General features: G+C 38.6%; 2 protein-coding genes across 2 annotated transcripts; both read right to left on the minus strand.

Moving 5' to 3' along the window:
* Positions 1 to 57398: 57398 nt before the first annotated feature.
* LOC121328183 (lipase member H-like) lies at positions 57399 to 87274 on the minus strand. The gene is made up of 11 exons (XM_041272744.1): positions 87148 to 87274; positions 77302 to 77373; positions 72539 to 72909; positions 71697 to 71805; positions 71150 to 71251; positions 68845 to 68934; positions 67894 to 68061; positions 66254 to 66343; positions 66002 to 66110; positions 63477 to 63650; positions 57399 to 57647 (listed from the first exon to the last, which is right to left on the minus strand). The coding sequence occupies exons 1-11, from the start codon at positions 87164 to 87166 to the stop codon at positions 57560 to 57562; spliced, it is 1392 nt and encodes a 463-aa protein (XP_041128678.1). The 5' UTR covers positions 87167 to 87274; the 3' UTR covers positions 57399 to 57559.
* A 2543-nt stretch (positions 87275 to 89817) lies between these two features.
* Positions 89818 to 98389, minus strand: LOC121327684 (stomatin-like). Its single transcript, XM_041271828.1, has 7 exons — positions 98220 to 98389; positions 95944 to 96047; positions 94238 to 94310; positions 93782 to 93864; positions 92099 to 92302; positions 91774 to 91908; positions 89818 to 90629 (listed from the first exon to the last, which is right to left on the minus strand). Exons 1-7 carry the CDS (start codon positions 98305 to 98307, stop codon positions 90438 to 90440), a joined length of 879 nt encoding a protein of 292 aa, XP_041127762.1. The 5' UTR covers positions 98308 to 98389; the 3' UTR covers positions 89818 to 90437.
* Between the last annotated feature and the right edge of the window lie 19607 nt (positions 98390 to 117996).

A 117996-nucleotide genomic window follows, 5' to 3' on the forward strand; every position in this document is an offset into this window, starting at 1 on the left:
TGCTGTCTTTCCCGGCCTGAACTGGCATTAGCACAAACACCTTCAAATATTATTAATATAAATTGCACCTGCACAGTGTTTTGTATCCTGCTTCCTGCCTCAAATGCAGGTCAGTTCTTTTTTTTTTCATTGGAATTTGGATTTTTTTTTTTTTACCCTCGATTTTCTCCCAATTTGGAATACCCAATTATTCAACCCGGCACACCGCTGCAACCCCTGCACTAACTCGGGAAAAATGAAGACAAGAAGACAAGCAACTCTTACTGACATATTACACTCTACATCTAACTCATGAAGCGGAATACTGAATAGTTATCAAGCTATCTGCATTACAGGCACTCCTAAAATCATATTGCACATCCTTAGGTTCATCTACTTGTAAAGATGTTTTTTCTAATCAGCAGCTCAAAGTGACCAAGAAACTGCAACCACTAAGTATCCTGTTTTTGTGCTTCCAATAAATGCAGACATTCTCATTGTGTTTCTGGGCAACATGAATGACAATACCCCAGATGGGAGATTAACTGTAAACTCTGCTTAACTATACATTGCAGATACTTTGGTGGCTGAGGGACAAGAGCTTGGATCCCTTTAATCCATTCCACTGATAGGATAAATAGAGATCTGCACAGCACATGGAATAGCTCAGCAATATAGGCCTATTTATCATAACAGATACCCTCAACCTCTATCTGAGGAGTTGTAATTTAATCTATTTTATGCTGACATAGGATTGCTATGGAAACTTTTTTTTTTGTGGTGTTGGTGTGTATTCAGCTTTCCTTTTTGCAATCCACCATGAAAGCTTTATTTTTATGATTTTTTTTTTTAAACTGTTGGCAGACCAAAATCATCTTGCATGAAAGCGGCTTTGTAGTAAAATTCCACAGTAATCATAACCTGCATATGTGAGTATTTAATTAAACATCTGATATGTTGATATAATTTACCACCATGCCTTATAAGAAAACAAAATGCAATTATTAATGCAATTTATTTGAAAATAATATACCTATTTTATTGATTGTTTACAAGATCAAATATTGTGGTACAAAAATGCAGAACTAACTTGAATCATTATAATGTTCATACCATAAGTTATGTCACTGATACTGTTGTATAATGCTGATAGGGTTATTCTACTTCATTAGCTGCTGTTGGTTCCCTTTCAATTCGAATATGACCACCAACAACACTTTTGGGATATTGCCTGCCTTTGGTAGGAATTTCTGAGCATTTTATATCAAAGCTGCCGATAGGACCATCTGCAGAGTGACGTTCCTGGTCCCACCACCCGAGGGATCAAATAGTCACTGTGCAGAATGCTCATCCTCTTTTTGCCTCTCACCAACAGTAAGGAACTAACCTCATATTGTGTCGATCTTTCAAAGAGCTCTCACTGAGTATCTGTAATTCCCCTGCGATTCATTCGCTGGAGGTTGGCTTGCCACTTCCCTAGAATCAGCTGCTCCACGTTACTGAGCTGCTGCTTCTAAAATTTCTGCATTCTGTTTCGTTTGCATCGCAGACCGCCTATTAACTCTACTGTTGTATTTCATCTGCTAAATTCAGCTTACAGAGAAGGTATCTCAGGACTCGGCTGCTGTGTCCCCACTGTAGAGTGAGTCCGCTGACCACTTACTTGTCCACCACTTTGCCCGGTGTGGCCAGGCTGAGCCCCTGAGTCCCCCCTCTTCCAGCTGTCACAGAGCTCACTCATGCCCTGCACTCAGCCGCAGAGGCCAAGCCAGCGCTCTCCATCTCCAGAGCAACCTGGAAGGCGAGTTAAGCGCTCAATCCAGACGAGGAACATTATGGACCTAAAGGCCCAGAAAGCCCTAATGGCCAGGCAACAGGCCCCTAACCCTGCTCTGGCCAGGGAACCTGAGGTGGTGCCCTCACTATACACAGCCCCTCCTCTCCCTATGGAGACACAGGATGAGATGGAACTGGTGCTGGTGATAGCTGAGGAGGACGAGGACGCTATTTCCTTGTTGCCAAAATGGTATGGTGACTACCTTTCAAAAAGGGGCACAAAGTGCCAACTGCCCGCATATCCTTTACCAGATTCTACCGCGTTAATGTGCATTCATTGGGCACAAGGGACCTTGAGGTGGCAAGCTCCCACCACTGACCTTATTGGCTATGTGTGGTTGATACAGCCCTCATTAGCTGTCCACTCACACGTCTTGCGACGGCTTTGGTATACTTTCTCAAAAGTATCGTTGGTAGTTGTCTTTGAATTGAAAGGGAACAAGATCACTTCGGTCGTTATGCAGCCTCGAGGAAAAAAGAGGATGAGCATTCTGCAGAGTGACTATTTGATCCCTCAGGAGGCGGGACCAGGAACGTCACTCCGCAGATGGGCCTATGGGCAGCCTTGATATAAAATGCTCGGAAATTCCTACCAAAGGCAGGCAATATCCCAAAAATATCATTGGTGGTCATCTTCTCTTTCAGGCAACCAGGGTTATATGCGTAACCTAACATTTTGTTGAATAAATGTACAAGAAAATCTATATTATTTGAGAACATCTTTACAATAAATTTTTAATGCTCTTAGACATCCATGGAAACATGGACAAATCTCATCTCATGTTAATGGATTATTCTCCAATGCAAATGAAAACCTTCACCTGTCTCCATGCCCTTAAGATGTGTGAAATCCATATGCTACGTATCATTTTTAAGCTGCAGGCTAAAATATATGCATGTAATTAATGCATGAGTGTAAGTTATTTTACGATGATAGTTGCAATGAACTTAATAAATTAACAGATTTTCAAAGATTAGGGTTGAGTAAAATTTATAGAATTCAATATTCCGTTTTTATTTGATGTTTGGTGTTAATAACCATCGTTCTTCATGGCTCTGCATTTCTTTCTGTGTTACCCATTTAGATCCATCATGTACATAGCTACTGTATATGAATCCTAAAGATAAAGTCATCCCACTATGGATGTCCCCCCAGCCCCCCACCCCCCCCCCCCCCCCCAAAAAAAAAAAAATTGGGGGACCCTGCCCACCTCCAAGCACCACAAACCAACAGGATGCTGTGTACTGTGTGTACTTTATATCTTTTTATATGTACATTCTTTTCAGTAATCTTTATTTAAAAAGATACAGAGCAGAACTTTTTGGGTTCATCAACAAAGGCAAACAAATTCCTGAGAGAGATATCCTATTTCCAGTAGCACAAGTTCTATAGTTTCCCTCTAGGGTTTGTATGTACTAGTATACAGTCCTGCATAACAAAAGCTGTTTTATCCATTAGTATTCTCAAAACAAAACCATGAAGCTGTAGCCTCTGGCACAGCAGGAACCTTGAAATAATCTGTGTTTATCCTGCTGTTGCAGTGCTACAGTGAGTGCTCAGATGTGTTCATGTTGAGCACCATAATTATTAATGTTTTGCACCTGAAGTAAGGGATTGTGGCAGTGTGCCCCGCCCCTGTGCATATTTTTGTGTTATATGTTGTATGTATTGTGTTAATGTTGGTGTATTGTAGCTGGTACACAGGATATAATGTGGGTCATGAACACAAGTGATTTAAAATGTATATTTGTATTTAGGCACGAGGATTGCACAGCACTTCAAGTGCAGGTAAAATGTAATAATATGTGAGCACGGGAAATTGCACTAGATTAATTCACGTGCAGTTGTACCGAGACTACAATTGAATGACTGATTCACAATCGAGTCTCGGTACAGCTACATAAAAGTAGCATGTTTTCACTCACTTGGGCCTTGCGTGTTCGGTGAGTGGAGAACGGGTGAGAGTTAAATCTATAATATTTACAATTGCTACCAGTGCTGGAGGGCCAGCACTCTACTTGTGTGTTTAGTGTTCGTCCACTGTCTTGTTTAGTGTTGTCAGTTTTGTTTACCTTTTTATTTTAGCTGCAAGTGCAGTGTCCTGTTTTGGTGTGCTGTTCGTTTGTTTCAATCTTATATTTTGTATATTAAATGCTGAGCGCAACCAAGCGCTCAGCTTCTCCAAACTTCATGTCTCTGTTCTGTGTTGATCCCTGTTTTTGGTCTGACGTCACCCACTACAGCCATCTTTGTGACAGGAACATACGTGTCTTTATATAAGGAACCTATGCTCAAAAGTAGGGCCCCAAGCCCCAACCATCACTAAGTTTCCTATAGTAATATAATATAGCTAATATTCCCTCATTTGACCACAAATCAACAAATCATAATATAGGTTTTCATTTCAACAAAGCATAACAGAGGATATCTCGCTATAAATTAACTGCTCATACCTGACTGAAAGCCATGGAAAGACAACACCTTAGAAAGTTTCCTGTCTTCTCTAATGATCACTTGCTATTTGGAAAGGTAAACCATTTCTTATTACATTAATATTACTGATATCCCAGGTTTGCAGGGGGGGGCACATGCTATTATCAGACAATACTAATAACTTACTAAACAAAGGAACATTGAATCCACATTCAAGGTGGATGCTGGGTACAAACCGGCAACCCTGCACACCGCGAGTGAGCCTTTAATGCAAACGAGCTAGGCTATCACTGCCTGTTACAGTTGCAAACCAAAAGAAGCACGGTTTGAAAGCAGACATGAAAACAACAAAACAACTAACTGACAAAGTACAAACAGAGCTAAATTAAGAACTACATTTGGCTGTAGCTTAAACTGATTAGATTTTGATCTTGTAAAATGGAGGAATCCAGATCTTTCTTTGATTGTGCTGCTTCTGGGTCAATTAAAGAACAATTCAATTATTATCTTTTTACTTTGTCATCCATCAGGCTTCCTTTCACTTCAATGTGACCTTGGGGCACACCGCTTTATAAAAGCCCATTAACCCTGTTATAAACCATGTATTAGGATATAACCAAACAAAATAAATCACTTGTAAAACCACACACATTCCAGGACTTGTGTTTCCTGGTGGATACCACCAACAGTGGAAAATATACTGTGTTTTATGAAAAAATAAGGTTTTATTTATTCCAAGTTCAAATTATTCATAATTATTAACTTGGGAACTATATTTATTGCCCTTCTTTCCTTGAGCTGGTGGAGTTTTTTTTTTTTTTTCTCTTAGGCTGTCAGCTGGTGCTTAATTCCCCTGATTCTCTATAAATCCTGCCCAATCTGTTAATTGCAGAGGAAGAAGTGCCAACCTTGTAGAGCAATGTGGGGAAAAGAAGTGGCACTATCTCAGTGCATGAAGTGGAAGAAATGCAATCTGCTGACTGTACCAGTAAAGGCTAAAATGGCATAGCCCATGTTTTTTTTTTGTTTGTTTGTTTTGTTTTTTTAATTAATTGCTGCTTAGTGGTAAAGTTGAGGCAAGGGAAGCTTTACTTGTTTTAACTTGTTTTTAACTGCTTTTTACAGGCAATTTCGAGTATGCTTATCAGCCCACCCCTACCTTAAATACTAATGTAAGAAATATACCTGAAATTAGGCAGGGAGCTATGACAAGAATGTAGGTTTTTACAAAATCATATCCACAAGTAAATATGTTATAATAATAGTTTTTAGAGATAATTTTACAACTATTAACAACAATTACAGAAGTCAGGATTTCTTCTTATGGAATAGAATAAGTAAAAAAAACAGGATGGTAATGGATAAGCCATTAGGCAGTCTAGCCATTACATTAATAAAAATCGGAGCACATTTTTTCATGACTGTTATTTTTCTCAAATCCACTTGAGGCCTTTTTTGCACTTATCATCACAAGCATCAATTTGAATGTCTGACATGCTAAAACTGTTTAAATTCCCTCGATCAGACATAAAGGGTAGATTGCAACATTCCACTTAAACCAGTTTAATTGAGATTTAAGCCTGAAAACAAGTCTTAAAAAAGGCCAGTCTACGAACTCAAATACAACGCCCAATTTAGACCACAAGGTGTCAAACTTCTTTTTTCCGTCTAGTACAGACTATAGCAGTAGGTTTAATTCGGGTTTTCTACCTTTGAAGGGACAGTATTTCCATTTAGAAATATACTCACCAATTATATAAATAGAATAGAACATCAGATAAGATGTTCATAAAACATATTCATTTGCCATTTTTATTTTATATACAAAATATAGGTTAAAAAAATTGTTGATATAAATTATTATTGTTTAATTGGTTTTACAAACGATAGGTACAGCAGCTCATGCTGTGCCTTAATTATTTAATTTTAGATTTTTATATTGTGGGGAATATTAGATTTTTGTGAAAGGGGTTATACGGTGCTACCCTGTTATAACACGGTTGTCGTTATTTGTGTTTCTCCTTATAACGAATATTGGCATTTATGTTTCCGATTTACAATGGCCAAATTAATATTGTAGCGGACCGTGGAAAATGAATCAAGGAGACACACAATTTGCAAGTACTCGAATCCATGGTTTATTGGGACGATTATTCCTGGACCCTGTCAGCCTGGACCATACCAAAAACAACAAACAGGTTTGCTTGTTTTTGCTTTTAGAAAAAAAAAAATGCAGTGCAAGCATGGGACCTTTATAAGTACTATATATCCCAGTTTCAACTTAAATGGGTTTAAATACGGTAATGTAAAACAACAATAAAACCTAAAGTTTGTGAGTCAGATTGCATTATGGGGAAAACTGAGCCACAACGTTATTATATGGTATAATGCTAACCACAAACATTTAAAAGATTGGGTGGTACATAAATTTGTATACAGTTGAATTATATATTGTAACATTTGTTTTTACTGGAACATGTATCAATTGTTTATGTATATATAATATATTTTAATTAATTAAATACTACGAATAAAATAGTTAAAATGTTTAAAACTTATTAAATAACCAATTTTTTTTAACAGGATTTAATCATGGATCCAATATATTGTTATATTTCCAACCCAATCTATAGGGTGCACATTGTTACACTGTCACGGATACTGAGAAGACACTATAGAAATACCAGGAACCCTTTCAAAACATACACGACAGCGTATTCCAAATTAGGTACCCTTTTGTCAAAAGTTAGCACTCCACAAGGAACTTTTTTTGTTCTGTGCTGTAGTTCCCCCACTCATTTTCAAGACATTGCTGCTAAACTGTTTAAAAATGTACAATAGAGTTATGCACATGCTGTATCTCATTTTATTTTAGGTTTCATGTAGGCATATTCAATAGTACAAGATACAACGTAATTACTGTGTAGATGAATTTCCAAGCAAAGATTAATTTGTCATTAGTTTTTAATATAGGTGGTTTTTAATGGGTCTAAAATAAACCACTAAATGGGTCTTGTTAAACCAATTGGTTAAATTGTTTGGTGATTTGAAACAGAGTTTAATTTAGACCTATTTAATGGTTTAACTGGAGTTAAACCAGACCCGAATTTAGTATCAAGATTATGGTCTAAGTATGTGATACATTGCAATCCACCTATGATGTTCTAGGTTCCACTGTTATTATACTGATGTATTTGTATGTGCTATGCTGCTTTTTAATTTTAAAAGCAATTAATATAACCCCCTGTTCTTGATATATTTTTAAACTTAATGTATTCATAAAAATGCACATCAACAATGATTTTATATAGTAATAATTTATTTCTATTTAAATGCAAGGGGAATGAATTGCAAGTGTAATTAGTCAAAAACTAACATTGAAAGTAGACTAAAGCTAACAATAAGAAAAGATTCAAGTGTGGTACAGACAGTATGGTAACATCAAAGGGCTCCATTTCTACAAGGAACAGCTTTTACTATTGTTTTGAACTGTTTCTTGTTAGTTCTATAATGTTTTTTGGTTGTTTGTTTTTTTCATTTAGAAATGTAAACTTTGCCCTCACATTGAAACAGCCCATAGAGTTGTAATTTATTTGAACATTTCACATGAAACTGAGCCTTATCAGTCATTATTATAGGATTCTACCAGGCAATGACAAAACTGTTTAAACATGACCTTGTGGTCCCTTCTTCATCTCTTGTCCTATAATTATTCTACTTCCCTGCTGCTGTCTTAATTGTATGAGCTTCCCGGACTGATTGAATGTTGTCTCCTCTCCAAGACTCCTCTGCAACCCATATGGAAGATTGATGTTGTTGTTTTCAGAATGGCTCTACTACCTATTTGAATTTTTCTAGAGCAATATGAGGAGTTATATATTTCTTCATATACTGTAGTTGACGCTATGTTTTATTTAAATCTGCCAGTCATAATGTGGAAAAGCTAGTAGATAATAGTACTTCACACCTTTTCTACCTGGAGTATTCTGTGGAGTCTGCATGTTTCACCAGGTGTTCTTACGGCTTTGTCAGTCAAACACACCTGATATTAAGAGTGAGACGATGGTCTTGCACTTTAACATACACAAACATGGATGACAGTTTTTCTACAATCTTTTCACATATACTATACAAGCCAATTATTGAAATGGTGAAAAATGATACACTGTACTTGTAATTGTAGCTGAGATTGTATTAAGCCTTTTATAGCCTCTCACCCCACTGGCAATAATGTTATGGCTGTTTTACGACTGTCTCTTAAAAGTGCTTTATGAAACAATTTTTTCAGACTGTAGGGTTAAAAAAAAATGTATTTTCTACCCTTATAAGTTTTGTTTTTTTCAACAATAAAACGTTTTTGTTGTAAATTATGTTACTTCTGGTGTAAACCAAAAAGCATTTTGGATCAGTTAACACACATTACTGTTTTAATTTCTGATGCTTTCTTTTGTAATCCTCTTATGGTCATGCCATTTTTTTCTTATGTCAAGTGTCTGTCACTTACAATATCCCAGTGAATTTATTTTGTTAGTTATTTCTTTTGTTAATATTTTTTGCCCCTGAAAAGTGTTAAATAACATTTGTTCATTAACTTGACTAACAGGTCAATTTCATCTTTGTGGAAATTTGTTTTCCTTTTCTTTTTGGCCGATGACAGAGTTGCATCAAGGTCGGAGTCTGCAGAAACCACAGCTCCATCTTATTATATTTGCCTACTACTTCTTTCTGTTCACTATACCATTCATTTATCTTTATCGGAAGGAAGTTCTAAATCTTTCAGCATTGCGAAATTCTGATCACACCTGTATATGAGCAGTAATTTATGCTGTTTGTAAACTTGAGGTGATATTACGGTAGTTGTTCACGAAAAAGTGCTGTTTAGTACATTGCACGCAAATATTCTAGGAAGGACAGAGGCTATGAATCTGCAGTATTTACGAACATGCAAGTAATATTAGTACATAGAGCCCTCTATCTGCAAGATACTATGCTTATTCACCTGTGCACTGAGAGAACCCATAACATATTGAAATGGAATAGGCAGTATGAAGCAAAACCAGAGAAGGAGCCAAAAAGCTCCTGAAGGAATTAGTATTGATTGGCTTGCTTTGTACAATGCAAATGTTACATTAGCTGCGAGATGAAGGAGATAGAAGCATGCTCCATAAAAATGCAGCATCAATACATTTGAAGTGAAATACTTGTTAATGTTATTTATCGACCTTCCTACTGCATTTTACAAGGCATTTAACAAAAAAAAAAAACATTTTTTAAAAATTAAACACAAATGTTGGAATTTGAACTTTAGACTTTTGTTGTCCACTCAGATACTTTATTTTTAGAGTGCTGTTATGTATTAAATGCCCAGAAAGTGGTGGTGGTGTATATCTGTAATTTCATTGTATCAGTTGGTTTGGAGGTTATACACCTGGGGGATCTCTGTGAAACCATACATAATTCTGAAGAGCAGGGCTTTGTGTTCAAGTACAAATGATATAGTACCAACACTTCCACATGCATAACCTTGAATTTATTCATGTTCAGAGTTTCCAATTATGTTGGCATTTAGTTCTGTACTGTTTGTGGCAGAAGAAATAGGCCATTCTAAAATGTAACTATGGTATACTATATGACGACTACCATATCCTTATATATATATATATATATATATATATATATATATATATATATATATATATATATATATATATATATATATATGTATGTATGTATGTATGTATGTATGTATGACATACATACATATATATTATATATATATATATATATATATTATGTATTAATACAAACTTTTACACATGTAATGGTTTATTGTAAATTATGTTTAGTCTTGTGTGGTCTGTAGTATTCTGATGTACACAATTAGATTATAGACTACCAAAATGTTATCTTACTTAAGCTAGATTGGCACAAATCGGGGTCTGTGAAATATATGAATACATTTGTGTGCAAGCTATGAGATTTTCACAAAACACATCTAGATATTTCAGTTAATCGAATTTCTTTTTGAATGATTATACTATTCCACTGAATAACCTGGCTTATCTGTTAAGAAGCCAGAGAGAAAAGCCATGGTCCCCAACAACAGACTCAATTTCTAGTGCAGTTTGTTATATATTATATTTCCTTTATCTTCTTCAGTTTCAGGTAGTCCCATTGTGTTTCTATGCATCACAGCCCACTCATGTTTTTGTTATTTGGGGGCTCAGGCAGCTAACAAAGTTTATAGGACACAGACTCTGAGGGCACTGTAGCTTAATGACAATGGTGTCAATGTACAGCCTGCATGATCAGGATTTCTGTGTCTCATAGTTTCTAACAAGCAAGAACAAACGTCCTAAATTATGCCTTGTCCGTCTAATAAACCCTTTCTGTCTTTACATTCTCTCTGTTGTGTTGTTAAAGTGATGCAATAAGCACCAGCATGATTGGCTGTAGGTGGATACATTTGATGGATTCCTCCTAACCTATGGACCTATAATTTTCTTTTCCTCACTAATTTCAAAATGTCAATACATAGTAAAGGTTCACATTGACCCTCAGATCTGTTGAGTCACATACAGCTGGGCTGTTTCTGATATTTTAGTTTAGGAAAGAGGGCAAGCTTGTACTCAGCTTCCTATCAAACATATTTCTAATATTTGTTATTATGTATTGTGTTCGAGAGATGAGTTCAACACTGCCTGGAAAGTTAAATATGAGAGTTGCAGAATGGTAGTTCTGAATAAAATATTTGTCCTTAAATCATATTTCATTGAGCAAGTTGTGCCTTTTGGTTGACAGTTTATTAAGCAGAATGTGTACATAGTTCCTTAGACTGAAAGTCCTCACTGTGTTTTTATATAATTGACACCTTGTTTTCAGTTTCAATTTGCTGCATCCTTCTACAAGTACAATTCCAAACATGCTGTGCAATACAAGCTATACTATGCAGGCCAGCTGATACTAGGACATTCTGGGTAGTTGTAACACATTGATATGTGGGACCACTACAGTATACAGTATGTTATGATTCTATAACATGGCTTGAGCAGGGCTTGAATTTGCTTTTGATATCCTCTCGTTAGTAAAAGGTAGCCCAGAGCATGCCTTCTGACAATGTTCAATTCTCTAAAGACTAAACAGGCCATTATTGATGTGGACACTGGCTTACAAGAGCAAGCCCAACAGCTACATTTTAAAGGATGTTGCTATGACACTGATTACTGCTGTGTAACTATTATTTGAGGTATGAGATTTAAAATTGTATGATGAAGTAAAACGGTTATGATTGAGCTTTTAAAGTTGTGCTTGAGTCTGAATATATATTTTGTGAGTATTGAACTAATTGAGCTGTTATGCATGATAAATACTAATTCACAATGATTATTACAACCTGTGAGATACTGTGAGTTCCATAATTGCTGATAGGTTGTTACCCTGTCTATGTAAAAAAAGATCAGATCTAGAGGTAGTACCATTATCCTAAGGTCCCTAATCTCTGGTAAAGGACCATGAATGTTATTGTTTAAACTAGGTTTAATATCTGTTCCAAATCAATCCACCAGAAAATACATAAATACAGTATTAATGTATGTATTTGACCTTTTTTATGTTTTATGAAAGAAAATCACTGTTCTTGTACCCACCCTCTGAATGTTTTCTGTCAATGTAGACTAAGTCTGCTTCCTCACTGTCTTATACGTTCAGTTGATCTAGTTAAATTTAGTATAGCAACACAGTAACCACAACAGGGATAGCAACTAGTCTATAGTTTGAAGGACAAGTTGTAGAAATCAAACAAGTGGATGCACACTGATTTATTTCAAGCAATAATATCAAAATAGACAGGCACGATTCTCTCTTCTCCAACAAAGCCATGAGTAGACTTTGAATAAACTTTATGAACACACTGAGAACAAGTTACTGAACAAACTGCATTAACACATATAGGCTACTAAATATGGCTGGGGGGTATTCACATCGTACAGATAGAAGGTGTCATAAGCAAAAAACACTATCATATAATAATAGACGTATCCCCTCAACTCAACACTGCACGACCAGCATGACAGTAAACACAGACACAACGAAGCTTTCTTATCTTTGTATACCAGTAAGTTAGTGACGAGCACAGCGTGTGGTTTTCACTAACTCCACTGTGCAGAATTAATGAATTTATTTTCTATGGATAAATATAGGGACTTTCTTCCTATGCATCGGGATGCAGGAAATGGGGACTGTTCTGACCATATAGGGACTGTTGGCATGTATGTCACAGTATACAATATCTGGTAGTATGACAAAAAATCTTTATAAAAAAAAACAAAAGCACAGTAAACAGTAAAACATTTCAAATAATATTTTTAAAATTATACCTCAATCCGAAAATTACAGGTGATGCTAAACTTTTGGCTATAGCTGTACACTTGTATTCTGAAACACTAGAGCATGAATGTCTAGGAGGCTCAAGCACCCACATCTTTTATGTCAAAAACGCTACTTTTTTGTTTGCTAAGCCAACTTGACCCCAGGAAACAATGAGGAAAGGAAAAAAAAAGATTTACTTGAAAGGAGCAGAAAGTAGTGTGGTATCTTAAAAGGTTACACTGAAAAGAGCAAATGCCGATGCATGTTCTTATCTGTCTCGTAACATAATGAACAAGACAGATAAGCAGTTGCAAAATGATTTTGGTATCTTCAAAATGATTTTGGTATCTTTGGTACTTCATTCTTCAGCTAAAGCAACAGAAATAGTATTTGAAGTGATATTTTTCATATGTTAATAACATTAAACAGGTTTTAAGCTATCTCCTTTTATTCAGTCATGCAGGTAACATATTCTATGAAAAAGTTGAAAGTTTTAATTGACTGCCAACATTTTTTTTTCCAACAATGTAGCAACAGATTCTATGAATATGATTAACATTGTCTTTACTTTTTTTGAGAACTACATGTCCTTCTGAATGCATAACTAGGATGTATTTTTGTATTCCTTGTAAATGATTGTGTTAATATACAGTACAAGGTTATTCTGTGGAATGTTTCCCATTTTTTAAATTTCTTTTAGTATGTATTTATTCATTGCAGCACGTATTTTGCTATCTGCTACTTTGTTTGGGGCCCAACTTGCTATTTACAGCATCCAGACAGGCTTTGCCACATTTCAGTGTGTCCTTTGTTTGTTATATTTGGGATCGTTTGGGATTCCACATGGCAATAATTCGGAAAATATTTGTCTTTCAATGTATAAATATTTTTGTATAACAATAACAGTTCTAGAAATACACAACTGAGTCATAAAAAGAAATAAGGAACAAAACACTGTATAGTAAATTGACAATCACAAAAACTGACCGATTTATAGTTTCATTATATTAAAAATGTTACACGTTGGCCAACAACAATTAATAATTTAGTAGCCCACAGCAATGTTAAGACTGGAGCTGTTTGAGAAAAGAAAACAAGGAGGAGAAAGGTTCCTTGGGATAGGCCTCGCATCATCAGATTACACCTGCTGTAAAGTAATCTATTCTGAGACTAGTAAGCACGGCCAGCAACACACACTGCACCACTGGCGCCAGTCTCTGTGGACTCTGTGCACTCTAGTCATTGCAGACAGATCATCTGTTTTTTGCCTGGGCTTTAATTAACCACAAACAGAAGCAGTTGCATTAAACACTGGTGAATTAACCCCTATTTGCCTCCGTGGAGAAGTGTGTGGCTGGAGAGGTCCCTAGATAATGGAATCCAGTCAAAGTTCAAGCTGCAATATGTTTATAGCAAGGAATACTTCTGGATAGGGTTACTCTGGCAATGATGCTGTTTCAGAGGGTGGTGTTTGTATTGCAGCCAATTTCTGTAGCAGTGCCAAATGATCACAGAATTTGCAGAAAAAAAAATGGAAAAATGGAAAATACAGATATGTTTTTTTAGACAGCAAGCTAAACAAATAAGCATTTGCTTTTGCGATATTGTTAGTTTGTAGGTAATGGTCTTAGTAATACTGTAGAAAGAGGAAATAATTACTGTCCTTTTTATGAAAAAGTATGTGCAATAACAAAAAAATTAAGAAAAAATATTAATTAGCAATAAAGATACATTACCTAATAATGTTAGTTTTGAATAAAAACCTGCAGCTACTGTGTCTGGTCATCAGCCACAGACTGTAGACTCCCCTGGGAAGAGTCATGCATTTCACTTCAGTTGTCCTAAAACATTTGATAGAGAATAAATTCTGTGTACCATAGCGTATAATACAGTATAGCCATGTTTAAATCAATATCTGACATCTTCAAAAGGTCACACAAATATATAAGGAAATTTGGTTCATGGAACATCATACATTATAAGACTATAAAAACCTTTATATTACATGTTTTTATTTCCTCATTCTGTACAATTTACGATCCTTGTTAAAGGCAAACTTCAGAATCCTTTTTCTTACAGATTGTATAGCCTTATCTTTTCTGTATATGTTCAAGCCTTCATAGTGATGTACCTTGCCTTTTTAGTCTAATTTCTTAAAGAAAGAGGAAAAAGTGAGACCTATGCTGTTGCTAATGCCAGATTGGAAGTCTGCTGTTGTTCTGAATCAAAGTGTGGAACCTTTTTAACTACACTTAAATACCTAAACAACCATGGAAAATACACTTTTTTTTTCAAGATCCATATGCAGAATTGAAGTTCATGTGAAAGCATGTATTGAATTGATTGTCCATGAACATTGACAGTAACTGTGACAGTCCTTTTGCTTATGTTTACCATGTCTCTTAGGACATACAAGTGTCATCTCAGGATCTTTTTGGGTAGACAGAGCAACAGAGAATTGAAAGACATCGTAAACTCCAAGATTGAGCCCTAAAATCCACAACACGCATCATATATTTAAAACAAAAAAAATTAAGCTGTAAAACAGTGATCCTACATGACTGTGAATTTGCAGCTGGAGACAGCAGTTAAAAAATATATGATATATGCTGTTAATATTCAGGATGTCTAATTTATAACATGCTATTTTATAATCATGTCAGAATATGGGTGGCTATGTTCTATAACTGGAGGATATCTATTAGCCTAGAGAAAAGTACTCATTAATAAATAATTCACATTTGAATGCAAATAAAAACAAAGGAATAAACCACACAAACATATATATGAATCCAAAAATCTTTCCTTCAACATTATTCATTAATATACAACAGCTTAGTTTTTTAATGTGACTCTGCAAATATGCTCTGGTACATCTTGCAATGTGTATGCTTTACATTGGGAAGATACACTACAGTGACTTTAATAGCACCCTCTGCTGTTTTTAATGAAGAGCATCTGATTCAAAGCTGGTCAGATTTTAATTAGAATTACTTCATGCTAATATTGGACTCAGCTTTCACCAAGATAAAATGAGATAATAGTGGCGGGGACCAAGCAAGACGTAGCTTCACTGCAACATCTGCACACATGGAAGTAAGATATGAGCCTCCAGTGCTTTTCCTCTGCCAGGTAATGTGGCTTCGTTATTGGTCCAGTGTTGCAGGCTGAAGTGTAATGCTGGGTCCAGGGATCAGCCAATTTGTGGCCTCCCTGGCTTATCAACACACACAATGGTGGTGATGCTGGCTCGAGGGATCAACCAAAGTGCAGCCTCCCTAGGGCCTCAGCATGAGAACCATCTGGAATAGGCTGGGTGTGGCATTTCAAATCGTCAGATGGGCAGCTTCTGTCTTCGGTGTTCGTCGATTCACCCACTACACCCCAGGAAGGCTAGAATATCATGCTTGCATTGTAAGATTAATGGTTTCACAAGTACTTAATCATCACAAATTACATAGCCAAAGGATAACATCTATCAAAGCTATAAGAGCTTCTGTGTTTTAGTAAGTGAGGCAATGCAAAAGCTCTGCATGTGTAAATAATCTATTGTGTATATGTACAGTTTAAAAAAAATATTGAATGTAGGTGTATAATAGATATGGTGGGTTGTAAATAAAGTTGAAAAGTTTTGAATTTAAGTTTGGCAGGGATGGGGTTAAATCTAAATCTGCCAAATCAATGTGCGGAATGTGGCTGGGGCTTAATTGACTAATTGATGATTGTAAAAGGGTGAGCAGCCCTGTACATTTAGTTGTTTATTTTTAGATTATTTTTCTCCCCCTCTGCCCCTGTGTTATTTTGTATTTGTTAGTTTTATGATTTATTTATTGTATTTATGTATTTTGTTTTGTTATTGTTTTAAAAATGTATTTATTGTAAATGACAGCGGGCCGTATGTTTTGTTTTTGCAGCGTGGATGGGAAGCCCATCCACGTTAATAATTAAACCTTGGGCAGAAGGGGGCCATCTCCCAAATTAAGTGATTAATTTGTTGCTAATCGGGAGATGGTCACCTGCATAAATACCTGCAGCTCTCTGCACTCCGGGTGGGTGTACGGAGGAGAGCGAGAGAGGGGTGAGAGGAGATATTTAAAAACTATACAGGAACAGTGAAAGCGATTTGCCTAACATGACCTGGAGTTAATTATTTTGTGTTTGTGACTATTTTTGTTAAACATTTTTATCTGGGCTCTGTGAGCAGTGTCTTTTTGTTTTGTTTAAATATTTTATTCTTGTTCTTTAATAAACGCTGTGTCTTTTTCAATGGAAGTCACCTGCCCTGAGTGTGCTTCCTCATTCTGGCCTGATGTCACCGCTCGGCCATTTCCTGCCAGAATGATCAATTAAGCCCAGCCACATGATATAAAAAAATGAGCTGGAAGCCAGTTCTTTTGTTCTAGTTCCAGCAAGTGTGCAGCATCACTACTGTGTGGAGAGCCAGTGTGAGTGAATTGTGTAGGGATTAATTTAGGGGATTTTGATCCCACAACAGTTTATTTCACTGTGTCACGGAGTAGGTTCCAGAGCGGGACTTCCCTTTTAGTGGGAGCAGCGCTAAGCCAGTGTTTGGCAAACTTTTGTTTTTAGCTGTTTTCTCAATGTTTTGTTTTGTGGGTTTTTTTTGTTGTTGTTATTATTTTGATTACACTCTGCCTGTATATGTCCTCCTGCTGTAGGGCTATCATTGCTGGTGCCCTAGTGGTAGCAACCCGTCACTGCAACTTTGTTTATTTGAAATAAAACCTGGATGCCTGAGCGGCAGTTAACTGCATCCCTCTGTCTCTCTCTCTCTTCCTTCAGCAGACACCCACAACAAAGTAGCAGGTACTAAGACCCTCTGTTACAGTAAGACATGATTGTTTTTTTGCCCTCATGTTTATTATGCACCAAACTTAAAATGTAAAGAAATGTGCACCAAGAAGACATAAAATGGAGATCTTCTAAGAAAACATACAAATTGAATAGAATGTAATGACTTCAGGAGGTTCCCAAGCTGATCAATGACCAAGATACACATGCAAATAGTACACAGGAGGCATTGATAGTAAGTAGTGAGGGTTGTTCATTAACACAGACTTACTTAAAAAGGGCATATTGCCCCTTCAATGCACTTTCTCTGTCTGGATTTTTTTTACTATTGACAAATTTATGCTATCATAAAATATATGTTTTAGTCAATATAAACAAACTCTCTCTAGAGACAACTTGTTTTTTCCCCTTTGGGGAGTAAGTACTTGTTTTAATATCGTTTCCAACAGATAATTCACAAGTGTATCTCATACAATCAATGAGATACAATTATGATGGATACCTAAACTAAAGTGTTACCAAAACACGTATTGCCGTTGTCTACATCTCACTCTGTGACTCATGTTAATAGTTCTAGAATTGTTTATCTTGTTATCTTTTTTGACAGCAATTTAACCTGTGACCCTTTGGATGTTGCTCTGTTTTTCCATGAACTCCTTAAGATTTGTTCCATTCAAATACAGCCTTTTCACAAGGACATACAGTACAAGACCTCTTGATGAATGGTGTCTCTCAATAAGTGGTCAACTTAAGAATTGCTCTGTGTATATAAAACACGCTTTCACATCCTCATCCATCCTCAAACCAACAAAATGATCCAGATGGATATCACTTGATGCAAGGTCTGGGTTGTAAAGTGAGTGTGTGGGGATACATTTTTTAATAGTAGTGCAAACTTTGAAGTATATTGATGGTGAAATTTTCTAAAGTATAGATGTTTTTCATTCTGTTCCCATTGCAGTGCAATGGGTTGTAGTTTATGTTCCAGAAAATAACTCAAATTATAATTTCAGTACAGATTGCATTACTGATAGCAGACTGGAAATTGATAACATTTTGAGCAAATTCATATTCAGTTGGGACAATGTTGCATTAAATAACCACCTTTATTATAATACAAATCTTACAGATTTCCAAAAACACTGAAGCAAAACAATGGTTGAAAAAAATAAGTAGAGTAAAAATAGTTGGAGCACAGCCTCATCCTTCGGAGCATCCTGGTGCCACCTGCTAAAAAACAAACAATAAAATAATAAATCGATGAGACGTGTTCATCCCAGTGAACAAAAATGATTAGGCAGAGGAGCATCGTATACCCCCCCGAGAAGGCTGGGAGTGAGCCGGTGCTGGCTGGGGAGGAGGTTGGTAATTCAAAAGCAGGCAGGACTGAGTTTGTGAAGTAGGATTATATACCTTAGAAGCTGATGGTAACTTGCCAGTAATTGGCTTGTAGATTGAACAATGAAATATATTAGGCACTTGTATTATTGATACTGTAGATTCCCCGCCTGAAAACCTTGCAAGCTTTATATTTATGATACTGTTGCAGAATCTAGTAAAGGTGAACCCCAGACAGTTTGAGCTGAATTTACTACACCAAGTCTGACACCCACACAGACTTAACACTTGCCATAGTCAAAAAACAAACTAGACTGAAAAAAATGAACAGCTACAGTACAAGAATAGAAAAAAAAAAAACAATGTTATCAACTCCACAACTGACACACACGCACTCGGCTTACTGTTCCACCTCTAAACTTTATTGAAGCACATCACATGTGAGCAAAGGAATTTGTGCATTTTCTGTATTTTAAAATCCTAGAGCTAAGTTAGAGCACTGAGATGCATAATCTAATTTTCAAGTGGATAACAATACAATACCCTGTGAAATACAGGGGTTGTCAGAGTGGGGGTCAGACATGGTACTGCAATATGTCAGTATGTCTATTCCTGTATTTCTTGTGTATACTGTTCAATCTAATAGTAAGCTGTATTTCAATATTATAGACGGCTTTTGCATTGCCGGTTACTACCAGACCCAAGTCACTTCAAAGGAACTTTGAAAGCATGTACCCTACATAAAAACTGAATGTAATATTAGAGAAATGTAATATATAAACTACACACCCGTGGCATGCTGGTTTATACATTCGGAAGTAAATTGCTCAAGGATATGTATATACAGTATGAATATATGTGTGAACAAAGAGGCAGATGCCATCTGGAAACACATCTATGCAGTACTGCATTCAGTCAACAAAATAACTGTCCCCTTACAATGCGCAGCCACTGGTTTAGCATTTCCCTGGGTTTTAATTGTAAAGCATTTTAATGTTGTGTAAGAGAGGAATCAAATGTATAGAATCCTATCACAAGAAAGGGATACAACTGCCACCTGGAGCTTTGCTTTAAAATGTGATTAAGGCATATTTCAAATGATACAAGCCATGCAATCACTCTGATGAAACCTACTTCATATAAAGATAAAAGGAGACTTTGAGGGGAAAGTTAATTGCAGACAGTATAAACCCCACAGTCTCCAGCAAGCATAATTGCTTTTTTTTCTCTATTCCAATTCTTCTAGGACATTTCCATACCATATCCAGCACACTTAAGAGCATATTTTACTCTGGCATGTGCCATACCCCAAGCTCATTAATCAGATTCGGTATATGAGCACTGAATGTTAAAATCTCCAGTCTTTCCTTGCTAAATAACAAAAGGACACATTAACTTTGGAGCTTTTCAATAGCATTCATTTCCCAAAATAAACTTGGCGCTGTAGAAAAGGTAACTTTACAGCCATTGATTTCGTCTTGTTTGTCACTACACTATATTGCACCATAAATTAGAGCACATTTACAAGTAGGGTGTGATTAGATTCACTTTGACAGAAAAAGACAAGTAAAAACGGGCAACATGGCCCACACGTCAACCTGCTCCTATCCAGTTTTAAATAACTTTAGCATAACAGAAGGCAGAAGTGTTAAAGGGACTAGGAGCTCTTAAAATAAACAAATCCCCTGTGCTGGGTGAGATCATCCCAATAGTACTCAAATAAATGAAAGAAGTTATTTACAAACCGCTAACTAAGATCATGTAACAGTCTCTTGAGACAGGGGTTGTACCAACAGACTGGAGAATTGCAAATACAATACCAAACCACATAAAGGGAGACAAAACCAAACCAGGTAACTACAGACCAATAAGCTTGACTCCTATTATATGTAAACTTATGGAAACTATAATATGATCCAAAATGGAAAATTACCTATATGGTAACAATATCCTGGGAGTCAGTCAGAATGGTTTTAGGAAAGGGAGATCATGTCTAACTAACCTACTTGATTTTTTTGAGGATGTAACATCGACAATGGATAGTTGCAAAGCATATGACATGATTTATTTAGATTCTCAGAAAGCTTTTGACAAAGTCCCACATAAAAGATTAATTCTCAAACTGAATGCAGTAGGGATTCAAGGACATGCATGCACATGGATTAGGGAGTGGTTAACATGTAGAAAACAGAAAGTACTGATAAGAGGAGAAACCTCAAAGAGCGAGGTAACCAGTGGAGTACCACAGGGATCAGTATTAGGTCTTCTGCTCTTCCTAATCTACATTAATGACTTAGATTCTGGTATAGTAAGCAAACTTGTTAAATGTGCAGACAACACAAAAATAGGAGGAGTGGCAAACACTGTTGAGGCAGCAAAGGTCATTCTAAATGATCTAGACAAGCTTCAGAACTGGGCAGACACATGGCAAATGACATTTAATAAAGAAAATGGGTAAGGTACTACATGCAGGCAATAAAAATGTCCATTATAAATACCATATGGGAGATACTGAAATTGAAGAAGGAATCTATGAAAAAGATCTAAGAGTTTATATTGACTCAGAATGTCTTCATCTAGGCAATGTGGGGAAGCTATAAAAAGGCCAACAAAATGCTCGGATATATAGTGAAAAGTGTTGAATTTAAATCAAGGGAAGTAATGTTAAAACTTTACAATGCAATACAATTAGTAAGACCTCTAGAATATTGTGTTCACTTCTGGTCACCTCACTACAAAAAGGATATTGCTGCTCTAGAAAGAGTGCAAAGAAGAGCAACCATAACTATTCCTGGTTTAAAAGACATGTCATATGCAGATAGGCTAAAATAATTGAATCTATTCAGTCTTGAACAAAGAAGACTACACAACTGATCTAATTCAGGCATTCAAAATTCTAAAAGGTATTGACAATGTTGACCCAGGGGACTTTTTCAAACTGAAAAAAGAAACAAGGACCAGGAGTCACAAATGGAGATTAGATAAAGGGGCATTCAGAACAGAAAATAGGAGGCACTTTTTTAAACAAAGAATTGTCTCCTCAGTAATGTTGTTGAAGCTGACACCCTGGGATCCTTCAAAAAGCTGCTCAGATCCCATTGACCTTTCAGATCTCGTTCTTTTTGCTGAAAAAAACTCTACTGCCTTATCGGCATGTGTCGCATGTTTAGGATTGCACTGTTTCAGTGGTGCTGGATGTTACTTTATTAAAGCATTATAAAACGTCCAAGGCTAAAAAGAATATTCTGGCAACAATATGAAAATTAGTTTGAAACATTTGTTTGAAACAATGTATGCACTTATCTTTTGGTTGCGAAGTAAAGTTGCTTTCTTTTTGGTCCTTTTCCATTTTTTTTCTGGACCAAGTCCATTTGTGTTCACAATGCGGTTTTCAAGTGAACTCGGCTCATTTATATGATGTGTGAACCGGGTGGCAGCTGTTAATGTATTGCTCTGGTTTTTAATATAGCATGTTTTACATTATTACATATTGTTGTGGAAGAAAGCACTGGGGGAGCACTTCGCTAATTTAATTCATACATGTATTGAATGCCTATAGTTTTTGCTTTTCTGCGTGGTTCTCCTAGTCTGCATTAAACAAAGTAATTTAAGAAAAGACTACATGTATTTGACTATTATTGTTTTGTCCAGTTCGACTTGGATTTTGGTGTCTGACCAAATTTCTGTCAGAGCTTCAGTTTCTCCCACTGTCCAGATTTCCACAGTGAAAAACTAGGATTTTTTTTTTCTTCAATTCACTGACGCCGTAGCAACTCTGAAGCTGTTAAAATAACAATGTATAATAACACAGTAATTTAGAAATGAACATTGCGGTAATTTATTGCAGATTATAGCAATTCATTATTTTCTTTATATTGTCATCAAACCACACGTTAAAGGTACAAAAAACCAGATTTAAAAAATAGATCAGCTATTTGGGTCTACCTTTTAAACATATGCACATAATCAGAATGATTAAACAAATAAACCATATAATTGTTTATTTTATTTTTGATTGGTGCTAACACAACCTAATGCATTACTCTGTTATTAACCTGTAGAGCACACTGATGCAGTTTTGTACTTAATAGTAAAAAAAAATACAACAGCAAAACCGGAACAATGAGCAACTTTACAGTTTTCTGGCCAGGATAAATAAGGCTGAAACACTTTTCATGGGATGTTTGGTAAGTAACCATAACGTAGTTCCCAAAGACATTTTTTTGTTTTTTGCTCTACTTGTTTCCTCAGAATATGAACTCAACTACACGCATGTTTACTTCCGAGTCAGGTTACCTTGTAATGTTATGTGCAAAAGGACGGAGTCCAGATGTTATTCACATTGACGTTTAACAAGCGAACCAGACTCTGTGTTTTTGCCAAAACAGACCGAGATCACCTTTTTAGGTGGACTGAGTATGGTTTGTTTCCAAAGCAGACTTTGTTGTTCACACTTCACACCAAAAGTACCAAACCGAGTGCAGACCAAACCCCCTAAACAGAGCCAGTGTGAGCACAGCCCGAGAACACAAACTAGACATGATTGTCTGTTTAATGATAATAAAAAGTAGCAACTGCAGCAACAAACAAACAAAAAAACAACAACATACAAACCGAACAAAACTTCACCAATCACAAGGAGAACTGTTACCCACACAGCGTACATGTATAACAGTAGAAATAATCCAAACCCCTCCCAGAAAGCAGAGGTGGGGAACACTGTTTAACAAAGCACCAATTTCCAAGTAATACCAAGCCATTAAACCAGCAAAAGTTTATGTAAAGATATTTGTAACTTACCTTGTCCCTGTCCTTTAACGATCTGACTCCTTGTCATCAGGATAATAATCAAGGTCCCAAATAACAGAATGCCTGATCTGACACCTTCCTGTCCTCCAGCCATTTCATTATTGGGCACTGGCAGACAAAAGCAATCAAAAGGTTAGTTACACCTAAGCCTTAAACGGACAATGAAAAAATACATTCTAACCACAAACCAACAAAGAAAAGAGACCTTCATTTTTGCTACAGTAAATAAATACTGCAGTTACTGCTAGCTTCAAACTCCACTTGTAATCTAATGACATTACATATGTATTAAACATTGCTTAAAAAACGTACAACACATTTCTTACTAACCCCTTATTTTATTTTACTTTACTTTTCCAAAATGTGTATTTACATCAGGAGAAGCCATTTACCCTTGAAGACCACACATTTGTGGATAAACACTGTTTCCTGTCCAACTTCCTATGCAGCATGGACCAAGACTCACCTGAACCCCCATAGATAGTGAGGCGCAGATGGGGTCGTGCTACATGCTGCACTGGAAGTAAATTTGGGAGTTTGTATCCTCAGATTTGTATTATGGCAAAACAAATGAGCCTCTCCCAAGTCCAATCTAGAAAATATATATTATATATATATATAATATATATATTATATATATTCAATTATTATATTATATTATTATATACTATATATATCTAGTATATATAATGTGTATATATATATATATATTATATATATATATATATATATATATTATATTATATATATATATATATATATATATATAATTAGTTCCAGATAAATAAGATCTGAATGAGACTTCCACTTTCTAATTACCCTTTAGAGGAACTGGACGACAAAGGGTACATTCTGTCCTGTTGCTATAATACTATTAAATATGCCTCCTACAGTGGGACAAACAGCACATCACAGATCGAAGGCTCTCAGACAAATGAATGCACTGAACTTGTAGTCGATTCATAAAACTTTAATGACATTTTTTGGAAGCCTAACTTTTAATGGAGCTTTGGGGAATTATAATACGTTGCACTACTCTGATCTTGTTAATAATGAATAACATTGTCTATACGAGACAGGATTTACAATGGTACAATAAGTAACTGAGTAGAGATGTTGCAGACGTTTACTCCTTGAAGTCTTCTCCCATTAAATAAAAAGGGGCACATGAAGTGACACAAAAGAGAGTTTCACTCTGCATTATTTATTTATTTTTTTCTTATTTATATTAAAAAAAAACAACAACAAACATAGAAAAGAGAAATGAATAGAAATCAGATGCCCTATAGAAAGATATCATGATTTGAAGGCATGTTTGGGATTGGCTTATCTTTTAACCTTATTGTAGTCAAAGATGTTTTTGTTATGTAAATGTCCACAAACTATCTTCTGTGTGGCCACAGTAATGGACCTTGAGTTTTAGCTACTGTGCATATTAAAAACTGTTTGGACACAATTACTCCTGGGTGTTTCCTTTAACTAAGCAATTCTGATTGGGGCCCTAAACATTGATCACAAAAAATGTATTTAAAGAGAACGTTATATGTAGTTAAATGATAACTAAAACATACTGTATTGGGTTAATTCTTTTAATTACTGGTTCATTGTGCTGAGAATCTTATGGTTCTTCACTTTTTACATAATTTCAGGATATGCAAATATTTCAAATACAACGCCATACGTGAGCTGCTGCATCTGGTGTTTCTGCTTGAATTACATGTTCTGGTTGCAGCTTCAGTATTGGAATGAGTTTAGTGAAGTTATTAAGTACCAGGAAGCAGTCGCAGCAACTTATCATCTATAGCTTTGTCTTTATAATACCTGCTTATTCCAATTTGAAGTAGTCGTAATAAGAGGTAGTAAGTAGATTGATTTAAAAACCCTGGTCTGGCACTCACTTAACTTTATTATCAAAGTTTAACCACAAAATTTATAATACCAATTGATAGCAGAAATGTTGTTATACTCCCCCAAGGTTGCTTCCCATCTGTGTGTGTGCAAGGAAGCACACATTTATTTTTTGTGAGTGTTTTCTGTTTTTAAATGATGTGTCTATCTTGTTAGATTCAGCGAAAGTAGAACTGTGAGAGTTCAGCATCCAGCTGTACATTTCCAAGTAACCCATAGCTTGTATTTAGATTTCGTAATGGGGCATCATAATTTTCATTTAGTAACAACATACAGTTGGATCTTTCAACTTTCAATGAGGAAGTCAATTCAGTCCTGTCACTAACAATTCTTCAAACAAGCACAAATATTTTATAGAAAAAGTGTAATACAAAAGCTCTTCAATCATTTATGAAATCTCACAAGAGTTAATTGCTAAACTATATTTAAATGGTTCTGAAAGAGGATATGTTTTAAGGATTACACACTTGTGTTTCATAGATTAAACACATTATTTATTATCAAAAAAACATGCAGAGATCTCTCTGAATTGGTACATAGGCAGTCTATAAAACTATAAGGCTCTTGTAGACACTGAAACTATTCAACTCAAGACCCCAACCACCTTTTGGAGAGACTTGTTCCTGTGTATTATATTGTGGGTCTCTTTTGTCTCTTGATCTTGTAAGAGATTCTAATCTGCTGGGTTTTTTTTAAATTTTTTACGTGTTCATATTTTAAGGACAAAGTGCTTTTCATCCATTACAACTAAGACAGCTGTATTTTATTGCAGAAAAGGTCCCCCCTTACACAGTGGTCTTTCATTTACTTATCAATACACAGTATAAAGCACTTGATAAATAAATAAATTTTTTGGCTTGCCCTATTGTATTTTTCATGTACCGTTAATGCAGTTATTTAAAAGCCTCTGCATCCCCATTTGCAAAAACAATGCAGATTATCCACCTAATCTGTTTGTAAAACAGAAGTTTTAACAGCCTCTCAGGGTTTAGTCAACTGCTGATTCAAGCAAATTCAGGGACACAATTCATGTTAACAATAAACTAGAGTTCACTAAGTGCTTTTATTCACACACATTCCACAGGAAATCAATCGTGTTGACTAATTTATCTCCAATTTGATTTCCCTTTAAATCTCCCTAAATGAGACAGCTGCAATGCAATGATATGATTTGCATGCAGTATGCCTGACATGGAAAACACCCTCTTGTTATTTTGAAAATAACTGATGTACCAGTCTGTTGTTATCCTACAGTTATGTATAGCGGATATTCTCTTGTCAAAGCCTTGCACCAGTTTAATGTCAAATATCTCCTAAAAATCAACCTCACTATTCCAAAATGCAATCATTCACAAACTCAGTTCATACACACTTTGACCATGTTGACAGAAAACGATGTTGTACATGTACCATACTTTACTGTCTAAAGGCTATTCCCTAATTCACTACATTCAATATTTCACTGTTGTTTGATGTGTAAGTCAGATAGTGAAATAACAAAGGAGTACAGTACAAACATGCATTCTCGACACACCTCCCCAGTTTAATAGTGGTGTAGTGCTTCTCTATTGCAAACCTAATGTACCAAGTTATCATGGGTGGGTAACCAAGCACAAGTGATTCAAAGAACCTGGAGCCTCCAAAGATTTTTGGGATAACCCACTAGGCCGCAACCACTCACAACTTGTGAGTGCCATATTATTTAACACATGGCGGTCTATGATTTATGAAGGAAAAATGTAAAAACAAAGAGCCAAAGGTTCATTGAATTGATCTGAACTGTAATTTCTATTGAAGTTCACATTTACTGTATAATCATTTTTGCTACTTTATTATTGTGTAATGACTTCTGGTTCATATAATATCATGGCAGAGTAGTTTCCAGATCACACATATACATACAGTGAAATGGTATCCATTTGCAACTTTTTCCTTATCAAAGTTTACCATAGTAAAAGCACAGCAAAGTTTAATAAAAATAGTGAAAGCATGGTAAAGCGTAGCTAAGCATTGCTAAGAATAGCAAGATATGATAAAGCATATTAAAAAACATGGCAAATCAGGGTAAACTATAGTAAATGCATAGTATAACTATATGAAAAGCATGGCAAAACGGCAAAAAATACTATAGTAAACTTTTACAAGGGTTTTCCCTGTAAAGGCTATTCAAAAGAGACACGTCAACTGTACTTAATATCTAACTGAATATAAGTAAAGACAGATGTGGGCTGTTTGTTTTACCTCAAAGAAAAAATAGCTGATTCACATAAAATTAATCAGAGTAATATTTCCCCATGGTCTCTATGAAAGCACATGCACAATCTTGTAAGACTACTTGCCCATGTACTCAGTCAGTGCATAAACATTAATTGGTAAGCATGTACAAGCTATAATATGGGGAGTTAGAATGCTACCAGCCACAGCTGCTACATAGTCAGTGTGCAAGATACTCCTGAGGTTTCAGCCCCTCTTGACTATAAATGGAAACTATACCACAGTGTTGGATGAACCTTGGTGCCAAGTGGAAATGAACTGCCACTGGCTAGAACAAGAAGTGAAGCTAAATGAACTCAGCTAACCTAGAAGATGTACAGATTCTTTGGATTATGGGATGGATTTTAAGAGTGAATTCAGCCCCCCAAAACATTCACTACCATATACACTCATAAGATTTGCATTACATTTCTTTAATACTGGATAGATTAAACCAATGAGACCATGATATCAATTAAATTAATTCAAAACAATATGCAAAAAAGATTTTAGAGAATGGAAAGAATATTATGAGACCCTGTGTTCTTGTGAAGTTAATTGTCAGTATATTTTACAGTATATTGTATTATTATGCAAAGCAGCTCACCCTGAGAATAAAAAGAACTGCTTGGATTCACTGTTTGTTATGCTAGCTACTAGCTGGGGACTTTTTTTCGAATGAGAAAGTCATCACAATGAAACATCAGAGTGAGACCTACTTGAACGATAGAAACAACACCAGTATTTATTTGTTTAGATCATTAAAATAGGGGTGGCAAACTCACTTGGTATGGGTATATACATTTTTTTTCCCCAGCATAATTAATTTGTGCATAATATACAGTAAATAATCAGTTTATTATCTTTTAGTTAGAGGATACTGGAAAGTAATTGGGTGTCCCAGAAAAACTTGATAACCCAATTAAAAATCAAATGCTATTTTCGGAAAACTGAAATGTTTGTGGGTTGCAAATTTTAGTTTTTGCTTGAAATATTAAGCAAAATGAGGTGGTTCCTAAGTTGAGAGTTATCAAGTTTTCCAAGGACATCCTTGTTTATCTTTGAGCTTAGTTACTGCAGATAATTGTCTATCTGTGACCAGTGCCATCTACCTGTCTAATTTGGAGTGGGTACAAACAGTAATACATCTCACACTACAATAGGTGCATTTTAGTTTGAAGTTAGTTGCATTGTTTATGGAAACAGTGGAGTTACTAAAAAATACTAAGACAAAAACACACAACATACCAAATATTACATTTTTGTATTGTTCCCTTCTAACTATATAAACATCAAATAAATTACTCCTTTTGTCAGCCTCCATGCAACGCCAACATGGGACTGCACTATTGCGGCCTGTAGATGGGTATATTGAACTTGAATTCAAACCAAAGCTCTTCTACAGTACCTCAGTCTTTTTGCATAAGCCAGCTCTTTTTCATACTCAGAATATGTATGTGGTTAGCCCCTGCCTCTGAATTTAGTTATACATTCACTTCTGCTCATTCCCACCAAAAACAAATAACTAGACACAAATAATTTCATAAACCTTGCTCTTAAGAAGTGTATTACTATTTCACTTCGCAAGTCATATAACTAAGCATGTTATTGGCTGCCACACATGTGATCAGCGGGAGCAGCTAGCTGGTTAACCCCAGTGCAATGCTGTGTGAAAGTGAAGCTTGCAAATAGATATGTATTTAACATAGAGATGTATCAGACCTCATGTGTTAAAAATGTACAAATATATGGCTAGTTCCTTAAAAGCTATACATTTTAGACACATATACTGTAGGTTGGCCTTTCCTCTTTAAGAAGTAGGGACTTACACAAAAAAGAGGATTCTGTCTTTGCTACTGTGTGTTTCAAATGCAGCAGTCCCAAAACTAGTCTCCTGAGCTGGGAAGCAAGCCTGCTGTAAAACACTCTGGCTCCAAAGCAATTATTGTGACTAGTCCCAAAAGACTGAAGGATGTAAGAATTTTTATTGTTGTCAGAGTTTATAGTTTGTATAATCACAGGGGCTGTGAAGTGAATGCATGGGGTAAGAACACACAATGCAAAAAATATGGTGCACATGTCCAACACACAATACTTTTCATTTTTTCCCAATACTTCCTGCACTAAGCCCTCCTGTGAGTTGATAAATGAAAATGCCTTTCAGGTGCCAGCCTGAAGTATTCCCATCGGGTCATATCTCCTGGGGAATACTCACAGCAGGAGAGTTCAGTGGCATGGAGACTGTATTTCGCAGCTGTGCAGATTAATGTAGTTTTCTACATTCATTTTGCAAATTGTAGTTTTCTTCATTCGACCAAAATTGAGTTGGCCTTTTAAAAATGTTTAATTTTTGTTCATTTTGCTTTACTTACATTTTTAATTAAAACTCATTAATAATCCAAGTACAAGACTGTCAGTGGCATACTATTTTTCTACCACCATCACTGGTCATTTTATTGGCAGACATCCCAGACACAACAGATTGGAAATTAGTGTGCAGCAATATTAACGTATCATTCTGGATAGCGTTATATTTTTCTCAGCTTTTTCCCCCTTAGAATAAACATAATATAAATTCACACAGTTTTTTTTTATTAAACACCTTCAATGAATTATTATCTCTAAAGTGACCCTCTGTATGTATCTGTTCTCTTCTAAATACAGAATTGTACTCTTTGACTTGTCAAGCTACCTGCTTTCTTCATCTGGGTATGTCAATGCATAGTAAAGTTTGGGAAACAAAAATATTTTCCTTCCAAGTATAAGTCATTGTAAATGTTGCTCTTATTAAATAATTTTTCGTAATATATGAACATTTATTTTAACCCTTTTGTTCAGGCATGCAGCAAGTTGGAGACACACACAGACAGTACTAATTCACTTGTTTTAACCAACTATAATTTCCAATGAGGAATTCATTTTTGGCAATGTTATTAAATATACAGAAGTTGGTTTTCTATTGCTGTAGATATTATGGTTGGTTATGAGTGATGTTTCTCTCTCAGGCTACCATACCACATTCTGATCCTCAGTCTAGACACAGTGAGCATGTAACTAAACACCGTCCACAAACCACTTCCAGTTTACCTCAAACTGCGCCCCAAATCCCAAATCAGAACCCAGAATCAGGTCCCAAACCCATTTGTTCATTGTCATTTAACAACTAAAGTTTCTATTTTCAGAGATCGTTCTTTAAAATATTTCTGTGATCACTTGGGTGTTTTTCAGTTAACTGCCACCGTGCTTCATGTAGTTTAACAATCACGGAAAAGTCATTCAATATCAGTCTCAAAGGCTTTAAAATGAGGAGGTTTACGAAATATTGAAGACTGTTTGTCAAGCCTAGTTCTATTGTGTTACTGTGTTCTGTTTTTCTATATTGTGTATGAATTATTATTATTGTTTGTATTAAACTGTGTTGTGCACTTCAGTGGGTGGGATGACTTTCACTGCTGCTGTTTATTTGTGTTGTCATGCCAGGGCCTTTTGTAAATGAGGCTTCAGTCCTAATGGGTGTAATGGTTAATAAATAAATAAATGGATGCCAAAGGAAACAGGCTTGGTGGATAATCTATGGTGCCTATTATACCATTCCTGCTGTCAAACCTCACTACTGAAACGATGCAAATGCCTAGACTAGATTATATAATTAAATGTTTAAATTTGTAAATATATACAGCACCTGTGGTATCAAACGGGGTTATGCTCATCAGTCCTTATGGTTTATGACATGCAGCATAAATGCTAGTTTAATTTATTTTCACAACATGGTCATATTTGACAGGAAGTTTTGGGAAACGCACAAATTCTCATGCTCATATCTGCTGTCAACATTGAAGAGGTTAAGGCTGTTACAGACTATAACATAAATACATTGAATACTTTCAACTGATAATGTTTTGCAATGTTAATCAAACACCTCTAACTATAAAATGTCTTTATATTAATAGACTACTAAACAGTTAGCACAGCTGTAGTCATTCATTTGGTTATTTGGTATTGCTGCAGTAAAGTATAGATCTAAAACAGTTGAATTAGTCAAAAGCTTTATCAAGCTTTATTACTATTCACCTCTTAAAGGTAGCTGCAAAGCCCCTGTAAAAAAAACAAGGCGATACTGCCATCTGCTAAATGACGATCAGTGAAAGTCTCTCACTTACCTCTGCTTTCCCCTCTTAAAGCCTGCTTATAGCTATCGGTGCATGCACTGACAGTGTAATTCCAGTATAGAGCCAGCTAAGTCCTGTCCTGTTTGGTCCTCCCTGAGCCACACTGGCAACTCACTCTTCCCGGCACGAGAAAGCACTGCCCCTCACCACAGACAGAGAGAGAGAGAGAGAGATTGTATGTATAATGGAGATTGTCATAGGTTTCATTTGTGGTAATCCAATACATATAACAGACTGCAAGCACCCTACTTCAGAGTAAAAGCCTCTCCCTGACGAACCAGCAGACTTAATTAAACTGATTGTATCCCTTGATTTAAAGGAGGAGTTTTTTTTTCCTTCTTTAGAGTAACATTTGTCTACGTCAAAAGTTCCCCTGTTATATTTTAGTATAGTTGTTTCAATGATAGACTTTCAATTAAATAAATAAATGAACTGAACAGTCTGCACTGGAGCTATATGTCATACTAAAAGTCTTCAATGTCTTATTCGATAAGAAATATTATAAGTTAATAACAAGCAATTAAAGCTAATTCTATTAGATTTAAAGCTAATGAATATGTGATAATAGTAAATTACTAATTTTTATGATTTCTTTTTTAATATAATGTGGCAATTTCATTTTTTTTAATTATCTTTTTATGTTATCTGTTACCAAACTAAACAGCTGATAGAATTGCTTTCACTCACTAACAGAGAAAGAATGAATCTTGTATAAATCTCCCTCCCAACCTGTGAGGGCACTGTGTAAAGGGAACAGTGTGCCCTAGACTGGATGGTTTGACAGTTCATTCCATGGTCAGTCGGAAGTTGGCCATCCATGATGGGGGCAGAGCCACAGTACATGAAGTCTTCGCCCCAGACAGGAAGCGATGTGGCAATTGCGGATTGGAGGAAAAACGATTTCACTCGTCAACCAAGGGGGCGTGGCTGAAGGTACAAAAGGGGATGTGGCCGAGTGAGCTGCTCCTTTGTTATGGTTATGGATGAACCACTGAAGGACTGTGATATACCGTGAGTGTTTAGTGTTTGTTTGTTTTGTCGTATCAATTGTAAAAGTTTGTTCTTGTTAGGCGGCTAACACGTACCAGGAGCTGTCGCTTAAGGCCAGCACTAACCCGGACAGCACTGCACTACTGTTTACAAATAAATGTATTTCACCACTCGCACGTTAGCACTCGCTCTGGACTTGTGACCATGTCTGTGTTCTGTGTGTGCATTTACTGTATTATTATTTCTGGACTGAACCTAGTGGGTTTTACTGAGCAGTACACATAGCTGTGTATTGCCTGTGATTATTATTTACAGTTGTCAAGTGACTTTGGAGACTCAAATGGTTTGACTTTGAAACATCGCTCAGGCATCCAGGTTTTATTTATTTTAGAGGCAGCTGTAGTGATGGTCACCACTGGGGTACCAGAAATGGCATCCATAATGCAGGAGGATGTATACAATGCAGTACATGAATAACAAATAAGCAAAAAAAAAAACACGAGAACACAGAAAATAAAAGAAGGCCAAGCTCGAGCCAAGCACTAAAAGGAAGGTCCCGCTTCAGGAACCTTCTCTGTACATAAACTAAATAAACAGGAGGGATTAAAAACACCTAAATGAATCCCTACCCTAAAGTTGCAGGTATCCCAGTCTACACGGTGGTAACAGTAGCTCACCCTAGTTAAGCATGCACTTCTTGGGTGTTGGACGCACTCAGCTTGCAGTCTCATGCCCAACCACCTGAGGCATCATGTTATCCCAGCATGCGCTGTCGTGCATTATTCCTTTAATTTATGGGTGAATCGCTGTTGTCATGAAAACAATCTGTTGACAAGTTTGAAAGTTGTGCTCACATGATCCCTTTGGCTGTATGAAAAAGTTTGCGCAATATCGTGCTGTGTAAATGGGTATTTCATATAATTTTTTAAACGTCTCTGCAGTAGCGGCATTTGTGTATGTAAAGGGGTAGCCGGCAGGTAAAGACAGATTTAGAAATAAGATGGTAATAACTCAAAATTAGCAACAGAATCAGGAACTCGTTATTTTGATTACAAACATAAAGAAAGACAAACGTAAGCAAGAAATGAAGTGACATTTGAAGCTATCCTCATTCAGTTTTTGTCATTGATTTACTTTGGTTAAATGTAATTCATTAAAGAACACCATGTAATCTGATACAAGAAAACGAGTCATAGCCGCATATACAATATTTGCAACATAATTTGCAATACAATATTTCCGTTTTGTCTGCAGCATGTTTTTGAAAAGGTTCAACGATTAGGCTACAGTATTATTAGTACCATGTCTAACAGTACAATTAGACCAATTTAAGTATTCCACAAAAAAAAAAAAAAAACTGTTATACCTTTAATCCCTTGAAAGTTTGAACATTATAAGAAAGGTTTCTTTTAGCTTATAGATTGGTCTACTGGACTGTATTATGATTAGTTATGATTTCACTATCCCCAAAATGTCTGGAGCACAGTAGATGGAATAGTCGCTGTTAAAATATAATTGGCTAGACATGATGGTCTAATGACCATTTCTCTCCTGGCTAAGAGGTAGGCCTCCCTTCTTCACTATTGAACTGTTGAGTTATGAATCCTTCTTCACTCCTGGGGAAAACATGATAGTTCACTGTCAGCCATTTTATATTAATTTCAGCTGTGTCTTTCACTTGCTTGTGGAAATGCCAATTATTTTTTTAGAACACATGTTATTTTTTTGAGGAACATGTCAAATGTTAGTCAGGTTTAGTCAGGTTTGCAGAGTAATAGACAGTTAAAATGAAAAGGGCAGGGGACCATATTCTTTTATTACCTTTATTAAACCAAGTTATGTAGATGGCTACATAAAGGTTGTTTTTCAGTTTTGGGTAGCAGAAATACACACTGTATAATAAAGGCACACTAAGGACATTTATATATAATGGTGCTGAGCTATAAACCCTGTATTGTTTTGTAATTGCCTGAAAATAGTTTGCTGAAAATTGCTAAGCTAATCTTTAATAAAATAGACAGTGAAACCTTTACTAGACACTTGGGAGTAAGTAAAGTTTCTTAAGATTAAGATAATGATGTTACTGATAAAAAGGTGACCATTTTCTTTAAATAGTAAATGAGAATGAATTCGGTCCTGAGAAATGCCAGTCTGAGTTATTTGCCGGTATACAATGTGTTTGCATTTCATTGCACTGCAGTGTTGAAACAAGCAGGTTCATTTAGAAATAAGTATTTATGTTGAATATTATTCTTATGTGGGTTTCTATATTCCACTGGTAGTATTTCTAAGTTAGTTTTTTCAGTTTTTGGTTTAAAATGTTGCGTACAGTAAATAGTTGTTTGTACTTCTAATAACCAGTGCACACACATACAAAGGGTCCTCCTTGTCTTGTAACAATGGTACAGTATCCGAAAGGTTAAACATATTGGTATACAGTCGTTATTGGATTATAGCCGAGTGCAATCTAAAGCATCTATAGGAGGCAGGGAGATTACCTCGCCACAGGGTTTGTGAATTTGTGTTTATTACATTATTTTTTCACTCAGAAGGTGACAAACGAGCAGACCGCAATTATTTTGTCACTGAGTGGAGAAACTGTAAACAAGGAGTGTGTTCTTGCAGGCTAAGCAGGTTTGGGAAACCAAGCAACTGAAATTTCTTTACAGCGTTGGTGGACCACGCAGCTCCAGGTAGCTTACAGGCAGACCCCCAGGTGCCCGGTCAGTGTACAGGAGTCATTGGTGCGCAGTGAGCCAAGAATACCCTGACCGACCTAGAGCCTGCCCATCTGGGCAGCGCTCTACCAATTGTGCGCTGGCCCCTGGGAACTCCCATCCATGGTCAGCAGTGGAATAGCCTGGACACAAACCAGTGACTCTAGGCTATAGGGCACGCGACTTGGGAGCCCCCTGATCAGCATTTCTGATCTGTCAAAGCTGGTACTGTTTGTTATAACAGAGCCTAATAACGAAATGCTGAAATTGTAAAAGCTTCTCTTCAAATTCTTTGGGACGCTAATGATGTTTCTTTGAAAATGGCTGTCTGTGTGTCATGGGTGATTCAATATCGAGCAGTTTTGTTTTGTCTTTTCTCGGGCAGTTGGTCACATTTCTGTTTGTGTTCTCAGCCGGTAATGTTTTTGTTTGTCTTTTCTCAGGCAGTCAGTCACGTTTCTTTTTGTGTACTCGCACAGACTGGTCTTTTGTTGGCAATTTTTAATAAACATACCACTATATTCGAATTTAAAGCTGAGGCAACACAAAGCCACTTTTTCAGAAACAGTGGCTTCAAACCTGGGTCCAGGAGACCGACAGACCTAGTTTGAGGCAACTTTGCTGTAATCCCAAAGTCTCCCGTCGTGTGCCATGCAGTGGCCTGAAACCTAGTCTCCTGAAACCAAATTCTAAGCTACAAAGTGACTTAGTGTTCCCTCCGCTTAAGATGCAGGGCATTTTGGAGAAGAAAAAAATGGTTTATATTGTGTAAATCATAAGAAATTTTTAAAAAATGCTTGCAAAATGCAAACCTTGAAAATCAATGATATTATATATATATATATATATATATATATATATATATATATATATATATATATATATATATATATATATATAATATATATAAAGTGTCTTTATCTGAATTATTTTTTTATCACTCATCATGTTTTGCATACATATTCTTTATGTACTGAAGGTGGTTATTTTCTATTACCGAAAATGTATGTTATATATATACTTGTATAGAATGTATACTTGTCAAAACATGATCTACTGTTTCTCATTAGAATTGCAAAGAATGCTTATTACTATCTGCTTCACTTAAACAAAGCCTCCTGAAAGTACAGTATTATCCATCAGCATTATTAATATGACATGGATTGCAAAATATATTTTGTTATTTTTTAATTATGTTGAAGGATTGTCACAGCCAGTGATGGATATGGTAGTTAAGTCATTGCGTTAAAAGGGAAATACTGAGACATTTGTGCAGCTTGAAAATTAATTCAACAAGTTTAAAATAATCAAATGTTTACTCTGAATCTTAATGTAGTGGTAATATGTAAATTAGTTAACTATACAAAACACAAAAACACATGAACAAAACACATACCCTCCTAACATGACTGTCTTTTGTTTACCCTCCCTGGTCAAGTATCTGCAAAATACAATATTGTAGATTTATTTTTTATCATTTGCTTGCTTTCCATGCAGTTTAGAAGCTCCACATTTTCTCTCCATTGTTGCGAGAATGTGACGTAGCAGCACTTATCAAGTACATTCCTCACGCTATAGCAAACCATGCTACAGCAAAAAAAGGTGGGCAAATCACCTTCTCACATTGAACAGCCACACAAATTGAAAAAAATTGAGTTTTTTTTGTATTTTTCGTTAAGTTGTACCATATGTTTACAAGACTTCTGCAGTGAAGATCTTGTCTGTGATATAACCCTATAACTAAAGGCAGTACCAAGCAAAAGATAAATAAATAATGAAGCCCTTTATAAAGAATAGCAAGACACTTTATTCATCCTTTACACTAGTTTTTTGGCATGTTTAGCAATGGGATAGTTGATTTGTTTTGATTTGTTTTAAGTTTAGACTTTTCTGACCCTTAGCATTAAGATATGATGCCATTCATGTTACACTAGCCTTAAGTAGCATCTAGAACAAACTCACGTTTGTACCCCAAAAAGTATTATATTAGTACAGTTGGGAATTCGTGCCAGTGGCGTCCTATATTACCGCTGATGGCTACTGACTTCAGCACCCAGCTTGCTATTTGGCACCTGTACAAATGTAGATATATAGCGCTATATGTCCCCACTTGTTGCTACAACTGTTTAAATAATGCACCTGAGATTTTTGTTTTCATTGCAATATCCTGACAAGTTTTTACACTTATAACTTTAAAGTCTGTTTCAAAGCTAAATGTCCACTCTAGTGCACTGGGGTTTGAGATCTGTCTTCTAAATCACTACAGGAAGAGCAAAAAAAAAACATAATAACAAGTGCTCTGGCTTTTCTGTTCTGTACAACACCATGGATTGTTATTGCTGTGTTACGTGTTTGACAATGTGGGCAGTAACCCTTACCCTATCTGTGCACTAGAGCTGACATTTTGAAAAGAGCTTTAAAACAGACTTTAAAGTTATAAATGTAAAAAGTTGTCAAGATGTTAACAATGAAAAGAAAAACTGCAGATACCTTATTTAAACAGTTGTAGCAACAATTAGGGATGTGTAACGCTATACTTTTGCGGAATCCTCTACTTGCTCTTTAAGACATTAAGACTCACATAACCTATATAAGAGCGGGGAATCATACCTAATTGTGTTCCTGTGATATGCAGTATTTCTCAGCAGTGTAGGTTAGATAACTTTTTCACATTGCAGAATGCCTCACTGAATCCAATCAAACTGTAGCCACCGGCAACTTAGAATACTTCACCTCATTAATTCATTGTACCTGTTTGTGAATCCACCTGGACTCGACTGATAAGTAGTTTCATTAGCCCATGAGCAAAGCATCTTCACTTAGACTTTACTCTTTCATTTGTAAGAGTACAGGTATCTATCTATCTATCTATCTATCTATCTATCTATCTATCTATCTATCTACATATATATATATATATATATATATATATATATATATATATATATATATATATATATATATATATATATATATATATATATATATATATAGTATCTCAATTACTTTTCTTTTTCATTAAGTATTTCTAGTGATTGATGAGTATCTTGATGCTGATTGTCCTTGGATAGAGAGCTGTTTGTTGTTTTTTAATTCTCTGTACTCTACGTATATATGTACAGTTGTAAAGAATAGAAAATTGAAATTACTTCCCTTCAGTCCCTCGGGGTGACATAACGCTATTTTTAGACAGAAAAGTGTTACAGTCAGTGAATCCTGGTTCTATCCTGTGTAGCTTTAACAGAAGAGGGTTACTTAATGAGCCAGTCTTAAATATAGTAGATGTGAATCCCTTCCCTTCTTGGGCCATCATTCAGTAAAAGAGCCTTGTTATTGTGGAAATGCATGGTAAAACCCTAAATTGATAAAGATAAGTCTGAAAATCTTTTCTTACAAGTGGACCAAATAGGGATACAGTATATAGAAATAGGCCACTGTAAAAAACAATTTCCTAACTGCATTAAATACACACTTTGTTGAATTGTAGCCATTGTTTTTCAATAGTTCAGGACAAACCCCACTACACAATGATTAAATAAACAAACTTTATTGATGAGGTATGCGAAGCAAGTGAACACAGAACATAGAAAAAACATAGAAAAATTTGGCATAACACCTTCTTGGATCGAAGATCCCCTACCTGACCATAAGAAGAGACAGGAAACCCCCATAGAACTGTACTTAGAAATTTATAGGAGATGGGGGTGGGTGGTGGGTTGTGAAAGAACAAATGAGAAAGGAAGGGTGAGTATACAGGTTATTTATGCTAGTGGTAATTATTCAATTTGGATTCATTAGATGATATGATTCAATTAGATGAAGTGATAATTGTGTGTGTGTGTGGGGGGGGGGGGGGGTTGTCCAACCTTTCAATATCGGTAAATGCAGTAGTAACAAAATAAAGTTTTAATGGAAAAATTTAATTGAAAAAATTTAATTGGAACAAACGATCATTGAAGAAGATTGGGAATGACATTTAGTCAAAATGTTCATGAGTTGTTTTAGTTTTATTACTTAGACAAGTTACAGAGTGGCTTTGTACTGCAAGGGGTGGTTTTGTTTCAGTTAACAGAAAATCATCTTACTCTCCCCTCCCCTCAAAGAGAGAGAGAGAGATTATTGCACTGTATAATTTTCTAACTCAGCTGACCATGTTGTTGGAATTTTAAAAGAATAAAAAGATCCTTAAAAATACTCTGCTTGTACAGTTAAAGGAGGTTTGTCAGTTGTTTTCACAACCTGCTTTGGGCAAGCGTATCCTTCAGCTCTGGACCAAGTTAGAATCACATGAGGTAATCCAGTTTTGTAAATCAAGTGTAAGGATTGTGGCTCCAGATTGAAGGCACATCTCGCTAAGACCATGGTGCTGGTTACTTTGGCTGCTGTACCAATTTCATCCAGGGATTCTTGAAAGTTGTCTTTTGTAAAGTAGGTTACAGATTTTCATCATTCTGCACAATCCTTTCACACTTTGCAAGGCACATACTGTGATTTACAATGCACATGTTCAACATTGACAGTAATGTTTCTTGAAACAGGTTTCAATTTAATTGCTTTACCTGCAATGGCTGACCTGCTGGCAGCACCTCCATCTGTCTGTATCTCGTCAACAGGTGGAGTAGTTATGTTCTAATGTGGATGCTTGTTTATCCCACATTTCTTATATTGGTTCCTATACAGTACTTTGGGGTAGGTGTACTAAGATGGGCCAGTCGCAGTGCAAATACACCACCATTTGCATTTTCATTGCGACACTTAGCAAAGTACACATTTTGTCGTATGTACTAAGAGAAAATATGTTAATGAAAAGAGCCGCAATATATTAATTTAAATATTTGTTATGTCTTTTTAACGAGATCTCTATTGTGAGAGCCATGCAACATTGTTCAAATAAATAGCGGGAGTTGAGTTGTGGTTTGTTGCAGTAGTGGGTACCTGAAGGATAACGTCTATACATGCAAGGGTGCACATGCTTACACTTTGTGGAAGTAGTTGTCAGCATAATATTCTATATCTATGGTTGTCAATAGGTAGATGCAGAGTCTGCGTCATAGGATGACATACTTCCTAGCAATGCATGGACACCATTCTACGGAAGGGAAACTAGATTTTTGCCATAGTGTTATCATTTCTGTACAACAGAGAAACCAGTTTTTACCTTTCAAAAGATTAAAATGGCCTATGATTAAGTGGATATAATTACTGCTGTTTTTATTGCATCATCTCACATTTTAAATATTCAAATTAAATTTTCTGTGATCATGTAATTGTGGAGTCTTGCTTTTGTTGTCGTTTTGATATATATAGTTGATGCACCATTAAAAGACGTAACTTACACTTGATCAGGTCTGCTTGCAAGAATAAGTGGAAAACCTGTTTATCACTATTGTTCCATAATTAAGGAATATACAACATAAATGTACTGTGTCCACATCTGACATTTTAAAACCTACATACTATATGAAAATATATCTATGGGAAACTGAAGTCATACAAAAGGATTATTGTAAAATTGTGGAACTTTGTATTTTTTTCTAAAGACCTTGAAATAAAAAAAGATATCTCAATTCTGTTTGGAATACACATTACTGCTCTTCGTCTGAACAGTTTATTTATTTAACCCAGCTTGTTATGCTACGCTCCCGTTATCCGCTATCCGCTCGACACGTCACCACAAGTGAAAAGTTTTCCCTTGGCGCAACTATTTTTCGAAGGCTTTAAAAAATATACTTGTGTAAGACTGCCAGCACATTCAATGTGTGCTGGTAGATGAATCAATACAGACTGTTTAGTTTGATTTCATTTATCCCAATGAAAGCGCTTTAGCTTGATTATGTAACATATGCATGCCACAAACGTTGTGTTTGGCGGCAGGACAGAGGCTCTAATAGAAACAATCAGGGGGCAGTGCTACTTGTAAAAAACAAACAAACAAACAAAACAAAAAAACACAAACGCATCCAAACGGGGGGGAAAAAAAGTTATAAAAGAAACTGTACAGACCAATTACCAGAATCATATTCCAAAAGATGCAGCCCAAGGAACACCAGTCACCCATGTACACACAACTAAAATATGACTGTGACACTAGTCACAGGAAGGTGAAACTGTCATGGTTTCAAACATACCCTCTGGTCACTAAAGAACATTTTCACAGATGGCAAGCCAGAAACATGCAGCTTCAAGTTCACAGCTAAGTTATTATTTTTTCTGCTGTTTGCTATCACTTTAAAATGTGTTTTGTTTTGTAATAGCAAAAGAGTGGATTGAAAAGAGGAATAATTAAATAAAATTATACACATTTATTATTTTAAAAAGAAGGATTTGCTACATTATGATTTATTGAGTTTTAATGTCAGAATCGGTGCAATGTTACTGTGAAAGAACACAGTAGTCACAGTCTTGTGTAACTAGAGCTGCGGTTGGTCAGGGAGGTAGTGGAAAGAAAGCCGCGTCACAGTCAAAATAATGTAAAGGATTATGCAGTACATGAATATCTCTGCAAACCTATTCAGAATTTATGAAATCTGTAACACTTTTTCATGTGGGACTAAGTTTGTCATTTATTAAATGGGAATCAGAGTTATATTGCAAATTAAATATAATATTTTTGTGTAAGGTAAATGGTAGGGTCTGGCATTGTATGTCAAATATCTGCGTGTAATCAAATAAAATACACGTCTTTTTGCCTTGCTGAAACAGTATGTTTATAACTTGTTTATAGTATCGTTAAGTAGCTAACGTTTTTTCCAGTGTGACTAAAAAATGTTAAGTTACTTAAACCACAGTGGCTAACTGAATGAAAGTCAGAGGGAACATAGTTATGGTATAATAAAGATCTGCAACGGTCTTGGTTGTTACAGAGTTGTGCATCAGGGTCACACCCATTATCTAGTCTCATATGTCAACAGGGGTGTATGTGCTAATAAAGTTCAGTGAAGTTCAATCTCTTCTCCTTGTCGCGAACATTTCACACACCAAACAAAAGAACATGTTGTCACTACCAATCCATTGAAAAGTATTGAGATCTGAAAGTATTTTAAGCAAACCAATTTCTCACATAAAGGAATAATCAACAATGTTTCACAGGATTATTATTATTTTTTGTCCGTTACGCACACTGAATATACAGTGTAGCGGCCTGAATACAGCATGATTTTTCACTAATCAGTGATAATGTTTTTTGTGTTTGTACTTTCAACACGGGGGAAACTAATAATAATTTGTTAATTTACGAAATACGTTTTTCATTTTCCCTCTCTCACTTTTGTTTTTATGGTGCGGTTGAGAGTTCAATGATACTGCGGATGTGGCATATGAAAGGGATAAACTTTGGTACGCTCATCTGGCTGCTGAACCGGAACAGTGAGGATGGAGAGTCCAGGTTTACCCAGTGGAGGTGGGTTGTCAGGGATTTGTGGCACACTCCACAACCCGGTTTCAAAGAGACATCGGATTCAGTGGTCAAGAGTTGCAACGTATAGTGAGGAACTTATCTGAAGCAGCAGAGAGGAGCAGCAACTGGCAGTGGTTGAGACAAAAGATTCTGGTTGGGGACCTCAAGCACGGTATATAGAAAGCAACATCGATGTAAAGGAAGGTAAGTAAGCTGGGTTTAGCTGAGTGGGGGGTGGAGGAAGGTAATTCTAGGATGCAAGAATCAATGTCGAGCCCTGTGATAAGGATGGCTGTAGAATAACGTCAGACTAGGTAAATGAAACCACAAGGCAGTACTGGCAGGGCAAACTGAGACGCTATGGTGCTCATTGCTTTATCAAATAGAATATTTAAACAAAAACAAAACACTCAAAACAAAAGGCACACTGGCCAAACAAATAAACGATAGCAGTAACAAATAAATATTGTGCAATAACAAATTACTTTCATGCTGGTGCATGCTTAGCAATTATTATCTTTCTTTAGTAATTTTAACTCCAGTCTCCACACTCATTCTCCACTCTCAAACACACTGTCCTCAAACTGAGGGATTAACCAGCTATAATTATCTGATTATCCCTTGGTCACATTTTTCATGGGTTTACTAAGGATGCATGACTGTCAGCTAGTTAAATAATCAATAGCTGATCAGTCACGCATCCTCACAAAGTTTTTACAAATAATGGGAAACAATAATAATACAAATAAAACAAACAAAACAGCGCACAAATATCCACAAGCCCTCTTAAGGTGCCGTTGGCTAGTTGACGAAACACCAAGGATGGAAGGTGCCCACTTGAAGACCCCAGAGAAGTACTCTACTCAGCTCAGTCCAGCCGGTTGTCATGCTGATGCGCTAGGGAGGCTGCACAGTGGTTGATCTCTGGTGCCAGCATTGCAGTGGTTGTGTGTGCTGATGCACCAGGGAGGCAAAATAAGCTGATACCTGGAGACCGAATTACACATCAGCCATCAACACCATATCTACATCATCAGATGGAAGGAAACGTAGATGGAGTACATTAGTTTACAGTAAAATAAGCTGTGTCTTAGTTGGTGCTTATCTTGAGAGCTGAGACCAATATCAGCATGAAGTTGTAATACCTGCTCTCATGTAATGGAAATCATACCGTTCCATTCCACAAACAAATCTATGTTTCTGTCTGTATTAAAACTGTTAACTTCTCTGTGCTTTTAAATAATAAAACATGAAAAATGAAAGTGACTCGGTGTATATTGTTACATATTATACAATTCAGATTAAGTTAAACTGGTAGGGACGCAACCTCTAGCTTGTAGCTCGTACAGTAGTTGCAAGCAACGACACGGATACATCACGCAGTATTGATGTTTCCTTGCATCAATCCATACAGGTTACTTTCAGAGGTAAATACTGATGTCTACATTTAGCAAAGTTTAATAATAATAAAATGTTTGTTGACAGCAAGACATAAATGGTAACATGGTCCTGTATACAGTTTTTAAAAGAATATTCCTAAATGACTAAGACTAGTCCAGAGAAACCAGGAAACTGGCTCTGTGAGGGACAGGCCACATCCTGGAAGGCAGAGGGTCACCACAGCACTGTGGTGTACGTTATACTGACTGTTGCATTGTTCAAACCAACCGGTGGGGCAGTGGATGTGTGATGATGTGGGGAGGAATCTTCTTTAGCACAATAACAACTTTCATGCAAATTGAGGGCAACCTTACTGCTCAGCAATGCATTGAGAAATGAGGCATTAAAATAAACAGTTTTTCTGTTCCTGCAAGCCAGTCCGGAAGTGTCAGTTTTTCCGCAGGACAATGAAAGATCACACAATGCTAGGATTAGAATTGCACGACTTCAAGAAAACAATGTCAAGAGCTGAGTCCAACAGAGCATCTGTGGGACCAAATCGTCAGTGCCACCCACAGGAGACAACCATGACCAGCCAACCTTCACCAGCTGGCTGCAGCTGCACAGGAAGAGTTGCAGAACATCCCACAGCAGTCTATCAAGAGGCTGATCAGGTCTCCGGATCGTGTTACTGCTCAGGGAAGTCATACCCAATACTAACTTTGTAATGTTTTCATTTTGTGTGTCACGTTTCATACTGAAAACTTAACATGATTCTTTGATCTGTAATTTTGTTAACATTTTCTGTAATTTTGTTTGACATCTATGTTTAAAATATTTGATTAAATCCATTCGTCCTGAGTGTTGCGTTTCTTTTGTGCATCGGTATATACAGTATATGTATGCAATAAGTCCCTACAGGGTGTCCGTATACGTTGAATATACGGATGCCTCAGGCATTGTGCGGAACGAGACAAAGTCAAGTGCCTCCAACCCCCAAATGTATACAGACACCCAAAGGGCCTTATTACATTTATAATCCCGGTAAAAGAGTGCTTTTGAAGAAAAAAGCATTAATCATGTTTAATAGCAAAAATATATATATATTAAATATCCTTACTCCAATAAAGTAGTTCCAATTATAACTCTGAACTACACACTAAGTTAAGCTGAGTAAATTAATTTTATTAAAACATGTAAAAGAAAGTACAGACGATCCTCGATTTACGACGTAGTGCCCGCCCCTGTGTATATTATCTGTTATGTGTTGCGTGTGGTGTGTTTTAAATGTTGGTGTATAGACATTGGTACACGGGATATAAACGGGTCTGTGTAACACGAGTGTTTAAAATGTATATTTGTATTTAGGCACGAGGATTGCACAGCACTTCACGTGCAAGTAAAATGTAATAATATGTGAGCACGGGGAATTGCACTTTATTAATTCACGTGCTGGGATTCAAGTGAATAATTAATTGGTAATTGAATCCCAGCACAATAGTATATATAGATGCACGTTGTCACATACTGGCGGTTGGGTGTTCGGTGAGCGGAGAACGGGATTGGAGACGGAGGAAATAAGTAAAGTAGTAATAATAATAACAAAGTATCTGCTCACCGTGTTTGTCAGTGTCTGTCCGTGCACCGTTTTGTTAAGTTTAGTCTGTTTTCGTTTGTCTATTTATTTTGGCGTAGAGTGCCGTGTCCTGTGTTTTTCGTGTTTGTTAAACCTTTTATTTTGTATTAAACCGGCGCCAACAGGCGTCTTCATCACTTCATTTCATCCGTTCTGTGTTTTGTGTATTGCCTTACCTTTCCTGGTTCTGACGCCGCCCACTTCGGCCGTCTCTGTGACACGTGGTGTCCTGCGTGGGATAACAGCGCCTCCAAGCGTCAGACCAGGAGAGGTGTTTTGTCAAAAAAAAAAAAAAAAAAACAAAAAAACAAAAAAAACCACAGCAACAACAAAAAAAAATAAAATAAACATGGAAGGCTGGGACTGGAGAGATGGCTGCCAGGACCTGGAGGAGTTCCTCGGTGGTCTGGAGGACCAGGGCTGGTGCCTTGCCTGTGGGGAGTTTGGGCACCCGGTGGTGCGCTGCCCCTACCAGGAAGGAGAGGAGGAACTGCCGCAGGAGAGGAAGGTGAGGAGGTGGCAGAGAAGGGGAAAGGGGAAGAGGAAGGCAGAGGTCCCACCACTGTCTCCACAGCAGCACCAGTCCCCTGCAAGTGAGGGAGAGCCGCACCAGTCCCCTGCAAGTGAGGGAGAGCCGCACCAGTCCCCTGTATCAAGGGGAGACTACACACCGCTCCCACCTCCACCACCAGGAGACTACACGCCGCTCCTACCTCCATGGGCAGGAGCAGAGCAGCAGGAGCTGCCTCTGCCTCCGCCACCTCCACCGGCAGGGGGAGAGCAGCAGGAGCTGCCTCTGCCTCCGCCACCTCCACCGGCAGGGGCAGAGCAGCAGGAGCTGCCTCTGCCTCCGCCACCTCCACCGGCAGGGGGAGAGCAGCAGGAGCTGCCTCTGCCTCCGCCACCTCCACCGGCAGGGGCAGAGCAGCAGGAGCTGCCTCTGCCTCCGCCACCTCCACCGGCAGGAGCAGAGCAGCAGGAGCTGCCTCTGCCTCCGCCACCTCCACCAGCAGAGGGTGAATGCCTGCTGGGTCCCTGTCCACCAGCAGAGGGTGAATGCCTGCTGGGTCCCTGTCCACCAGCAGAGGGTGAATGCCTGCTGGTATCACTTCCCCCACCAGCAGAGGGTGAATGCCTGCTGGTATCCCTGTCCACCAGCAGAGGGTGAATGCCTGCTGGGTCCCTGTCCACCAGCAGAGGGTGAATGCCTGCTGGGTCCCTGTCCACCAGCAGAGGGTGAATGCCTGCTGGTATCACTTCCCCCACCAGCAGAGGGTGAATGCCTGCTGGTATCACTTCCCCCACCAGCAGAGGGTGAATGCCTGCTGGGTCCCTGTCCACCAGCAGAGGGTGAATGCCTGCTGGGTCCCTGTCCACCAGCAGAGGGTGAATGCCTGCTGGTATCACTTCCCCCACCAGCAGAGGGTGAATGCCTGCTGGTATCACTTCCCCCACCAGCAGAGGGTGAATGCCTGCTGGTATCACTTCCCCCACCAGCAGAGGGTGAATGCCTGCTGGGTCCCTGTCCACCAGCAGAGGGTGAATGCCTGCTGGGTCCCTGTCCACCAGCAGAGGGTGAATGCCTGCTGGTATCACTTCCCCCACCAGCAGAGGGTGAATGCCTGCTGGTATCACTTCCCCCACCAGCAGAGGGTGAATGCCTGCTGGTATCACTTCCCCCACCAGCAGAGGGTGAATGCCTGCTGGTATCACTTCCCCCACCATCACGAGGAGAGGAGCTGGAGCTTCCTCTGCCTCCACCTCCATCAGGGGGAGAGGAGCAGGAGCTGCCTCTCCCTGCACCACAAGGGCCAGGACTAGATGCTGGCGGTCCTCAGCAGCCCTTGCATAGGCTGCTGAGGGAAGCACGGGGAAGAACCTCCCGGCTGCAGTGGCCGAAAAGAGGGCCAACACCCGCACCCCAGCTTGTCCTGACTGCCAGCCTCGCTTCGCCCAAGGATGCCAGCCTCGCTTCGCCCAAGGATGCCAGCCTCGCTTCGCCCAAGGATGCCAGCCTCGCTTCGCCCAAGGATGCCAGCCTCGCTTCGCCCAAGGATGCCAGCCTCGCTTCGCCCAAGGATGCCAGCCTCGCTTCGCCCAAGGATGCCAGCCTCGCTTCGCCCAAGGATGCCAGCCTCGCTTCGCCCAAGGATGCCAGCCTCGCTTCGCCCAAGGATGCCTCTGCATCGCCTGGGGTTGCCCGCCGCTCTGCATCGCCTGGGGTTGCCCGCCGCTCTGCATCGCCTGGGGTTGCCCGCCGCTCTGCATCGCCTGGGGTTGCCCGCCGCTCTGCATCGCCTGGGGTTGCCCGCCGCTCTGCATCGCCTGGGGTTGCCCGCCGCTCTGCATCGCCTGGGGTTGCCCGCCGCTCTGCATCGCCTGGGGTTGCCCGCCGCTCTGCATCGCCTGGGGTTGCCCGCCGCTCCGCATCACAGCCGGAAGTACTGTGGCCGGAACCCCACGAAGGGGAGCTGCCGGCCACGAAGAAGGGGGAGGAGGTCTGGAGACCGCCAACCCCAGCAGCAGTTTCGCTGCCGCCGGAGGGGGAGGAGGTCTGGAGACCGCCAACCCCAGCAGCAGTTTCGCTGCCGGAGGAGGGGGAGGAGGTCTGGAGACCGCCAACCCCAGCAGCAGTTTCGCTGCCAGAGGAGGAGGGGGAGGAGGTCTGGAGACCGCCAACCCCAGCAGCAGTTTCGCTGCCGGAGGAGGGGGAGGAGGTCTGGAGACCGCCAACCCCAGCAGCAGTTTCTCCGCCGGAGATCGTGGGGGAGGTCCGGAGACCTGCTCCCTCTGCAGTTTCTTCCCTGCAGGAAGAACGGTGGTTGAAGCCCCACCAAGGGGAGCTGCCGGCGCCGAAGGAGGGGGAAGGTCAGGAGACCACACCCCAAGCAGCCTTTCCGCTGCTAGGACTACCCTGGCAGGAGAATGCTACCCTGCTGACAGCATTACGACCTGTGGGCCCCTGGAAGCCTCTGGTCCTGGCCAAGGACTTTGGGCGGGACTTTTGGGCTTTTAAGGGGGGAGGTGGCCATTGAGGCCATGTGTGCTTTGCACAGGAGGGGGTATATGTAACAAAGTGCCCGCCCCTGTGTATATTATCTGTTATGTGTTGCGTGTGGTGTGTTTAAATGTTGGTGTATAGTCATTGGTACACGGGATATAAACGGGTCTGTGTAACACGAGTGTTTAAAATGTATATTTGTATTTAGGCACGAGGATTGCACAGCACTTCACGTGCAAGTAAAATGTAGTAATATGTGAGCACGGGGAATTGCACTTTATTAATTCACGTGCTGGGATTCAAGTGAATAATTAATTGGTAATTGAATCCCAGCACAATAGTATATATAGATGCACGTTGTCACATACTGGGGGTTGGGTGTTCGGTGAGCGGAGAACGGGATTGGAGACGGAGGAAATAAGTAAAGTAATAATAATAACAAAGTATCTGCTCACCGTGTTTGTCAGTGTCTGTCCGTGCACCGTTTTGTTAAGTTTAGTCTGTTTTTGTTTGTCTATTTATTTTGGCGTAGAGTGCCGTGTCCTGTGTTTTTCGTGTTTGTTAAACCTTTTATTTTGTATTAAACCGGCGCCAACAGGCGTCTTCATCACTTCATTTCATCCGTTCTGTGTTTTGTATATTGCATTACCTTTCCTGGTTCTGACGCCGCCCACTTCGGCCGTCTCTGTGACAACGACGCTTCGATTTACGACGTATGGCACTTATGACTTTTGCATTATTACCCTGCTTCGACTTTACAACATCGATACAGCATTTACGACACGCGCGTCATGTGCGCATGCTCGGTGTCCGAACCGCAGTACCTGCCATGGTCGCCCTAACTCAGTCTAGCAATTTTTTTATGCATGTAACTGTTTTTTTTTTGTTTGTTTTAGAATTTATTTGCCCTTAACAATGGCTGATAAGAGCAATGGACTCATAACGAAGCCTAAGCTATGAACTCTGTCACATGCTGAGGGGCTTAACTTCAAGCGATCGTATTTCCTGCTAGAAGTACCACATACACACAATGAATACGTCACTGCAAAGCCCAGAGTCTGTACTTTTAAACAAGCCAGGTAGGTGTGTCAGTAATATGCACGTAATCATCTGGTGTTTAAATAAATATTTGCATGAGTACAATATAAATGGTCATTTTTGTAAAACTTTATTATCTGGCCGAAGAGTCAAGAACATAACCCCAATTTATAACATTGTTCCTATGGGAAAATGTGCTTTGACTTATGACTCTTTGACTTACAACGCGACTTTCAGGAACCAATTGTGTCGTAAGTGTGAGGACTGCCTATACTTCTTTATTTTTGATATTGTGCACATTGCCATTGAAAGATACACTAGGGGGCAGAGTTGAGAAGGCACGGAGTTATTTTATTTTTGTCCTGTCACTCAGTGCAGACACACTGTTTGAGCAGAACAAATGTGAAGCACAAAAATAAATTCAGTGATGTCTCAGATTTCAATAATTTGTTCAAAATCTGCGTCAGAGATGGGTGGATAATGTGCAAAATGTCTTTTGTGTTTTCTTTAACATTTACAAACTGCTAAAAATACGTCATTTGAAGTTACAAAGTCAGGTGAGTGAGTATAAGACAGCAATTTTTTTTTTGTTGGTATTTTTTTCTGTTTTGCCATCTTCCAGTTAATCTACTGTATCTGTAACTGCAAACAAGATGGCTAGCATTACTTCTGTGAGGCAGAGCAGTGATTTCTAATAATGTGGTGAGGCTCCAATTATCCGTATCCAACCAATATACAGGCAGCTGGAACCTTGCTCGACCAATCACATTGCTTGTTTCACGTTCCATTGCCAGCCCTGGATTATATCATAACGGGTTAGAAGATCGAATATGTACTGACCATATAATCTATCTATATTATATATATATATACTTTCAGTCAAATCCCATCAGATTCTACAATGGGGCCCCCACTTTCACCCCCAAATAAAAAATGCCTTTCTATTTCTATCAAAAAGCTTTTCATAATCATACAGGTAATGCTAAACTGATAAGTTTGACAGACAGGAGGTGTCAGGTTTAAAAAAATACAATACAAACACATATATATATATATATATATATATATATATATATATATATATATATATATATATATATATATTATATATATATATATAGATCATTGCTCTGAAATAACACTAATGTGTTTTTATTAGGCTACACATTACATTCCATTATGAACAAAAATATAAATCTGTACAGTACACCTATATAGTATACAGTACAGTAATAAAATCAAATGAACACCTAGTGCACTTTCTTTTTACTTTAGACTGTAAGCTACCGGTATAATAACACCAAATAAATCATGCTGCTGCATTGTACACACTGGTGTACAAGAGAAATACTTTAGTACACCTACCCCTTAGTCGTTAACATAAATTTAGGAATTCACATTTTTTTTATTATTATTTTATTAGGTAGCTGGTTTGGATCACTTCCTTGTTGCAGAGTTATTTTAGTTATGTATGAATTCATTCATTCATTTGTAATTATCCTGTTCATATCCTTAACCCATAACACTGATCAAACCTAATGATCAGCAGTGGAAAAACAGTAGGTCAATAGGTTCAACCTACAAAGTATGGTCACTTATAGCGGTATATTTTTTTTCTTTTATCTGTTTTACACTGAATGCCCTTTAACAGTAACAGGCTGTGATATTACCCTCCTCTCTATGCCTGCTTTCCTTTCCCCCCACTTTAGTTAATGTTTTACTTGCTTGTCTTATTTACATGCTTGCCTTATGTGAGTAGGAGGTGTATTACATGTGGACTGTGTACTGATAATATAATACAAGGCCAGACATTTTGTTATTCAAGCAGAGAACCAAGTCCTACATATGCTTTTTGTTTGTATCATTGTTTATCCCAAACATGTAAAGAATAATGTGAGCAGATATGCTGCCTTACATACTGAAACTGAGTACTTTACAAACAACTGATAATCAAAATTGTATCATACGAGTAGGTCTGGATAGGCATGTCAATATGAATGGTGAACCTGAATTAACATGCAAAGAAGAATTCCACAGTCTAAGGAATTGTTGCTTTAGGATAAAACATACTGGGGCAATATAAACTAGAAACGCATACTTTAAAATCCCTGTAAATACATAAGAGTGGGTGGCTACATGGCAAGTGGGTTACTGAGCAAGCCCTCCACCTCTGGAGGACAACTTCCAAAGTAAGTAAAGTGACTTTGGTGTATCAATTTAGTCCTCATGGGCAAGTCAAATATGTCTCCATCACCCACCAATGAGCGTGGTCCTTGCAGGGCAGACTTGAGGCATGCATTTGGGGCAAACTCGTGTATCTTTGATATAGGACTAATTGCCCACAGTGTCTGAACAGCATCAAAAGCGATTTTACAACAGACTTTCCATCATCTTTCCTAAGTGGTGTGTTACACACTTCAGTTTCACACTTTTTCTAAAACATGCCTAAATGACTTATTTATAAATAACTTAGTAACGTGTCTAGTATTTGTATCTTTTGATGTTGATAAGCCAATAAAAATGGGATCTAGCCCGGTCCATCAGTTTAGCCACTTGTAAATGCCCTCCCATTACCATGTTATGTAATTAATATCTCTGGGACCAATGATTAAGGACGGACCACCCGCCCACAGTAATCCCAATTATCTATACCCCATCGCAGTGCTTGTCTGCCCTGTTCCTTCCAAACTTTTATCTTCTGGATCTCAGGATAGGCAACCTGATCGTCTCGCTAGTTCCACTTGTCAGAGATGGGCTCCCCCGCCGGTTCATCACATACCTGCACTACTATGACTTCCATCAACTAGAAAAAGTAAACAAAAATTAGCTAATACACAGACGTGCACAAACACCTAACTTTTGACATCACATGTGATTGGCCTATTTAGTTTTTTAAATGTGATGTTGGTACAGTAGTTACTCTTGTCTACAGTCATAAAAGTCAGCCCTGCCCAGCAAGCAAGCACGCAAACGCACACAGACATGACACAGCGAAAAAAAAACAAACACTGCAGATGTACTCAACACAATAAAAAATAATATAAAGTTGAAAAAAAAACCAACAACAATGTGACTAATTAGCCCAAGTACTTACTGTTTAGATGATATGTAGATTAGCACTCTTGGAATTGTAAAACTGGAGATACAGAACTTCGAATCTGGTGTGCACTCAGTCGTAATGGCGCAAGCAGAGACTCGTCCTTGTAATCAAAATATTATATGTCCCGCCCACCCTAGACCTAAACTAATGACATCATAACAAAAGTTACGAAATTATAGCGCTTCGGAATGCCCGTAATTACATATTCATGTACGCTTGAATCACAAACAGAAACTGCAGCTGCAAAGCATTCCCTAAAAAGTCACAAATAGCATTGCTCCTGTCTAGTACATTTCAGACAAGATTTCTGATTCATTTGCAACTGGTTTGTGACTATTGCAACAAGTGCAATACTTTAGTAAACCTACCCCTCAGAATTTACTAATGTTTATAATTAATTTTGTTATGCTTACAGTGCTTTATTTTTAATATTCATACAATGTACAGGTAATAAATGTCTATGCAATAAAGGCAACAGACACAAAATCCAGACATTGCTCAGGGCAGGGTTCTCTATGATGCTTCCAAAAGTCCATAGAGCATAGTCCAGTTCTGCCAGAGACTGGAAAGAGAGATATGATTGTATGATTGTAAATAATTGTCTTGTGTTTTGCATTTAAGGTCACATTATCTATAAACCAGCAGGCATCCTTTAATCTGATAATAAACAACACAGGAATTGAAAATTCTAGTCAAATAGTGATGATGTAATGCCTTTGGACTGCTTTAGGTAAGGCAGTGAATGAGTGCATGTAGAGGTTTACAATATTCATGTAAAATCAGAAGTTTATCAGAATATATCCAAATGCAATATGTAACGTCTATAGCAGGCTAGGACTCTTTAGTCAAGTTTCATGGAAAATCAAGGCACTGCTCGTATTCGCCCGGTATAGTGTGACAGACAGACTCACAATCAACATGTAAGTGTCCACACTGTTTCAGTGAGGACCCTAAAGAGAATCAGTGGTACAATATTATGGTACTAGGTCTTTACATCTTTGTTTGTTACACACTTCTGGAATTTTTGTTATAAATACCACAAGTTCTGAATACATACAATAGTTTTTTTTTTTTTACTTATTCTTACATATTTATATAGTATTTATTCTTATACTGGCTGATTGACAAGATAAAATGCTGGCTAATTATAGAATCTGTATTTCAGACCTGGAACAATCCTATTTTGGTTTCAACAACTGACAAGAGCTTCTAAGAGCATGTTATGCAGTCATGGTGCCTGCCAGACAAAGAAAACTAACCACAATAAAAGCAGTTCCATAGTCCAGAGGGACTTCTGTCGACACAGACTTTAGATGTACATCAAAGACACAGTAAGTAAAAAGTAATGAAAATATATAAAAATGGTTACATATTGTTAAAAGTGTAGAAAAACAAGATACATAAAAAATACATTCTTCAGATTGCTTTTCTGTACCAATATTACGATTTCAGCCAAAACTAGACAAGACAATCTTTAGAAACTTGAGATACGGTACGATATAAACCCTGACTTGAACAGGTTTTAGCTCATGACATGAACTGTGGATTTGTGTCGTTAAGTTGTGGTTTTATGTGTCATTTGCAGTATGTAGTTTGTATTGAAACATTAATATGAGAACTATTGTTTGATCTTTTTTTTTTTCCATGTTTGCTTTTTCAGCAAAGTAGCATGTTCTTTTGTTTTATATAAAAATTGATCAGTCGGTGAGAATGTCACACAAAAACAGCTGCTCTGAATTCAGTCACAGGAATACAGCAATGTAAGATAAAATGATGAAACAAAGAACACAGGCACATAACTCCTGCATCGCTCTGTCCCTCACAGGAAAACAGGTCCCTCCACAGCAGATGGACTCTCCTGTTGTGTTCCTTCAGTCTTGTTTTTATATTCAGGTATAGCAACAGGCGTGATTGTTGGAGACTCGCCAGGGATTGTTACTAGGGCGCTTTCATGTTAGTTAGTTATGGTGAACAAACACCCTGTTGCTTTTATTTTGAATTATATATGCAGTAAGCACTCCATCAACACTTCCACAAGGGGCCTGTCTGACAATCTCAGCAGGCAGCAAGCTATTTTGTGGACCTTGACTAGAACAGCATGCTGTCTGATCCAGTGCAGTGGTACAAACAAGTTAGAAAGGCTATGCTTGGTATTTCACGGGGAATATGGTATTTCACATATATCCGATCTGCTGAAACTGGCAACAAATACAGGTAAGACTATACTCTTAAATACTCTGTGACCTACTTTAGACCACAGTGACAAATTGAATTGAATAAATGTTACCTGTTTTGTATGTTCATTAAAAACAGGACATCTGGAACTACGTTAGGTTAAAGTCAGTTCCCATGTCATACTTGCAGGAAATATGTTCACTTGCACTTCCTAGGTCATTCAACCTTTGCAGTGTCTTTTAGGTCAAAACATGTTACTAGCCAAAAGCATGTGTGATACACAGCCATTAAAGATGCTGACCCCTGTTGGTGGAATGAGATGAGATTAAAAGCTCTAAAACCATGAATGCAGATGAGCATGGCTCTTTTGCACTGTGGTACGGATGCTCTCTGGATGTGTGAGTCGTTGATTTGTGCACAGCCTCTACCCTGTTATGTTAGGTCCATGACCTGGATCTCATGGATTGCCTATCGTCAAGGTTAAAGAGGGGGAAAGTGTAACGCTGAAAATAAAGATAAATACCCCAACAACGCAATATTTACCCAAAATTAATAAACAACACAGATGCTGGTCTCCCAGTCTCCCGATTCTTCCACACATCAATAAAAATATGGAGATACTGAGACCAATTTTAGTTAACATATTCCATGACTACATTCATTCCATGAATATATATTCTGACTGTATACTGTACACATACAGTATAGCTCTAATTAATCCAGTCTCCCTTCATCTCACCTCATTCTTTTCCATATTCTTATGATGTATGTCAGTCAGACACCCCCCCACCACCCCTGTAAGTACAGTACAAAATTAGTGCTACCAATAATGTGAAAAAAATCACCATGACCTACATCTACTGTAAAGTGATATTGCAAAAGTCTACCGGAAGCCATAATAGTACAGTATTTCATGTTAGATTTTGAAATGTCACATTTTTCAATTGTCAGTTTTTTCTTTAAGTATATAGAAAACTACAAAGCAGTATGTAATTCAATATGTTAATGTAACAATGTTCAGCAGGTTTCACTCGACTTTATGAAGCAAAATGTGTTCATTCTGTAGTGATGCAGAACTTTGGGCCATAGCTGTATATAATGATATAAGTGTGACCTATACATGGATAGACAGGGTGTCTCCATATACCCCATTCTTTTAAAAAAGTCACTGTAATTGTATAAGCGGTTCTCTAGATATATGGCATTCAGTCAGGCAGACTGAACTGTATACCCCCAGTTTAAATTGTTCTAAAGAATATCTTAACAAGTTGGATCACAATTGGACAATCAGTTTTGTAGATATAGTCAAAACCCTAAAGTGTGAAATGTTTTCCAATGAAAGCCAGACTTCCCCAGTTTAAACTGCAGTCACTATACTAACCATATAGTACCATGTTTAAACGCCAGGTGGCATGCATTGGGCAGTGTAAGAGCTCAACAAACTGAACTCTGGTCCCAAAGTTTTCATCCTTGATTACTTATTTGTACTTATTTTCTATTACAGTTGGAATTGAATTAACTTTTTTTGAGACATATCAATACTTTTGGAAGCTTATGTTATACTCTGAGCCCACCTACACCTTCAGTACGAAATGCCCTAACTCACATTGATAGGGTTACTATTTAGGAGGTATGCGTATGTGTGTACTATACGATTTATTTGTTTATTTATTTATTTTTTAAATAACATTACAAACTATTCTGTAAAACAAACTATGAAGCAAAATATGATTAGAGTCTGCAAACTGAAAGAAATTCGTAATGTTGTTTTTTTTTTCACATTCATATTTGCATTCATAATTTTAAATTCAGAAGTTTTACACAATAACTTGTAGATAATTTCAAGCACTGCACAAGTGTTGAGAAGAATTGTCATATGTTGGACATCAGTTATCTTTCCAATCTCTATTTTGATAAACACAGTTTTGAGGCACAAGAACACATGAACAAAAAAACAAACAGAAATAACCCATGTAATGTTTGCAGTGTTTAGGATTTAGGAATAAAAAATAACATTTAAAATAAATTCAAAAGCTAGAAACGTTTATTTACAGGGGGAAAAAGGAAACAAAAGAAATATTGTACATATTGTTTAAATTATGCTTTACAAAAATAATACCAATACTATTGCATGTTCTTATTACAAAATAATTACAAATAAGCTATTTTATAAAATCCATAAACCGTTTTTTTTTTTTTTAACATCACTATAGCTTTCATATTACATTTCAATGTCCTGGCAAATGATTGGACGGAATGTCACTTCAGTATTTTCCTCCATAATCAGATCATATCTACACAAGTGTGGTCTGGAAGACAAAAATGTTATTGAAAAAGTTAACAAAAAAAAAAAAATCTAGTTTGAGACAATACACTGTCAGAGAATAGAGTTATATGAGTGTTTAACCTCATTTCATCTCACCGACAGAGACAACAACACTCTTCCCCTCTGTGGCAATGTGAAAGCACTGCAATTAAAAATATAAAGTGCAAGGTAATACCTATGTTGGCCAGGAGGGCACTCAAAGGAACAAAAAGGTTCCAGCCTCTGGCAAACATAGAAAACTGGGATACAGGGCCCAAGGACATCCAGTTAAGAGACAGGTGGCTGAGTTGATTGTTTCATCTAGCTAGAGAGGGCAGTTAGTGGTTTTTAGACTCAGAAGAGGGTGGGCCTGCTATGAAACTGCTGTTGTTTTGTCTGTGACCAGTAGATTTAGTTTTTGGAACTGCTTTATCAGGAGCTAGACTTTTGTTTTCTGTTTTAGTTTTTGCTAAATGTGTTTTGATTTTCTTTATTCTTTAAATAACAGTGCTCACAAGAGCCTTAATCACAAATAGTTTGGCTTTCTGACACACAGCCTGACCACTAGGCCTGTACCTCCACCCCCCTTTTAACCTTGACGATCGGTTGCAGCTGGTGATGGGAAAATTGAAGCCTCATGAATCACTGAGACCTTTTCAACTATTGCTTCACCGAAAGGCTAACTAATCTGAATCACATGCAGTGCGTCGTGCTCTTTAGTGCCACTTAATAGTAGTCAGTAGTCATGCCACTTAAAAGTCTCATTGTCGATAGCACCCAGGAGTCCTGGGTGCAGCCTTGCCATGGGTCGTGTCCAGTGGTCAGTCTGGTTTTGAGGGGGGATGGTGCCAGCCGGAGCCCCTCAGGGGCGGTCTCCCTTGGGATTGAGTTGACATGTCTTTCTTAGGCCCCGGCCTCAGTCTCCAGCCAGAGAACCGGTTTCCCCTGGCCTGCGGTAGTCCCTTATCGCCGCCTCTTCCTCTGCTTGCTTGCTTAATCTGGGGTGAAGGGCGGCATTCAGGCCGAGAATTTCGACGCGGCCTCTGTGGCCTTGTAGGACCTCTCAAGGCTCATATCAATGGTCGCTCCAAATGTCTGCCCCGGTGTAATAGGGGCATCTAACAGCGCCACCTTCTCGGTCTCCACGACCTTGACCTGGGTTAACCAGAGGTGTCTGCCTGATGCCTGACCTAACCATTAGGTCAGCCATTGCTCTTATCACCACCTGGAGCTCTCCCGCGTCCGCCTCAGTTTCCCATTCTTGCAGCCTCTTCGCCAGCTGCGACTGGTACAGCACCATTATGGCCATTGCATTAGCTGCCCGGACTGATAACGTCGCTGACGCATACTGAAATTGGAGAAGGAATCTATGAAAAAGACCTAGGAGTTTTTGTTGACTCAGAAATGTCTTCATCTAGACAATGTGGGGAAGCTATAAAAAAGGCTAATAAGATGCTCGGATACATTGTGAAAAGTGTTGAATTTAAGTCAAGGGAAGTAATGTTAAAACTGTACAATGCACTAGTAAGACCTCATCTTGAATATTGTGTGCAGTTCTGGTCACCTCACTATAAAAAAGATATTGCTGCTCTAGAAAGAGTGCAAAGAAGAGCGACCAGAAGAAGTATTCCGGGCTTAAAAGGCATGTCATATGCAGACATATGAATATGAAGGGTAAAAGAATTGAATCTGTTCAATCTTGAACAAAGAAGACTACGTGGCGACCTAATTCAAGCATTCAAAATTCTAAAAGGTATTGACAGTGTCGACCCAAGGGACTTTTTCAGCCTGAAAAAAGAAACAAGGACCAGGGGTCACAAATGGCGATTAGACAAAGGGGCATTCAGAACAGAAAATAGGAGGCACTTTTTTACACAGAGAATTGTGAGGGTCTGGAATCAACTCCCCAGTAAAGTTGTTGAAGCTGACACCCCGGGATCCTTCAAGAAGCTGCTTGATGAGATTTTGGGATCAATAAGCTACTAACAACCAAACGAGCAAGATGGGCCGAATGGCCTCCTCTCGTTTGTAAACTTTCTTATGTTCTTATGTTCTTATATGCTTTCTTGAGTATGGTGTCAGTAGTCCTGCAAGGCTTGGACGGGGAAGTAGGGTCATTGTTCCCTCTGGTGAAGGTGAAACCGTGACTGTGTCCCTGATGGCAGGGAACGTGCCTAGGCCAGCTTCTTGGGCTCCTGCGGAGCCTGAGGGAGCGGACGCCGGGTTGCTCCAGGATAAGCGAACCAGCTCCAGGAAGTCCTGGCACAAGGGCAGGTCTTGTTGAGGGTGCCCTTTCTGTTTTAAGAAGTGTTTCCCCTTCCCCTCCTGTTCTGCCTGCCAGCCAGGGAACGACCATGGCAGCAGCGGCAGGATGCATCAAGGCCCGGAACTCCATCCTCTGCGATACATGCGGAAGGGGTGGTATGGAGTCCATCACTGTGTCCTGCCCAACTGAAGTGGTGGGGTCAGAGACATCCGACCTCGACGCTGTAAATGACAGCTCGTCTGGGCTTGGGGGTCTCGGTGGGGCCGGGGACAGACAGCGGGAATGGGGAAGTTGAGGCTGCCCGGTGGTAGGGGGCAGTCTCCCCTGACACTTCAAGAGGGTCTCCGGCATGGTTTTCTGGGCCCTCACGGTCTCCGCAAGCTCCTGAAAGCGCCACTTAGCCGAGTTTTGGCACTTGGGATGGAGAGCACCTGCGCCTCCATGGTGAAGGACAGCAGTACCTCCTTGGTGACCGCCTGCCTCCTGGGGAACGCCCCCTTGAGCGATGTCGCCTGAGCCTAACACGGAGGGGTGTCTACGCCTCTACACAGGTGGTGGGGAGGGTGAAGATGATTCAGGGGTATGGGGGAGCTCCCTGGTCACAGTGGCGGGCAGGGTTCTCGAGGACCTTTGGAAAGGGCCTTGGACCACCGATCTCCTTCTCCCCTGCCCCGAGGAGAAAGACTCTGCTGGGGAGAGGGCTGATCTCCTGCAATTAGTTTGTTTAGAGAACCTACAGCAGGGAGAGCAGTCCAACTCACCCGCCAGTGCCCTGGGCACGTGGTCTGGCCCTAGGCATCTGGCACAGGAGGAGTGTTCGTCCTGCCTGGGAAGCTTTGCCTCACATTGGTCACATTGATGGAACCCAGCGGAGGACCCTGTAGAGCGCTCTGACATGGCGCGGGGCGTCGGTGTCGGCGTCGTGGGCGCACCGATCAGTGTCGGTGTCCAGAAAGGCGCTGCTGGAGCCGGGCTGACAACTGGTCGGTGCCGAGGTTGGTGCTGAGGAAGAGCGCAGTTGGTGCCGAGCTGTTTTGACCGAAGCTGAGTTTAATCGGCTTCATGGTTGGCACCGAGGATGTTTTCCCACCGGTGCTGATTAATTGGCGCCGGGGTCGACTTCCAGAAGAGTGCTCAAGCCGGTGCCGAGTAAAGTTGGGGTCAGCTCCGAGGAGAGCGCGGTCGTTGGCATGCTGATGTAGCCGAATCAGTCAGCATCAGCGTTGACGGGAAGCGCGGTCGCGCTAGGAAAGCCCGAGGCTTGAGAGTGGCACATAGGCCCGAGCTGGAAGGTAGCTGAGACTGAGTAAATCGGCGTAGAGGGCGGCGCCGTGAAAAAGAACAAGGCTGCTTGCCAATTTCAAATAGAGAGGTCGAAACAAACTCTAATCAGTAGCAACTACTGACGCGAGACTCAGACAGAGAGCAATTTTAAAAAATTTCAAATTGTAGCTTACCATGAATATGAATTTTGTGAAGTTCGAAAAAAATGAAGTTCGAAACCGTACAAAATCAGCCAGAACAAAGAAAGCATGAGGCAATCTGTGACCTGTCTCAGTGGAGTGAGAGAGAAAATGGTGATATGCTACTGTTAGGACGTCCCTCTTCAACAGTAGGTGGGAGGGACTTCCTCCTTACTGCAGGGCCCTGATCAGGCAGCTTTTTTATATATGCTCAGTGATTGATGGTCAGAGAGGGCTCTTCCCATTCGGTGATGGTTGTCATTCCACTTGAAAGGGAACTACAGTATTAGTTTGCTGAGAAGGCAATGACATAATATATATTTCTGATACACATTATCAGGTGTCATTGTCCATCCAAAGTCCAAAGCACCTTTGACCATTGTTCCATAGTCCAATTTTTGTGTTCTTGTGCATATTTTAGCCTTTTGTTAGTGTTCCCTTTCTTAACAGAGGTATTCTTACTGCAACACATCTTTTAAGTCCAGATTTCAAGAGTGACCTTGATGAATTTGATGGACAATGACACCTGTGTCTTCTGTCAGTTCTGATGTCAATTCAATGTTTGTTTTCTTTCTATTCCTTAAGGATATTATCTTCAAGTATTGCTCATCCTTGTTAGACAGCTTTTTGGGTCTTCCAATCCTGGGTTTGCCAATTACAGATGATGCTTCTCTGTACTTGTTGATTATGCTTCGGATACCACATCTTGAAAATCGAGTGCTGCAAGCTATTTCACTCAATGTCTTTCCTTCTTTATGCAAGTCACGGTTGTTTTATAATAGTAGAAAACACTAGTGGAGGCTTTGAGTAAATTGTTGATGCTCATGATGCATCAGAGTAGAAAAATGCAACATGTATAGACTTTTGCACAGCAGCGTACATAAGTCCATATTCTTTATCCTACGTGCACTACACTTTGCTGTTTTAATCATCATACATGGCAGTGAATGCTTAAGTTATTTCTTTCAATAATACATTTAAATCTATTTTTGTCATTTTACTGTAACAGAATCAGTAATGTACACAGTCCTGTGTCTTTTCCTTAAGTCTACACATTTTCTCACGATAGAAATGGCATTTCAAAATCTGTTGAATTATAGCATGTTTACTTCTATTATCCACCATACAACTTGGAATCAAGTATTTCTGATGCCTTCATTGTGCATCAGGTGTAATTAATGTACAAATTTAAAGTGTTACAGAACACTATACAAGAAGCATATTACGTTGCCTTTGCTGTGTCCTGTCTCATCCTTATCACAGTGTTGCATTTCTAAACATATTGCTGACTCGCACGTTCTCGGTAATGCAAGTGGGGAAAACATTTCTCAACTTTTTTTTATCAAGCATTCACCAGGAAAAAGGGAACTCTTAGAAAGATCGCAGTGCATCCAGATATTCCCACAGGAAGGTGCATGATCTGGATACACTGCAATGTTTAGAAGAAAAAAATGTCTTTCTCCTGGTATATGTTCCTGAGCAATTCCTTAGTTGATTTACCTATGATGAGTAAATACAAATATTACAAGAGGATTATGTTGAAAAATATATTGTTGTGATAAGGACAACATGGGATACAGCAAAGGTAAAGTAATGTGTTTCATGTAAACACTGCTGGGGGTTCTGTAACGCTTTAATATCCTTGTTGAGCATGTGGTAGATGCCAGTAGTTCACAAACTGAAGCTTGGTTTTAACAGACAACTACAGAGGGTGGACAAAATATTAGAAATGCCAGCCCTAGCACTGTCAATAGGACCCCATAGTATGATTCTTTGTGACGAGTCTGCAGGGTCTTGAAATTGTTCTTTTGGGATTTGCCCATTCCCCAGTGATTACTGCCTTGAATGACTTCATCAGTGTTACTTGTGGAAGTCCACAGCAAAGTGAATGAAATTGGTATCTCTTTTGAGACTGTTCCTTGAAAATACTGTCATGCATATTTTGACTGAAGCACTAGGTAGATGCAACTTTTGTATATTGCAATATACCTCAGGAATGCCATTTGCAAAACAAAGTATGCAGTCACATAAAACTATGTGCAACATAACAAAGGTTCTTTTAATAACCACTAATAATTTTACATATACTGAGCCCAACATTTACCTGTTTTTGCTATCCAACGATCTCAGTCTCATGCGTATAACTCTCAGTTTATATTTGGGGCCAATCACATTTCCTGTGGAGAATTTGACTGAGATCTTTTGGACATTCTCCACATCCTTATCAAACTGTGCTAGCAACTGTGTTTCTGTGTATTCTTCAAATTTCGATGCTTTGCTGAAAGAGAAAAAAAAAAACCATAATAACACCTTTTTCTTGTCAACATTTCTCAAATATTTAATGACATGGCTGGTTTCACAGACCGTGATTAACACTAATATTAGACTTCATAGTGTTATTTCAGGTAATGAAATCCAAGATTAGTATGAATCAGGGTCTGTGAAAGCAGACGTAAATGTATTAGGTTATGTTTACCGTCTTGCTGAATAAAACATCCCTGAAACTACAACTGAATAATTCATTTTGCCATTCTAAATACAACTCATTTTATTATTTAGCCTGGAAATGGCCAAACAATTTAGTTTAGCAATTTTAGTTTTCCCTGTTAGTGCAGTACATAAAACTACTGCTCAAACCCTTTAGGAATATTTACCACTGTCATTTTGTACTGTAATTATGCAGTTTTCACATGCTTTCCCCATGATTGTACTATACATTTACCATAGTCTACCATGGGTTGCCATGTTTTTAATATGTTACCGAACCTTTCTGCAAATGCTTACCTTTGCTTGTTCATGCTTTCCCTATGCTGTATTGCACTTTACAATGATTTTATTGTAGAAAACTTTAATAAGGGTCAAGCCATACATTTATTTTAGAAACTTTGTGCCACAAACACTCAACACCTACCTACAAAAAGGCAAAATACATAATTTCCAGTAATTCTCAAAAATCAAACAAACATGTTTGATTTAAAGTATTCATTCCTGAAAAAAGTATTGGCACCCCTGCTTTAGTATTTTGTGTGCCCTGCTCTTGCTTTTATTATGGCTTTCAGACATTTATCTTCATTTTCTTCAAGAACTCTAGCAGTATGCTTTTGGTCGTTGTCGAGTTGGAAGATAAACTGCCAAACAGCCTACAAGCAGATGGTATGGTTGCACTTTGTAGAATGTTTTGATACATGACTGCATTCATTCGACCTTCAATCACATGAATGTCTCCAATCCTTGAACTGCTAAACAACCCTGTGATTGAACCACCTCCATGTTTAACTGTAAGTACAAGATTTTCTTCATTGAAGGCGTTCCCAGTTTGTCTCTAAACATACTGTGGTTCATTATGGATGGAAAGTTATATTTTAGTCTCATTGGACCAGATATTTTTGTTGAAGAATACTTCAGATTCCTGTTCATATTTCTTGGCAAATTTTAGTGGTTTGTTTTATGAATTTTCTTTAAAGTAAGTGGTTTGCAACAAGGTCTACAATTATGGCCAAATGTTTAGCATCACCCTATCCAATTTTTCTTCATAAAGTCAAATAAAACCTGAATAAAATATTGAATTACATACCACTTTGTACTAGATTTCCACATACTTAACAAAAAACTGACAAAAATTAACAAATGTGATATTTTTAAATCTAGTATGAAATTCTGGACTACTATTATGGCTTCCGGTAGACTTTAAATTGACTTTAAATTAAAGATAATAATTATGTTCATATATTTACATTTTTTTATTATGTCTCAGTAAAATTCTAGGTGATGCTAAACTTTTGGTCATAGCTGTACAGGACTTGTGTACAATTCTTCTTTGTTCAGTTGCTTTTGTGCAATTCTTTTGTGCTTGATGCTTCTATATCTTTCTTTAAATCCTTGGCTGGTCATTATTTTTAGCTGCTCGGACGATTCTCCTACCTGCTGTACCTGTAATTTTCTTTGGACGTCCACATCTTTCTTTCAAGCTTTTCAGTTGAATTTGTCCTGTGGTACTTCTTGATTATTGCTCTGATGGTGGATTTTGGTATTCCATTTCTTTGATACTATTCTGTAGCCAATTTGCTATGAGTGCTTTTCTCAAACGTGGATCTAACTTTTTTGTCTTGACGATTGTCTGCTGTTTTGCCAATGCTTTTCACCAACAAATGTTGGAAATAATTACCTCTTTTTCTAGCTATTGACTTTATAATACAGCTTAATTACTGTGTAATGATTTTCAATCAATGAATATATGTTTAAATGAGTTCTATTACATTTTTACAGACTTTTAAAATGTAAAGGTGCCAATACTTTTGTCACAAACAAATATTTGAAATTGCTTAAGTGATTTTGTTTATTATTAAAATTGTTTGTTAAACTACAATATTTTTTATTTTTTGTTGGTCTTTATCATATAAATTAGTAGCTAATGTTCACACAATGCTTGTATTTAACATGTTTTCGTGAATTATCGTATTAAGTTTAGGGTGCTAATACTTTTTAAATTAAGAAAAGTAACCAAACAGTATTGAAACACTGAATCTGTTGACCATTTCTATGTCTATAAATAATAATACACATAATACACATTTTGCACAAATACACAGATTTTAATTCAAATTTGAAATTCTTAAACATGTAACTTACTGATCTAATTTTGCTTCTGTCACATTTTTTCCACTCATTAATTTTATTGTAATGAATCCCCAGCGTGTGCTTTTGTTCCATGTAATGATATCCAGAAGGTAATTGTACACTTTAGGGAAATGAAAACAAAACACAATCCTTGTTTGGTGAAGCTTATGTATTTCTTAATGACATATTTCACAATTCAATAGAATTGTTCATACAACTATTCAATAGATAGAAATAGAATGAGTACACTTAAAAGTCACTTACAACAAAATGGAGGATCTGTTGTTGTAGAAAAATATGCTTTTGTTTGTTCAAGTTTAAGAAGAGCATCTTTCCATCTGTATATGTAAAAACCTGTATGTTGAAGAACAAAAACTGTAAAAGCATTGTCCCACACGCATGTTAAATTTGACTACATTCTGCAACAAGTTGCAGATTTTTAATTATTTTTTTTTTTTGTAAGGGAAAGGGGGATTAAAATTAAGTGGGACCTTGAATGAACTGAGTAAATCACTGCTGTTCAACAAAATGTGTGAAACTGTGTATCGAATTACAAGAGACATGTTTTTCCCTACAATGATAATAAGGAATGTCTAAGTAATTTAATTCAATGTTTGTACATTTCACATTTTTAAAGCAGTTATTTCTTTTTTGGAGGTGAAAAAATAAGTTTCCAAAAACTGAAGACCCCTAAATAATCTCTATGAACCCCCCAGTGTCTCCACAACACCAGATGGAGACACAATGGCCTATACAGCACTGTATCAAAGTCCGTCTTGATGTACACTGTCTGCCCTGATCACAGCCTTGACTTGACACGGCATAGAATCCACAAGGTGATGGAAGATGCTTCAATCAATGTTAATCCATTCAGTCATTAATATGTCATGCAGTAGGTGCAGAGAGGTAGGCAAAGGATTGTTAGTCATCCCTAACATGCTCAACTAGATTGAGATCTGAGAATTGTGATGGCTGTGAAAGATGCCCGAAGCCCTTGACATACTGCATACAATACATTTTGCTATTAGGTGGCTTTACAGCAATGCAGGGACCACAAGTCACATCACATGATAAACCTAATTAGCATTTCTAATTCAGGGCGATGCCAAATTCAAGTCAGGTGGACAGTCCTATTAAAGTGGCCATGCAGTCCAAGTCTTGTTTTGTTCACATTCCTCAGATAGCTTTATCTACACTGTATGTACACATTGCAACCTCTCCCTTGAAAACCGCCAGTCTGTGACATATTGTACAATCACAACACAAGGGTTTTAAAACTGGGGCGTGTTACTTCACTCAGTATAACTGTGAGTTAAATGCCTAGAATGTCAACAATTCTATTAAAAATGATGTAATATGCGAAGTATCCTACAACCGGCATTACAGATGCTAAACACATGTAATATTAGCTACATGTTAGTTTTGTCCATCTTAATTGTATCTAATCACTATTTGTAAGTATTTTTCTGGTGCTTTAGGTTGTCATCATGATTCTTTAACTTTCTGTCAATTTGCACTTTCTGTAGACTTGTGTTTTCTTCCTTCATTTTTCCCAAATCCCCAGAATTTACTCTATCAGACACTAAAAACAACTCAACCGGCCGCTATTGCTGTTACTAAAATGCAGCCGTGCCTAGTAATAATTTGGTGGAAACACACTCAATCAGAATCATTTGTGTGTACAGGTGGGTGATAATTTTGAAACTATAGGCAGACTGTAAACTTTGAGCTGCAAAACAAAAATGAATTATGTATGCAGTGGTTTAGAGATAATATAAAATAACTCAATTCAAGATGATTTCTCATGCGTACCCCCTGTTACCCTCAGACGTGCCCTCAGGGGTATTCCCGGTTGAAAACCTCTGCTCTAATTATTATATGCCACAAATTTGAATAAATCTTACCTAACACAGGACAAGGTGCTGGATGAAAATCTTCACATTGAGTGCATTTACCATCCAGAAACTGTTGGTATGATGAGCAGGGGTAAGCAGTTATTTCACAGGTCTTATTTAAAGAGCAGAGGAATAGGAATACAGATCTCTGATGGTCACACACAAAATATTGTTTTCCTAGAAGACATAAATGAATTAGACAAGACACCTTTGTTGAAATTGAGATGCTTGTCTTTTTGACATCTTATTTTGTAGTTGTATGATTGACAGCTGATTAGCTGTAATCTTGGGTTGTCTTACCTAAATTAAATTGAGTAGTCCAAGATTGGTGCTAATAAGGGTCTGTGAAACCAGCTGTGAAGTTTAAAGTTTGTAGGGTCCAGTGGAACAATTAGGTACAGTTATGCATTTCTGTATTGGCTGGATTCTGTCATTTATTATTACTTGAGTGATATTTCAGGTATATACTGCTGCTGCATGTATGTAGTAGAGGTACTGTAGGTGTTTTGCCTGTCTCTATGACATGAACATTCTGAGCTATTTTTCCCTGCCTTGTACTGATTTTTATGTTGTAGATGAGCTTTTATTTTGTGTATTCCATAACACAAACAAACGCCTGACAAACAATATTGAGTTACTGTCATACTTTATTCTCAATATAGGTGCAGTTCACATGAAATAGTGAAACAATCTGAATCAGCAAAGTTAATATAAAACAGTTACAATCGTTCAAGTACCTCAGCCATTCAAAACATAAACAAAACTAAACATGATAACTCTTTTCCAGATGATGGACTAAATAAAGGTTCTGATATGATTAGAAACCTCACAATCATACAGACAGGCAGCCTTTATCCCTGTTATACCCCCGACATCTCCTCCAGCTCTTGCCTCTGTGCATATGCCTCAGTGTAAGTGATAGTAATAAATACAACTTTCCATAGTATGATGGGCACTTACCAGAAAATATGGTTCTGGGGCAGCCAGGTTGGTCTGTTCCTCCGTTGGCATAGAAATCTATGTGTCCTAGCGGTTCTCTGAAACCTAAAGCTAAAATAAAAAGCTACCTTTCATTCAAGTCTCAGAGGTGGAATACTGTATTAGGTGAATAAGAACAGCACACATTTGAATTGCAATGTTCACTATGCTTGTCTTACATTATTGGCTTTGGAATAACCATACTCTGTGGGCAAGACATACTAGGTTTTTCAAGTTATTTTTGTGTGTTGTTATGATGTGCTGTTATTTCACGATTGCTTACAACCAATTAGAAGTAAATAGGCTGGTGCTGAATTGAAAAATGCATGTACTGTAGGACTGCATTCAGAGTACAGAGTAACATTTTTTCTAGCTTATGCTGTTAATGTTATTTGTGACTGAATGAAAACAATACACAATCTCAACTTTTAAAGAAAACTGGAACTAAAGTTGTTGTGTACACAGAAATAAGAACATAAGATAGTCAGTATGACTATCACAGTTCCCTTGTGAGGTGGAGTGGCCTGAAATATGAATAGTCACATGACAGAAGGCTTTGAAAAGGGATGGGGCATGCAACATCAAAGAAATGACCAGTATCCTGCATAACCACATGCTTTTGGTCTTCTTATCAAAGCATTAGGTTCCCTAACTGGGGGCTGGGAGATGATTTCAGTTGTGCCAAAAGACACAAACAGAAATGTCTCCCAATTAACTAAAAAAAAAAAAAAAAACAGGAGATTATTTTATGTACATAAACGCTGCTGTTAGGTACTTGGGGTTATTTTGAATGCAGTACTCACTACCTAGTTGTCGACTGTCGTAAATTTGCAATCTTTATTTCCAATGGTGTGATAACATTATGTGCTTTAAGAAGAACAACATTTTACAGTGGGTGGTGGTGGTCATTTAGGAGACATAGGGGTAATGGTAAGGATACGTGCAAAGTGATTTGCAGGTGCAAAACTCCCATAATGCAGCCGTAAATTGTGTTCAGCAGCCGTAATGTCTGATTTTAGTGTCTTATGTAAAGAATGGTGTTCACCTGGCACACTGCATCCACTATCAAATGTGCACTTTACCATCATTAAGCCATTCAAATTATATTGAAATGCATTCAAATGAAGAAAAGAGCATGGAGTTGGGTGGGATCTGGATACTAAGCAAGTCCAAACATTATAATGTGATGTAAGGATTTTGCCCTGCACTTAGGCAATTGCTGACCCTCCAAAAACTTTACAGCTACAAAGTGCAAACCATTGTAGAAGCGAGTAATTAAGAGCTGAATAAAAGCACAAGCCTGCAGAGACCTATCACTGGCTTCAGGGTGGCTGCTGTAGTACACTTCCTGATGCAGCAACACTTGGCTCTTTGTTGAGGAGAGGCAGGAATACATTCGGAGAAGGGCAAGATGAAGAAGACCCAGCATATTCAATCCCAGGGTCACTTTGCTTGGGATGCAGAAGGATGCGGTGCTAAAGCGTTATCGACTCACTCTGCACGTCACCCTAGGCCTAATAGTTGAATTGTGAAAGTGCTTTGTGCTCTGCACTACTTAGCCTCTGGTTCCTTTCAGGCCGCAGTTGGAATATCTGCAGGGATAGTCCTTTTCCAAAGTGCTAGCCACATTTCTGGATATCAGGCTGAAAAGGGCAGGCCTATACAATAATTTCCTTAGGATACTAGCATAACTGATGTTGGCTGAGGCTTTTCCAAACAACTCTGTTTCATGCTGAGTGACCTCAGCTGTAAGGACTCTCAGCTCCTTCTGAGAATAAAATGTTTTCTTTTCCGTGCGTCAGGAGGACTTTGCTGACCTCCCTCTGAGATATATACTTTTTGATTTGTAGTTTCGTGCTCCACAAATATCATACAGTGCCTACTGCTCTCTGTACTCCTAACTCAGTCACCTCTGAGCTGCAAGTCTGGCCATTAAATTGACCTTAATGTGCTTATTTAGACCCTCACTATCAAAGATGCAGATTATTATATGTGTGTGTTGAGTAATGTGCATTGCTCTTAAGCGCAGTGCAAAATAATTGCCTGGCCGAAATGCACTTTTGAATTTTATATCCGCAATTATTTGCACTGCTCCTATACTTACATCTACAGTACCCCATGTCATGGCCAAGGAGATTTCGAAATCCCTGCTTTATGTTTTGTGTGATATGTAAAACATGACAGTTAAAACCTACAAACAAAATACAAATTCATAGCACAAGAAATACTTGACATTGAGAAACACTGCTACTACTAAGCGTTTGAAACGATTAAAACACTGACTTACCGTCAATATCGGTATGTAAGACATCCACAAACTCTGCATCGGTGGGGTCAAGCCTCTCTGTCGGGGGTTTGCCTGTAAACATTGGGCCTGCAGGGTCAAGGCCTAAAAAAAAGAAATGTAGTTTGTGCTGAGAAAATACTATACAAATGAGCCACAATAGAATAACATAAATAATTATTAAAAACATAATTATTTATTTATTAGTATTTAGTTGTTACACCCATAACTCACAACAAAGTGAGTTACTTGCAGTTTTAAATGAACAATTTTAGAAATACTAAAAGAAACTTTGTAAATGTATAAATGTTTCAAATAAAAGTATTTCTTAATGTCTTCACTTGAAAAATGGTACTTGAAATATAGAATTTGCAAAGTTTCTTTTAGTATATCACTGTTGAGTGTTTTATAGTTATCAATTAAACAGACACTACTGTGGTAAGCCATGAACAAAAAAAGGAAATGAATGAATTTCAATATTTCTTGGAAGTATGTCATGTTATACAGAGTCTATTTTCAATTAATATAAATAAATGCTTTTGAATCTTACCGGTAATCCTTCCAATTTTGCCACCCAGCATGTTCCCAACAAACCCAGATATGTGAGCTCCAAGACTGATTCCTATCAAATGGAAAGAGCTGAGTGAACTGCCCATTTCCTAAAGCACAAAAAGCACGACAAAACAAACTTTACTAGTCACTGTATCTGTTTATAACAATCATAGCTGTTTCACATCATTTTAAACATGGAAACACAGGTTAAATGTTTGGAAACACATTTTAAAGGACAGTCCAGCATATGACTGAAACATTTGTTAATAATATAGTTCAGGCAAGGCAACGTGTAAGGTTAATTTGAAATGTATTGAAGCAAACAGAATTTTTCAACAGGAATAAAGTCAGTGCAGCCACCGAGCAGCATATCTGTAATAAGACGTAGGCCACATCTCTCTCATTGCCGCCCACTAAAATCAGTGGCAGGATATCAAATGATAACACCCCCCCTCCCCCATGGGAAGTGATGCACAGCACACCTGTCTTAAAGCTGCAGGAGCTCCATTAACCAACGGCTTTTCTCTTAGTTATAGCAGCTCTATTATATCTGCTTTTATAAGATTCTACACAACTGTTGCATCAATGTCTGGTGTCACAGACTGCGATTAGCACTTATCTTGAACTACCTTACCAAAGGCTGCAGCTTTGGGTTTCACACAATTTTCAACTTGTGTGCCAATAGTTTTAAACTATACGCTTCAATTCCACATTATGAAGTACAGCTTCCACATATATTTTATTCAGACAAAATAATACACACCATAGAAGAAATAATGTGTACAGTGTAAAAAAAATACCTGCACAATATAATATAATTATATTAAAATAATAACTTACCATCATCTGTTTAATAAACGTGGTTAGGATTTGTGCCACTCTCTTTGTGTTTTCAGCTGCTTTTGGATATATGATGGTAGCAGCTCCTCTGTTCCAGTCAACTATAATCACGTTCATATCTTCAGCAGATAACAAAAGCTGTACTATTGTGTTTATCCACACTGGAGGGGCTCCTGTTGGCCTGTACCCATGGATTACAAAGGTAGTTTTTCTTTTCACATTCAGCAAATTAGAACCTGTGAAATTTGTGTGATCCAGTTTATTTCCACAGTTTATGGTTTCATTTGTGTAGAGCAATAGCTTAACGCTCAGTTTTGTCCCAATAAAGGAATCATGAAAGTCCAAGGCTGTGAAGTGCTCACATTCAGGTTCTAGAAATGAAGTAAATTAAAAAAAAAATATGATTTGGAGTTATTTTTAAACCAGTTATTATTTCTTTCTTGACAGGCTTATCAATACACAAAAAACTCAACATTAAAAGTATATTTTGATACATTGTGTTTGCTATACTACATAGTTGCAGTCTTTAGACACATTTGGCACTTTATTGAGAGAACTCATTTGTAAGCATGCGTTATACCAAACAGGAATGCAAACAAATCCAATACTGAACCCAATATGGTGGCTATCTTATAGGTCAAAGTGAAGATGATGTTAGATTTTGTGGGAGGAGTTTCCATAACACTGAAAATATAAAGTAGCTAGCTGAAGTGGTTTATGGAGTATTACTACAGGAGTTGTAATATTGGTGGCAGTGGATTTGCAAAGTCATACACTCCAGGATGGTTAATAGTAATGTAGTTCCATGGAGGTGCTCTGGTAACACGATAAAGCAGGGGAGCAACTCTGAGATTATTGGAAGTTAGTTAAGTTGAAAAATATATTTTGTAAACTAATCTTTTTCTTTCAAAGGAAGCTATGTGGTCCAGTGGTTAGAGAAACTGCCTTGTAACTAGAAGATCCCTGGTTCAAATCCCAACTCAACCACTGATTAAATTGTATGACTGAGCAAGTCTGTCTTTTGAGTGAGATGTTGTTGTAAGTGACTGTGCAGCTGATGTGTAGTTCACATACCCTAGTCTCATATCTTGTAAAATGCTTTGTGATGATGGTCCACTATGAAAGGTGCTATATAAAGATTATTATTGTTATAAAAAAGTTTGCTGTGGAAAATATCCATTTCCTGTCCTTTAACTTTTTTTTTACAATACTTTTGGTGTGTTTTTTTTTTTTTTTTTTTTTTAACCATACTTTAACTGTGCTTTTCTACACTGTTTGGTGCATCATAGTAGTAGACTTTTATGAGGGATAGATGATGCTTTCTTCATAGCTGTCCCTGGTCTCAATTTTGTTATGACCAAATGCCATGCCCATGAAAGAAATAGCTTTTTTAAAAATGTAATGTGTTTTTTGTTGTCAAAAAAGTCTGCTTTCTGATAGAGTATGCTGAAGGCTAAACATAGAGAGCAATGTAGTAAACAGATATGTTTGTGTAAAATGTTACATAATTGCTGGGCACTGCAACTTTGTGAAATTAGCACTAGCTTTAAAAAAAAAAAAATCACATTGCTAAAAATAGCCTACATCTTTCTCCTAAGAGATTCCATATGGCATAATCATAGGTTGTATATCTGGTGATTTCAGAGGTCATTTGTGTGCACATTTAATAACATAAGACATGCTTTGAAGCAAACACAATTTTTCAACAGGAATAAAGCCAGTGCACTCACTGAAATCACAAAGAACCTTGAAGGGGTAGTATATAACAGCTACATTTATAGTATGTAATTTATTCATTTTAATATTGTTAATTTCGTTCAGCGAGGCAAAGTTTTTGTAGTGTTGAGACATCGCAACAGCAGTTTAATGTAAGCGCAAAGGTAATAACTTCACAGAGTACATGTATAGAAGAGGCTAACCAGTGCATGAACATACAAAGGGTCCTCGCAATCGTGTAATCATCACACAGTAAGTGAAAGATTAATCCTATTGATACAACATAGAGTTTATAACCAGATACAATCTGACATGTATATAGGAGACGTATGTAAACGTGATCACTTCCTTCTAGCTGCAACTATTAAGCTCAAACTTAGCACGACAGCACAGAAACATCAGACAAAACAAAAAGTTGACATTGACAGACTCAGAAACCTGGAAATTAAAGTTTACCAGTGAGCTTAGAAACTGTGTCATTAGCGTATTAGAGAATGAAGCTGAACAAAAGTGATTTTTTGTAGATGAAAAAGCAAAGCAAGCTGAAGAAGCAGTCCAATGTGCTGAACTCAGCATTGTCTAGAAGATTACTTGTGAGCTATGTGGAGAAATGCTGTACCTGTCAAAGACAAAAATGGAAAACCCATCACTACAGAACAAGAACAAGCAGATAGATGGGTGAAACACTCCCAGAATATACTTAATCAACCAGAACCTGAGAATCCTGCCTTTCCGACTTCATTTCAGGAAATGCTTGATATAAACACAAGACCACCAACAGATGAAGATGTTAGCAAGCAATCAAAGTCATAAGTGCAGAAAAGCCTCAGGTGTCGATATGATTCATACAGAAATGGTTAAAACTGATATTGACACGGCTACACAAGTACTGACAGATCTTTTCACCAACATCTGGGAAATGTTGGTGAAAAGACTGAACAAAAGTTCTTATTGTTAGACTACCGAAGAAGGGTGACCTGGGAAAGTGTGACAGTTGGAGAACTATTACACTCCTGTCTGTTTCCAGCAAAGTTTTCTGCAGAACCCTTCTAAACAAAATCGACAAAATAATTGATTCAAATCTTCGTCAAGAGCAAGCTGGATTCTGTGAAGGCAAGGGATGCATTATCCACATTTTTGTCTTAAGAAATATCATAGAACAATGCCTGCAATGGAATGCACCCCTTTATGTCAATTTCATCGACTTTAGAAAAGCATTCGATAGTATTCATTATAACAACCTATGGAGAATACTAGGTACATATGAAATCCCACCAAAGATATTGATGTTAATTCGCCGATTTTATAACCACTTTGAATGTAGTGTTATTCTAGATAATGACATCTCCAAATGGTTCCTAGTCAATACTGGAGTCTGACAAGGCTTTATTTTGTCACCCATTCTATTCCTCATTATACTTGATTGGGTTATGAGAAATGTAACAGCTGATAAATTGAGAGGTATTAAATGGACTCGAGTCATTTTTGGAAGACTTGGACTTTGCAGATGTCTGTGCATTTTGTCTTATTATTATTATTATGGTTGTTATCGTTTTGTGTATTTATTTGTGTTATGATTTATTGCTATGTTTTGTGTATGTGTTTTGTTTATATAGAGTAAGATATCTGTTATTGTAATTGCTGGGTTCTGTTTTATGTTTATAAATGTTTGTCGGCAGTGAGGGGGTTAGATTGATTTCTCCCTGACGAAATACATGAGAATATGGCTTGAGCCTTAATGAGGTAATGGTTTAATTAATGATGAATTAGGGCTCCAGCCACACAATATACAAGAGCTCAGACTCACCTGTGGGGAGAGGTTGGAGGAGAGAGAAAGAAAGAAACAAACAAAGAGACAGTTGCTACCGGTGTCAGTATTGCTGAAGGTATTCATTTGTACAGTTTATTTGTATCTTGGTTTTGTTTGGCCCACATGCCTTTTCATTTTGTGTTTAAGAATCTGTTTTATTTAGTTTTCTTATTCTTTAATAAATACCCCACAGGGAAAACTCATAAAACACCTGGAGGAGGACTGTTGAGGCAGATCTGAAAGACATGCATATGAGGTAGGGAGAGGTGGAGAAGCTGAACAAAGATAGATAATTGTGGAGGTCAAAGGGTGTAGCCTCATGTTCCAGAAGAGAGGATTAAGAAGAAAAAGAAGGAGTGCATGATAAAAGTTTGGTGAAGATTGGTGCAAATCGGCAGCTACCATATTGTGGACAGTTGGACGGACATGATCAGTGCATAAGGGAGCCCTTTTTTTTTTTAAAAGGATCCCCAAAATGTTAATATTTTTATTTCAGGCAGTAAAGTGTTTTCAGCTGCTGTCATGGTATTTCTTTACCTAAAGGCAAACTATTCATGACACAGTCTTCATTACAAAATCAGTCTGTTATGCTACTGAGAAAAAAGCCTCAAAATAATCACTCTTCAGCTTAAGAGTTCAGCAGCCTTCAGTGCATGCATCCTCCAGAATAGGATTATGCTTCTAAGTAAAGAAGAAAGCCATGCAATTATTTGACTCATTTGTGATTTAATTTAAAAAAATGTAAACAACTTATGATAGGAGACATTTACATCAAGAAAAATTGCATTGAGAACCAGAAATTGATATTATAAGCAGGAAAAGTCCAACTACAATAACAGTTTTTCAGTAACAGTTTTCCAACAGATTTTAAAAAGTGTACTGTGTTTATGCCATATATTTTAACCTTTAAGGTATTTACATGATGCTAAACAATTGAAGTTAACATACTTTGCAGCAAAATGATAAATAAAACTTTGAATGATACAAAACTAGTAACAAACAATCCAGTAAGGTAATTCAAGGACCCAAAGAATATGCCTAAAAATGTTTGTTATTTCTCTTGTAACAGTAACATTTATTTCCCTTTCACAAAAATCGTGCTTATTGCATTTTAATATAAAAGCTAAATGATAATTAATCTTCATTAATCTTCAGGTAAAAAATAAAATAAAATTAAAACCTTTAAAATTTCAAGGTTTTGTTTTTTATTTATTAAATACTTTACAATAAGTCTTACCTGCCCAAAGTACACAGGGATGAAGGAGCACCGGGATCCACCATTTGAACATTGCTGCTTTTATCTTCAGAACTAACAAAGGAAGAAAATCTGGATTATCAGGAGAGCAATGTGTGTCCTGTGATGTCTTTTCTTGCTTGCAGTCAAATGAGCCACTAAACAAATTTTATACATATGTGGTTTGGAGTCAAGTAGGAAAGCTATCCCGTACAGGATTAGGAGCATTTCAGAATGAAGCTCAAAAGTCTATTTCAAATGAAAACACACATGATGAGCGTGCATATGAAGTGTAATCCTAAAATGCAGTTTACCCCTTATCAATATGTAGGGTGACCAGATTTCCAAAGCTCAGAACTGGGAAACATAGGTTAAAAAATAGTTTATAAAACTACAATGTTGTGTGTGTGTGTCTATACACACACACACACACACACACACACACACACACACACACACACACACACACACACACACACACACACAGAGTATGGTTATCTAACTATGTTTATTTTTCATTCTAGCATTTTGCATAATTTTTATTTAGTATAATAATCTATATAAAAAATATTACGCTGGAACCATATTTTAATATGATTGGCGATTGTTTACATAAATAATGTCATGGTCCAGGGAGTGCTGTCTTGCAAACCAGGCCTTTTTTAAGTTCTGAGGGACAATGTTGGGACACCAGGACAATTGTTGGGAAAAGGGGACAGTCCCGGTCAAACTGGCCCATCTCGCCATCCTAGTAATAGAGTGACCAAAGCAGTGTTTGTCAATGGGTTATGTTTTAAAGTTAATGGATTGCTGCATTGATAAATAACAATACAAGTCAGCAATGTCAGACCAAACAAATACTGAAAATGTAGTTACCCAGTATTATTATTATTATTATTATTATTATTATTATTATTATTATTATTATTATTATTATTATTATTATTATTATATCTCTTACATCAGGACACCATTGAATATGGTCAAAATACAAAGGAGGAGAGGGATACATTATTGGATGAGCAAAATAAGTAAACTTAAAAGCAGCAAGGAGCAATGCTGTGTTAATTTTTACTGTAGAAGAAAAACATGAAATTCCATTAGCCACACATCACTATAAGAAAATGCCCTTTGCTCAGTAAACAACATTAAATGGTTTCCATGTTCTATCACCATGTGTTATACCAAATAAATGCAGGTATATAAGTCCACTCCTTATCAAATTTGATCCAAAACAATGAATGCTAATATTCCTCATCTGCAGTAATGCCCCCTGCCATGAAAAAAAAAAACAATGTATGGTCTTGGAGGCAATGATGCAAGTGTACAAGGAGGTAGTACTTATAATTGATGTAACAGTGGGCAGGGCCTCCAGCTGATCAGTCAGACAAGAGAACCTGTTATTTTGGGGTTTCAAAATGATCATTTTGTAAACTCTTTCAAACTATGGGAGCTTTTCATATCACATCAGAAACATGAGTGAAAATGTAAGTGATACTATTTTTGTGGCATTATAAATAGTTTTCAGGGAAGGGTTGTGGTTCTATAAAGTTGATGTCAGTAAATTACAGACCGTTTCCACAAAATTATCCTGAACAAGTAAACCAGCCAGACATGCTATCATGCTACCAAAATAGACTAACGTGTATCTCATATACAAGGTAGCAAGCCATAATAAAAATGCTTTAACATAACAACAGTTTCTTGAATATAAAACATTTCTGTATTTGTATTATTCTGTAATTGTAGTGGTGGCTTTCTGCATGAGGTATTAATTACACTATGTAACACAATTTTTGTTCCTGGATAGTAAGTGTTATTTCCTAATTGCTTATGCCTCAAAAGTATAGAAAATGGCTATTATTCCCCACAAACTTTGCTTTTGTGACCAGGACAGTGATATTTCAACATATCACTATTTCCAATGGGAAAACAGGCAAATGTGTGTCTTTACGTTCACATAAAGTCAGAAAAAAAGAACATATGAATCCAAATTAACATGTGTTTATACTAAAGTAATACAAAAATGACTACAAAAGATTTAGAAGCGAGTAGTTTTTCGAGATTTACGATTATACTGTATTTACATTTACTGTATTTACATTTGCCCGTTTTCACATTGGAAATAGTGATATTTTGAAATATCACTGTCCTGGTCAAAAAAGCAAAGTTTGTGGGGAATAATAGCCATTTTCTATACTTTTGAGGCATAAGCAATTAGGAAATAACACATACTACCCAGGAACAAAAAATAAATAAATAAATTGTTACACAGTGTTATGTTATTAATTGTAAGTTTTACATGATGTGCGTCTTTTATAGTTAAGTTGTTTTTAGTCATTATGTTTAAATTATGTGTGAATGTGTTTTTATAGTTATTTTAATGTGCTTACTAATTCAGTTGCTTTAATATGCTTTTATATTAAGGTTCTATACAGTATTGTGTAAGTTTTGAGTTCTTTCATTTCCCATTGACAAAACCAGCTATGTGCAGTTTTGCACAACTTAACATGACTCAAAGTCACAGGTGGGTGTCTGAGCTAAACATCAAAAGGCAGGAGACTAGCAGAGATAGTGTGAGAAGAGATAAAGGGGAACTAGGTACAACGTGGTATGCAGCCCCACTTTTCCTCCCCAGAGGGAATATGCAATGATAGAATGGAAACCACTATCACTGGACAGAAGTAAGACAAATGGGAGTGGAATCAACAGTTGTTTACAAAGGTATAAATACCCCAAATTGTAAAGTTTTGTCAGTCTTTTCATCTCTTTCAAATTGACTCCATGGATATCCGTGCTTTCTGATACAAATGTATTCACTGAGCTTTACTGAGGTCTTGTCCGAAGTCAGTTTAAATCTCATACTTATATGATTGTATTGGAGGTATACCTTTCTTGTATATAAACTGTTTTTGAATCAAAAACCATTTGTCAGCTTCACTGCACAATTTGAAATATTATATAACATGATCATTTGGCAACCATCACAGTATGTGTAAAACATGGTGAACACTTGCCATGCCACTGAGAGTTAGAGTAGAATGCAAAGGAAGTCACTAATATAGCTATTTAAGCAACAGAACCCGAAGAATTGGGCTTTACTGTCTGGTAAGGCCAGAACGTTGCGAGTTCAAGTCCCAAGTTGAAGGTGAGGGCATTTAACAAAACGAGAAGGGCCTTACCAGATGCTAAAGCCCTCTTGTGATGGTTCTATTGCTATTAGAAAATGGATGCGTAACAAAATAAACATTATTTTTTTTTTTCTATTTGATTTTTTCATGATTTTATGCAGCACTACTTTTTGTTGCTAATGAATACATTAGTGTTCCTCAATATTCCATGAGTAATGCGGTTTGCTCAGTTTGCTCGTATTCAGTTCAAGACCCTTGTTCTTGCCTACCACTCTCTTCACCATACTGCCCCATCCTACCTCCAACCCTCCTATTTCCCTCTCCACTCCTCCTTTACAGGCTGACTGGTCATGCCTTCTCTCCACTATCCATACTCCCGCGCCCGCTTCTTCTCTTCCCTAGCCAGAGTGGTGGAACCAGCTACCGGAGAACTACAGGATTGCTCCGTCTCTCACTGCCTTCAGCCGCATAATCAAGACCCACCTGTTTAGACTGTACTTGTAGATGTCTTGATCTACCCCTCCTACTATGCACTGGACTTGCCTGACCTACGCACCACGTTACTGGATCCTCAGCTATTGCACTAGCCTTGTGTAACCTTATATTAGTGACTAACACTTCCAGATTATCGTCCACATTTCTATGGAGACTGGTTTCATTGACCTGCACAATAGTAACATACCAGCAATCTAAAGAAATAATTTAACAGCAAGTGTAATTACTGTTCTTGCATATGACATTTATCTTTTTGTGTTGTTTTTTTTTTTTTTAAGAAAATAAAAGTAATAACAAAATGTAATCATTATGCACATCACCAATTGACATTCAGCAATTAATACAGCACAATAAGCATAATCCACAGTTCACTGTCCATTCGTTCACATATCCAGTTCGTTTATCCTACCACTAAGTTCAGTCCGTATACCCCTTTTATACCAGCACACCCAAGCCGAGCCGGTGCCAAGTCGTGCCATCCTGGTATGGCTCGGGTAGCTGGAGTTGCTTTTACACTAGAGAAAGGCGAGCTGAGCTGAGAGACGTCACGCATAATGAACATGCTAAATTAAATGTCGATAAAATTAAATGTCACAGACTGCAAAAATAGAACTAAGCATTAATTGAATAAAATAATTTTTTATCATGGATTTATTTATTTTTAATGCAGAAAAGTTCTGAGAATGTGCTTGTGTGTGTGTACAAGCCTAAACAAAGGAAGCAAAGACGGGGGACCATATTACAGGTATACATAATTTAATTACATCCTTCTAAAATGAAATAGCGTGGTTTAACGTTTCTATTTTTTTTATTTTTTTAATGCATCGATCAATAGTGACAGCTTGAATATCTATAGTGGTCCCTCACTATAAGGCTCTCGGTTATAACGTGCCTTGGATACAGCATGTCTCTCAATTCCCTACTAGTCATTCATGTAATATTTGTACAGTAAATACAGTACCAGTGTTGTTCAAACTGTAAACAACTTCTCAGTCTAACTTCTGTTTCTGTTCCTTTTGATACAGTATCTGAACTGAAGAAAAGCTGCACTGGCACTTTATAACACAGACATCTTATGCAGCATTTGTTTTATAACTAAATAACTATTAGGCCTATTACCTGGTTATCTTTCCTACTGTATTTTCCTTCCTACTTTTTTGCTGCGAGAGGAGCTGCAGCTTTCTCTGGGAGACGAGACACTTCAGCCATGCTCTGGCAGTAGCCGAACGTGGGGTGTGCCCATTCCCGTTTCCCGTCTCCCAAGCCGCTCTCCTTCTCGCTCTTTGGTTGTCTGTCTCTTCAAATTGACCTCCCGCCCGCCGTTTAGCCAGGCTAGTTATAGTTTAAAAACTGATTAATAAAATGACCCACGATTGGGAATCTTTTTTTTTTTTTTTTTTTTTGTAAAAAATATAGCGTTGATTACATGGTGCTTTATGCATGGTTAATTCATGGAAAGTTACATTTTTGCTTCACTATATATGCATTATAGCGAGGGAGTTCTTTTATTTTGTATTTTATGGGTTATGTGTCCCACAGTGTAAATGTAAGGAGTTAGGAAAACATTTAGCGGTTGTGGTCCTGGGGGCTGACACTTTCTGTTGGCATGATGCTTGATCGTGATGATGAAATGCAATAACCCTGCCCACAGCCTGCTTTGGCCCCGAGCCAGATTCAGTAATGTTGCAATGCTGGAGTTTCACGGCTTGGTTCTGGCTTGGCTCGGGTATTTGCTAATGTAAACGGCACAGAGGCCAACAAAAGAATGGAAATGAAGTAGTTGCAGAATTGAGTCATAGCTTTTGATAACGTTGTTGCTGAATAGCTGTTATGATGTCATCAGTCCCGTTAAGAAGAAATGGCGATGGCTTCTCCGTAAAAGAAAAGTTTTCCAAAAAAAACAAAAAAACAACAACCTTAATTCTCCTCGAGAACTTCTGACATGGAGAGCAGTCCAGCTCACCTACCAGTGCTCTGGCCCTAGGCACCTGGCACAGGATCGGTGCTCATCCTGCCTGGGCAATTTTGCCACACACCGGTCACACTGGTGAAAACCAGCGGAGGACCCAGTAGACTGATCCGACATGCTTTGCAGTTTGTTTTTTCTTTTTTAACTGCTGTGCTCAATGAGCAGCCTGCAGATGCTGTTTAAAAACAATTCACCGGTGCCAAATCAGTCGGTGCCGGGATCAGTGTCGAGGCGAGCGCTGTCGGTGCCAAGTCGATCAGCGCCAAGGTCGCCGAGTGGACCTGTTCCAAGGTCGGTGCCAATGGTAGGCACTGGCAGGCAAGGTCGGTTGAGCCTGCGAAGTCTCCTTACAGATTCACAACAGCTCTCCACATGGGCCTTGTGTAGTGAAAAGAGAAATGGCCGCTCGTTAATCTCTTCAGAGGGGTCGAAACCAGCTCTCGTCATAAACTGACACGAAAATAAAGCAAGGGCACTCTTTTAGACACACTTGAAGCGCGATTTTACAGTAAATTATTTCTTAATTTGCGAATAAATCCAACAAGTCAACCAAATTCGGTACGTGAAAGCAAAAGCTATCTATGAAAGTGTCAGAGATATGAGAGAGAAAATGGCGATGTGCTACTGTGAGGACGTCCCTCTTCATCAGGAGGTGGGAGGGACTTCCCCCTCACAGCAGGGCCCTGATAGGGCAGCTTTTGTATATTTGCTCAGAGATTGACGGTCAGAGAGGATCTTCCCTTCCCGTTCAGTAATGATTGTTATTTGATTCCCGACTTACAGAAACATTTAAACTACTGCCTTCATCACTGAACCAGAAATTATATATATATATATATATATATATATATATATATATATATATTATTATATATATATATATATATATCTATATATATATATAGGTTCCAGGATTCAGCTGTTTCTTGCGATTTCTCTCTCTTTCACTTATTCTGTATTGCTTACGCTTTGCTTTCTTTTTTTTATTTCTAAAAAAAATAAAGCACTATATATCTTGCTCTAACGACTTGCTCTGTTGCTTGGAATTTTTTTTTCTTTTGGTCAATTTTTCTAGAAGCTTCTCTCCAGTGCATCTAAAAGATACATTTGCTTTTTTTCAGTTAGGTCACCTGTTCCCTGCACGTTGCATCCATGTGATTAACTCTTTGTGTGCTGGAACTGTTTTAGAGTGTGTTTAATAAAACAGGGTTACACTTGCACTATTGCACTATTAATATGTCACTGTCGATATAACTTGTTGTAATCCTAACTTGTTGCATCCTATTTAAATATTGTATTTTAGTAGTATTATAAAGGCGTCGGCCAAATAAATAAATAATAATAATTCCATGTGTGCTTTGGTAGCCTTCACGCTTCAATATCCCAGCAGTGGACTATGTCACGTCCTGGGTATTTCCAAAGCGTAAATAATAACTCTCTTAGACCTTTAACAAACTCATTCAGCATTACTGAATGGAACCCTAAAACGCATTTAATGAGCAGTTTGGTAGACTTAGTGCTGAAAATAATTTAGTTTCAGTTATCATCTAGTGAACTTTTAAAACCCAGAAGTTAATAATCCTCCCTTGACGCCTACAAAACATTTGCTAATGGAGGAAATTCCTCATATAACTTGCCCAGACGAAATTCCTGTCATGACACCCTGAGTGGATGTAAGACATACCACATCTGTGCTATGTGGTATTTTTAACTAATACACGTTTTAACTGAAAGTTTGCTGTTTTTCCACGTCTGCTTCATAATTGAATTTTGGTCAACTACTGTTTTTCAAAGTCCACTTCATAATTTTGGGCAACTACTCACCAACAACAGCTGATAACTGAGCGCTTTAAATTTTTTTTTTACTACGCAAGTCGATTATGGAAATTTGGGGTGTGATATAGGAGTTCCCACAGAGAATTAAAGTTGGCTGAGTAGGCCTATGTGTTTATTTTTTTCAGAAGTATTTATGATTTTATACCTTGTTAGTAAACTGTTTGTTGTAATCTTTATAAATAGCAGCTGTGAAAGAAATGCAATCCCTTTGCCCCCGTAAATTGAACAGTTTGGAATTTTTTAATCGACACTGACCTATTATAAAGTTTCACTCTGAGTCCCGCCTGCGTAGCTCTGATTTGATAATGTGTGTTTTGACTGACAGCACAACTTTGCCACAGTTTCTTTTTGAACCACCAGGAGAACAGTTTTTTGTTTTTCGATAGTGGACTTCGGGGAAAAAAAAAAAACGATTGGTATGGGTGAAGATATTATAGAATATCTTTGTTGTGGCCCCCAGCAGAGGCTGGGCCTGGGTGCGGTTGCATCCCTCGCACCCCCCCCCCCCCCCCCCCCCTGACGCCAGCCCTGTAATGATCTTTTGCACTCTGCTGTTACAAACTTGGCTTGACTTATCACTACAGCTATAACTACCTTTGGAAATGTAAACAAATTAACAGGTCAACCACATGCCTGCTTATTGGTTTAGTAAGATAGCACAGGCGATTGAACAATAGTAAACAGTGACCACAGAAAAACAGAAATGTAGACCCTTCTACGTTTGAAATGAAGATTCTAAACAAAATGTTAAAAGTGGGAAATGTTGCTTTTTTCTGGTTCAGTCAGTTTATCTGCTGACAAGCCTTAACTAGACAGTGTATCAGTCAATTTGGGTATGACTGGTAATTAAACTTTACAAAACACGTCGCTTTAGTTCTAAATTGAATCTACCTCCAAGATACAATATTTCTGAAATAACTGTCATTTTCATCAATAGACCCATTACTGTATACAGATGTAAAAAATGGTATATGGAAATCAAACAGATTTCGGCCTTAAGCCAGATAGATGAAAGATTTGATAGTAGGGTTAGTCTTCAAACCAGTATAACTGGCATGCAATTTACCTTCCCAAGGCAATGAGCTTTCAGTGAAAAGTTATTTTGGAATAAACATATGGAGAAGTGTTTGTTTTTTACGTGTTAATTCAATATAAACAAATATTGCTTTACATCCTGCAAATTATTTAATAGGTCTCCAGTGTTCAGTGTCAACTACCCAGTGTTAACTATCTCCTATTGGACCAGACTTGGATTTAAATGTACAGGCCATTCAACTTATTTAGTACTTTTACTGCAGTATACACTGGAGATTCTATTGACAGCCATATTGAGACATATCAGAAAGAAATGAAGTGTCATTACTGACCAGTTATCATCAGCTACAGATACTTTGGATATCCATGCTGTAGTTTTCTATATACATATTAATGTGATGTGTATACTAGGTGATGAAGGAAGTGTAGGTTGGAGTTCAGGATCAGACATTACCCTTCGGAGTATGACTGCTTCCAGCTTACTATTTGAATAGTTATATCATGAAAAATAAGGGAAGAATAAGATAAACTTGGTGCGATCACAGATGTCATGGATATCAAGCACCTCCAATGACCAGTGCAAAATTAAATATCATGTTCTGAAACTTTAATTTCCCACACTATTTCTCATTCAGTGATGTGGGAGGAGTGGTAAATAGGGAGGTTGTCCATGTTTAGCTCCTGAGTGGAGACTTCTCAAAACGGTCATGGTTTTTTTTTTTTTTTTTTTTTTTAATCTTTTGAAGATGTGTAAAGTCAAGTTGTGCTTTATTGTTTCAAGGACATTGTGAAGTTACACTTCATATTCCAAAATGTAAAAGTGGTGTTTGCCTTTCCAGTTTAATGTTTCATTGTATTGTGCCTAACTGTACAATTGTATAAGCTCCTTTGTAACTGTATGGTTTTTTCATACAATACTGTATTATTTTGGGGTCATCAATTTGATTGTGTAGCCTGTCCTTTTAAGTACTTTACGAGAATTGTGAAGGTGCCCTACTTCTTGCTATGAACATATTTACTGCAACATTAAAATATGATGTACACACCAATAACATAAAATACATTTGTTTCATAACTGCTTGCGGCACTTTCTGCATTATGGCTATGAATATTTATACTCGAGTGCATATTTGAATCAAAATGACTATAGAAAAAACTTTAAGAACTTCAAGCTGGGTTTTACAAAATTACAGATTTATTTTTTCACCTGTTACATTTTACATTATTGTGTACCTGCACTGATAACCCAGTATGTAACACAAACACAACTTGGCAATATGCTACCGTATGTACTGATATGTACTGTATATACCAAGAGCTGTCGACATTTGAATTAATGGCAAAGGCTTCTTGTAGTTTTACATTAAAAAAATAGTGACTTACCGTCTGAAGGAGTGACCATAGATGATATAAGAAAGGATTGAAGGGATTTGAATAATGACAGAACTATTAAGTCTTGAAGTTTCTGTTTTCAGTCCCTGGAAAATAACTCTAGTTTAACAAGCTGCACCTCTAGTATTGTGAATCAGGAAGTACAGAGCAGTATTGTGCATGAAACTCAAAGTAAGCTCCTCCCAGATACATACCGACAGCTTTTTTGCCCACGTTACATTCACCCTTTTAAACTGAAGACATACCTACAGTATCACCTGTCTGTTGGCAAATATTGTCAAAGATGGGAGGGAAGTGAAGGCTTTATAGAAACTGCAAACAAACTATGCTGAAGTGAAAAGCTTGCTTTCCTTGGCTGGAACAATGTTATGGCTCTGTCGTAAATCATGTATTTGTTTTCCCTTCAGCGTAGCTTGTTTTCAGTTTCTGTAAAGCCTTGCACTTCCCTCCCTCTTTTGAAAGTATGCTTTAAACATTTCTTACATTTTAAAAGAAAGCATTAAACATGCATAAACAGGGGTCAATAAGGTGAAGAGAAACTACAACTTGAATTGAACTGACTTGAAGAAAGTGATTAAAATAATAATTTTTATATAGCGCCTTTCATCGAGGACCACCATCACAAACCACTTTACAAGGTAGGAGACTATGTGTGTGAACTATGCATCAGCTATAGAGTTACTTACAACAATGTCTCATTGAAAGACGGAGCACAAGTGACTTGCTCAGGATCACACTTGAGTCAGGGACTGAGCTGGGATTTGAACCAGGGACCTCCTGGTTACAAGTCTGTTTCTTTAGCCACTGGAGGATGTAGGATGGATATCTGCAGTGGTCTATCCATTAAGACTAAAGCTGAAACAAGCATTTGCTGGCTTTAAGCATTACAGAATAAGATCCATTTGCATAACCAAATCTGTCATGCTTGAAAGACAATTAGACATGACAGCGTGTAGATCCAGGGTCAGGAAACCAAATAAGCGGCCAGCATGTGTTTAACCGTGGTTGTGAGCGCAGCCAAGGACCACCTTGTGTTTAACCAGCAATCCTTGCCCTTTAGCAAAGGGATTTAATTGAGGAGAGTTTAGTGGAGTCAGTGTGTGTCAGGGAGAGGGACCCATTCTACTGGGAGCAGCGCTCGCCTGATGTTAGGCCAGCTTTTGTTTTGTTAGCTGTTTTTTCCACTGTGTTTTGGTTTTGCATTTTTGTATTTAATTTTATGTACACTTGTGTGAATGTCCTCCCGCACTAGGGCTACCACGGCTGGTACCCTAGTGGTGGCCCCAACTTTGTAAATTCTATAAGTTAAAACCTGAAAGCTTGAACAATGTTTTAACATAAACCTGTGTTGCTTGCATCCCACACAGTAATAGAACACTCTTGTTACGTTCCTAAAATGATAGTTCTTTATAATTGAGTTCTATCCTTTGCACTTTTGTTATTTTCATGTTAAGTGATTGGATAGCTGATTGCTTTAAGCGTGCACAATTCATGTTACACTAGCCTTAAGTAGCATCTATCATAGGTACCTACCATGAACAAAATGTACTGAATTCCCATAATTGGGAATTTGTGCCGCTGGTCTCCTATATTATTGCTGTAGGCTACAAACCTCACCACTAGGATTTAGCGACCATGTCTAGAGTTGAAATAAAATCTCTTAAACCTAGAACAAGATTTGTTTCACAAGAACAAAAACATGGAGAAAACCAAAACTGTTGGTTCCATGAATTTGTTGAAAAAGACAAATATGGGGCTTAATATCAGCTTGCTGCAAACTTACAGAACAAAAGTTACAAAAATGCTTGGGTGGATTAGAATCTACCGAGCAATTTGTTGAACTTGTATGGGCTACCAGTATAGTGGCTCCCCAATTCTATCTATCTATCTATCTATAGAGATAGAGAGAGTGAGAGAGAGAGAGAAAATAATAATAATAATAATAATAATAATAATAATAATATGTGGTGAGAAATGTGTGCAAGTAAGGTAGCCTATTGCAGATAAATGATGGTGACAAAACTTTTACGATGCATTTTAAAACTGACCTAGGATATATATATATATATATATATATATAATATATATATATATATATATATATATATATATATATATATATATATATATATATCATTAACGTAAAGTTCTGGATTCTAAATACACCTGTAGACTACCATAATGGTCAGAAGTGATGAAGCTAACAGTGTAGGAAACCATGCATTCTATATGTTTGTGTCTAATGTGTATGGAATTATACAGTCAAAAATTGTTTAGCAAATAATGTACGGATAGTGCAAAGCGTTTTTTGGTATTTCTGTAACGCTGTCTGGGTTTTTGTTTTGTTTCCCAAGATTTTTGTATTGTATTTTTTTGGTGGCCAAATAAGGCAGACTGGACTTGCAGTTCTTGAACACAACCCAAAAACTTATTTTAAACCCAGTTTAAGAAAGCTGCAGAGTATCAGTAGTGGCGTAAGGGCCAAACTGGAAAAAATGATAGAAACATGTAAATACCCTCTCACATTTTAATATTACTTCAGTCATTTGAATGTTAAAGGAGAATTCCCCTGCCTATAATATATATATATATATATATATATATATATATATATATATATATATATATATATATATATATATATATATATATGTTCTGTTTTATAATCTTTAGCTCTAAATAATAATAAAAAAGTTCAATAATTTGTTTCTGAAAATACTAAACAACAACTCTGTATTCAGACACTTTGGTTAAAAACCTGTTTTAAAATTTTGTGTGAAACAGAATTACAGAGATTGAGGTAAATAATGTTTGCAGGTTTTCTTTGTAACCTATAGTTTAGTCTCAGTTTAGCAATAGAGTGTAGAGGCTAGTGCCTTAATACTGTCAAAGGTTAACAATGACACCATTTAGTAAAAGTAATGGAATTTATTTTTATTCAAATCTATTACATAAATGAAATAATCAAGCAGTGGCATTTTGATTTTTACTCTTGACGAGTTTACTAGTCACCAGTACTTGAGTAATCCAAATATATAACTGCAGATGATGTGATGTTTCTTTTAAAATTTAATCCATTGTGTTTTTAATTTGATTCAATTTTTACAGGAATTAAAAAAATTAAGTATGTTGCAAAGGGTGAATATAATTAAGTATTTGGATTTAAAATTAAGAATAAAGAACATTAATTATAAAATTAATTTATCATCAATTGTAATCTCTAAGAAAATCTAACACACAAAACTTCCTAGTAAGCTGACCGACCATAGGTGACAAACAATTCATTTCTGCTTGAAAAATGCCGTCATTAAATCAATAGGAATTGGGAACACAATGGTGGAGTTCCTTTCCGAGGCAATCTCGGTCAAGGTCTGCAGATAGCGGAGCTGCATGGATGAAGGGGCCTCAGCCATCACCATGGCAGCCTCTTTCAGAGCCCGAGAGGCATTCATCTCCCCTTCTGCTGCAATCACCTATAACATTAGAAATATCTTGTGTTTAATTCATTAAAGCAAGTTTAATTCATTAAATTATGGGCACCACTGTTTTCAAGCTACACCCCAAAAATACTATGATATATATATATAATATATATATATATCTATATATATATATATATATATATATATATATATATATACACACATATAATTTTATTAGACTTTACTTGTGTTATCTGTTTGAAAAAAAAATAACCTCAGAGCTCTGGTTTGAAGTAACTATGCAGTAAGATGTGGCACTATTTGAGAGGTCGGATATTAAATTCAAGTTTAGAAGTGTGAGACCTTACAGTGCTGCCATCTGAAAATACAACTCCCTGGGTCTGTTTGAAATATGTACTTCATTTAAGACATAGCAATATTTCCTTAGCATCCCCCACCCCGCTCTTTATTCAGAGCAATAAAATCAAGCTCAGCTGTTTTACACAACTCATTTAAATGTCTGAATTGGACTACTAAGTTCACGGTCACTTTTTTGGTCTGTACACAGTAGTCATTCCCATTTATTTATACCTGAACGGTATGGGCAACTGCTAACTCCTGAATGGTTCCATCGATTCCTTTATTTAACCAGGTAAGCCCATGGAGTACAGGACCTCATTTATAGTTTTAACCTGGCATTTACATTTCAAGGTAGCTAACAATTGGTAGGTACTGTATAACTATAAACCAGCCTAAATACTAATGTATAATCTCTGTTCCCAAAATACCAGCCAATCACCAGGTGTAAAAATGCTATAATTTTATATCAGTGATGTTTGAGCAATAATTATTTATATGCTCCTAGATTTATTCTTTGGCTGTTAGCGATTCATTTTGCAGATTGAGACAGGAGTTGTCTGAGGTCAATACATAACCAAAAGCTAACAGATAGATGTGACAGTCTGCTGAGCCTACTTGAAGCCTTGCACTATAAATGTTTACTGATTAACCAATACTGTTGAACACAAAATAAATTACTAGCAATTATGGACTGGACTGGTAAATAGCGAATCAAAGTGGTTTATAATTCCTGATAATTTCTAGCATAGAGTGTCAGTCTTTATGTAAGTGGCTGCACATTTTTGGCATAGTCAGACAGACTGATACCTTCACATGTCTTAAGAAGGATATTTACTTTTGCTCTTGCTTCTCGTGATGCCTCAGCTTCAGCAGCCATTGCTCTCTGCATAGACTGTGGGAGTTTGACATCCTTTAGCTCGACTCTCTCCACTTTGATGCCCCACTCCTTTGATGCATCATATAACACATGCTGGATTGGAAAAACAAACTGTGTTACATAGGTCAGTTGTGTAGACACAAAATACAAGGCAGAATGTATTTGTGTGAGCCCTATACTACCATGTTACATTCTCTTATATCCCTGTGAGATTGATTGGTCCTGGACTCAGGCGGTTCTGAAGATTTGAACATTAAAAACTTTTTCGAATTTTGGTTTTTACCTCCATCTGGTCAGCCATCTCCTCTCTGTCTGTAAGGATCTCCGAGAGGTTCTTTGTTCCCAGCATGTTTCTTAGTGTTGTTTGAGCAAGCATTTGTGTGGCCATGTCAGCATTCTCCACCTTTGTGATGGCAACTGTGGGATTGAAAGTGCGGTAATACACCACACCATCCACCATTATAGTAACAGAGTCTCTTGTTAAAACCTATGAAAAAAACAAGCAAACAAAACACTGTTAGAAAAGCAGTTTCATTACACTCAAACATTTGTATCTTTCCATTTCCACCGAGTTAATTTATCCTGTATGCCACAAGAGGGTGCTCATGTCCTGCAATACAGGATTTTTATTTATTTATTTATTTATTTATTTTTTAATTTGCCAATAGTAAACCTATGTGTGATTCTCCGAAAAATAATCAGAGGGAAAACATTAGAAGTCTATATAGGTCTAATTTTGTGTTGTGTTTATTAAGACATATATTCTCCAAATGCTTGTTTGAGTGACTGTAGAAAACAATATTGTCACCAGTATACAGTGGCAAAAAGTTTTGTGGTCTGACAAAACTAAATGCAAAGCGTTTTGTTTGGTGCAAACCTAACACAGCACATCACCCAGGTAACACCATCCCTACTGTGAAGCATGGTGGTGGCAGCATCATGTTATAGGGATGTTTCTCATAGGCAGGGACTGGGGCACTTATCAGGAAAGAAGGGAAAATGAATGGAGCAAAGTATAGAGAAGTTCTTAAGGAAAACCTGCTGCCCTCTGCAAGAAAGCTGAAACTGGGACAGAAGTTCACCTTTCAGCATGACAATGACCCAAAGCACACAGCCAAAGCTGCACTGGAGTGGCTAAGGAACAAAAAGGTAAATGTCCTTGAGTGGCCCAGTCAGAGCCCCGACCTAAATCTAATAAAAAATTTGTGGCTTGAAGATTGCTGTCCATCAACACTCCCCAACTTGACAGAGCTTGAACAGTTTTGTAAAGAAGAATGGTCAAATATTGCCAAATCTAGGTGTACAAAGTTGACACAACAAATTGAGAAAAAATTTCAAGGGGGTGTAGACTTTCTATATATATATATTCTTCTGTTAATTGCTTTGCTTGTTAAAATAACCATTTCAAGAAATTAGATGGTGGAAAACTACAAGTCTGTTCTCCGGAATGACACAAGCACCTGCCAAACAGTTTTCATTTTATTTTATAGAAAAATCACGATTATCTAATTTTATAATAAACATGATTTTCAAAGGTATGAAGAAAAAAAAAAAACATGGGAGTCAAAGTGTTTGAGTAAAATTCTCAGTTATGACGCACACATTTTCAATGTGTCTGCGTTCATTCTCGGAAGTGCAAGATTGAAATAACCACAGCTGTTTTTTGTTTACTAACTTCTATGGAAAAAAAAATACCATTAGCAATACAAGTTTAGCACAATGTGATCATCTTGCGTATAGGAAAATGCAATACACATTAGGGAAATATAATGGAATTATTTTGTTAGTTCTCTCTAATACATATTTATGAAACCTGAAACCTTCATAAGTGTTTTCCCATTCCAGAAAAAAAAATGGTGTAAATGACACTATAAAAAATACCCCGTCTTAATGTTCTATCTGTTACTTCTCTTAAAAGACATGAGTGTAACTATTTTATATCAATGGAAATAAAAAAAAAGCTTACTTCCTGAGGAGGTATATTAAATGACACTGTCCTCAAGTCAACACGACGGAATGTGTCTATACAAGGAATGATCCAGAAGATACCTAAAAGGGATATAAATATAAACTACACGTTTTTAATAATTCAAGAACATATTGAAGAAAATATTTTGTTGTTGTTTATAAATCATGTTGTCATCATTCTAGCCTTGACCCACATGTGAAGGGCTGGAGCATATAACATAATTTAAACCAAGACTTTTTACCGGATAAAAGCAATATATATGGCGTTCAGTTGATAAGGCAGACATTAGGCAGTTAAGCAGGAGTGATGATGTGAGCCTCACCTGTTTGTTGAGCCTCACCTATGTTTGTTGGTTTTAATTTTCTGTACATCTCTTGCTTCAAGCTATTTTTAACAAGCTGTAGTCAAACCGGTCGTTTTTTAAAAAAATGTGGCCATTTATAAAGTGCATACCTGGTCCTTTTGCTCCCCCTTTACCAATACGTCCAAGACGAAAGATGACAGCTCTCTCATACTCCTGTACAACCTGAAAGTAAAAACAAAAGAATGTAATTCATCTAGCACAATACTTGGCAAATGCAATTGTGATTATAATGAGACATTACAAGTACAGTACAGTCGAATCTGCTATTTGTACAAGAACCAAACTATTTTACTAAAATTGCATTAATCTAAGGGGTCCCAAGTGGCTCACCTATTATTTATGGGAAGACTAGGTTGAGTCATGAGAGCATGGCTTAAATCATGTGGTTCCCTCCTGTGTATGGAAGACAAACTATCTGTTGATATTGTGCTATGTGATGGCTTGGGCTGCTTTGCAGCATCTGACTCAAGTGTATGGCTACAGTATTACAACAGGTAGAGCTGGTATTCTGTATTCATCCAAATTGCAATGCCAAAATCAGTGTAAGCCGTGTTCTTGTGGAGTCTCCAAAAGCTGTGTGTCACCTCTATGTGTCACTTGTGATGAATTACAGTCCATATGTCACCTATTTCACATTACAATCTGATTCTATTTTATTAAACTAAACTATAATAATGTATATATAATTTATATTTTTGAGCTGTAACTAAGAAATGTACAATCTAAAACTCGTTTTGAGTGCTTCCGCAAAAAAGCCCTTATTTAGAATCTTGACATCTGTGACGTCACTGGGTGAAAACACGAACCATAAACTATATCATTATAATTTCCAGATATAAATGGTAAAACAAACCAAATCTAGAAATACACATTTTTGTTTGTTTTATTGCCATAAATGAACTGCTGGCCGGGGTTAATTACAAGACCAATATTCAGAATTGCCGACCCGCAGGCAAGGGGGCGTGTCGCTCGCATTCCTCATGCCAGCGTGGTTATTTTCTCCTGCTGGAGGTTCAAAACAGTTCGGAATCGGGCCTCAAATCACTTATTCTTCCTCCCCACACTTTTTTTTATTTATTTATTTTTTTTACAGACTACTCAAAATGTAGGAGAAATTCGTAATGATCGCTTTCACAGTCTGACACCATGTATATCTCTCAGTTGTTCCTGGTATGTGTTCCCCTAGTAACGTCACGCAAACTTTGTGCATCTCAGGGGCAATGTCGGTATTTTCCGTAATTATTGATAGTTTTACATCTCTCACTGCTTTAAAATTGATCATGGATATTTAATTTCTTGCTCATTATGAAAGTAAACCAAGTACAACCCGAAAGCCAAAAAAATGATTTTCTATGTGAGATATGGACTTTAATGTATGTGGATTAAAACTGGAAACAGTACTTGACATCTGTGACTACTGTAGAAAAACAAATGTACAGTCACCTTCACGATAGCAGTTTTGTCTTGCTTTGAGCAGGTTTAATTGAACTGAATGTGACTCACAATGTAGAAGGTTCAATTATGTTCCCTCACCACAGCAATTCCTAGAACAGGTTACAAAACCCTGGTCGGTAGTCGCTGGTAGTGTGTGATACTAAACCAATCTGCACCAGTGGCAATGCAACTTTTCCTGTGGAATCCCCACTTCTTAACTATTTGTAGCATTGTGGTAACGACCTCCACTTGCCCAGCCTTTATCCACAGAATCATTTTGAGAATTAATCTACAGTTGTTTTGCAAGGATAAACTAGTTCTTCAGTTTGAATGTTGGAAATAGGAAGCAAAATGCTCTTACCTTAAAACAGAAGAAGATGGATATGGGGAAAGTCACGAGGATCATTAACATGGAAAAGATTACCAGGATCCATCCACAGCAGTCTACACCCCCACCAGTATCCGCTGGATAAAATAAAAAAGCAAACCATTGTGTTTACATGTTTACACTAGCTACAGGACAAAATTACACCATGAGTATGTCTGTAAAAGTTAACAACAAATTAAAAAACAAACCATTTACTATTGCAACGATTAACCAGAAAATTCATCTCACACACACTCGCTCACACAAAAAATGTATATAAATCTACAAATATACTTTCAATGGAAAAGGTATTAACAACACAGAAATGTTAGGAATGCTGGATTTCCCGAGTAAAAGTTCTTATTTATACAAATATTAAGGTTCAGTATGAAAAGAATACAATAGCATTCTACTGTTTTCTCAAACTACTGTTTAATATGTGTGTTTGTTTGGTATTAATACTGTAATATTAATGGCACAGCACATGTCTTACACTTTTGTGGAAAGCTTGTGAATAGGACATTGGTGTGATGAAACAGGTTTTAAGTAAAGTTGTAAATAGCGCACAGTAAAGTTTAAAAAAAACATGTAGGTATATTTTGAACCAAGCTGACAGAAAAAAACATGATGCAACAGAAAAAAAAAAAATAGAAAACACTGTTCTAGTTTTGTATGAGCTCCTCACAAGACTTGTGGGTACTTGTGACAGAAATATAATGAGTTCGACCTGTGAGGGTGCTAAGTAGCGAAAGGGGAAGTCTTTGGATGGGCTGGCCTGACAGTTCAGTTCCTTGGTTAGGAAGTCGGTCAGCCTGGAAGAAGGCAAGACTCCGTTGGAGGAACGTATTGACCTGGAGAGTAAACGAGGTAGCAGCTGCAAGTAATAAAGGAGGCTGCAATCGCTTACCAAGGGGTCACGCGTGATAACATAAAAGGGCCGTAAATCCTCCTTCTTCCTTCCTTGTTTCAGAGATACAAGGAACTGGAAGGACCGGGAGAGTTTGTGAGGGTTTTGTCTGTTTTGTCGCTGTTAGTAATTGTCTTTTGTTTTTGTAAATTCACTAGACGGCTGACACATCTCTGAAGCTGTTCACCTTGGGTCAGCACTACCTGGAACGACACTACACCATAGTCACGACTGAATTGTTATCACCACTATAGCACGTATTGTTTGTACTTCCCCACAAGCACTGAGAGCACTCACTTTAGATTTGTGATTGTGTGTGTGTCTAATTGTGTGTATTGTGTATTGTGCTTATTATTTATGGGACTCCAACCCCTTTTCACCACTGCGCAATACACATTGTTGTGTATTGCAAGCTCTGTATTATTTACTGGCTGGTCATCAGACCATTGTATTATAAAAATAAAAACAAACAATTTCACCCGTACTTTGTTGTCTGTTTGTTCTTGGGATTACTGCACCAGCACCACACCTGCTATACACCTGATACTAATTACCACTTTGCCACAGCACTGTATCACCATGTTACTACATTAGGCCAATTTATTTTTCAACCAAACACTACACAAATGTATTCAATTTATTTAAAGTTATGCATTACATTTGCACTGCATACTAAAAAACCTCAAATCTCGATCTACATAGCACCACCATATGGGTTCAAGTCTATCAGGCCACACTCTTTGTTGCTAGTAACTTGCACCACTTAGTTGTTTCAGAACCCAGTTGCAAGCAACTACACTGCCCATACATGTGTCACTTTATTGCTAATGGTGGGCAGTTATATATAATGGTAAAACAATCTTACATAAATGGGCCACACTTCCAAACCATGTTGGAATGAAATTGGCTTTCATGAACTGCAATTCTATCTCAGGAATCATAGTTAAACAACTAGCAACAGTGAGATTAACGATAGAGGAAAGGGGCATTTTAAATGAATCATATCAGTGCTTTTAACCTTGAAAACTGATAAATAATATGACATAGCTGAACATATTTTATTGGCTATACAGAACTACACAACATGCTACTAGTGGTGATATAATTTCTATCATACTGTAGATTTACTCAATACTACTCTATCATAATAATAACTGCACTACACCATTATTTCAAGTCAAATTTCTGTTCAGCACTTAAAATATCATGCAAACATACTGAATGTCACTGATATTTAAAAAAATAGCTATTTATAAATAAAGCATAGCAAGCATTTTTCTTCTGAAAGAAACAAATAGCTGTAAAAGTGAAACCATGCAGTGTTCTGAACATTGCAGTAACAGCAGTCAGATGAAACAGTTACCTTGTACATCCTGATGTCTGTTTTTTCCTTCTGCAACCTCTCTTGCAGTACTCATCTCCATCTGTGGTTTAATTTTATTAACTGGCATTCACTGTGTAAGTTTATGATTTTGCTGTTGAAAAAAAAAAAAACAGTTTAAGAATGGTAACGCCCTTCTTGTACCGAGAGAACGTCACACAGTAGAAGGAAAACATCTACTGTAGTTGCATAGCAACAGTGGCATATCCATTCCTCATGTCAGTCCTAAAAAATGTGAGTAAATATGGCAGAAAACAGGCCCTAACACAAATCTGGTAAACTATATTCTACACTCACACTATTCATATGCATGCAGAGTCTAACATATTACACATACTGTGGTATTGCTGATATATTTTGCAAACAAAAATATGAATGTTTACAATATTATTGTACTGTGTGGTCTTAGATGTATCTTGTTCTTTAAATGCCCTCAACAATAAAACACCAAGCCAGGAATAATAAGTTTAAAAACTTTGAATAGCATTAGAAATTCCCATTTTATGTGTAAATCTATAGACTGTTTTTAACTGTATTACTGTTTTCTTTTTGTTTTTTTTTTTTTTTTTGATAATACAATACTGAGGCATATTGTCTAAATAAAATGTCTGGGTAGAGTAGTAATGGTAAACAGTGTGCATTTTTATAACTCATGACTGGCAAAACTGGAGAAAACAGGCCAGCTAAGGTCCTGAAAAACAGGATGAAACAATGTGCAGAGTCATTTATGAATGTGTAGACTGCATGAAACTTGACACCTATTCATTAGGACATCTGTACGAAAAGGTAACAAAAAAAAAAAACCTTATATACTAAACAATGAACCTGTATTACCGGTATAGACACTGGGGCATTGAGGTGTTCCCTGTAATAATTAAAATCCAATCCATGTATTGCAATAATATTTTTAAATGTCATACTAAAATGTAAAGAGTTTGTTAATACCATAAAAGGTAGCCAAACATGTGCTAGAAAATATTCTTATCATGGTAAAATTCTGATTCTCAACTTGGAGAAGATGGCCACCAAACATCGTTATGGGATTGTGGCAAAGTGCCCGCCCCTATGTGTATTTTATGTTGTATGTTGTGTGTTCGGTGACTGGAGAACGGGATTGGAGATGGAGGTAATAATACTAATAATAGTAATAATAGTTAAAAATATCAGCTCATCGTGTTTGTTTAGTGTTAGTCCGTTTTGTCTCTTTAATTTGACGAATGTGCCGTGTCCTGTGTTTTTGTTTGTCTTGCAACCTTTTATTTTCTGTCCGTCTGTTCATTATTAAATGCTGAGCGAGACCATTCGCTCAACTTTACCAAACTCCACTCTTTGTTTATTTCCTGGTTCCTGTTTCTGGTCTGACGTCCCCCAATCCAGCCATCATTGTGACACATGGTGTCAGAACCGGGATTACCGTCGCCTCCTAGACGCAGACCAGAGCAGGGACTGCAGTTTCTGGGGGAAAAAAAAGGGGGAGGGCGTTTTTTTTTTGGTGTGTGGGAAAAATAAAAATTAAAAATAAAATAATAATAATAAAGAAATAGAGAGAAGTAGTGGGAGAGGAAAGCGGCAGCAACAACTGCAGGAGGAGGAGGACACAGAGGAGTTCTGCCTGAAGGCTAGGAACCCAGGGCGATATAACCAGCCGTAGCTGGGTGTGCCCAGGGTGTGCCCCCTCTGTGAACAGCGGCATCACTTTTCAACCTGTCCCTTCCGCAGTTATGAAGAGGAGGAACTAGAGTCAGGAGGGAGGAGACAGAGCCTTTCCCGTCCTCTGAGGAGATGCTGGACTGGGTGTCGGACCCGGAGTGGAGCGGGGAGGACCTCCCACTGGTTGTTGACCTGCTGTGGGCCAGAGATGGGGAACGTTGGGAATGCTAGGAACAACATTTCTACCCAGTGCCCTTTGTGAACCTGGCAGCCGTGGTGATCAATTACTTGGCTGTCAATATTGGACTGCCCCAGCAAGTTGCATTCCAAGTGAGAGGAGCCACGCCTACCTGCATCCTCATTGGGCTGAAGAGAGACGACTTGCAGCTCCCATCTCCACCAGCAGAGGAAGAATGCCTGCTGGTTTTGCCTCCAGAGCCAGAGGGAGAGGAGCCGTCTCCAGCGCCAGCCGTCTCCAAAGCCTGCAGCGGGATGATACATAATAAACCCAGCTCGATGGCTGATACTGCTGCTGACATCAGACCCAGAAGTCTTTGGCACAAGTGACACCTTCGATCCATGCTGAAACAGGGAGAGGTGGTCCAACAGCTATGCGCGTATCATGGTGGAGTCCAGCCGGAGCCCCACATACGTTATGCACTGTGCTAGCGTCAGCCCACTCTTAGCATCGTTGATGGTGAGGCCCAGCCTCAGTAGATGCTCTGTCACTAGCGCAGTGTGGGCCACCCCTCCCTCCCATGACCGGGAACACATCAACCAATCGTTGAGGTAATTCATCACTCCGACTCCTTGCAGCTGCAAGGGGGTGAGGATAGCGTCTACGCACTTTGAAAATGTATGGGGAGCTAGGGAGAGGCCGAGCGGCAGCACAGAAACTCGTACATGTTGCCCTGAAAGGCAAAGTGGATATATTTCCTGTGCTGTGGACGAATGGGAACATGAAAATACACGTCCCGTAAGTCCACCATGGTGAACTAGTCGCCTTGCCGGATAGACTGGAGTGTGTGATGAGTCAACATATGGAACCCCTTTCGCTTTAGAAACTGGTTTAGAAACCGCAAGTCCAGGATGGGCCGAAAGTCATCGTCCCGCTTCGGTACCAGAAAGTATCTCGAGTAGAAACCCTCTCCGAGAGAGGTAGGATCTACGAGACGAATGGATCTACGAGACGAATGGATCTACGAGACGTCCAGCACGGCCTGATGCGGGTCCTTTACGAACGTAGTCGTGACGCCGCGAAAAGGAGGGGATCCCAAGCGAAACTGAAGCGCGTAACTATTGTTTGGTTGCGATCACCCACACGTCGGGTCTGAGGCTGCCAGCCTTCAGGGGCCATGTCGGGGCAGCTGAGGCTGGGGCGGGGCTAGCATGGGTGGGTGTCTAGGGTGGAAACCCTGGAACTGCTGTCGTGGTTGTTGCTGTGTGGATTGGCTACGGCCACTTCCACCACACTGAGGGAGGGTCTTGCCTCTCGTCTGAGATGAGGTCTGTAGGCGGTGCCTAAGGTCACCTGGCGGGGCTGTGGGAACCGGCACTGTCCGGATGACTGTACGTGTCTGTGCCAGGTCCCTGCAGCTCGACCTCGCCGGAGCGGGGGGAGGGAGTAACGCGGCTACCTGCCTCGACGCCTCACTTTCCCGAAGACTCTGCTGGAACGAAGGTGTGGCCTGGTGACATGGGTGTGTCCAAAAACACGGTCTTATCAGCGTCAGGCACCCACAGCTGTCTGCGCGCGACCACTAGGCCCGCCAGGCTTAGAAGTCGTAGTTCTGCTGCCACCGGCTCTGGGAGAGGGGTAATACTCAAAATTCCATCCGGTTATGCAATGAGCATGTTGGACGCGTACTTTGGGCTCCTACCACATAGGCTCTATGGATGTGTGTCTCTGTCATCCTGCACTGCAGGTTAGGGCACATGGGGTCTTTGGGCATACCTCCCACCGGCGAAGCCTTAACCAAGGCCACAATGGTGGAGTCCACAGGGGGAAACCCGTCCAGGCCCAGCTTCTCTGCCCCTTCCAGCGAGGCCAGAGGAGAAGTATGTCTCAATTGCGCCGGCGCTGTAGCAGGGTGGTTCCAAGAGGAACACACCTCCCCCATAAAATCGGGGAACGCTGGGAAAGGTTGAGCTCGGGGAGCCACGTCATTCGGTCGAAAGACGGAACGGCGTGGCTCTGGTTTTGCTTTCCAGGGGAATTACAGGTACGCCGCCGGGCACCCCATAAGCGCGGGCATGGACCTTACCAGTGGTGGCACGATAGTAACAGAGGCAGCCTCGGAATTAGGGGCCATATCAGTCTGGAATTCAGGCTCCGCCTCGACCTCCATATCCGGAGGGAACGCAGACTCACCCCACGAGGCGTCGATGGAAAGCGCGTCCTTGTCTGAGCAGAAAGCCTGGTGAATCTGCTTGCCCTGTACTCCACCAGAGGGGTCAGGGGGTGGCACAGAGATTGTGACCGGCTCAGGGAGTGGGACGCCACACAGGGGTCCACAGCCGAAGCCGGTAGGGCCTGCCTCTCTAAAAGCTCCATCATGCGACTGATCTGAGCTTTCATATCCATAATATCCCGTGCCTGCCAAGACTTTTTCATCCGTCTAGCCGGAGGCGATGGTGAGCGGCGGCGGGTAGAGATGGAAGCCTGAGCACATCTCCCCGGAGGGGCTCTATGACTGCGTCGGGAGGTGTGAGTGGGAGGAGCCCGCTACGGGGTACGAAGAACGCCCCCGCGTGACTCTTTCCATGCGGCTCACGAGCCGTGCAGATGTTGTAGGCACCATTTAGGGCTGAAGCGGTATGAGTGGGGCCTAGGCACTGCGCACACGTGCTGTGCCTGTCCTCCGGTGGGATATTGGTTCCACCGGCCACGCAGGCATGGAAGCCAGCCCTACCAGCCATAGCGATGGGTTAGCAACCACTGCGCTGTAACACCATGTGTGCCACGTGCACCAAGCACTGTGGACACCGGGAGTAGTGTGGCACTGGGTAAAAAGCACCGAGTACGATGTGCACCACGTACTATGCAATACTAACACCGTGGGTTAGAAACCACTGCGCTGTAACACCGTGTGCGCCGCATGTGGTGAGCACTGTGGGCACCAGGAATAGCATGGCACTGGGTAAAAAGCACCGAGTACCATGTACACCAAGCACCGCGTGTAACGTGCAGCACCGGTCTAATCTGCACCACGTGCACAGAGCACCGGTCTAATATGTACTGCGTGCACCGAGCACCGCGGGTTACCGTTTGCACCACGTATTGCATGCACACATGCACCGAGTACTGTGCAGTGTCAGGCACCGCGCACACCGAGTACCGCGCCGCACTGGCGTACTAGGCTATTTATGGGTACAACAACAGTGGGCACCGTGGTACCGAAGTAGCACAGGCAGAGTCTTGTGCACCGTGGTATTAAAAATATCTGGGCAGCTACGCACGGTGCCTGCCCTGACCGCATGGTCTCATGCCTGAGCAGTGCGTAGCATACAACAGGGGGACAGGGCCGAAGCTGCAGTGGTCGAGACTTACATACACAGTAATAAAAACGTTTTTTAAAATACAAAAAACAGTTCAATATTACAGGACAGACAGGGGAGAGCACTGTCTATTGATTTGACCGACCTACACCAAGGTGAAGGCCCACTTAGCCCGTTTACTTCTCAACTCAACAACGAAGGAAGCCTCGGTGAGGAGTATATAGCCGTTAACGGCGAAAGCAACCGTGGAGCGGCTAGCGCTCTACGTGAGCACAGGGAAGCGTTCAGCTACAATCAAAACAAGGCCCAACCACGTCCCGCAGGTGGCTGGTGGGCAAACTTGACAACGGGAACAAGTCAAGTCTGGTCCCATGGAGTAATAGTGCTCTCTGAAGTAAGTGCAGGGGAACTAGCAGTAGCTTACGCGACACTTTTTATAAGACAAGGCTCAGTGCAACACAGAGGTCTTACCTTACCAGTGTGAGAAGTGAAAGAGGATTACTCTTCCCCTGCGTGATGGTTAAGATGAGGGAGGTGGGACTGAGGGGGTCACTGGGGGAAGGGGGCCGATCGGCAGTTTTGACATAGGAGCTCAGTGACACCTACCAGTAGGCAAGAGTGTATCCCATAACTGTTTGGTGGCCATCTTCGAATTGAAAGGGAACAATGTATTTATGTTTTAAAACAGCACATATCGCACAAATAATACATTTTTTTAAAAAAAATACGTTGTTTGAACTTGCAACATGACGCCCTTTCAGATCACACAGCCTTAGCCTGCTGTGCCACTGCGCTGTTGAAATGCATGGATGTAAGCTTTAGAAATGAATGCCTAACCAGCTTTTGCTGAAAAATTGAAGGTTCTGCTTGATTCTAGAAATGGTCTGAAGGTTCTGCTTGATTCTAGAAATGGTCTTTTTCCTGTTTGTGCCTCCTGCTGAAGAGGGACATCCTCACAGTAGCATATCGCCATTTTCTCTCTCACTTCACTGAGACGGGTCACAGTTTGCTTCGTGCTTTCTTTATCTGAATTTGGCTGATGTGTCGGTTTTTTACCGTCAAATTTAATTAAAAATCTGCCACAACGACCACAAAAAAAAAAAAAAACAGCTTGGGCCTACCACCAGTGCCCAAGGTGGCATTCACCGCCCGCTACCACAAAACAGACAAGTAGGCAGAGGAACAGCCGGCGGCAAGGGACCACCGCCGGCCAGGGGGTAACCGGTTCTTCGGCTGGAGACCGAGGCCAGGGCATAAGGAAGACCCGCCCCCTCCAAAGCCAAAGGGAGACTGCCCCTGAGAGGCCCCTGCTGCCACCAACCCCCATTACAACCAGACTGACCAAAGGCAATGACAGATGGCAAGGCTGCACCCAGGACTCCTGCAATGAGACATGGATACACTCTACAATTCTGCTTCAAGGGTGTGCTCCTTACCACCGTCGAACCAGCAAGCGCGATGCTCCTTCAACAGGAGATTGACGATCTTTTACAGAAGAACGCTGTGTGCTTGGGAGATCCAATCAATGCCCTCAGAGGCTTTTACTCCAGGTACTCCCTAGTGCCCAAGAGGGACCACAGTTTAAGACCTATTCTGGACCTCAAGGTCCTCAGTTTGTTCCTCAAACAGAGGAAGTTCAATACGTCAACAGCACAGCGTATCCTCCAGTCCAACCAACCAGGCAACTGGTTCACATTGATCGACCTGCAAGACGCTTACTTCCTTGTCCCGATCCGTCCCACGCACAGAAAGTATCTGCGCTTCACCTTTCAAGGCAACGCATACAAATTCTGCTTGCTGCATGCTACATTTTCAAAGTGCATGGATGCAGCACTGGCTCCACTCAGGCTGTGAGGTATTCGGATCCTTAATCTGATAAACTCCCAGCCTCCCACAGGCAATTTCCGCCTGGAGGGCTGTGGCCTTACATAAATTACATTATCTTCCAAAGTATAGACAGCACACGCATGGTTCAGGGCTTGAATTCAAGGTGACCCCTGGCCATTAGGACTCAGATTTGATACAAGTCTTACTCAGTATCACACTGGAAGGAGATATCCAGAAAAAAAAAAAAACACAAAAAACAAGAAACACTTTTCATTTGTTTATATTCTATCATCATTTTTTCATCTTGTAGCACAGGAAAAGAGCCAGATTTTCTCCAGTGCTTCCCTAACATGTCTACTATACTGGATAAAAATTTGAAACTGAATAAAGGGATCAAATTCTACATGAGTTTTTACAAAGCTAGGCCCAAGGGTCCCCAAACCTTTCCAAAAATGAATATTGTGTAAATCTTTATGGCCAGTCATACACTAGTTTCTTGAGCAAGATCTAAAAGGGAGGTTACCTTCTGGCACCTCACATGCTATACATTGCCACATGAATTAGATTTTGTAATCCTCTTTTTTACTTATTTGTCCAGTATTTCATTCAAAGGGTGGCCTTTTTGGAGAGCTTTGGGGTGCCCGAAATGTATCCATGATGAGTGTGCATGACAAATACTCTCAGTTCATATGCCACAACTGTCAGGCACATTGCTCTCACATAACTGTGTGTTTGTGCAGGAGAATGTTGCTACTGAGATTTTTTTGTAGCTCTGAATTTTCAGTACCTGGCTGTATTTTTGTTATTCACTTGCTTGAAAGTATGTAAATGTCAAGAAGCAAAATAATGAGATTTTTTTTTTTCAAAATAAAGTGGTTACACTCATTCAAGCACTGCTGACAGGTGAACATATGTTGATTATTGGATAAAGGCGTCTGCTAAATGTCTACAATAATAATAATAATAATAATAATAATAATAATAATAATAATAATAATAATAATGAGATTGCAGACACCTTTGCTGCTCTAAATCAGACTGCCAGACTGAAAACACCTCAGTTCCTTTCGTCTTTACTTTTATTGACATGTTGCAAACAAAGGAACTGAGTGAGTGATTGTTGGAGCAAGCAGACAGCTTATCTTGAAAGGCTAAGAAACCTACGCTGTCTCTAGGTGAGTAGCATCACTCCTTATAATCATGGAAATATAAAAAAGGTTTGCTAAACTCTCTCATGCAATAATCTAAATCAATGAACATCAAAGAGAAAATAATAAAGACTGCTGGGAAGCAACAATTATTTCTTGCAACTTGTATTGCATTGTAAAGATCAGGGACCGTATACAGCAGCATAGCACAGATGAGAGGTGGTGTTGCTCTTTACTATGCAACAAAAATTATTTAAAAAAATGTTATTTCTATGTGCCCTTCGAGAGTCAAATGGTTGCATTTTATAATAACATTTATAGTAAAAATGCATATTGAAAATTATACAAAATAATAATAATAATAATAATAATAATAATAATAATAATAATAATAATAATAATAATAATAAATGTAGTGTGGATCCATTATACTTACAAATACTGAAGAGGCTCCAATCCATCTTCAAATGCTGCTTCAGACATTGAATCAACACTCTCCAACCCAGAAAGTTGATCATTTTCGTCGTCACTTTCACTATTATCCATCTCCTCCAAAACTTCAAAAAGACTGAATCAACTTCTTTTGGGATGCTGTGGAACACTGCTCGCCATTTCGTTCGATTTTATAAATTTTACAAATTGAAATATTATCAGAAAACGGTAAGAAACCTTGATCTTATCTGCGTAACGCTGCGCTCTCACTTGCAAATATGTGTCTTGTTTACATACATACATTGATTACTCTTCAATGGATTAGGCTACAAACAAAGTCAAGGTATGATTGGACAGCTTGTGACCTCCTTTACAACAGGATCATGGAGATTTACCCATCACAGATACATGTAAGGCCAGAGCAGCGAAATGCACAGCTAGTCGTTCTGAGTTGTTTTTGAACCGTGAGGTACTAGACACATTGCAAAGGGAATATCTCACCGGTGAAATGGTGAATTCGAAAAATTCCTTCGCTGCTTGATGGTTTTGCTTTTGTAATAATACTACAGATGATTTTTTAAATATAATGTGTAATTGCAGTACCATGCTCCCCCCACGGAACAGGGGGGCATAAGAGGTTAAATATCTGGACATTGGCTAGTTTGCGCGCATTCCAAAAGACGCACAGAGGTGCACACAAAACAGGTCGTAGATCATGTGACGAAGTTAAGGCTCTCAATACATCAACAGAAGAGCAACTTCGTACCATCTCAGTCTACAGTGTTCCTGAGGATCAAACTGAATTCTGTAAGCATGCTTGCCTCACTGTCGGAAGACAAGATTCGGTCGATGGAGGCCACACTCTCCCTATTCAGAGAGGACGTTCTCCTACATGTCAAAATATATCAAAAGGTTGTTGGGGTTGATGTCATCCGCCTCAAGAATCCTTCCACTAAGGGTGCTGAGAATGCGCCCGCTTCAAGCCTGGGTAAATACACTCAAAGTGCACCCGGTCCAAGATCGGTACTGGCTGGTGCGAGTTTCCAGACAATGCCAGAAGACAATGGAGTGGTGGCTCTGTCCTGGCAATATGCGCCTCAGATCTCCCCTCAGATCCCCTCACAGAAGAGAAGTGGTCACTACAGATGCCTCCAACCTGGGCTGGGGAGCGGTCTGGAATGGGAGTGGCATAAGAGGTCAAAGGAAGGGGCATTGGCAGCAAGCGCACATAAATGCCCAAGAGCTGCAAACAGTGAACCTGGCATTCTCATTTTCGCCAGCAGTTGGTGCACAAACATGTGCTGGTCCGGACAATAATACAGTGGTAACCTACATAAACCACCAAGGTGGCTTGCGCTCCCAGGGCCTTCACCACGCAACGTACAGACTCCTGCCCTGGATGCACAGAAACTTGCGTTCCATCAGGGCGGTTCACCTCCCTGGTGTGGACAACAAAGCAGCAGACCTCCTGTCCAGAAGAGCTCCAGACAGCTTCGAATGGAGGCTGCATCCTCAAGTGGTTTTGTACTGCACGAGTCAACCTCTTTGACACAGCCGTCCACTCATTTCCTCCTATGGTTCTCCATGGAGAGAGACGGGGGACCCCTGGAATAGACGCGCTAGATCACCCCTGGCCAAAGGCGTTCCCTCTGCTACCATTATTACCCCTGTCACTAGAGAGGATCAGGGTGGAGAGAGTACAGGTTTTGCTGGTTGCACCCAGATGGCCAAGACGCCCATGGTTTGCTCTCCTCTCCGACTTGTTGTCGGGTCAGCTGTGGCAGCTCCCACTGCGCAAGGACCTCCTGAGCCAAGCGGAGTGGTTATTATGGCACCAGCCCAGCTCCACCTCTCGGTCTGACCATTGAACAGAGCTGTCTATTCAGACAAGGTTTGCCAGATGCAGTGGTACAAACACTACAGTCTGCTAGGGTGCCGAGCACTAGAGCTCAATACTCATACAAATGGAAAGTTTTCCAAGACTGGTGCCTTGCCGAAGGTCACGTTCCTGTGACCTGCCCTATTGAGACGATATTGACCTTGTTACAACACCTGTTTGACTCAGGAAAATCAGCGTCCACTTTGAAGGTATACCTGGCAGCAATATCAGTGTGCCACGACAAAATTGACTCTGTGTCCCCTGGGGCACATTTCCTGGCAGTGCAATTTCTTAAAGGGTCTTGGAGGCTTCGTCCTCCCATGAAAAATATGGTCCCCAAATGGGATCTCAAACTGGTACTGCGGGTCCTTATAGGTCCCCAATTCAAGCCCATGGAGTCAGCAGAACTGCGCCCTGTTTCATTGAAGGTGGCGTTTTTAATAGCCATTACGTCTGCCTGACGAGTAAGTAAGCTTAATGTGCTGTCCATCGATGATACATTTATGGCTTTCACTGGAAATGACTCGCAGGTAACATTACGAACAAATCCAGCCTTTTTGCCAAAGGTGGAATCTCCTTTCCATATTAACCAACCAGTGGTTTTGGAAACTTTCAGACCTCCCCCACACGAGTCAGAGGAGGACTGTTGACAGCACACGCTATGCCCAGTTCGGGCTCTGCACTGTTACCTGGATAGGATAGTGTCCTGGAGACAGTCCAACCAATTGTTTGTCTGCTATGGGTCCCGCTGTAGAGGTCAGGCCCTATCGAAGCAACCTCTCAAGCACACTGGGTGGCAGATGCTTTATGCTTGGCGTATGAACAGACGGACTCCCCGTTACCGGGGGACATTCCGGCCCAATTCTACCAGGGGCCAGGCAACTTTGTGGGCTTTCCTTCATGGCACCTCCTTAGACAAGTTATGCAATGCTGCTACATGGACAAGTAGTCGGCCACTTGTGCGTTTTTACCGCCTTGATGTTGCAAACCAAGCGAGACCCTCTCTGGGCTCTTGGGTGTTGCAGGCGGCATGCCCTTAGGTGTCATGTGAGGCTGTACTGTCGGTAATCTGGAGCCACGACAGCTTTGGTACAGCTTTCCATTCAGTAATGGTTGTCATTCCATTGAAAGGGAACGTTATTATTACCGTAACCCTGGTACCCCCCCCCCACAGGACCCTGATAGGGCAGCTTTTATATATATGCTCAGTGATTGTCGGTCAGAGAGGGCTCTTCCCATTCGGTAATGGTTGTCATTCTCTTTCAGGGAACCAGGGTTATGATAATAACTTGTTTAATTAAAAATAAAGGAATAATTTATTAGGTAAAAATAAATGATTTTAAAAATGCATAGATTTATAAATACATTTAGAAATAAATATTTTTTAAATAAATAAATGTAGAAATTAATGTTTATTATAAATGTATAAATAAATTAATAAATAGCAAGCCAGAAAAATATGTTGTACTCATTGATTTGGCTGATGCTTTTATCCAGAGCAATTAATTTGTATACCTAGCAAAACGTTTCATGTTTAAAAAAAAAAAAAGGTTATACAATGACACATTAATACTTCTTCACTTGTAACATACGTGGTGTAGTGTTTAGAGCACTTTGGTCTTGACTGGAAGGTCACAATTTCCATCCCAAGTGGGGGACCCACTGCTGCTTGAAAAAAAAGAAAGAAAAAAAGACCAGCAAAGAGAAAGGCCGACAAATTGAAAAAGAAAAGACCAGCAAAGAGAAAGGCCGACCAAGTGCTCAGAGAGGTTATCTAATTGAATTCGAAAACGCTTTCTAATTATTATTGTGTGGTACCGAACACGGGTACATTTCGAACTTTGCATATGATTTGTACCAAATTAACTTTATACAGGGCTTATTTGTATCCGAATCTCTCATAGGGAGCTCAAAGCAACCCAAGAACACATACGAGTGAGTCGACGGGGCTGATGGACCACCCTGGCTGTACTAGTGTATGAACTACCCTTAATTTAAGTGTGCAGAAAATATAAACCGTGTTCACAGTGCTGTATGCTGCATAACCGTAGAACTGTATAAGAACAATAACCACAGACACATGGACACACACACACACACACACACACACACTTATGACCTACTGTAAAGAATATAAATACCGTGTTTACGTCGCGGTGTCAGCTCCCCCAAAATAATATATATATATATTATATATATATATATATATATATATATATATATATATATCAATAACATTGAATATAAAAATAAATAAAAATGCAATTCTGCAAAACATAAGTGCCTAATTGTGGTTTGAAACTGGAAAATGAATGGTTAGTGTGCACAGGCTGTACAGGAGTGGGCTGGAAATGTCCACTTGAGGAACTACACCGCTCCGCTCCCCCGCTCCATATACAATTAGCTCACTCCGCTCTGCTCACACTCTGGGTGTTCCTGCACGTGAGACTGTCAGCTGAGACCTTAGTCAGAACTATTGTGTGAGCAGGGGGGCGTGGCCACTGGACAGTGTGTTTGTGTATGTGTGTGTTCTGTCAATGTTCGTTATTAGGCACGAAGGACCTGCATGGCAGTGCTAGTAGCCTTCATCCTAGCACAGAAAAGAAAGCTCACGGAATTGTTCCCATAAAGCGCACCATCGGGTCTGTGATTTTTCATGTGAACAGCACCTGAGAGTGCAAATAACTGTATGGCGGGGCTCTTGTTGGCTAAGAGACAATAACAATGTATCTGTTCATGTTTATCTGTTCAATTCCACCAAACAGGGGCATTTACCCCCCTTTTTATTTACCACTACAGCACTGGTTTTACTTGTTTACAATAACAAATAGTAGATTAAAAACAGCAAAACTGAGATGATTTAATTTATTGATGCCAGCAGCTTTGCTCGTCTTAAATTCCCTGGTCACTGCGCTCGCCAGCTACTCACTACTATTCTCACCTAGCAGAACTTTTCATCTCTGATTCCATTACACCATGCCAGTGCAGTGTGCTGCTCTTTCACTTTTCTATAAGGCACCTGAGACTCACTGTTACGACTGATTAATTTTTAATTGCTATTTCAATAATTACATAAGTTATAAATATATTTATTTCACGCCTCCACCTGCTGTTTTAATTGCATTTGGATCATGCCAGACTCCACCTGATACATAAGCGCAACAAACTCAGCAATGCATTATCGACCGTACTTAAAAAAGTAAGTGAAACTGACACATTTGTTATATAAGGTAGGCTAGGTTAGGTAGATGACAGATTCCTAATATTGTGAAGGTGGCTCTTTTGATCAAAAATAAATAGTAATAGTTGCCTACTTATTTTAAATATTACATTTTAAATATTTAGCCATGCTGTTTTGAGATTAGGCCTATACAGTGTATATCTTAGTGGTCATATATTTGTTTTAATTAGTCATGGCCCCAAAGGAATCTGTATACTCTCATTTGGCCCTGAGAAAAATATACATAACACCATGACCTGCAATGTCTGGATTGTTTTGTTGGATTTGTAAAAGAATATTCAGAACAAAATCCGCCCATTGAGGAATACCGTCGTGGAACTGTCTATAACACAAAGCAGCAGAATCAGCAGCATAATGAGCCACAGCCAGCTCGTCAAGAAACACTGAGCAAACTGCCCCTGCCAAAACAAGCCTTGCCAGATGACTTGGAACTCCACATCCTGGTATGCAGTGCACCAACAAAGTCCAAAACTGTTTGGGAAGACATTGTGTGTGTCAATGAAGTGCATAATGCTTTACGGAAGTTGAAGGAAATAAATCCTTTCTAAAAAGACATCATCTTACCACAAAACTCTGTCAACTTGCTTACTAATCAAAACTTTCAATGTTATTCTGACAGTGAAGATGATGACGATGAAATCACTGTGAAGGAAACAACCAAAGAAAAACTTCACCCCAAAGAACTGCTACGTAAGGTTCAACCGGCTGAAGCTGTTATTTACCATAATTACACAATGCATCCACTACACAGTGTAAGAAAGAAAGGTACAGCTACTAATCTTTACCAAATGCTTCACATACAGGCTGACACTCTGGAAAACTGGGGGAAATAGACCTACTGTGTTTCTCAGACTTGTACACTCATGGAATTCATAGAATGCATGCTAAACGGACGCCCTGTTTAAATCCAACAGAGTTTGTCAAAGCTCGGCTTCAGTCATGCCACGCGCAATTTAGGCTGAATCGGCAATATATCTTTCATCTGCAGCATCAGGCCAATCTTTACCGGCTTAACAAAGGACCTGGACTGACCTGGGACAATACATAAAAGAGATGAAAGGACCAGGGTTTGCAAACATGCCCATCAGTGAACTTGTCTCTGTGCATCTCGGTTCATGCACAACAAGTTTCTTGCAATCCTGCATTTTATCGCACACCCAAATGGCCCTCTGGTGAAAGTTACACATTACGTTTGGCACAGAGAGTACCAGGGTCATGGAATGCAGCACTTCCACATGCTTCTTTGGGTGGAAGATGCACCACTTATTGGAGTTTTCTCCAACTCACAAATTGCAAAGTACATTAATCAACATGTCACCTGTACCATTCCAAATGACCTGATAGCACCTGTACTCCGAAACCGTGTCCTGAAATGGCAGCAACATCAATGCAACAAGTACTGTGTAAGATCCAAGAAAATCAAAAACAAGGTGGTGATAGTTTGTTGCTTTGGATTTCCCAGAAAAGAACAAACCGTGGTGGTAATCTGAGATATGGCTGAGGCCATTGCTGGCCGGAAAGCACTCAAACCTCATGGCAGACATTATGATCTTCCACGGAGTATTGCAGAAGTTACAACCAATGACTACAATCCAGCCATTTTGCTAGCTTTGGAAGGCAATATGGATATTCACTTTTATGCTATCCTCCTACTTTTCAAGCCATGGAAAGACAGAACAGACCTTCTTCCTGAAGGGTGCCATTCATATGTGGAAGTCTTCCATGCTTGTAGGGATAGCCTTCGAAAAGATATGGCCTACTATGACCAACTACAACAAATAGCTGCACCTGATGAGGAGTTAACAAGACTAGTAGAGCAGAAACAAAAGGGAACAGAGTCTGAAGAGGACACTGAGCTTGAAACAGAAAGACCTGAAAATCAAGTTCACTTTGCTCCTCTGCAGGCTGCAGAGGCAATGAATTCAGACAGGTGGTGGCACAACCTCTTCTACAAAATGTAGAAGACATGCTAAAGCATCTTAATAAAGATCAGCTGACAGTGTTTGACCACATTGCCAAAACTTTGCAATAATAAACTGAAACAAACACCCCCATCCCCCGCATTTTTGTGAGTGGCACTGGAGGCACAGGGAAGAAACTGTCACAGCATGGGTAAAACAAAGCCTGGGAAAAGAAGTGGCAATCACAGCACCCACTGGAGTTGCAGCTTACAATATTAATAGGATGATGTCACAAAGACGGCTAGAGTGGGTGATGTCAGACCAAAAACAGGAACCAACACAGAACAGAGACGTGGAGTTTGGTGAAGCTGAGCGCTTGGTTGCGTTCACTTATTTCGAAGCAAATTTAAGTATTTTAGTTTCGGCTTTATTGTTAGTGTCAATACTGTCCTACAATAACTACATGATAGCAGACATATTTGATTAAATGAACATTTATTTAAATGTTTTTGGAATTAAAAGTATAAATGTAAAACTGTATGGCATTTTTAATTGTGAAAGTGAAAACACCAATTAAAAAACATTTACTTATTCTGCTTGAATAAGGAAAAGAAAATACTAGTTGTTTATTTCCTTTTTCCTTATTCCCTGCGAATAAGGAAATCAACTTTTTTTGGAGGCCACATTCAGAAGAAAGTGGGCAAAGCCTTTGTTGCTGGTGTCACCAGTCTTTTTTTTTTTTTTAATTTTATTGCCGATATATAAGATTTTGCCAGGAACACAGACCCTGACTGTATTTAATATGCAAGAAAAAAAAAAAAAAAATTCCCTATTCAGCTCAAATAAGGAATAATGAAATACTAGTTGTTTATTTCCTTTTGTCCATGGAACCCGATTGGCTCAGTTGCCAAGCTGAAATTAGAAATCTCATATTCCTAGAGGTAGAAATACCTTTTTTAGTATTTAAAAGTACAAGGTGTACATGTAACTCACATTTTTCTACAACTGATTTTCTCTCACAAATTGAATTTTATTTGCCAATAGCACCTCTGATCAGTTTGTCTAGGATTGTGCAAAAGAAAATGTCAAATTGAAACACTTTGTGTTAAAATAGTAATTCCTGCAAAATACAAAACATGAGACTGATTTTCAAATAGGTAATTACAAAATCCTGGCAAGTATTATGCATGATATATAATCATACTGTGTAAGCTGCATTCCCCTATTGAAAGTTAGTTTTAGAAAGGGCACACTTTAATAGAGGACCACTAGCTTGGCATTTGGTTAGCGGGGTCTTTCGTATCCAAGGACCTAGACCAGAGGGATTTGTCTATAGGTTGAAACGTGACTGGAGCCTTTAACACAGAAGATACAATAACCCTCCCTGCAAAGCTTTACTAGTAATCTAAGAACTGAGGTGGTGCAACAAATGCCCCATAGTGTCCATTATCTTGTTCTCTATGAATTATTTAAGCTATACTTAGTTATTTATGTGAAGGTATTCATACAGTGTTGGATGTGCATTGTTCTGAATGGCCTTTTCCCCATTTAGGAGTATTTGGTTCTATGAGTTCACCCCTTCATTTCATTATAAAAACAATCAATTAACAATAAACCAAGAAACATGAGAATATACCGGCCAACTGAAAATAATTACTGCGCAACATATGAATTATCAACTGCTTTCTCCCTGTGAAATTATACAATATATGTAATAAAAATACCTCCTGATACATGCTTCAGTAATCTTTTGCTATACATTTTTAGAAAGAAATTGCAGATTTATAATTGTGTGCTTGTTGAATAATGAAAGGTGAGGCACAATGGTACTGGTTATAATCAGGCACAGCTTAATGTCCACATAGCCAGCACAGCATGTACTGTACCTACCAGAAAAGCAGGTGATAAAATGCTGCTTGGTTTTGCAAGGTCAAATTACATTATGTTAACTTGAAAGCAGAGTGTCTGTTTGCTTTTGAACGAATAAAGGTTGCTTGAAATGGGGGGAACCATTATGTCATTATTTATTTTAGTGCGAAACAACTTCACTGATTGTCAAGCAAATATGAATATCAAGTTATCTTTGTTGATTTAAAGGCGTTGTCCCTTATTATCTGATACTAAATACATATTATTCATTTGAAAAACTGTCAGACTGATGTTGAATACTATTTTCCTTAATACGAAACTGAGATGTGGCGTTTTTGTGTATGAATTTTCTTTTATCTTACCTGTTAGAGAAAGGAGAGAAATACCATGAATGATAAGGCAGTGACATGTTGATCGATGTCAGGCTTGGGTAACGTATTCCTTTCACACAATTCAATGTTTGGATCATGGTTGCTCCTCTGGCCTATGTTTGATGTTAATGGTTATAGGCTTGGCTGCTGGTCTTGCAACTTCAGGGAGAAGTAAGCCATCGCCTAATACAAAAGGAACTGATCCGACGAGGCAAGGTCAGCAGGGCGGACCATGATGAAGTCACACACTTCCCTGCCATCATGGGTATTGTTTGCAAATAAAAGGGAGGTTGGGGAGGTGGAGAATGAAGTTGCAACATACAACACATTTAATATAAACCCAATTCAAACTACCTTCATACCATTTTGCTGCCATTAAAAAAATAACATGACAAATGACGATTTCAAATCACTTTCAATGCGGTCTGATAGCGGATGGAAACATGGCATAAGCTATGACTAATTAGCCAGCAGGCCAGTACAAAAAAAGTGATGGGGCAGACAAGGCTAGTTTTATACATACTGTATTCATGTTTTTCAAGTTGTCCTTGTAACAAAAACAGCTAACAACATCTGTACATAACACATTTGATGATAATCTAGCACAGGTTTGGCAATGTTGTACCAAAGGCGGCATATTTTGGCACAACCCAGCATAAAAATGCTTTACATTGTAATACTTGTTCTATATCCATTAGCTACTGTTGATCTTCTATGGTCCAAATTCTGCCAGTGTATAGTTTTAATACACTTGTAAAAAATTGCGTTAATAGTGTTTTCGTTGCTCACTGCAGCTTAATTATTTACTGTGTCCTACATGTCTTCTTAGCCTCATATACAAGATACAGCAATGTTATCTGTCTGAGAGTGGCATAGCATCATCATAATTATCATATTTGAGATATGATATTTGAGAAAAAAATAATCACATTAATATAAAGTTATAAAATAAATTCATGAATTTGGGAATGGCACCGAAACTTAAACAATAAACGGTGAATCAATCACTTATTGATTGTTTACAGCGTCCTCTTGACTTTTGCAAACTATATGGATGTCGTAATGTTCGTCAGATTTACGGCAGGAGCTGTCACTCTGGAAACGAGTAGGAGGGTATGCTGAAGAAGGTGGAGGCATTGCAGTGCTTTTGCTGCGTAATTGGTGTTATTGTTTAGAATAACAGTTTAAAACTATTTATATTTAATTTAACTTAATGTAACCATGTTTACTAACCATAACGAGGCCGACAGGACAATATTTGTAGGGAATTTAGATAGCAGTGTAAAAGAAGAAATACTATTCGAGCTATTTTTGCAGGTACTGCTGCTGTGTGTGATGCGATGGAGTGCCCAGTGTTACTTTGCTGTGTAAATACGTACCAGAGTAAATAAATGCGTGTTCGGTGCATACATTGTTTGCAAGTTTGAAAGGCGTTTATTGGATGTGAATGCGAATGCAGCTGTCAGAACAACGTGTCCCTCTGAGGAAGGCCAGTTTAACCATGTCTGATTTGAATTTGTAGACCCGAATATCGTCATATCTCTAATCTTTATGGAAACCAGCAAGGTGCTGTTTTGTATTTACTTGTATTTTTAAAACCAATTTGAAGTGGATTTTAATATGTAGTTATTTGAACACGTCTTAGTCATACAATTAGCAAGTAATGCGTTCAAAGTTTAACTAGTATTCTGAATCAATTAAAAGGATTGAAAATAGAAGTGCAGTCGTTTATAATTCGGATGATTCTTGTGTTCTTGAAATGTGAGGGCTATTGTCTGGTATAGTGCCAGCAGGTGCTATGAGCTTCTCCACACACAGATGCACCCGAAGCCTGACCTGCACACCCCTGCCATTCAGCAAGTAGAGTCTGCCAGTTGTGGCACATCATGATGGTACATGGTGGACTGGTGTTCAGTGGGGACTATCTTATCTCACCAAACTTA

This window comes from Polyodon spathula, chromosome 15 (genome assembly GCF_017654505.1).
Source record: "Polyodon spathula isolate WHYD16114869_AA chromosome 15, ASM1765450v1, whole genome shotgun sequence".
Lineage (NCBI taxonomy): Eukaryota > Metazoa > Chordata > Actinopteri > Acipenseriformes > Polyodontidae > Polyodon > Polyodon spathula.

What these genes read in the sequence shown, in the direction of transcription:
- LOC121328183 (XM_041272744.1), bottom strand. An exon ending in CTTACATACCGATATTGACG is followed by an intron (nt 68,935 to 71,149) that starts GTAAGTCAGTGT and finishes TTTTTATTTTAG; the next exon opens with CTTTAGGTTTCAGAGAACCG. An exon ending in ACAGAAGCAAAATTAGATCA is followed by an intron (nt 63,651 to 66,001) that starts GTAAGTTACATG and finishes TTTCTCTTTCAG; the next exon opens with CAAAGCATCGAAATTTGAAG.
- LOC121327684 (XM_041271828.1), bottom strand. Translation starts at nt 98,307, where the DNA reads ATGCCAGTTAATAAAATTAAACCACAGATGGAGATGAGTACTGCAAGA. An exon ending in AGGGGGAGCAAAAGGACCAG is followed by an intron (nt 93,865 to 94,237) that starts GTATGCACTTTA and finishes TATCCCTTTTAG; the next exon opens with GTATCTTCTGGATCATTCCT. An exon ending in TTAATATACCTCCTCAGGAA is followed by an intron (nt 92,303 to 93,781) that starts GTAAGCTTTTTT and finishes TTTTTTTCATAG; the next exon opens with GTTTTAACAAGAGACTCTGT.